Here is a 121896-nt window from a genome sequence, read left to right on the forward strand (position 1 = left end):
GAGTCGAGCAGGGCGTGCACGAGATGCCCAAATTGCTTCCAGCCTATCTGACCGGAGAGCCCCTTGCACAGCTGCCCCCACTGTCGGTGGGTGAACACGGTGGTGTGTTTCTCGATTATGCGATCGAGGTATGCAATGCGGCGGCGTAGGCGATGGTTGTGACATTGCTTATGCCAACGGTTGGTGAGGCCCGTGCGAGCAGTTTACAGGTGGGCTAGACGGGAGTTAATTGCTGGGTAGTCCTCTGTGGTGGGGATCGAGGCGGCGATCCCGCCAAGGTCCGCCAGTAGCTGGTCGGCCCGCATCGAAAGGTCCTCAATGTAGGGAGCATCAGAACGCGGCCGGCATTCTCTTAACGCGCCTCAATCCATATAGCCAGTCGTTTGCGTACGCGGCTTGCATGGGGAGGTGCGGACTTGAATGGCGAGGACGTAGTGGTCACTGCCCAGGTACTGATAAGTATTGGACCAGTGCACGTCGTGCACGTAATAGCAGAAGCTGAGGTCCGAGGTGGATGTCGGGGGCGAGCTGCCACAGCCTCGTGCCGGGGCCATCAGCCTTGAGGCAATCCCTGTCAGGAGGCTGCCTGACATTGAAATCGCCGAGAACGAGGAGGGGGCTGCAGCAGAACGGAGCAGGGCAAGGAGAAACAAATCTTTGGTGACGCGTGTGTAAATGTTGAGGGTGTGTAAATGTTGACAATAAAAACAGAGGGGGTCTTCACGTCGCTTCGAGAAAGGAGTGGTGGACTCTAGGAAAAGGTAATTCGGCTCGATAGACCGTCAGCATCCGCCTTGTGAGGACGGCCGTGACGGGATGGCGCAGAGAGTGATGAGCCACTTGGTCACGAATGATGTCCCACGAGAGAGAAACGATGGCGTGCGTTTCCTGTAGTACGATGACGTCAGGAGAAGTCGAGGGATCCAGTTATTCAAGGTGTAGAAGGACGTGGTTATGCTTAGGGCGAAAACCACGACAGGTCCATCACCAAACGATAACGATGGAGAGGTTAGCCATGATTAACAGCGGAAGCAAGAAGTGTTGCCTCGGCTGGTGGTAGCGAGGGTAGGGCGACGGAGGAGAAGGTGGTGCAAGTGCGGAGGGGTGGTTTGGCCGGGACCGTTTCGAGCATAGAAGTTTGAAGAGCATCCACCGTCGCTTGAATAGATTGGAACGACGCGGCAGTGGGATAGGCGGCGAGGTCCGGTGCACAGGGAATTGAGAGCTTCTTGTTGTACTGTGAGAAACTGGTAGACGGGGTTGAAATGCCTATCCAGCCGTTTTTGAAGTCCACCAGGGCTGTCTTGATGGCTGCCTGGGCCTCTTCGAAAAAGGGGAGAGATTCAAGTGGGGTGTTGGGTCAGCGGCACTTACTAAAGCCTCCTTCGGAAGCCTGAACGTTCGCGTCGGAGGAGGAGGCGTTTGAGGAGGGGAGAGAGGATGGGAGGGTGATGGCTGCCTCGACTTTCTCTTCAAAAGCGCGCAGTTGGGCTTGGAAGAAGTCGATTTGGGTCTTCTGAGCCGCAAGTTGAGCGGTTTGTGCAGTGAGTTGTCTGAAGGAGGCATTTTCTTGCTGCAGTGCGACGACCTGCGGCGAAGGGGGTGCCAAGGAAGCGCCGGGGGGCCATGGGACTACGTCTACTGAATGGGCTGAGAGACAGGTTTGCGCGACACCGGGGCGAGTGGTGGGAAGGCAGCAGTCGACTTGGAGGGGGGAGGCGGCGGACCGCGTGTTCATTGGTTGGATCGTTGAGGGCACTGCAAGTTGCGGTTCTAGTTGTGCTTACAGTTGGAGATGTGCGTGAAGTGATGCCCATTGCAGGAGATGCAGCAGGGGATGTAAGTGGGGGGTGAGCCTTCGGGTTGCGGGGGGTGAGTGTCGTCGCAACAATGGCAGTGGTCCTGCCGTAGCATGGGGCACACGTCGGTCCGGTGGCCCGTCGAGCGGCAGTTGAAACAGGCCTCCACCTTGTTGTGGAAAGGAAGGAAGCAAAGGTGGATCCCGTCGTAGAAGATCCACAATAGAGAATGTAGGATTACTTGCCTGGAGATCGTCAAGAATGGCTTCATTCGTGAAATCGTCAAAGACGTGGTAGAAGCCCCACCACCGGACGACGCCCCATAGGGCATCGTCCGGCGGTGGGGTGTAGAGGTGGGTGGTGTTTGGATCGCACCGCTGGCGCGATCGGTTGGGAACTCGGCGCTGACGCCCGTGGTTGTACCTGGGTCGCAAGCCCCAAGGGTAGCGTTGGCCTGGCGGCCTGGGGTACAACTGGAAGCATCCGAAGGTCCCGGCAAAGCATGAGTCGACTGGTAACAACAAAACAACTTGTTTATTTTAACATCGCAAAGAGTTGGCGGTCAGGTTGACCGAAGTAGAGAGACGGGAGAGCACTTTACTCAACAGAAGAAATCGGAGCCCTCCTTTTGGCGTCCGGGGGCAGCTGTTTTTATACTCTCGCAGTTGAGGGCAAGAAGGAACCCCTCAATAGACGAGCACGTGAATGTACAATGGGCTAATGGTGACGCACACTGTCGTAGCGCTGCCGGTCGGGCACAATGACTGGAATGAGAGGGTGATCCCTGCTTTCGCATCGCCTGGTTCGGGCACCATGGCACATACACTCACACACGCACATGAAGACACGTGGCATCGGAACATGCCTGGAAACGCCTGGAAACACCTGGCGGGGAGCGTTGCGGCGACGACGATCGGGCCAAAATGTCTGCCGCCCCGCCGCAGTCGCGCCGGCAAAACCGCGTGTCGCAGGCGAAACGCAACAGACCGCCCCGCCGGGGGAAGGAGATCCCGATGGACAGGGGACTGCATCCGCTGTCCGGAGGGATGTCGCTCGATGATGCTCATAACCGAAGTCGGGCGTCCCTCGACGTTTCTTGAGCGCAGCGCACAAAGAAGGCCTCGTTCTCTCGTTCAGGTTCGCACGGGACACTGCAAAGTGACTTCGGGAGAGTTCACATTTTTGTTCTCGTTCCCGGCAAGCGTTAGAACTACGCTGAAACTCAACCGCTCAGTCAGCAAGCACGGCACAACCCTCACTAAGCCCTGCCAGGCTCTTTCCCCTTTTTATACCACTGCATAGTTCCTTACAGTAGTCTAGCATCACTCAGAACGCGTCCACAAATTGGAAAATTGCACTAGAAAGCATATCATCACTTTGAAACACTAAACAAAAGCAATATGTTAAAAAAAATCCTGCCTCAGGAAGAAAAACATCAGTCACCAACAATTTTGAGGCTGATTCCTACGTTAGGGGCCTCGACTTAAGCCATCGGCGTTACCGTTGAGGCTCCCCTTTTTGTAACGCACCTCAAAGGAATATTGTTGTAAAGCGAGGCTCCAGCGCAGGAGGCGGCCATTTTTGGGAGAGATGGTCTGCAGCCATTGGAGAGGGCAGTGATCCGTCTCAATGATAAACCTCGAGCCGGCTAGATAGCATGACAATTTCTGAACGGCCCACACGAGACACGCACACTCTTTCTCGGTGGCGCTATACGCCTGCTCACGACTGGTCAGCTTACGACTAGCATACAGGACGGGGTGTTCTACTTCTCCATTTTCCCGTTGGCACAGTACAACGCCCATGCCTCGCTCACTAGCATCGCACTGAACAACGAACCCTTTTGTATAGTCTGGCGATCGTAGCACAGGCTGGTTTGTTAGGGCACTCTTTAGGGCGCTAAAAGCTCTTTCCTTTGTCTCGTCCCAGACGACTGTTTGAGGCTCTGTCTTTCTTAGAGCATCCGTCAGGGGAGCCGCGATATCAGAGTACCTAGGGATGTACCTCTGATAGTAGCCGGCGACACCCAAGAACGACCGAATATCGGTCTTCGTGCGCGGTTGCGGGAAGTCTCGCACAGCGGCCACCTTTATTTCAGAGGGGCGGCGACGACCCTGACCAATCACGAGACCGAGGTAGACAACCTCGGCCTGTGCTAACTGGCACTTAGGAGCCTTGACTGTCAAGCCCGCTTCGCGCAGGCGGGTTAGCACTGCCCGCAAGTGTGCCATATGCTCAGACCAGGATGCGGAGAATATCGCTACGTCGTCTAGATACGGTAAAGCGAATTCTTGCTGTCCCCGCAACACTTTATCCATGAGGCTTGAAAAACAGTATGGCGCGTTCTTCAAACCAAAACTCAACACTTTAGGACGGAATGTTCCCATTGGTGAAATGAACGCCGCATACCTACTAGCCTCTTCTGTAAGTGGAACCTGCCAATAACCCCTGACAAGATCTAGGGTGGAAATAAACTGAGCGCTACTAACTTTCTCAAGGCGCTCCTCGATGTTAGGGATCGGATAAATTTGATCCTTAGTGATGGAATTAAGCCTGCGGTAGTCGACGCAAGGACGAGGTTCCTGGCCCGGTACCTCAACTAAAATCAAAGGGGAGGTATAATCACTCTCACCTGCCTCAATAACACCGAGCTGTAGCATTTTCTTTACCTCAGCCTCCATAATATCGCTCTGGCGGGGTGACACCCGATACGCCTTGGATCGTACTGGCTCTGGGGAGGTAAGTTCTATATCATGAGTAAGTACAGAAGTCCTACCAGGCCTCTCAGAGAACAGACCTTGAAACTCTTGTAATAGCTGGTGTAGTTCGGTTTTCTGCTCAGGCGACAGCGGTGCTTTACTGATAAGGTCACTAATGACTTGACCGGTGTCTTCCCTGTTCGTCACTGAGCCTAGTCCCGGAAGCTCGACCGGAAGCTCTTCAGGAACGTTTACCATCATGCACACCACTGCTTCCCTTTGTCTGTAAGGTTTGAGCAGATTACAGTGGTAAACTTGCTGTGCTTTCCGCTTTCCTGGCAGACTTACCACGTAGTTAACGTCCGACAGTTTCTGAACAATTCGTGCTGGGCCCTCCCACTGCACGTCTAGTTTGTTGTTTAGCGATGTGCGCAATATCATGACCTCATCGCCCACCTCAAAACGACGGGCCCTGGCTGTCCGATCATAATAAACCTTGGCCCTCTGCTGGGCCTTTGTCATTGCTTCACCTGACAACTCCTGTGCCCTTCTTAAGCGTTCGAGGAGCTTAAGTACGTACTCCACCACGACTGGGTCGTCGCCCCTGCCTTCCCTCGATTCTCGAAGCATGCGAAGCGGAGATCGAAGCGAGCGACCGTACACCAGTTCAGCTGGCGAAAACCCCGTAGCCGCATGCGGCGCGGTCCTTAAAGCAAACATCACCCCAGGCAGACACAGCTCCCAGTCAGTTCGATGTTCAAAACACAACGCTCTCAACACGCGCTTCATGACGGAGTGGAGCTTCTCAACGGAATTCGACTGTGGGTGGTACACTGAGCTGTGTAGCAGCTTTACCCCACACCTTTCGAGAAAAGTTGTCGTCAAAGCGCTAGTAAACACTGTGCCCTGATCTGATTGAATTTCTGCAGGGAAACCAACTCGCGCAAATATGGACAGTAGTGCATTAACTATCTCAACTGAGCTGAGTTCTTTAAGCGGCACTGCTTCAGGGAACTTTGTCGCTGGGCAGATCACAGTCAAAATGTGTCTGTACCCCGTGGCTGTTACCGGCAGAGGTCCCACTGTATCAATAACGAGCCGTCTAAAAGGCTCCGTTATGATAGGTACCAATTTCAACGGCGCCCTTGATTTGTCCCCTGGTTTGCCCACCCGCTGACAAGTGTCACATGTCCTCACGAAATGGTCTGCGTCCCGAAAACACCCTGGCCAATAGTACTCTTGCAAGAGACGGTCCTTAGTTTTCTTAACTCCTAGGTGTCCGGACCACGAACCCCCGTGTGACAAGCGCAACAGATCCTGACGATAGCATTGAGGCACGATCAGCTGATCGAACTCCACTCCTCGGCGGTCTAGATACTTCCGGTACAGGACTCCACCTCTTTCCACAAAACGCGCAGTTTTCCTGGCGATACCTTCTTTGACATTGCAGCGCACGTTTTCCAGGCTGCCATCCTTTTTTTGCTCGGCTATCAAAGCCGACCGGCTGACTTTTAGCAACCTATCAAGTCCGTCTGACGTAGGCGCGATGAGCAAATCAGTAGATAGCTCTTCTAACTTTCCCGCATCGGGATTTTCCTCTCCGGTATCTGGTGCCTTTAACGTTACAGACTCAAGTTTATTCAGTTCGGGCGTGCTCTGAATATCAGCTTGCTGCGCCTCTGACCCTTTTTCGTTGTTTGATAACGTCGGCCCCGCAACTACCGCCTTTGCAGCGAGCTCCCGAACCTTCGATCTGGTTAAGGCCTGAACACTAGCTTCACCAAACAAAAGCCCCTTCTCGCGCAGGAGGTGATCGGACCTGTTTGAAAATAGGTACGGGTACTGGGGTGGCAGCATAGATGACACTGCCGCCTCCGTCTCAAGCGCTCCGAAAGGTCCTTCAATAAGCACCTTTGCTACTGGCAGACACACGCTATGAGCTTCCACGGCTTGCTTGATCCACGCGCACTCGCCCGTGAACATATGGGGTTCTACGTAAGACGGGTGAACTACATCCATCGTAGCTGCGGAATCGCGAAGCACTCGGCACTCTTTCCCGTTCACGAGGAGGTCTCGCATGTAAGGCTCGAGAAGCTTCATGTTCTCGTCAGTGCTGCCTATTGAAAAAAACACAACTTTTGGTGTTGTTTCCGGACACTGCGCCGAAAAGTGACCCGGCTTCTGGCACGTATAACAAACGCGCGCTTGCCTCATCTCGAACCGCTTTCTGCGTTCGGCTTCGGCTGCCGCCGTCTCCTTAGGTTCGGTCGCACTGCTTCCACTCGCATCCGCACTACGCGTGTTCCCCTTTGCTCTCATGGGTGTGAACTTCGGCCTCTCAAACTTCAAGCCAAATTCACCCTTTTGACCGTCCTTAGCTCCGCGAGCCCGACGCGTCACAAACTCCTCGGCTAGCTCAGCGGCTTTAGCCACCGTACAAACGTCTGGCCTATCCAAGACCCAGTATCGCACGTTCTCCGGTAACCGACTATAAAACTGTTCTAGCCCGAAGCACTGCAGAACTTTATCGTGGTCACCAAACGCTTTCTCTTCTTTGAGCCACTCCTGCATGTTCGACATAAGCCTATACGCAAACTCTGTATATGACTCACTTTTGCCTTTCTCATTTTCCCGAAACTTCCGACGGAACGCCTCCGCAGACAGCCGGTACTTTTTTAGAAGACTCGATTTCACTATGTCGAAATCCTCTGCCTCCTCTCTATCCAAGCGAGCGACTACGTCGGCCGCCTCGCCGGGTAACAAAGTGAGCAAGCGCTGTGGCCACGTTTCCCGAGAGAACCCCTGCTTCTCGCACGTTCGCTCAAAGTTAACCAGGAACAAACCAATGTCCTCTCCAAGCTTAAACGGCCGCATCAGGTCAGTCATTTTGAACAATACGCGTTCTCCTGCACCGTGTGCCTGACTTCCATTACGAGCGCGTTCCATCTCTATCTCGAGACGCTTCATTTCCAACGCGTGTTGACGGTCGCGCTCTTCTTTTTTCTCTTGTTGCTCTCGCTCTTTCTGTTCTTTACGTTCACGCTCTTCTTTTTCTTTCTGTTCTTTAAGTTCGCGCTCTTCTTTTTCTTTTTGCTCTTTAAGTTCGCGCTCCTGTCTTTTTGCAGTCTCCCTCTCTTCAATGGTCTCAAGGCATTCCGACAGCTCGTCATCCTCAGCCTCTAACTCAAGAATAGCCTTTAGCAGTTCTGGTTTTCTGAGTTTGTCTGAGACATCCAGACCCAACTCTCTTGCAAGCTCCAACAATTTCGGTTTGCGCAACGACTTCAAATCCATGGCTGCTCTGAATGCTGCTTTCTCTACTGCTTACTATTGTCTTGCCGCAAACTAACCCGGCAGCAACGACAACCACAATTACCAGCTCTGTTTCTGACACTAACAAAAGCCTGGCAAAGCTCAGAAGAAGAAAGTCCCGCACTCACCAAACCTCGCAGCCAAGAGTTCCGCGCAGTCGTTCCGCTGCAGGCAACCAGTCATCACACAGGGCTCGTTGCACTGCTCCCGGATCGTCGATGAGCTGCTCAGCATACAGTCAACTGCATCTCTTCGCTGCTGGCCTCCGTTGTCGCGATCTCACCGCTGGCAGACAGTTATTTGAAGTCGGAGGCGATCTCACCGCTGCCAACCAGATGTTTGGATCGCACCGCTGGCGCGATCGGTTGGGAACTCGGCGCTGACGCCCGTGGTTGTACCTGGGTCGCAAGCCCCAAGGGTAGCGTTGGCCTGGCGGCCTGGGGTACAACTGGAAGCATCCGAAGGTCCCGGCAAAGCATGAGTCGACTGGTAACAACAAAACAACTTGTTTATTTTAACATCGCAAAGAGTTGGCGGTCAGGTTGACCGAAGTAGAGAGACGGGAGAGCACTTTACTCAACAGAAGAAATCGGAGCCCTCCTTTTGGCGTCCGGGGGCAGCTGTTTTTATACTCTCGCAGTTGAGGGCAAGAAGGAACCCCTCAATAGACGAGCACGTGAATGTACAATGGGCTAATGGTGACGCACACTGTCGTAGCGCTGCCGGTCGGGCACAATGACTGGAATGAGAGGGTGATCCCTGCTTTCGCATCGCCTGGTTCGGGCACAATGGCACATACACTCACACACGCACATGAAGACACGTGGCATCGGAACATGCCTGGAAACGCCTGGAAACACCTGGCGGGGAGCGTTGCGGCGACGACGATCGGGCCAAAATGTCTGCCGCCCCGCCGCAGTCGCGCCGGCAAAACCGCGTGTCGCAGGCGAAACGCAACAGTGGTGAAGGTGACACCGTGAGGGAGGTGAGCGGAGGAAAGCTTGAGCGCTAGTCGATTCCGCGACGCTGAGCGTAAAGGTGTTGTGGACCGGTTCGGTCCGCACCGTGTTGCGCGATGCGGGCGGGAGATCTTGCAGGCCCGCTGCTTGCAGTAAGGCGGTGCATTAGTGACAAGGATAGAGCTTGATGAGGTCGACGGGGGTTTCGGGGTGGCGGACGACGCGATTCGTGTCGGCCGGGAGATTAGGGAGCGCAGCGTGGCACTTGCGTCCTACGATGGCACTGAAGATAACGGCGGGGAAGCCGGTCTGGCGGGATGCTTAGCTGCGGCGGCGGCGGCAGGACGTGACGCTGAGCGGCGTTGCGCTTGGGCGCGAAGGCTTGGCGACTGCCAGGAAACGTCCGAAAGTTCTTCGGGGGCCATCTCCGGTCCTTTGACAGCTTACTCCATGGAGGTGGGCAGCCGGGAGATCGGCGATGAGGTAGCGACGTACGGCCGGGCTGTCGCGCCGTGGTCAACGTGCGGGCACTGGCACTCGAGCTAGGCCGGATATGCCTATGCCGGCGCAAGGATTGGTCAAGAGCTTCCTAAAACTCTCCTGGACCGCCCCACGCGAGTATCGGGATAGGATTAGTATCGAAATGGTCCTGACGACTTGCTTCACCCACTCGTGAAAAAACGATCCGGATAGGGCCAAAAGAACCAGCACGATGGCTGAAAACTGGCGGAAGCAACGACGACGCCAACGTCTTCCCAAATTTGAGAAAACTTGAACCTGACGTTCACTGCCGGTTTCACTCAGAGCAGTGCACACGCACACCAGCTCAGCAGGAACGCTAGTGTGCTTATAGCGGCGTGCGCAGAACGCTCATGTCCGCAGCGGAAGCGCTCTGGTGATTGAGCGATTGAGCGTAGCGTTGACGGTGCGTTGACTGAGCTTCGTCGTTGCAGCCTAACGCACGCATCATCTCTGAAAAGCCTTCAGCACGCCGCGCACGAGCCGTCGAGTTCAACAGCACGACACCGATGGCGACCGCGCCGATGGCTTTCTTGCGGCTCGAGCGTCCGCAATAAAACAAGTACCGCAGTCGTATACCGCAGGCGTATCTGTAAAACACGAGTACTAGAAAACCTACCAAGCGAAGAAAGGCAGTCGTAAAATCAAACATCTCGTTTACATGAGGTGAGATATCAATATTGAAACCGTAAAAGAATAAAAACTAAAAATTTTGATCGAACGTTACGCCGTGTGGCAACCCAAGCGAATACAAAAATGCTGGCTCTCCTGTAATCGAAAGTAGATGTAAGCATGAAATGGTTACCGGCAAAGCAGATGGTTGGAGATTATACTAGCCGCAATCCTAGAATGGGCGTGGCGCATGTTCGCAACGGCACACCCTACCACACCACACCGGACCACACTGCGCTACGCCATACTGTGCACTGGTCCATATGGGCGCAACAGTTTCCTGTCACAGTGAGGTGTTTCACGCCTCATCTCAGCCATACAGCCATCGCAGCGCGCCGCATGCTGCTGGCTTAGACGCTGGCGGACGCTGGCGGTCTAACTCGCGGACAGCTGGCATTGAAGAAAGCACAGGCAACCCTGTATCAGCGCCAAAAGAGGAGAATCAAGTGTATAGTGCCCTGCATCTGCCTTTTGGAAATCGCACCTCTATTCGAAATTACAAATAAAACTTATGGGTACTAGACATTATAGCATGAGGGATATTGTGAAGAAACATTATGAAGAATTCGGGAGCAATAGTTTTTGTAACTTGTTTAGGCAGTAACTAGTGTGTGAATGCGATCCTGTACAAAGGTTTGGGGGCCAAAGGCCGCATTTTCTTAAGTTCTGACTGGTTGCTCAGATGATCTCGTTTTGTTCTCGCTTGTTCCATTCTAGTTTTGAGTGTACGGATAGCAACTCAGGATTTTGGCTTAATGTCTCTAGAAGTCCGCCGACAACGGGAGTTGTGTACTCCCAGACGCAGGAGGCACGCCGTGGACGCTTCGGGGGCGAGGCCGAGGGCAGTCTCTTATGTCCGACGGATGAGGACGTCGACCTTGTCGCGATCCGACTTGAGAACACGAGTGTAAGCAAGGCCATACGTGAGACGGGAAACGACGAAAGCACCTACAAGGTGCAGGAGACCGTGTTCGCGCATGCCTGCGCGCCGCGCTTGGACACGAGCGAACATGCGCGCGGTCCGCTGAACCCGAAGCGAGAGCCGGTCGATGGTGTGAACGTTATGACGGTTGGACTGCAGTATCAGCCCGAGCACGCAGAGATGTCAGACGACGGGAATGGAAGTGGAGTTGGCATGAACCATCGTGGGGCCGCATAAGGAGGAGGGCCGATTTAGCCGCCGAGCAAGTGAGACCAGCCGCGTGCACGCCGACCCAAAGAATGATTTCGTCTGCGTACAGCGCGTGTTTGAGATCAAGGGTAGAGTCGAGCTTGCCGGTAAGCGAACGAAGATCGAGATTAAAGACGAAAGTCGACATAACGGCACCCAGAGGTTGCTGCGAGATCGAATGGCGTACGTGGGAGACGGGAGATCTTCTACGATGATTTCGGACGTGTGGATGCTGAGGAAGGAGCGAATGTAGGGGTAGGTGAGAGCGCCGGGGTTGAGGACTGCGAGTTCTGTAAGAATAGCCGAATGAGAGGCGTGGTCGAACACCTTGTGAATGTCAAGGCTAAGGAGAGCGGTAGTGTCCGAGAATGTGGCTGGGTCCAGGAGGTCGTGGTGAACTTGCAAGAGGATGTCTTGCGTGGAGAGGTGGGGGCGCAAACTAAACATGGTGTGGAAAAGGAGGCGGTGAGCGTCCGTGCACATTTTCAAGCGAGCTAGGACGAAGTCCCCATGAGCTTTCAGACGCACAAACTGAGAGAAATGGGCCAGAGATTCTTCATTGTGAGTTTCTTGCCCGGCTAGGGGATGAATCCACGTGAGTGTGTTTCCCCGACTGGGGCATGCTGCCGGAGTGGCAGCATTCGTTGAGGAACGAAGTGAGGGCAACCACCGAAGGGGCGTCGAGATTCATTAGGAGTTTGTTGGGGACGCGATCTGGACCGGAGGCGGAGGTGGTGCGGAGCTTGTGTAGCGCCGCGTAGATTTCCGCTTCCATGATATCGGCGTGTAGTAGGGTGTGGGGGTAGGACGCGAGAAGAAAAGAAGAGGTACCAGTAGGCAGGAGCGGAAAGTATTTGGTGGCCAGGTCTACCATCAACGGAGTGTCGTCGGGGTAGACCCGGACAACACGTTGTAGTTGCTGCCGAGCGACTGACTTGGCGGGATCAGAGTCGAGCAGGGCGTGCAGGAGATGCCCAAATTGCTTCCAGCCTATCTGACCGGAGAGCCCCTTGCACAGCTGCCCCCACTGTCGGTGGGTGAACACGGTGCTGTGTTTCTCGATCATGCGATCGAGGTATGCAATGCGGCGGCGTAGGCGATGGTGCTGACATTGCTTATACCAACGGTTAGTGAGGCCCGTTCGAGCAATTCACAGGTGGGCTAGACGGGAGTTAATTGCTGGGTAGTCCTCTGTGGTGGGGATCGAGGCGGCGATCCCGCCGAGGTCCGCCAGTAGCTGGTCGGCCCGCATCGAAAGGTCCTCAATGAGGGAGCATCAGAACGCGGCCGGCATTCTCTAAACGCGTCTCAATCCATATAGCCAGTCGTTTGCGGACGCGGCTTGCATGGGGAGGTGCGGACTTGAATGGCGAGGACGTAGTGGTCACTGCACAGGGACTGATAAGTATTAGACCAGTGCACGTCGTGCACGTAATAGCAGAAGCTGAGGTCCGAGGTGGATGTCGTGGGCGAGCTGCCACAGCCTCGTGCCGGGCCATCAGCCTTGAGGTAATCCCTGTCAGGATGCCTGACATTGAAATCGCCGAGAACGAGCAGAACGGAGCAGGGCAAGGAGAAACAAATCTTTGGTGACGCGTGTGTAAATGTTGAGGGTGTGTAAATGTTGGTAATAAAACAGAGGGGGTCTTCACGTCGCTTCGAGAAAGGTGTGGTGGACTGTAGGAAAGGGTACTTCGGCTCGATAGACCGTCAGCATCCGCCTTGTGAGGACGGCCGTGACGGGATGGCGCAGAGAGTTATGAGCCACTTGGTCACGGATGATGTCCCACGAGAGAGAAATGATGGCGTGCGTTTCCTGTAGTACGATGACGTCAGGAGAAGTCGAGGGATCCAGTTATTCAAGGTGTAGAAGGACGTGGTTATGCTTAGGGCGAAAACCACGACAGGTCCATCAGCAAACGATGATGATGGAGAGGTTAGCCATGATTAACAGCGGAAGCAAGAAGTGTTGCCTCGGCTGGTGGTAGCGAGGGTAGGGCGACGGAGGAGAAGGTGGTGCAGGTGCGGAGGGGTGGTTTGGCCGGGATCGTTTCGAGCATAGAAGTTTGAAGAGCATCCACCGTCGCTTGAATAGATTGGAACGACGCGGCCGGGGAATAGGCGGCGAGGTCCGGTGCACAGGGAATCGAGAGCTTCTTGTTGTACTGTGAGAAACTGGTAGACGGGGTTGAAATGCCTATCCAGCCGTTTTTGAAATCCACCAGGGCTGTCTTGATGGCTGCCTGGGCCTCTTCGAAAAAGGGGAGAGATTCCAGTGGGGTGTTGGGTCAGCGGCACTTACTAATGCCTCCTTCGGAAGTCTGAACGTTCACGTCGGAGGAGGAGGCGTTTGAGGAGGGGAGAGAGAATGGGAGGGTGATGGCTGCCTCGATTTTCTCTTCAAAAGCTCGCAGTTGGGCTTGGAAGAAGTCGATTTGGGTCTTCTGAGCCGCAAGTTGAGCGGTTTGTGCAGTGAGTTGTCTGAAAGAGGCATTTTCTTGCTGCAGTGCGACAACCTGCGGCGAAGGGGGTGCCAAGGAAGCGCCGGGGGGCCATGGGACTACGTCTACTGAATGGGCTGAGAGACAGGGTTGCGCGACACCGGGGCGAGTGGTGGGAAGGCAGCAGTCGACTTGGAGGGGGGAGGCGGCGGACCGCGTGTTCATTGGTTGGATCGTTGAGGGCACTGCAAGTAGCGGTTATAGTTGTGCTTACAGTTGGAGATGTGCGTGAAGTGATGCTCATTGCAGGCGATGCAGCAGGGGATGTAAGTGGGTGGTGAGCCTTCGGGTTGCGGGGGGTGAGTGTCGTCGCAACAATGGCAGTGGTCCTGCCGTAGCTTGGGGCACACGTCGGTCCGGTGGCCCGTCGAGCGGCAGTTGAAACAGGCCTCCACCTTGTTGTGGAAAGGAAGGAAGCAAAGGTGGACCCCGTCGTAGAAGATCCACAACAGAGAATGTAGGATTACTTGCCTGGAGATCGTCAAGAATGCCTTCATTCGTGAAATCGTCAAAGACGTGGTAGAAGCCCCACCACCGGACGATGCCCCATAGGGCATCGTCCGGCGGTGGGGTGTAGAGGTGGATGGTGAAGGTGACACCGTGAGGGAGGTGAGCGGAGGAAATCTTGAGCGCTAGTCGATTCCGCGACGCTGAGCGTAAAGGTGTTGTGGACCGGTTCGGTCCGCACCGTGTTGCGCGATGCGTGCGGGAGATCTTGCAGGCCCGCTGCTTGCCGTAAGGCGGTGTATTAGTGACAAGGATAGAACTTGATGAGGTCGACGGGGGTTTTGGGGCGGCGGACGACGCGAATCGTGTCGGCCGGGAGATTATGGAGCGCAGCGTGGCACTTGCGTCCTACGATGGCACTGAAGATGACGGCGGGGAAGCCGGTCTGGCGGGATGCTTAGCTGCGGCGGCGGCGGCAGAACGCGACGCTGAGCGGCGTTGCGCTTGGGCGCGAAGGCTTGGCGACTGCCAGGAAACGTCCGAAAGTTCTTCGGGGGCCATCTCCGGTCCTTTTACAGCTTACTCCATGGATGTGGGCAGCCGGTAGATCGGCGATGGGGTAGCGACGTACGGCCGGGCTGTCGCGCCGTGGTCGGCGTGCGGGCACTGGATATGCCTGGATAGGCTGGATATGCCTATGCCGGCGCAAGGATTGGTCAAGAGCTTCCGAAAACTCTCCTGGACCGCCCCACGCGAGTATCGGGATAGGATTAGTATCGAAATGGTCCTGACAACTTGCTTCACCCACTCGTGAAAAAACTATCCGGATAGGGCCAAAAGAACCAGCACGATGGCTGAAAACTGGCGGAAGCAACGACGACGCCAACGTCTTCCCAAATTTGAGAGAACTTGAACCTGACGTTCACTGCCGGTTTCACTCAGAGCAGTGCACACGCACACCAGCTCAGCAGGAACGCTAGTGTGCTTATAGTGGCGTGCGCAGAACGCTCGTGTCCGCAGCGGAAGCGCTCTGGTGATTGAGCGATTGAGCGTAGCGTTGACGGTGCGTTTACTGAGCTTCGTCGTTGCAGCCTAACGCACGCATCATCTCTGAAAAGCCTTCAGCACGCCGCGCACGAGCCGTCGAGTTCAACAGCACGACACCGATGGCGACCGCGCCGATGGCTTTCTTGCGGCTCGAGCGTCCGCAATAAAACAAGTACCGCAGTCGTATACCGCAGGCGTATCTGTAAAACGCGAGTACTAGAAAACCTACCAAGCGAAGAAAGTCAGTCGTAAAATCAAACATCTCGTTTACATGAGGTGAGATATCAATATTGAAACCGTAAAAGAATAAAAACTAAAAATTTTGTTGGCAACCCAAGCGAATACAAAAATGCTGGCTCTCCTGTAATCGAGAGTAGATGTAAGCATGAAATGATTACCGGCAAAGCAGATGGTTGGAGATTATACTGGCCGCAATCCTAGAATGGGCGTGGCGCATGTTCGCAACGGCACACCCTACCACACCACACCGCACCACACCGCGCTACGCCATACTGTGCACTGGTCCATATGGGCGCAACAGTTTCGTGTCACAGTGAGGTGTTTCACGCCTCATCTCAGCCATACAGCCATCGCAGCGCGCCGCATGGTGCTGGCTTAGACGCTGGCGGACGCTGCCGGTCTAACTCGCGGACAGCTGGCATTGAAGAAAGCACAGGCAACCCTGTATCAGCGCCAAAAGAGGAGAATCAAGTGTATAGTGCCCTGCATCTGCCTTTTGGAAATCGCGCCTCTATTCGAAATTACAAATAAAACTTATGGGTACTAGACATTAGAGCATGAGGGATATTGTGAAGAAACATTATGAAGAATTCGGGAGCAATATCTTTTGTAACTTGTTCGGGCAGTAACTAGTGTATGAATGCGATCCTGTACAAAGGGTTGGGGGCCAAAGGCCGCATATTCTTAAGTTCTGACTGGTTGCTCAGATGATCTCGTTTTGTTCTCGCTTCTTCCATTCTAGTTTTGAGTGTACGGATAGCAAATCAGGATTTTGGCTTAATGTCTCTTGAAGTCCGCCGACAACGGGAGCTAAAATCACTTCATGCATAAAAAACAGAGTAGCACTAACGGGAAAAACAATTTTGCGGAACTCATGCGCTGTGGGAATCAATGTTATGCTAAGTGTCTGTATTCCATGCTTGGAACCTGAGCTGGTGGATCAATGAATTCGTGTCATGGAAAACATTAGTGCATGTTGGTAATGACAAATAATGATCAACCCTCTACAAAGGCTCTCCGCAGAATTGGTACTAAATCGACTAACATAGCTTTTACTCTTGAGCAGTTAATTTCCTCAAATATTAGCGTCAGATCTAAATCTCCTTCTTCAGAGCTCATGAACTAGGTTCATGCAACAGAAGGACACTGATATGCATCACTTGCAGCTGTCTGCTTGAGTGCTTCCATGCAGCACCAGCATTTACAGGTGTCTGTTGCAGCTTGGTTTGGTTCGCAGAAGCTATTTTCTGTGAAATTGCATATATCGTCATTACATTATGGTCACACAGGCAAAAAACAAGATCTAAAGGGCCGTTTTTGAATATCTTGGAATTACGAGCAACTCCACGGCATATTGAACCTGCACTTTCATGAAGTGGAAATTTTGTTTCTATACCTTTATCAGCAACTTACGCAGCCCTTTAACTAGGCAAGCTTGCGTATGCTATATAAGGTGGCCCTGCTAATTTTAGCCAAGCTGTTCAGCAAAAAAAATATTGAAAAAACACTGTGCAAAACACGATTTTCAGAACTATGGTGTTTGGTCGTCAGAGGTCTGATGACTGATCACTGTAAGTTATGTAATTGTATCTTGCACCGTGTCTTCTAACCTTTTTTTTCATGTTTGTCCCCTTTCTCATTCTTTCAGTGCGGGACAGCTAACCATGATCAGTCCTGGTTAAAATCCCTGTTTTTCATATACCCTATTTTCTCTTTCACTGAAGTCAGCCAGTCAAAAGCGTTGCATGGAACTCTACTGCAATTGAAAGAGTGTAATGTGAAAGGCGACAGGCCACGACGTATGGAATGTTAATAAGGAAATGTATTTATTTATTTTTTTACACTTTTGTCACTACTCACACGTTTCATTTCTCAAGGACCGTCCTACTTCCCCTATCGCTTTGGTAAAGTTGGCCAATGAGTTTCGTTGCTACTACGCCAGTTATTCCCCATACACAATATATAATTTCGTGCACGCAAACACCTCGTACTGTCTGTTAAAACACCAAAAAAGCACAGGCAGTGCGACTGTAAAAGTCGGTTCTTTGGTTACGAAATCTAGAGGCTGCAGAGACCAGCGTGCATCCAACGCAGACAGCAGTGCCAGCGGCCGCAGCGCCGTAGCAAAGTCTCTAACACCGATCCCGATGGCATCGCTATGGCAACAAAACAAATTAATCACGGTTTGTTTGTTTGTTTGTTTTTTGAACGCAAGATATAGCCACGCGCATGTTTAGAAAGCTACGCATGGCAGTGATAATGAGCACTGCTAATTCAAAGATCTTTAGGCCATGTTATTAACAAGAAAGGCATATGTCTCACTTTGTCTTTGATTTTCACTGAAATATTCTGAATGGACATTTCGATGCAAAGTCAGCCGCTAATCCCGCTGTATACCCAGCTGGACGGTATAAGTCAAGAAACAATGGCTTTATAAATACGCACGTACGAAGGAGAGGTTGTGGGTGTAGTAGTCCTCTTCTCCGTTGTAGAAGCCGTAAAAACTGTCGAAGCCGCGGTGCTTTGGAGTCATACATGTCTTGTAATAACCCAGGTGCCACTGCACGCACAAATTCAACTTTAAGAGATGTATATGTGTATGGAAGTAAAGTACCGTTCTAATGGACGTTCCCGCTACATGATTATGTGCGTTCTTGTACATAGTAAGCAGTTGTTTAAAAACAATTGTTCGATGAAGAAAGAAATCCTGCCACTACTTATCCCGCGAAGCGTTTGAGTTGCCCGTACGCTTGTAGCATACGCTTTGGTGCACTACATCAGACTGATGAACAAATTCACAGCGAGGAAACAGTGATAGCCTCATGCAGACGCACAGGTCAGTTGCCCCCCCCCCCCCGTTAACGTCTGCGCCAGTCATTAGCTATGCGCCTACGCGAGCACGAAAGGCGCGCATCGCATGTGCCAGTGCATCACTTTTTTTTCTTTCATTTTATTCTGATGAGAAATATCCACAAAGATAGGCAAAATGAAGCTATTCTGTCTCCCGACTGGCCCTCGCATGACTCGTCTAAAGGAGTCATCCACTGGTACCACAATCATTGCCTGATTTTAAGCCATTTATACACGTCTAAAACGACCTACGTTTTTTTTTTCTCCTAGGCATCACCGAAACTAGAAAGCATTTCATGAAAAAGTTCTTTATCTTGAAAAAAAGAATTGAATTTGCATGCTACATCAAAGGTGGCTGGGCTAGAACGGACTAGAATAAAGCTTCCATAGTGTCGCACTTCCACCATACTAGTTCATCTGAAAGCCACCTTTCTTATAAAGTCACTTGTTACCAGGTTTCAGGTTCCAAGACGAACATTTAATGCGATGCGGCGCCATTGAGCACAGAGTGCAAACGGTGGCGCCTCGGACCCAAATCATACCAGATGTCAGGGCATGCAGAAATTTTTGGAGGCCTTTCGTTACCTGAGACTAGCGAGCAAGCGTCGGCGATGCAGTAGCGATAAGCACGCACCGGCCGTTTCACACGCCCCTTTGTGCCCCTCAGTACGATCTACCAGTCGTTTACAAAGGCATTCACTGGGAGTCATCGGAAAGTTCCAGTGATTCTTACATAAGTTGAAATCCGAGCTAAAGTTAGGTCGTCTTCTCAACCTTGCTCAAGCAGGCGTTTTCGTATATGAAAGTATACTGAGGCGTTATATTTGACTGAGACCACGTGCGGTTCTAATGTCCTGCTTTTTCGTTAAATAGAGCGCCACTTTTCCGTTGTGCCTACAGCTTTTCCGCCGAAACACGAATCACATGCAGCTAGAACAATTCGCTATAGAAGAGAACGTAGCGCAAGAGCGATTGCTTGAAAATAAGCGCACAGTACACAGCTCAATAATGCAAGCATACCTTTCCGACCAGGTGAGTTTCATATCCAAGTTCCTTGAGGTACTGAGGCATAATGCGTATGTTCTCGGGCAGCCCCCACGGCTGAGCTACGCCAATGGGAAAGCCCTGCATGCCTGAGAGAAAGGCGCCAGCACAAAGAGTATAAAGCTATGTGAAGGAAAAGAAATTGCCGTATTGTTTCTTCTTTTGTTGTTGTTTGTTTGTTTGTTTGTTTGTTTTTATGTACTTACGTTAAGCGTACAGAGTGAATACAATGAGCTAAGTCATAAATTTTCTATACTTTCACCCTATGCAGAGTGCAATGGGTACTCTCATTTGTCTAGAAATTATTCTTCTCAACTTACTCAACGATTAATTCTTTCCCGCACTCATAGAAAGCCAGCGGATCAGAATCCACATTTAGGTTCATCTGTAGCATGTGTCGGCTTGAGCCATATTACTAGACATGTGAAGCACCATTACGCCACAATTTGTATAGTCCCCGGAGGTGTCGAAGTATGACTTTCCTGTAGAAAATTGGCACTTCACCTTCGTAATGCATGGCTTTACATCGAAGGTATATTGTAGTCAGTGTCACTGCACGTAAGGTTTCAGCTGAAGGCCTGCATACATTTATACACAGGGTCTTCGTAATTTCTGCGTCATGCGCTGCTGGAGAACCCACATATTGAGTTAACATCCATATGGAGCAAATAGACAATGAACAATGAGAAGGCTTTTTTTAGCTTAGTTGTTTGTTTCTTATGCTTACACTTAAGAAAAAAGTCGAGCCTCTCGGTTTCCTTTGTTTTTATCGCTCATTGCAAGTTCACTTATATGTGCGAGAAGTAACTTCGTCATGTGACCCCTGTGACTGTATAGCCTTAAGTGCTCTACAAAAATTTGTACTTTCGTTCTGTTCTCGTGGCCGCCGTAATGAGTTCTCACAGGGTTACAAGTAAAACATGTTTTCAATCTGTCGCAATTTCCGTGTTAATCAGTACTTTTCTAGTGGTTTTGATCGCTGAGAGCGCTTTAATTCATATATCCGTGACATCGAGTAGCGGAGGGCACATATTTCCAACATCAACTGATTTCCCACCTGAATCTGTTTATCTCTCTGTCGCACAATGTATCCAATCACGATAAAGCCTATTCTTGTTCTAATTAACTGGTTAGAGCCTTGACAACACCTCGAACGCATTTGTCGCTTTCCATTATCAAGAATAAGCCGGCAAAACGACACCTGTGTGTATTGGATAAAGTCCCGTCATGAGGGCAGCCCTTGATGCAGTACACAGCGGTTGGACGTAGTAGTTGTTCAGTATCACACCATCGGCAGCCAAGGCATCCAAGTTGGGCGTCGGGATCTGGGACGAGCCGTGGAAGCTCACGTCGGCCCATCCCTGCGGTGATGAGACGAAACAATACCGCTGCGAGAGCCACCAGCGCGAAGCTAGTCCGCAATTTTAACCTCGCGTTCTCTGAAAGCCAACATGCGCATGTGATGACCACCTGTGCGTCGGGTAATTGTTTTATGTGAAACATTGCTATGACAATCATTATTTCAGAAACGCCAATTAGTCGGACTGAACGTGAAGGGAGGGAGACGGAGGTGTTACTTAAAAGACGTGAATGACGACTGCCGCGCATCAGAATTTTTTTTTTTGTTTTTTTACAGAGAGATCATCCGAACATACTGGCACATGTTAAAGAGCAATGCTTACACCCTAGGGAGCACAATCGCATGCTGCAATGACGTGCCTGTTTGTGCACGTATACAGTGAATATTACGAATATAGAGCTTAGAAAGGGTTGAGCATTCCAATCCACCAGAAATCATGTTGAATACTAACCACATACTTTACGTCGTCGCATTGGTCAAGCGGGCGCCTCCTCAACCAGTAAAATGTACTATTCATTGTACTTTCACTGTAGTAAACAAAAATTTGGAGGACGCTTAAACTTCGCCTTTAATAGTGGGACGTGATAGCATTCAAAGGTCGCTGACTGCTTCTCATGCTTCCCGGCAACCGCAGCTTATGTAAAAGTAATGTTTGCCGGGAGACGATGGCGGCGAATGCTATGCACGAAATTGAGGCTTCTGGTAGAAACGTGGCCTCTTGCGTGGCCCGCGATGGATGCATAGCTGGATGCTATGAGCATCCCCTTTGGAATGGGATGGTGAGTTGGACCACCAAGCTCTTTTTATTTTATAGCCTAATGCCCTGCCTATGTTAAGGAGGCCAGAGGTACCTAAATCAACCACTGGGCAGATATCTTCACATTCTAATAGAACCTGCTCCACCGTTTCCCTAGCTTTACCGCGGCAAGCACATCCTTCTGCTTCCTTCTTGTATCTCGCTTTATAAGTGCGTGTTCTCAGGCTTTCTGATCTCGCTTCGAATAGTAATGAGCTTCCCTTTGAGTTATCATAAATTGTTTCCTTCCAGATTTCAATTTTTCCTCTTAAGTCGACCATAGCAGGTTTCTTTTCCATTGCCGTCACCCATGAGATTATTTCAGCCTCTCTGACTTCCCGTTTGACGTTCTTTGTTGCCATGTTACTCACCATACAGGTCGCATATTTGCTGGTAAGCTTCCTAGCTCTTTTCCTCCACTGTGAATCAATGTTTTTTTCGGTGCAAATACCTGAACACTCTCCCAGCCCATTTACTTTCTACCATATTTGTCAGTCATTCTTTATAATCAATTTTACTGTGAGCTTCCCTCACTTCAAAACTTGTCCTGCCCATATCACCATGCACAGCTTCATTTGTAGTCTTCCCGTCAGCGCCCTATGCGAGGCGTCCCACTGACCTTTGGTTGCCATCGAATCCTGATTATACCTCTCATTTCAAGCAAACAACCGCATTTCAAAATGTAAGTCGTGGGACCGTTACACCTTTCCGCGATGTAGCGGAGGCGAGCACCATCTGGAGGTATTGCAACGAACCTTGCGCGCCGCTTAAGGGCCTTTGGGATTGGAGCGCGCGAATCTGGGAGGCCATGGCCGCTCTATGAATGGTAGCAACGCTAGAAAAGAGGTTTGTGGGTGGTGTTATTTTAGTTTTCGCGTATTAGAATTATATTTTATCATATACTGAAATTACAATCCGACGCTATCATGTCTGTAGGTTGTGTGTAAGCCGTACCTTAAGATTTTTCTACGTGTACTATATTGAGAATTTCAATTAGTTCAGAACTTCCTTGCGCCACATGGAGGGCCTGGGTATGCATAGTTCGAAATTTGTTTTTTTCCGGAACCTAGACCGACGCTCGACGCCGGACGCGGGACGCCGCCGCCAGATTTTCTGCGACACGGGGCCCTTAACGCTGTCGCGTTAAAAATGGAAGCACCGAGCCTAGAGAAATGTCGACACAATTGAAATTACTGCCAGGAATTATTACATTGGGGCAGAGTTACCACCGGGCGCCCGCCAGGAATCCATCACAATATTTGCGGCCACATAAGCGATTCTTCTAGGTATAAGCAACTCTGCTTGATTCTTTTTTCTCTATCTTGTGAGAATTTATGAGAGGGGACAATGCAAGCCATAATTTCTTGCTACTTTTTTGTCTGTAGCGCTTTTGTCAAAGAGAAACAAGCTAACCGCGTTAGAGGACCGTACAGGAGGTGAATTTCAGTAAATAACTCCTTGTGCAAGACTCGGAACATTTGGTACATTGTTGTTTTATTGATTGTTATGAATTTTTGGTTACTTGTATTTTTTTCTGCAGTGGTCTTTGTTCCAATATCTAGGAGCTGAAACCGCAGTGTGAAGTCACAATCTGTAGATAACATCCACTAGATAGCACTAGTGTTTTCGTACATTCTATAGATAGCATGTATGCGTAAGTTCAAGGGTTTTCACGTACTCTATGCGAAGGCGGAAAAGGCGCGAAAATATGACAACTTTTTGAATTGCGCATTTCTGTAGTCAAAGTCTATACGTCACTGGTTCCAGACACACACCACCGACTTTTAAACTTGTCATAGCGCAAAAGAGGTTGCACGTGAACGTTTTGAGCGGCAAACATTCGTCGCGTACACAGTATTCGAAGCTATAAAATGAAATGAAAGCTGGTAATGTCTATTTTCGGGGAGTCAAGGAATGAAGACAATAATAAACACAACTTCACTGATGATTACGATACTCCCTAATGTAAAATTTGAGTGCAGGTCTATACGTGTGTTAATTTGGCGATCTATGGACTGGCGCGGTCAACCTGTCTTGTGCGGCACGTCGCAAACGGAGCGAAGCGCTGCAAAACAAGTAACACTCAAGCACACGATAGCGGCGAGCAGAGTCGGCGAACTTCGAAAGTCTGATGTGTGGGTCAAGCGCGTCGGCTACTATACATGACTCGGGGAAGGATCCAAAGCAACGCCGGTGCCTGCGTGGCTTTCAGAAAGTGCCACACAATTCGCGTCGCGCATACAATTAGAGTACGAAAGACTTTGGTGACAACAGCCAACGGGTAGAACGATCACTAACGTTTGAGAAAGTTCTGATACATACAGACGCTTCGTGCGTCCAGGGATAACGTTTAACAATTGTTAGCCGATGAAAATCAATGACCGAAGAAAGATAGGTAAGTGAATAGACGACGCGCGGTACTCTGACGCATCTCGTAGAGATCGTCGCAGAACACGTTGTGTGCGGCACCAGGGGGCACTACGCTTTTCTCGTTCCTCCTTCGCTGTTGTGCTCGTTCACTCCGTTACGCCACCACTGACGACGGCGCTAGCCGCAGGAACGGGCCATTAAGAGTTGCGCTCAAAAAAGCATGGTTTCTTTCTTTCTTTCTGGTCAGCAGCGCTGAGACGACATCCATGCAGCAAAAAAGCCGACGTCGTACTCTGAGGCAAATGTTTCGCGATATATATAATGACACCATGCTTACCAGGTCATCGGCAAGGAACAACACAATGTGTGGCTTCGCCTTCGGACATCGCGCAGCCACCGAAGCGAGTAGAAAAGCCGCCAGGTAATAAAGGACCATCGTATGAATCCTACTAAGGAAATAAAACAAAAAGCATAGTTAAGTCATTTGTAAGTCTTCTGCATTCAATATTCGTCATTATATTGAAGATCTTCCACCTAGTGATTCTAGCATATCGCACAGTTTTTTTGCCTCAGTTCGAAAGTGTCATGTTGCAGACATTTTCGCTCTTTGTCTCTCGCGGCCGGATACTTTTGACTTCTTGTCGTTATCATTCCAAAGTACAGGTGTTCAACGTGTGTTGCTAATGGGCAGAGCTACCAGAATTCTCGCCAATCTCAGAATAAATTTCGTTGTTCAGCTTGAACTTTTCACGTAGGTCGACGTAGCAAGAAGCACGCAGTACATTTGTAATAGCGCGTGAATGATTGATGATATCGTTCGACTATAATAAAAGCCCTCGGTTTTGAGTGAAGCGAAGTCGTTTAAACAAACTGGTATCTGTTACCCTACTACGCAGCGGACACAATCAGAGATACACGTAGCTGAGTTTGCTTGCAACCAGGGCAGGAGAAAATTTATGGCGAAAAACAAGTTTGTTGTGCCTCCTGGTTAACCTAACTGAGGTCGAAACCGAAAGCAATGGCAACAGGCCAACTTCCGTGTCACTGCATTGAGCATCTTTTACATTCCTGTTTGTATATATTTCCAAAACGGTCGCGAACAAACATCTGACAAGAATAGTTTAATTATCTCTTCCTTGATAGAGAGAAAGAGAGAAAAAATAATAGACAAGGTTAAAGATGTTAAGCCTGAAAAAGTTATTGCGTATGCCTAATGCTGGAGACCAGGGACCGAGGAATAAAAGCATAAGAGAGATAGAAGGAAAAAAATAACGAAACGTGTGCGCGTGATTCATTCGTTCGTTCATTCATTCATTCATTCATTCAGTCAGTCAGTCAGTCAGTCAGTCAGTCAGTCAGTCAGTAATTTTCGCTTATTTATCAATCATACCACGCATTTCTAAAAAAGAAAAGTTCATCCAGTAGCCAAAGGCCTAGTGCAGACTCATAATCAATGTACATATTGTCGCAAAGCACTGGCAGAGATGAAGCTGAAGACAACACATGAAGACGGCGACACTCGCTGATTTCGCGCTGACTGTCTTCCATCTTGTATGCTGCTGAAAAAAATTAAATCATGGGGTTTTAAGTGCCAAAACTACTTTCTGATTATGAGGCACGCCATAGTGGAGGGCTCCGGAAATGTTGACCACCTGGGGATCTTTAACGTGCACCAAAATCTAACTACACGGGTGTTTTCGCATTTCGCTACCGGGATTTCGCCGGGATTCTATCCCGCTACCGGGTGCTCAGCAGCCCAACACCATAGCCACTGAGCAACCACGGCGGGTTGTATGCCGTGGAACACGTTGTAATTACCCTCTAAATATATTTTAATCTCTTCTCCCCGTAACATATTTTCTGGGTGTGGCGTGGTCTTCTACACTGAAGACAGATTGACGGAGCGGGCGCTCCTTGGCGGCACCTACACTGCTAGCTCAAGACGCGAATGCTTTGGGGGCGCAAATACCCACGCACATGCCATCTTGGTACAATCGGGCTACACAAGAACATTTTCCGGCACCGACAGTATTGTGCGCATCGTCTTCCGGGAGATCGAAGCCTCTTGTGCTGTTCCTACCCAGGTTCGCACCCCAAAAGATTCACACGCAGCAGTATCCGTTATCCAGACGGTTGTGCGACAAGAATTGTCCAGCGTCGGACGCCAGTCACTTTGCCCACTGAACAATACGACTACCATTCACCCGGCGTACTCGATTTACCCCGAAGTTCGTACGCTCATCCTTGTTGTCGTAGCCCGGAAGAATGGTGCACTTCCCATCACAGGTCTATCTACCGCTGTGAACACGTTGTACACATTTCTCGCCATTGTCCCAGTCCTTGGAATTCGCAACCTTGCCCGAACTTTCCAAATAGCCGACGCCCGCCTTTATATTGCTCCAATATCTCTGCCCGCACGCGTCCAAACCGTTACCCTTCCCCACGACGATGCGTTTCCCTGCCGCCTCTGCCTCGTCGCTCTCCGCCTCCTTCCTACCCCCGCCGCTCCAAGGAAAACTAGCGGACGCAGCTCCGAGAAGTGAGCATTGCCCTCACGAACCGACCCGAAATCCCTTTGCTTACACTGCATCATAGCCTCGTCTACATAGTCGTGGACAGTATACCTGAAACAGCGCGAATTGAAACAGGAGCACGCATATCGATTTTGAACTCGAAACTTCGTACGCGCTTAACAAATTCCTAACTCCTGCCCCACCTGCTGCCGTCCGTGTAGCCGACGGTGTAACTCCAGCTGTCACTGGGTTGTATGCCGCCCTTCCCATTGTTGCCGATCCCACACTTCTGTTTTCTTTTACGCCTTGGAGCAGTCCCCACACAAAATCCTCTTAATCCTCGATTTTCTGTTGGCACATTCCGCCCCTGTGCGTATGCTTCCGACCTCGCCCTATACCATATGCCGTTGAGGCTCCTGATCTCACGCCTAGTCGGCTTTGTTCCACCATCGCATACCTCGCGGAGCCGTGACCTATATTGCCGTTTCGCCCGATCCACCAGTCGCCGACGACGGTTACATCGCGTCGCCCAACGCTATCGTCCTCCCGTCGTAGAACGTCGCAATCCGACACACGTTCGTCAGTGTAAAAGACAATGGATACTTGTATTCCTCTCGTTTATTCTGACCTCTGCCCTAAAGTGATACCTTGGGGCATATCTCTTGCATCCCTTGCCCCGGCCTGCGACTGCCATATTTCTGCATTAACTGCTGATACTGCATCGGCTGCCACTGTTGGTTCGGGCCCTACAACCCAAGTACCAGAACGTCAATTATCGCTCCTGACCTTCTGGCCCAACATGCGTGCGCACTTCGATGCCTTCTCGCATCGTACCAGGACATTTTCGATCTCGGTGACCGGTCACTGGCTCAAACGTCCGTTGGGAAACATCGGATACACACCGCCGACGCCCGCCCGATGCGCCGAAGACGCTATCGCTTCTCCCATACTAAGAGCCAACTCATACAGAACGAAGTAGACAAGATGCCCGAGATACCACAGAGCCTTCTTCTAGCCCTTGGGCTTACCCTGTCATGGTCGTAAGAAAGAAGGATGACAGCTGGCGCTTCTGTGCGGCTGGAGATAAAAAGACCTGTCTATATATATATATATATATATAGCACAGGAACAAAAGAAGCAGCGAACGTCACATAGTATAGGTGGTCGGCCACGTTGTTTTCGAAAGCACCTGAGAAACCACGGACGAAATTTAGGCACTGAGGCTACGGCATCCAAAATGGCACTGTGATATTTATACTAACAGCGTGACCTACGCGTTCCTTTGCCATTAGCACGTCTCTGGAAAACACACTTAGTAGGAAAATTAGTGATTGCAACAACAAGTTACGCACATTAGTCATGTCACCGCAGCGAGGGACATCCTTCATTGCTTAAAATTTTGTCAAGCGTGTTTTACATTTCTCCACAAAATATTGTATCGTCAAACAATAATACGAATTACACTGCACAATGATAACACACTACGCAAAGCAATAAAGCACTGGACAGTATCCCAACGATTAGCTAATAAAATGATTGAATTCGCCATGCGCGCTTGCCTTCTGGCGCTGCGGCACCTTCGAAGAAGTGCTCTGAGTGGTCCTTGGTGAAGTTGCTCGGAAAGTGGCCGTCGGTGCAATGCACCGTCAGTGTTTTGAACAACAAGGGAAGGCTCACCGCTTCTTGTATCAGGGACCCGCAGCCCTCGACGCTGCGGAGACTTTGACAAAGAGCGTGCTACCTGGGAGGCTGTTCAAGAAACGTGGCATGGCCGAAAGTAGAAGAGAGAGAGAGAAAGGCAAAGGAAAGACAGGAAGGTTAATCGGCCGAGAATAGAAGTTTTACATTCGGGCAAGCACGTTTCACCGGTCAGACGAACACTTCAAGAGCTTGTTTCTCATCTGATCCCGTACTCCCAAAAAGCTCTAATGTTAGAAATGTTTGAACAGTATCTTTCGACCACTCCTTATCAGCCAAGGTGGCCAGACGTAAGCATAGTACACTTAGGAACGAAGACCTTTCTTAATGCGGCCCGTGTTCTGCTGCGCTCTCACTGCAAGCTTCAAAATGGGATTAGTATGAACGAGCGAATAGTGTAATTTTCAAAGCGAAACCCCAGACTCATGTACGCCATGTATCCAGACATGTACACTACAAACAGATGCACATAGTGTGGCGAGGTGGCCGCACTTAATCACATGTTATGGGAGTGTCAGGACTTAACAGACAAGTCGGGCAGTGCCGACCCCTCCATGTCTTCCACCGCCAGCCTCCGCTTGCGCTGGAAGACCGCACTGCTAAGCTCGACCCTGACAACACAACTTTGCACCGTCCAGCGAGCCGAGGAAGCCGCTTCGAGACAAGGTCTCGGAACCGCATCCGCGGTGGGTGCCCAGACCAGCTAAAAAGACGCCGGGATTTGAAAATGAAGTTTACGTTCTTCCTCTTCAAAGCGAATTAAATCGAATAGGAATACGGATGTTAAAAGAAATTGCTGGAAATATCGGATCGAATATCGCACATTTCGTTGCAACAAAGCAAGAATAATATACAAATGGAGTTAAAGGCTACACTAAGTGTACTTATATGACAAAATGTCTCAAATTAATGGGCAGATTCTCAGTGAGAAATGAAGGAATGGTTTTAAATGTTTGCGCAGTCATGAGGATTACCAATATATTACATAAATCTACTGATAACCCGACCACACTCACGCAGAACATGCGTTTAATTATGACTAGTGTAAAAGAGAAGGTAACTGATAACTTCAGAGAAGGAACTATATAATACTACACGTCATGCGCACAAGCGTTAGATATTCATGCGTTGTATACCAACGAAAATTGGATAATTATAGAATAAACTTTCAGTAAACCTAAAAGTCAGGCAATTTTACGCACTTCGCCAGAGTGTCTGCGGTATAAATAAGTTTGATGTGTGGCGACATCACGGAACGCCAGTCCGCGTCATAAGCCGTAAGGGGGTGCCGTAGGTGGTAAATGCCGTAGGTGACACACAACCTCAGAGTTGGTGCGCGCCAGTAACTTCTAAGCTCTACAACTCAGGTCCCTAGGCATCCCTTTTCACGAAACTTACTGACACCAACTTGAGTGAGTGGGCATGTGCCAGTGGGTATGGCCTGCTCTTCAATTAAACTATTTCACGCCAACTTGGTTCTTGGCCAATCCCCCAGAGTGGGTGTGCCAGTAACTTCTAGGCTCTACATCTGCAACTCAGCTGCCTAGGTATCCCTTTTCACGAAACTCATCGACACCAACTTGGGTGAGAGGGTATGTGCCAGTGGGCATGGCCCGCTCTTCAGTGAACCTTTTTCACGCCAACTTGAGGACACTGGGTATGTACTATTGTGTATGGACGGCTCTTAAATGACAAAATATTCTGTCAAATATATACGGTGCTGGTTGGAACCGAATCTGCTTCATATATACCCTGAAAAGATTGTCTGAATATAAATTCACGCATGCACCATGCCTTGCGACGCACGGATTTTGTGGAGGCGCCGCTAGATGACACAGTACGTTCAGAGGAGCCATAAATAATATCGACGACATTTCGAGGGTGGATGCTATCCGGATTCTCGGCATGATGGTAGAGTCGAATGTTCAAACAACCAGTCAGTGCTGCGACTCACTAAGAAGACGGACAATGCCATCAGACTAATCAGAAGAGTGGCCAACCGGCAGCAAGGCCTCGGAGAAGATAACCTCGTGAGGTTGGTACATGCGTTCGTAATGTGTCATTTCACTTAAGTCGCGGCTATACACAACTGGCAAAGATCGGAGCGGGATAAGCTCAACGCATTAATCAGGAAGGCACTCAAGAGAGCTCTCGGCCTCCCCATATACACTCACACGGAACGCTTACTTCAACTTATCATGCATAACACGCTAGAGGAAATAGCGGAAGCACAGGAGAGGGCCTAGTTCGTCAGACTATCTACCACACAAGCTGGAAGACACATCTTACAGGAGCTGGGCGTTCCTCCCACAGTAATCAAAACAAAGTTCTGTAGCATCCCTCGGAAGCAGCGGGACCGCATCATTGTCGCCCCGATCCCACGAAACGTCCATCCAGAGCACAACGTGGGAAGACGTCGGGCGCGCGCGAAGGCTCTCCTGGAAAAGGCTCGTGAACGGGCTTCGGAGAACAGTTTCGTAGACGCAGCGCGCTACGCTTTCGCTGTAGTTAGCCTTGATTATGAAAGGCAAATAACGAACGTAATCTCGATTCGGACGACTTCCTCTGAGATCGCAGAGCAGGCTGCAATAGCGATGGCCTTATTGGACGACAAGAGGACATCAATCTACAGTGACTCCATATCAGCTGTTAGTGCATTTGCCAAAGGAACCATATCCGAGCTGGCCCTAGGGATACTAGGAAGCAAGGAGATCAAGCCACACTCATTGATCTGGTTTCCAGCCCACATGGGACAGATCGAGGGTGCCCCGCCCAACCTCAATGAGTCGGCACACGGAGCTGCGCGAGGGATCATCAACCGCGTAGCTACCGGGCAGCGTGACGCCGGGGGTACTGACAATCGGGACTGTCCTTCCTCGTACACCGAAATTACTAAGCACTTTTACTTGGCTCGGAGGATCTACCACCTCCCACACTGCAAACTCAATAGACCTCAGGCTTTGACACTAAGGCTTCTACAGACGGGGGCTTACCCAAACCCCCTACTTCTTCACAAGGTGTACCCCGAAATTCAGACAACAAATGCATGTGCACTATGCAATGACTTAGCGAATTTACCTCACATGCTCTGGCGATGTCCCGCGTTACGCGGCGATGAAAACAACACTGCTTCACGTTGGGATGCGGTCCTACACAGTCCCAACCTCGAAGAACAGTTATGGGCTGTCCAACGGGCCCGCAACGCGGCAGAGAGGCTCGGCCTCTCTGTCCCGACGTGGGAGCGGCCCGCTGCGCGCTAGTGCGCGTCCTAAAGGACCCTAATAAAGTTTTTCATCCATCCATCCATCCATCCAACCTGGAGTCATAAAAAAGAAAGTTAAAAAACAGAGATGGTAAATTGGATGCAGAGGATGGAAACGAAAATGAAGATGGAGATTTACAAAAATGGCAAGAAAGCAATTGGAAGAGAAATTTTGTATGATAATGCAAAAGGGAGTGCCTTGCAATTTGAGGCCCGAGTGGGCTGCCTGAGGACAAAAACATGCGCCACAGGATGAGACATGAGTGTGCCGCAAAAAAGTCCCGGAAACGACTATGCAAATCGTGACGGAATGCCATAATAGAAACGTTGGGTTGTAACGAAGATGGAAGGGTTAACCGAATAGCAGTTGAGATAAGTAAGAGAGGATTAGAGTATTGGTGGAAGAAAACCACAGAAGATAATGATAGGACCGGAGTCATTGCAAGTGTAGGTAATGAAAGGTATTAAATACGAAAATGAAGATCTAGATCAGATAAGCAAAAGACTAGATAGCGATATATGTAGTAAAACTTAAGACGACCGGATTAAGACGACCGGAGACGAAATTAAAAATAAATCTGAAAAAAAATGGAAAAAATACCATAATGCAGAATACTTGGGTTTCATTACAGATATGATATCAGAGCATAAGTTTAGTTACAAATTGAGGTACTGAAATTTCGAGAATAATTAGAAATTATTAGAAATCACTGATTGCCGCACTCCAAAGCACAGAATCGCAGGTTTTAGAGACCCGCCACCTCAGCAATACTTTGGCAAAATTGCTGGAAACCCGGAAGTAGAAAGCGGAAATAATAACGTCACTAATCACGTAGCACAATGATGTCACAGAAGAGAGAGAGAGAAGGGAAGACGAAAAGGCAGGGAGGTTAACCAGACTGAGTCCAGTTTGCTACCCTACACGTGAGGAGGGGAATGGGGAGTGAAAGAGAGAGAGAACTTAGGTGTAGGATGTCTATAGTCGGGCACTCTATTCTGTTGCCCTCAGGTAGCGAAAAAGCGCTCGAACTGCTTTCTGGGCTAATGAACTGTGAGGCCAGGTTCCCAAGATCTTCGCTTCCATAAATGGCCTGTCATCCAGTCTATTTAAGGCACACTGGAGAGTCTCACGTTGATTATCGAAGCGAGAACAGTGGCACAGAAGGTGACTCATGGTCTCTCCACACTTGCACTTAGCGCACATTGGTGAATCCGCCATTCCAATACGATAGCTGTAGGAGTTGGTGAATGCTACTCCTACCCACAGCCGACACAGCAGTGTTGCGTCACGTCGTGGAAGGTTCGCTGGTAATTTAAGTTTCAGTGATAGGTCGAGGCTGTATAAACGACACTCAGAGTTATGTGGTGTATGCCAGCAACCTAACGTGATGGTACGAGCGAGACTGCGAAGCTCCCTTGCAGTGTCGACTCTGGATAAAGGTATAAGGAGTGTCGGTGAGCAAGCCTGGGCACGTCGGCCAGCGTCATCGGCGAGGTGATTACCAACGATGCCACAATGTCCCAGCAGCCACTGAAATATGATATCATGTCCTCGTTCAGAAGCGCAATGACAGGTTTCGTTGATTTGTGACACCAGCTGTTCATAATTGCCACGTCGTAAACTTCGCAAGCTCTGGAGGGCTGCTTTCGAGTCACAAAATATAGCCCATTTGTTGGGCAGTTCTTTTTCAATGTATCCGACAGCAGCGCGAAGAGCGGCCAGTTCGGAACCTGCAGATGTCGTTACGTGTGAAGTCTTAAACTTCATGACGACCGATTGAGATGGTAGAACAACGGCGCCCGTAGAATTTTCCGAGACGGAACCATCCGTGTAAACATGAATTCGGTTAGCGTATGAACAATTCAGAAGTTCCAATGGGATCTGCTTGAGAGCCACGGTGGTCAGGCTAGCTTTCTTCACTATTGCTGGAACAGCAAGGTACACAGGAGGCTTCTTCAAGCACCACATATGGGATGGCGTTCTTGTTGCGGGTGAGTGCCTCAAAGACAAAGAGTGCCGGTTAGCCGCAATTGATCTGGAGAACGCTGCCTTGGGTGTTTTCTCAGGCAAGCAAGCGAGATGGTGGTCAGGGACTCTGGATATATGGCGAACATGCACCCGGATTGCGTCGATATCTATATAGGTCCTTATTGGGTGGTCTCTCGCGGTGGCAATTGTTGCCACGGTTGAAGCATTTCGAGGTAGCCCCAGACATGTTCGAGGGGCTTGGCTTTGAATGCTCTGTAGGACATGGATTTTAGTTTTGTTAGCATTGGACAGCACTGGTGTGCTGTATCGCAAATAACCTAGGAAGAGCGTCCTGTATAGTTGAAGCATAGATTCCACGGATGTGCCCCACGTTTTACCGGCAGGAAGCCTTAGCATATGGGAGATAGAAGTAAGCCTCTTCTTCAAGTATGAGATGTGGGGGCTCCATGAAAGGTCTCTGTCTATAATAACGCCTAGGAATCGGTAAGTTTTTGCGTAGGAAATTGGTTGGTGATCAATAGAAATGGGGTACCAGGTCATGGGCTTGTGGGTAAAAGCGACTAAGGCGTACTTCTCGGTCGAAATGCTGAGGCCTTGCGCACGCAGGTACGATGATGTTATGGTCACTGCTTTTTGGAGCCGTGCACGCACCTGGAGACGTGTAACTGCCGAGGCCCATATGCATATGTCGTCAGAATAGATGGAAAGGTTTACTGTATGTGGTAGAACGTCGGCAAGTCCAAGGATTGCAAGGTTGAACAAAGTGGGGCTAAGAACCCCACCCTGAGGGACGCCGCGGCAAGTATAATGGTCAACGGTTCGGCCATCTGCACTGTGCACAAAGAAGGATCTTTTGAATAGATAGCTCCGAATCCACCGAAACATGCGTCCACCAATTCCATTATTTTCCAGGGCATCAAGGATGGCTTCATGCGTTACATTATCATAGGCGCTTTTCACGTCGAGGAATAGTGCGACCGATATACGCTTATGGTGTTTTTCTTGCTGTACAGGCGTGACTAGATCGATGACGTTACCAATAGAGGAACGGCCTCTTCTAAAACCAGCCATGGCCTCGGAATATACGTTGTGGCGCTCAAGATACCATTCTAGGCTGGTGAGAATCATTCTTTCCATGACCTTCCCAACACAGCTGGACAGCGCAGTGGGTCGGTAGGACGCTAGGTCAAGTGGCGACTTTCCAGGCTTCAGGAGTGGTATCAAGTGGCTGGACTTCCACCGCTCAGGCCCGGCGCCATCATTCCATGACTGGTTATAACATTCCAGAAGTCTGCTTCGGCCATCTTCACCTAGGTGGCATAAAGCAGCGTAGGTGATGCCGTCTGGTCCTGGCGACGATGAGCGCCTGCATGTGGCCAGAGCAGCATCCAATTCCTCAAGTGAGAAGGACACATTCAATTCTGGGAAGCGTGTCGCAGGAACCTCACCCAGAATTTCGCTATTGATGGTGAGCACACTGCCCGCAATCTTCACACAGAAATCTTCGGCTATATCGACCTGTGAGCGGCCTTGATGGAAGGCTAGGGCTGAGAATGGGTGTCGTTGCTGTGGAGGCGAGCCAAGGCCGCGCACCGTCCTCCATATGATAGACAGTGGCTTGCGGGGGTCAAGTGATTCGCAGAACGTCTTCCACCGTTGTTCCTCCAGACTGTCCACACGACGTTGGATTTTCTTCTGTATACGTCGAGCGACTCTACGGTCATGAATTGACTTCGTGCGCCTGTATCGCCTCTCGGCTCTTCTGCGAATCGTTCGAAGTCGCTCAAGTTCTATTCCAAAATCCGCACGTTTTTTAGCGGATGTAAATGTGTACTTAGACCATTCCAGCACACTTGTAATAAGGTTCTCAATGGTGCCGGTAAATCCTTCTTTGCATGCCTCTTCCACCTTTGTCTTATACGTTGACCACCTTATGTATACTTGTCGGGAAGTACAAAAGGAGAAGCTTCCAAATCCAGTGATACTTAAGTAGGTGGGAATATGGTCACTGCCATGGGTCTCGATGTCAGAGAACCATCCAACATTTTGACCAAGGTGTCGTGACACCAAGGTCAAGTCTAAGCAACTGCTATAGTTCGAACCACGCAAGTACGTCGGCTGCCATCGTTCATAATGCTAAGTTCATGGTCGGAAGCAAATTCCACAAGTTTCCGGCCCCTGGAATTTATTCTGGAGCTTCCCCAAGCCAAGTGATGAGCATTAAAGTCTCCCGTGATAATCTAGGGTACAGTAGTTGCCGTCAGGATGTCTCGCAATCGGTCGCCATCGAACCGACTATATGGGGATATGTAGGCGCCGATAAGGGTGAAGGCCACTCTATTCTTTGTAATGCGGAGACACACGCATTGGTTTCCATCATGAGGCTGCAGCAAGTGGGGAATGTAAGTCAGTTCTGTGCGGATGTAAACAATTACTTTGCTGGATTGCCCACACGTCGACGCCATAAAGGGTTCGCATCCAGAGAGTCTTAGCGCTTTTGACACGTTCGGTTCACATATTACCACTATAGGAAATCGGTTCGTGAAAACGTATTGGCGTAAACATGAAATCCGTGATTTAAATCCTCTGGCATTCCACTGGAAAATCGTCGCACTACGCACTTCATCACGGAGTGAAGGCAGTGGAAAAACCATTGTGCTTATTCAGGATTTGCAAGCACTGGGCTCGGGGCATGCAACACTTGCACTGCGCTTCCAGCTGTTGGCGTATTCGAGTAGCCCACAAGCGTGCGAATCGCATTTATCAAAGACTTGAGCATTGCTACAATTCGGCGGTCATGCTCTGTCAGCTCATCTGGGTGAAGGGTGGAGCATTGTGGTGCCTCTCCTTGTTGGGTTTTTTCCACAGGGCTTATCCTTGGCAGTGGTGGCCATTCCTCATCCACGGCATTCTTTTCAGATGTTCCGCTATCTATACGCGGTTTGGACACATTCTGCACTGAGGTTGGAGAATATTCAATAGTAAGAGGCTGTGCGGTACGCGTATTCTTTGTGCGGAGAGCAGAATTCCTTGATGAGCGTCTGCGACGAGAACGGCGTCGCCTGGCGTCAGCAGCTCCTTCACGATGAGTCGACCGGTCCCTCACCATTTTCTTCAAGATGGAGAGTTCTCGCTTAACTCTAGGACATTCCTTTGATGAGGCATCGGGGGGCTCTTGACAGTTCGGACACTTATAAGTTTTTGCCTGGCATTTGCCTGCAGAGTGTCGTGCTGCACAGCGGGAACATATAGCAGACTTTCCACAGACGGCGCTCACGTGACCGAATTTCTGGCAGTTTCTGCACTGCAGCGGCTTGGGAACAAAAGGTCGGACAGCATGTCGGAAATGACCTACCTTCACATGCGATGGAAGGCAGTCACCTTTAAAGACAATTTTCACGCATCTGGAAGTTCCGAGACGGGCCACCTGTAGTATGTGGGTCCCATGATTGGCAGGCTTTATCAAAAGTGGTAAATCCTCGCCTGAGATGGCCGCATCAATGTCATATATGATGCCTGTAGTAGCCTCTTTTTCCATCGGGATGATGGTCCGGACGTTCATGCCACCGAGAACAGAGACAGCTCGCAGAGAATGCTCGCAGGCGACGTCTACCACGACAACATTCTTCCAAGGGTTGACTTGTACATCCTCAATGCCATTTGGCAACAGTCTCTCGAGTTCAACCGATCCAACTTGCCTGTTGAGGAACCTCATGTTGTCGGAGGGTAGCACAGGTAAGAAAAGGATGGTGTACTTCGGCGAACTCTGCGGAGTCCTCATAGTAGATATGTCCACAGAGGCCCTAAGCATCCGCCGCTTTGCTTTCTGGCTCAGGACAGTCACGTAGTCGTCGTCGGAGCTGTCGTCGCTCGCGGTCGAGTCTATCAGAGTAGCCTCGCTGTCGCTCGAGAGGCTGTTCCGCTTCCTTGAGGCTGCCGACGCGGGCGCCGCTACATCAGGTGGGAGTGCGGGTGGCTCCACTTCCATTCCCGTCGGGCAGGGAACAGTGTTCCCCGGAAGAAAGCGAGAATTACCACAAAATACTGGTGACGGAGAACACTCAGCAATAGGATCACTTCGTCGTCTTCCTCCATGTCACAGAAGGGTGGCATTACACCTTTCCGCTAATTAGGAGAAATACAGCTGCCTGGCATAGACTGAACATCTGCCTAGCAAAGCGGATGTGACGTCACTCGCTCCTCTCTCGCTTCTCCTCTCTCGGCGCACACCTTCTCGCTCGCTGGATCGCACGCAGCAGCGGCGCGCGCGCGCTCTTTACATGCTCTGACGTCAGCACTGGAGGGGGCGAGTAAGTTGCGCTTCGTGCACCGCTCGCTAGCGGGCTACGCCTTACCAGGTGGCGCGCACTGCACTTTCTCCTCGCCCTCATTCGCTCCTCGCCCGAATATCGTTCCAGGGGTAAGACGTTCCGTCGCTTAACCTAAAGAAAACCTACGACGAAGTGCAAGTGCCACTAAGAAACACCTAAATCAAAGACTAGAGTCGCCAACCATTTTTTCATTTCACTTATGTTGCCATCGAGGCATTAGGACTCTACAGAGGGAATGGTAAAGTGCGATGCATAAAAATGAAATACGACAAATAAAGTAAACAATGTAATATATTAGAATTCCTAATTACACAATGGTATGTTACGTCTTGCTTAATAGTTTGCAAATAGGGCAAATAAAGTTAACCAGATACCATGTTCCTAATTCATATTTATACAATGCTAGCTGTCTTGCTAATTAGCTTGAAAGTACGGCAAAGAATGGCAACAAAATAAAATCATAATTCCTAATTATACGACGTTAGCTAATGCCTTGCGAAAGAGTTTGTTATGGACAATGGCGGCAATGTCACCGGGAAGGTAGTTGCATTGCTGCAGTGATCTGGCAAAAAAGACTAAATGAAAGTGCTAGTGTTGCCTGTTTCAATTCCAATATTAAGTTGATGACTTAAACAGCACGACAGGCAATGAGGCTGAAAAATGAAGCCACTAGGAATGAAGGGATGGCAACAAAATTTGTGAAACAAGTCAAAACGAGGTATTGTTCTACGAAGTTCTATGATTGTACGGTAACCGAGGGAGAGGAAATGACTGTTGCTCTAGCAGCTGTGGAGGGCTACCGCACAAATAGATCCCTTAAAATTCTAACAGACTCCAAGGAAGCATGCCGAAACTACATTAACGGCAGAATCGGTCAAAAGGCGCTCCAAATCTTCCTCCGCACTGGCCAACAGACTAAACGCATTAGACACACCATCTTTTGGGTACCGGGGCACACTGAGATTGAGGGCAACCAAACGGTTGATAGGATCGCTCGCGAGCATACAAACCGAGCGGACCTAAACAGAGACCCTGAGGATTTCATGACAGTGATCCCAACGTACTCCGACATACTAAATTATCATAGAGGGACGAGGATCAGATATCCCCCGCCCTATAATACACTTACTCAACAACAGGCAGTTTCCTGGCGAAAGCTGCAGACAGGAACTTTCCCAAATTTGCATATATGAAGCAAAATGTTCCCAAGTCAATACAGGGACACATGCCCGTGGTGTGGCGCAATACCCATACTTTATCACATCACATGGGAGTGCTATACGAATAAGGCATTCCACAAAATATAAAATCCGAGCGTGCTCTCCAGCGGCGACCCTAGCCTCCAACGAAGGCTGGTGGACCATGCCCGACGAGCAGCCACGCTCAGTGGTGCCCTGGAATAGGGGCGCCAACCATGCAGGCCGGAGATCGTCATCAACCAATAGAAGATGAAGACATCCGGCCCGACCGCTGAATTACTCTTTCTAGAGCAATAAAGTTTACTTCCTCCTCCTCCTCTACGAAATGGTCTACGGAAGGTTCAGGTTGCATTCCATTTATGTTATGAAAGCGGTATGGTTATACAGATAATTTGAAAATATGAAATGGAGTAAATCATTTTGAACAACCTCGAACGAAACGATCAGGTTTTCATGGTATGGGTCCTACACAACTGCGTCGTATTCTAACTTAGGACGCACTGGTGACATGCAAAGTAATAAATTTAAAAATTATGGTGGCTTATGGTGCCTTAGAAGAACTGTAACCTTAAGTAACAAAGTATGCTATTAGCTTTATTTATTGTGCACTAAGTGTGAAGTGTCTTCTTCATTGGTGCATCTGCCGAATTTTTTTATGCGAAAGCACCAAATGGCCTATTCAGGGGAAAGCCACCGTCTGTAGCAGCAACATCGCACCTTAATTTCCATTGGCCGCGACGCCACGTCACCAGCGCGCCTCGACGGAGCGGAGCAGGCGAAATGGTGTCACGTGAGTGGATGGGGCATGCTGCCGATTTCGTGCGTTTTGTGCCGTTTTTTTTTTTTTTTGCGCGTGCTTCACAAACGGGAAGGCCATTACATACACGTTTATTTTAAGCATGACACATGTTCAGTACGCGCCAGAATGAAAAGAGTGCGATCGCCCCCTCAACGTATGCTGTTCGTGGCTATTCTGTGTGCGCGTTTAATCGTTGTGAAGATCGCACGTGTATGTTTGTGCATTGTGCAAGGCTGGTTTGTGTTTAAGAAGTGATGGTATCATCTGTAGCGATGAGCTTTATTGTAATGTCATCGCAGCCATTCGTCATGTGCTGTTTGTGTCTTGCTTCATGTGAGCTGTCTTGCGGGCTGCGATGCGCCTTGGTGACCAGAAACACCTACAAACCGCTTGAGTGCTAGGGTACTTGCTCTTACGAAGTTTACGTGTACTGTGACGTGTACGTGCTATGTGTCGCAGTTGTGCTAGACGTGAGTTTTATGCAGTGCGCGTATTCTCTGAAATGAACCGTGCATAAGAGCTGTTGGTCGAGTTTTGGTTCTGGCTCTTTCTGCCTCTTTCACGTATATTGTTTTCAGAACTTATTTCTGTACTACGACGATATTTCTAATCGGTGAGGGAACACCTGCAGGGAACAGCTTAAAAGTTATATGAATGCATAAGCGCTGTCATGAAATGTGGACACGCGTATAGCACTGTTGTCCTGAACCGCGAATCTCCGGCACTGGTTATTTGTGTCATGTGGATGTTGGTGTGAACCGCAGAAATCCTGAGGTGGATTTCTAGATTACGCGAAGTATACAGTTCTATATTGGGGGATGTGAGCGACTTGTGTACTCAAGGGCTTAAACTGCTTTTTTTCATGCTGGTGTCTGAGTACACACTCTGTTAGTGCCGATTGACACCATTGGCACGGCAAGATGAGCATAATATGTGTGAGAGCTAGATGCTTCATTTCGCTTCTTGCCAAATTTGCTTTTTCTGATAAAAAGCCATATGCGCGCAACAAAGCATAAAGACTGGCCAAATACTGGTATGACCAATATACGTGAACTTTCGAATAATGAATCGAATAGTGCCCTATTCGAATCGGTCGTCACTATTTGTAAATGTAAAAGTTTTTAATGCCTTTCAAATATTTCAAGATGTCAACTGCGCCGATATAAACGTAACATTGCAGCAAATGTATGGTAAAGTTTCAGCCCAGCGGGCGTAGTATAGGCATAAAACATGAGAACTTTCGTAGTGGAGCAGGCTACGTTACTTAGGTTGCCATACTTTAAAGGCTGTAGATTGATCATTTCCACTCTCTGAAGAGCATGGAAGACGACGAAGTGGGCGACCAACGGACGTGAGCTCCTCAGGGACCCCCCCCCCCTTTTTTCGTCTTAATTTGTGAGTTTTCTCGCTTGACCTCAGCACTCAGTAGCCAAAATTTGGTCGACGACTTCCCGCCTCACCAGGCCGGAGGACTTTTTGGCCTCCAAGCCGTACCGGCGGCTCCGAGAAGAAGAGAGGAAGCTACTTGTTTGCTCCTAATGCTTCATCTTTGCTTTAAATATACACCGCTTTATAATGTGCTATATTATGACAGAAGCTTGTCAACCATAAAAATACTGGGATATGAACATCAATTTATATTAATTGTGATAGTGGCTATTCATTGTTAGAAAACTCTTCGAAAGGTGTTCAATTCAATTCTCATAGCGTGTCCCCTCTGCATCCGGCAAGATCTCCTAGAGCCATTACACTTACCAATTGGCAACTATTTCGAGAATATAATTCTGCGGTACTGAACCATGTGGATGACCTGAACACATTCATGTTATCAGTGCTTAGCAATTACTCCAGGGCTACGCGATACACAACTGTTCCGGAAGGACAATACAGTGTCCACGCAGACTGTGAACGAATCCGAGCAGTTAGACGGGTAGCAGAGCGTTGGTTTCGTTGTTCCAGACGGCTTCAAGATTATCAAGAAAGGCAAGCTGCACACCGAAAATCTAACCGGAACATGCAAAATTGGGACAACAACGGTGGCGTGAGTTTTGTACGTCCCTTACCCCCTTCAGTCCCTTACCGAAAATCTGGATATTAATAAACGCCCTTAGCCCATACGGTATCATAGTGTAGTCCCTTCAAAAGCCTTGCTGCACCTCTTGGCTTATCTGAAGGCCAAATTGCTAACACGCTCTGCGCAGCACTAATAAATTTCACACAGCCTGTATCAATTCAAGGTCAATCTATCTTTTTGATGTGGCAACAGATTGAAGATGCTTGTAATTGATCTAATGCCCAGTTGTATATTTTGTTCTCTCTGAAAGAACTGCAGCACACTTTCTCGAAGACGCGCCAAAGAACAGTGACTGGTCCGGACGCCATCTCTTATTGCACCTTGAAAAACCTTGGCCCAACAGGCACGTCCACTCTCCTGCATTTTTCTGTGTGTTGGAGGATCACTAACGTGGTCCCATTGCTAAAACCTGGCAAAACGCCACTGGCTATTGACTCGTTCCGTCCTGTTAGCTTAACCAGCTGTGTTTCAAAGGTGATAAAAAAATGATCGATATTAGCCTGCAATGGTGGATAGAATCCAGCAGTTGTCTACCAGATCAAATAGCTGGTTTAAAAAAACGTACATGTACAATCGACTGCATCTTTGCCTTGGTAACGTTTGTTGACCACGAGATCAGCTGTGGGCACAGTGCCATTGCTGTGTTTATCGATGTTAAGAAGGCCTTTGACTCAGTCAATCTCCTTCGTGTTCTACTTGGACTCTCAACGCTCGGAGTGCATGGCTGGCTTCTCAAATGGACCGCTAACTTCTTGAAAGACAGAGAGATATATAGAAATACAAATAACGGACAAAGCGATGCATACACCACAAACAAAGCAGTTCCTCAAGGAGGTGTATTAAGTCCACCTCTCTTCAATGCAGCAATAGCAGGTTTACCAGCAGTACTTCCAGCAGACAAACGTATCTAAGTATGCTGACGATATTTGCGTACGGACATCGAACAAGTCTCTAGAGGTTGTCAAGCATCCGCTGCAGGAAGCATTGAACGCAATAGGTGATTACTTAAGAAAACGGGGCATGCGGATATGCCGAATCAGCGGTTTTGCCTTTCACAAGAAAAAAGACTGGAAATATTGGTATTTCAACAGACGGCCATGAGACCGAGCTGGTTCGCAAACATCGTTTTCTCGGCGTGATTTTAGACCCCCAACTTCGATGGACTCATCATCTCACCACCCTGGAGGACTAATTTAGTTGTGGGATAAACGCTCTCCGCAGAATCGCAGGCACGAAGTGGGGTGAAACAACTGCATCCCTGCTTCACGTCCACTCAGCACTTGTCCGTCAGAGAATTGCTTACTCCGCCCCTGTATTGCACAAATCATCTGCGGCGTGCCTCCAACGGCTATTCATGTTGCAGGCTCGGAGTTTACGAGTGTGTCTAGGAATCCCGAGAGCTACATCGAGTCACCTCACTGCTGCAGAAGCGCGGGAGCCACATTTCACCGTAATTTGCAGCCTGCAAAAATGCCGACATCTCATCAGAATTTCTACCCAGCATTCTGCGCACCCACTTTTGTCTCTGATAGAGAACCGTCCGAGTGCACAGATACACGCCATGTCACGACTTCCACGATCAGTTTCTTCGCCCTCAGACCTGTGCTACCCACCATAGCTTCTGCAGGTGCCAAAAATATAAATTTCAATCGTAGGGCTTAAAAGTAAAAGGGACGTTTCCGCATTAGCAACGAAACAGTTAGTGTTACATCAGCTATTTGGCAAGTACCAGGAATCTATTGACGCCTACACGGGCGCTTCTGTAATAATAGAAAGTGCGACTTCAGCTTATGTTATACCAAACTTAGAGGTAGAGTACGCTTGTCGACTAGGACGTACGTCGTCACCAACAATAGCGGAATTAGTGGCAATTCTCCGAGCCACTTATTTTATCAAGACATACAAGGCACCGGCAAAGTGGGTAATTTGCACGGACTCCATATCAGCTTTAGCATGTCTTGAAAATATTGATGACAGCCAACCACACGTCTCCGGGATGGAGATGAGATTAACTCAACTAGAGAGACCCAAGGTCCAAGCCAAAGGCAGGCTTATGGTGTCGACAGTGCAGAATCAGGCGAACCCGAATCCCGAAAGTGAGGCTAAAGGGCTAATTCATCATTCTCAGTAGGCAAAATGGCGAACACGAATAGCAACAATCTGAAAATCTGGCAGTGGAACTGTGCAAGTTTCCAGAGGCGCAAATGTCCATTGGGAAAGCTTATCAGGTCTATTGCGGAGAAGCCGCAAGTTATGTTGTTACAGGAAACGCTATGCAGAGCTGAAATTTCCCTCTCGAGGTACCGCACGGTAGCATACAGGAGAGAAAAGGGCAGAGGTATCGCTACCCTAATCAGAAAGAACATCTCGCTCGTTGAGCACGAGGTCCGCGCGTACAAAGTGGGCCTCGAGGCCCAGTTAATAGAAATCGTACCCAACAGAACAATCAATTGTAATATTTCATTCTCAACGTGTACAGCGCACCACCGGACAGGAAAAGAGACTTCAAAACATTACTAGGCACCACGTCTAGGGCGGCGAGAAGCGCCCCTCTCGTTGTTGCGGGTGACTTTAATGCACCCAATAAGGGATGGGGGTACGGTTCCAAAAGTTCAAAAGGGACGAACTTGGCCTTCAACGCTGCAGAGGTCGGCTTAATACTCGTCACAGACCCAAGGCTCCTCACCAGATCCGGTAATTCGGCCAGTCGAGATATGACTCCCGATCTCACCTTCCTCCGAGGTATCGAAGGAACGTGGGACAACCTCCAGAAGGGGCTAGGCAGTGACCATTACATACAGGAAATTCTGTTGCGTGTCAAACCCAGACCACCCACGAGACATGAATAAGTTGACTGGGACCTTTTTCGACAAATCAGAAATCAAATAGTCCCGCCAGATGAAACGTATGCAGATCTGCTAGAGAATCTGAACATGGCGGTTCAAGGAGCAACCAAAGAAATCATTACGTATCTTGAAGTTCCTAAAATGGACTGCAGCTTCTGCATACCGTCTAAGATGGTCTACGCTGACAACTATCCAACGGTTCATGTTGTTAGATAACGGGAATGGACCCAAAAGGTCAATGCCTACTTGCTCGAACGGCGTACTGGGCGGTGTTAATGGCCGAAGGGGACCCGGGGCTGCAGTGGTCGGTCGCTTGTGACGTTGGCATGTTTCACAATTAGCGACGTAGCGTTTGATTGTTTCGTACATCTTGGGCCAGTAAAAGCGCTCCTGCGAGTGGTGCAGCGTTCGTACGAAGCCGAAATTACTGGATGTCACACCGTCATGCATGGCGCGTAGAACGTCGGAGCGGAGACTCTCGGGGACAACAAGCAGAAAACGCGCTCCATGCCCAGAGTAATTAGTTCTGTAGAGCAATTTGTCAGGGACAATAAAGCGACCGCTGCCTTTAGAAGTACGGGCGGCGACAAAAAGCGGATCGAGGGTAACATCATTCCGTTGTTCTCGCTGAAAGTCTGCCGCGTCAGGGAACATAGAAGTAACAGAAGTCGTCAAAAATCTCAGCATCACAGTCGGTAGTCGCAAGAGGAATCCGAGAGAGGCAGACTGAATCAGCGTGACGACGGCCACTCTTGTACGATACCACAAAGTCGTATTCCTGGAGGCGCAGCGCCCAACGTGCGAGGCGACCAGAGGGATCACGCAAACCGACCAGCCAGCATAAAGAATGATGGTCGGTGATAATCTTGAATGGTCTACCGTAAAGATAACACCGAAACTTTTGTATGGCGAAAACGGCTGCCGGGCATTCCTGTTCCGTAACCGTATAATGCGTTCAGATTTTCTCAAGCAACGGCTGGCATATGCGACAACATGTTCTGCGCCACTGTGACGTTGTACAAGCACCGCTCCTATCCCGATCCCACTAGCATCAGTGTCAACTTCAGTCGGGCAAGATGGATCGAAGTGACGCAACAGGGGTGCTGACGTTGGTATAAACTTCAGTTGAGAGAATGCGTCACACTCTGGTGTCCAATTGAAGGATGCATTTTGTCGCTAAATACTTGTCAAAGGGTAAACGATGTCGGCAAACCGGGGAACAAAACGACGAAAATACGAACATAGGCCAATGAAGGAGCGGAGTTCTCGTGCTGACTGCGGTGGCTTTAATGAGCTCACCGCTTCAATCTTACGAGAATCGGGTCTGACGCCATCCTTGTCTACTAAGTGTCCTAGGACCAGCGTTTGACGTTCGCCGAACCGACACTTTTTTGAGTTTAGAATCAGTCCAGCTTTCTCAATGCAGTCGAGAACGAGGCTGAGGCGTTCGCTGTGTTCTTCAAACGTGCGGCCCAAGATTACAATACCACCGAGGTAACACATGCATCTCTCCCCCTTTAGACCACGTAGTACTGTGTCCATGGATCTTTCAAAAGTGGCAGGAGCATTGCAAAGGCCAAAAGGCATAACATTAAATGCGAATAGGCCATCTGGAGTCACGAAAGCGGTCTTTTCCTTGTCGGCAGGGTCTATAGGTATTTGCCAATACCCCGATCGCAAATCAAGTGTTGAGAAGTAAGAAGCAGCGTGTCAGCAATCAATGACGTCATTGATTCGCGGTAGTGGATAGACATCCTTCTTCGTCACTGCATTTAGATGTCTGTAATCCACGCAGAATCTCCAGGAGCCATCTTTTTTTTCGGACCAGGATTACTGGGGCTGCCCATGGACTAGACGACTCTTGAACCACACCTTTGTTCATCATCTCCTTGACTCGCTCTGAAATAACTTTGCGCTCGGACGATGACCCTCGGTAGGGCTTCTGGCGGATGGTGCGGGCTGATCCGGTATCTATTCTGTGACGAGCGCGGGACGACGGTAAATGAAAGGGTGCATCTCCATGCGTTAAGTCAAATGCAGCCTCATGCATGTCAAGGGCCTGTACCAGTGCTTGCCGTTCCGGTGTACCGAGAGCCTTGCTGATCATGCCAAGCATTAGCGCTTCAGAATGGCGATTATCGCAAGGAGAGCAATCTGTAGAGACGTCCGTAGTTAGTGCCGCTATCGAGCTACATGCGGCTTTATCGAAGAGAGCGATTTTCATACCGCAAGGAAGGACAGCCGGCGTGGCGGAACAGTTCAGCGCCCACAATTTGGCGACTCCTTCCGTCATGCACACAACAGAGCAGGACACAAGTATATCTTTTTAGCACAGTTTGTGCGGAGAAGCCTAACTACAAGGTCAACACAAGCAGCATCAACAGTAGTTGCAGAAACATGAACGGGCGTCAGGCACATAGATGGTGCAATCACTTCATAAAGAACACTGAGTGTGTCTGTGTCCCTGTCTTCACCATCCGAGCTTTGTTCGGAATGTGCTGATATAAATAACTTGTTCAATGATATTTCGCCACAACCACAGTCCACGAAAGCGCAACACTGTCCAAGAAAATCGATACCAAGAATAACATCGTCCGAACAACGAGAAAGAACAAGGAATTCCGACACAAACACTTTGCCAGCCAACAAAACACTCACAGCACAAACTCCAAACAGATGAACTCACTCGCCGCCTACTCCACGAAAGTTAATACCGTCGTTCGAAGAAAACATAACTTTGTGGCCTAGACGGTTTTTGAAAGCGAGGCTCGTCACAAGAAACAGTCGCCCCAGTATCAACTAACGTCATGGTCGGTATTCTGTCAATCGAGATATTCACTTTGTTTTTGAGCATCACAACAGGCAGAGGTATTTCTTGCAAAGACCGTCCGGCGACCTCACCTCCATTGGCCGCGGATGCTAGTTTCCCGGCGGCGGTGAGGAAGAACGGCGCCGAGGGGAGGGAGAGCGACGGGGACGGTTAGTTGGTGGCGTCAAACTCCGCTCAGATGCTGGCGAATCGCTGCGTCTGGTCTCGTGTGAGAAGTAGTCCATTGGAAGCAAATCGGTCGTCCGCAAGTCATATGAAGTACGGGTTCTGGGTGGCGAGAACATCCGTGGTGCACTAGGTGATTGACGGCCTTGGCGACAATACCGAGCTATATCGCCTGTGGAACCGCAGTTGTAGCACACGGGAGGGTCGCGGTTCACAACGTCTTTCTCGAAACGAATGGTAGGCTGCTGCGGGCGGCGAGAAAGTTCGTTGTCATGTGGATAACGTGTCTCTGCTGCTTGCTGAAATCCGTTATATTGTTCATAAGTCACGTCGTGGTAATACGGTCGGTGCTGTTCTTGTCGCTGCCTGACAGATGTCACAGGGCCTCGGGGGTAAAAACGCGGCTGCTCTCGTTGTGGCCGAGCGTCACAAGTAGGGCCTCTGTCGTAGAGGCGTGGCTGCTGCCGGGGCGCGAGTTCATAATCCTCAGTGCCCCTTGCCGCAGGATACGGGGAGAAGGATGCCACGTTTAGTTCGAAATCTGGTGGTAGGTGGAAGCTATGAGTGCCTGGATGTGTCACTTGCGCGTGCAGGCTGAGCTCTTCCCGAACTATTTGTCGGATCGTTGATGCAAGATCAAGGTGCTGGTTGCTATCCACGCTTGCAACTGTTGTCACTTTGGCTAGCCTGCCAAACTTCGGCGGGATGCGCCTCGTCTTTAGTTGCTCAAAAGTGCGACAGTGCCGAATGATGTCAGCGATGGAAGCCAGGTTGTCTTTTGCGATGAGGAAATTGTAAACATCCTCGGCAATTTCTTCTAGAATGTGCCCGACTTTGTCTTCTTCGGACATCCCAGAGTCCACCATCCTACCCAGTTTTATTACTGCCTCAATGTAGGTCGTGCAGGTTTCGCCTGGCACTTGCGCACGTTGCAGTAGCGTCTCTTCTGCCCTTTTCTTTTTCGTCGCGGAGTCGCCGAATCGCTCTTTGATTTCCGAAACGAATCTTCCCCATGTTGTGAACCTTTCCTCGTGATTGTCGAACCACAACAACGCAGCATCCGTTAGAAAGAGCACGACGTTCGAAAGCTGAGAAGCGCTGTTCCACTTTTTGGCACCACTCACCCGGTGATAATGGATGAGCCATTCCTCGACGTCTTCGTCCGATCTTCCGGCGAAGGGACGCGCATCTCTCAGTTGTAGAACAGAACTTGTCGGCGCAGCACTTGGAATAGGCCATTGTTCGTCTACGCCGTGGGACATATTCAACTCCGTTGGATTCGGTGGGAGTCCAGCAAGGCGATGGCTCCGTCGAAGAACTTGTGGTTCAGCCTCCGTCTTCGGGTGTCGATTACCCCGCACTTTCCACCACAGCTGTTACGAAGAGTTGCGTAGAAATGGTTTTATTTACAGGAGATGGACGATGATCGCAGCGTGATCGTAGCGTGATGATGATGATGATGATGATGATGCCTCAATCAATGGCACAAACCCACCATGGGGGATAGGCCACGAATCGGGTGGTACTATGCTTGAATAAATAAAGGAATTTGGTTAATAAATAACTAACGCAAAAAGTTAAAGAAATATATTATCCAAGATGAAAAATAAACTGTGAATACATGAGTAAAACTTGTGATCAATGCTATAGTAAGCCTTGCGTTGGTAGGAATACTAAAAAAACAAAAACAGAGATAGAATAATAATAATAATAATAAAGAAACCATATACTTAAACTTGAGTAAGCTAAATTTTTGAATAATAATACTAGAAGGATTTAAACTGGCGCATTTGTGCTTTTACTTTTTGAATTTCCTAGACTGAAGCAGAAGTAAATTAATTGTGCAAACTAAGAACTATTAACAAGGCATTCTTTTTGTGCCACATAGAAAATTATAAATGGCTAGGCAAACGTTCCTGTGGCTGTATCCCAATACTGTTGCTCCAAGGGAGAGAATCGCAGTGCTGTTTAAAGGGAATCCTAAATTTCGAAGTGGGATTTCTAGACATAGTTTTCGATGAGCAGAAAATCGCCGACAGGATAATCAAAAATGATCCATAAATTCCGGTTCATTGCAGAGGTAGCATAGAGGGGACACCGCCAGACCACATCTGGGCAAGTAAAAATTATGTGTTGGAATACGGAAACGCAGCCTAGTAAATGAAACTTCGAATTTCCGGTTAGGACACCATTTCCGGGTCCAAGAATAATTTAGGGGCAAAAAATCTGTGCATTTTGCTAATGACAGGGCTTTTTTGTCTTCGCTCAAAGAAAATTGTCTATATCTGGCTGCAGTGACGTGCGCCGTTGCCGGCAGCACAGATAGCACAGGAGCTGTTAAAGAAGCTCGGGCCAAGGAATCGGCTATTTCATTTATATGAATGTCTCGGTGGCCTGGGACCCATACCATAAGAACTAAACTTAAGTGAGGCGGAGCTAATGAATAAAACGTGTTCAATGTTGTCGATTTTGTAGGCGCAGTAAGTGCGCTGCATACAGATAGAGAATCTGTGACGATAATAACTCTTGTAGTATCAACGGGTAAGTTCCTCAAGGCAAGACCTATTGCCAGAAGTTCGGCATGAGAAACTGATGTGTAATCTGGTAGGCGAAGTGAAAAAGACCAATCGAGGGATGGGGAGTAGATACCCACGCCTGCCTTCTCTTCACAAGAAGAAGCATCAGTCGCTATTGCATTTATTTTGAAACGGGCCAAATATTCTTGTAAACGGTGATTCAAATATGTTGTGGGCATAAATTTTGCATTGTTAGGGAAAATGTCTGCAAATTCAATTTTGAGCGATCCTGTAGCCCTATGAAGCGGAATTATTTCTCTAAGGCTAACATTTAAAGGCGTTAATTGTGCTTGCACAAATACAACTTGTGGGGTATGCAACCGTGACCACGTGTTCTCAAAAAATGGATTTGGTTCACTAATAAATGCATATTGTCCACGTCGTAGCGAAGATTCATAAGCTCTTAAGTAGGTTTGAACCGTAAGCATGTGGAATCGCGTGTGAAGAGTAGGTAGGCGCGCTTCCTGGTATAATACATTATTAGCAACGAATCTAGGGAGACCAAAACATAGTCGAAGAGCTTCTCTTTCTAACAGAACAAGGGGTCTTAATTTATATTTTGCGCTTCCAGAGAATAAAACACAGCCAATTTCTAGAATCGGTCGTACATACATACGATAAATCATAATTAGTGTGTCACTTCGCATACCAGAACGTCGGTTACTGATTCTGCGTAGTAAACCTACGGCTCGTGTCCCCTTCGTTCCAATATTCGTTATGTGAGAATGCCAGTCAAGTTTTTTCACCATATATGATACCCAAGTATTTAAGCGACTCTACCTGAGGAATGGTTCTCTGTTCATATGCTAATGATAACTGTAACGGCCCGGAAAGCGGAAAAACAAGGACTGCACTTTTGTTTACGTTTAGTGATAGATGCATATCGTGAAGCCACGTCTGTAGAGTACGGAGGTACGTTTGCAAAGACAGGTGAAGAGAATTTATGTCTCTAGCAGTCGTGAAAAATGCAATGTCATCTGCATAGACCTACGGATTCACATCCTGGTGCAGCGGTACTGAACTCATCAATAGGTTAAATAGCACAGGAGACAGAACAGCCCCCTGGGGCACCCCTCTTGTCTGATCGAACTGCCTTGAAGAAAAGCCGTTTTGAAAAAATGAAATTTTCTGTTTCTTAGAAATTCAAAAATACATGCCGGTATATATCTAGGAAAATTGTAGGACTGTAATCCGTCCAGCAGTAGAGAGCACTCAACGCTGTCATAAGCTTTTTCGATGTGAAGAGTCACTAAAGCACTGACTTCTTTTCTATGTTGAGAAAGTTGGATTCGGCTTTCTAAATCTAAATGCGCACACGAAATGGACAGACCGGGCCGGAAACCAATTTGTCATGGGTTCAGTAACGAATTTTGATAAATATGATCCATCACACGATTATATAAAACTCTTTCAATTAGTTTTACCACATTTGACGTAAGAGAGATAGGCCTAATGTCAAGATTGTAGCCGGCTCCTTGTTCTTTAAGCAACGGAATAATTTTGGCTGTCCTTCATTCTTGTGGAATCCATGAATTTTGTAGAGAATAATCGTAGCGCAGCCCGGCCTCTCAAACTCCTCGTTCTCTTCGTCTTCTCTTCTCTCTTCTTATACGCACCTTTCGTGTCCGTTACAATATCATTACGTCAAACAATTCCAACGCTACGTAAAACTAATTGTAAATTGCAGCAGAAAAACCTACATATTGAAGAAATGAAGAGAGAAACATTTTATTACAAAAATGAAGAGGACACCGCTATGGGAAGCAAAGATAACTTGCAGACACGTTCTCACTATCTGCCACGCGGAAATTACAAACAAGCAGGACTTAATAGACGTTATACAATGCGAATGCCCCTTTGCAAGAGAGGTGTCATCGCACGAACGCAAGCTGTTATTTACTTTGGCACAGATAGGCCATGACAGCAACACTGCTCATTCGTTAGTCCGTAAACTTTTTTTTTTCAGACATCAATTAACGTACCGCTATTTGCACAGCATAAAGCAAATACGTCAAGAGCTGTCGACGTGTATCCAATACTTCTACAAAGAATGTAGATCTCTCGTGCTTCAAACGTACCATTAAAACTGTGGTCAGTAAAGCGAATAGCGCGACCTAATAAATTCAGGGCAACGAGTGTGCAGCCTTACAAAAGACAGATAAAAACAACACAAAAGGATGGATAAACGGAACTCTGTTCGAAAAATGCCCAAGGTACGCGGGCAACTTACGGGAATAGTGTATCGAAAATCCGCCTCATTGTATCTAAAGTTCACTCCTTATGTTATATATTCAAGCGCGATTGTGGGACATAGCTGGCTTTGTTATTAACATGTGCAGTAACGGACGAAACCATGCGACTACGATTGATTAAACGTTTACCTTCCAACAAGCGAGTATAGAGATAGGTTTCAAATCATTCGTCTCTGTTCCGAAGAGAATCGGGGACCTAACTTTGTTCTGTAGTCCAGGTCGCCTAGAAATTAGTCGGTGGCATCTGGCTCATGAACGCAACAGTGTTCTTGAAAGGGCTTGTTTCAAAATTTTGAAACACTATGGCTTACAAGAAGCCTGGCACTACCCTGCACATAAATTAAAGAGCTGAAAACTGCCTCAAGTTTCTCAAAAGCGACTTAGCTAAGGCATCAAGCCCAAGTCTGCTTCTCACCCACGTAACTTGTCACCTTCAAACTGGGCATGGCCAACGCAGCGAAATATGCTAAACAGCACGTAGTAAAAAAAGAAAAAAACAGCAAGGTCAGTAATAAATATAAAGTAAAATACGCTTTATAAAAAGTTCGGTTGTTTCTCTCGCATACCTGCCTGAAAGATACCGTAGTGGATGCCTATTTTCCCTCTGTATACCCGTATTTGTTTAACATGAACTGACTAAAATATGCAGCGCAATCGGTCCGTGAGGTATATTTTCCTTTCCTACCACCAAGTGGCATAGAAAACTGCCGCTTGAATTACTTCAGAAGACATCAGGTACGTTACTCAAGTTGCAAAGATAATTTGTCTCTGCCGCCCACGACGAAAAACTGTACCCGTATTGCAACGACACACGAGGCAGCGTTCTCTCATATTTGTACTTCCAGACCACACGCATAACTTTTACACTGAGACACATCTGTCAAGGCGACCTGCACAAGCCAACTCAGTTAATCAAGCCAGGCTGAACTCAGCCATCAAGCGCTGAAAGTCGGTATATATCGTTTGCGCAGGTGGGATCCAAGCTGTACGAGTGGATATGTTGCAGGATTCTTCACTGCAGCGTTGTGATGACGACTGTTTAATGTAAATTCTTAAGTTAAGAGAATAAATTACAAGTATGCAAGTAAGATAACAGTTTTAACCATGGCGAGAATATACATCGTGCAGCAGTTATATCCCTGCCACATGAGCACAAAAAATGGCATTAACTTCCTAATGCCATAATATTTAATGTCATTGGCAGGGTGCAACATGGCTAAATCAAATGACATTCGCCTTAAGAGGAAGCTTTAGCTCGGGCGCTCCTATCTAAATACATGTAAAAGGAAAATTCGTTTTTCTCGGCAACAACTGCACCAAATTTGACGGGGTTTGTTGCATTTAAAAGAAAAACTTAAAATCTAGTGACTGTTTGTTTCCAATCTTCAATTTAAGTTGTCAATTTATTATTAAAAATTGGCAAAGATTGCAAATTTTCAGAAAACGACACTATCACGTTTACAATTCCGTAACTCAGCAAGAAAAAATGATATCGCAATTCTGTGAATTGTATATGATAGCACATCTAAAGCGGAAAAATTTGACACCTTACATATGAATCTCAAAAAATTTATAATATGTAATTACAACTTTTGCAGAACACTCGTAAACAACTTAACGAATTCACATAAGATGTAAAATTGCATATGAAATTTGTCCGCTTTGAATGATCTAATGGATGCCGTTTACAGAACCGCGATATTTGCTCTTCATGCAGAGCTATTAGTTTGTAAATTTCGTGCTTCTATTCTTTTTTTCAAACATCTGAATTTTTGAAAATATTTTTAACGAAATTCAAGCCCTAAATGAAAATTCCGCTTCTAATTGTCACTAGAATTTTACTTTCTCTCTCAAACGCAACAAATGTCATTAAAATCGGTCCAAGCGTTATCTCAGAAAAACGTTTTTGCGTTTTTACATGTATTTGAATAGGCCGCGTCGGAGTTGGGCCCGAGCTAAAGCTTCTTCTTAATGCCATTCGTCACCGAAGGTGTTTGCCAGAACTCATACCGCTGATAAATGCATACTCTCGACACTATATCTTGCTCAGTGCAGTTTAGTTGAATTATTTTAAACAACATCATATTTAGTTGGAAAAAATGTTTCAGGCGTTTAATTAAGCTATACAGCACACATAAACAAGCACATGAGGTTTTATATCATGCAAAACTAAAACAAAAGAAAACATTAGAAGCGATGCTGCTGCTAGCGAAGCCGCGTTGAATGTTGGCAACGACCATACAAGATGAATGGAGGAAGGAAGAAGATAGGAGGGAGCATATCGCAACATGATTGAAGCCAAACCTGTCGGCCCAACCCGTTAGCGTACGTCAAAGTGTGGAGTTGGTTTTAGTGTTCCCGCTCTGCAGGCAGAGCCACAGTAAGGCAGCTGAAAGAGCGTGCACAAAATAAAAGCTATTTGCATAGCTACTGGGAACCAATGATTTCATATACCAACTGGGAACCAAATGTCTCAGGAAATCTCGATTCTTGCTCCGTGATCTCGGCGCAAGAGGTCACGTGTTGGGCCACCGCTGTGACTTCACGGAGCGTTCACTTGCTAAGGCTGGCTGCGTGGCGTAATGCTACCTCCTATATTTTTTCTCCATGACAACAAGGACAATTTCATCGCCACCGTGCTTTGTTGGCTGCAACGTTGTAAAAAATATCCACAAACTAAAGCTAGCGGCACCATAGTATGCTTATTTCTCCATTTCACTAGCCTTTAAGGTGAATTAAACTAGTAAATGCATGTTTATCATTTCATTATTAACCTAATATTTATCACTTCGGAAGGCCCTGTTATTGACATCATTTGGTCAAATGCCGTTAAATCTGGACGTGAGGCAGCTTCGCCGAAAAAAAATGTCATTCAGGAACTCAAGACCTTAACCACTGAATGCAATTTCCTGTGCCCGTGTGGCAGAGGTATTATTCTAATAAATACGCAATTGAGTTGCAGTTCCACAGCTGGCACTGATGTGGCTGGAGTTCAAGTTCTGAAATAAACTTTGGGCCCTCGTAACTTAAGAAAGAAAACATATATTGAGAAACACATTTACTTCAAAGTTCTGTCGTACAAGCTTTGTTGACTAATAATGGAAAACGCTATGCAAAAATTTCTTCTTTCCTTAGCCAATAATAAATACCATTTACGAGGGAAAAGGATTATGAATTCGACAGCATTTCTTGTTTCAGAACTAGCACACTTGTAAAAAGCCTTATTTCCTGCTTACTAAGCTCAATCCATGCAGAATCATCTGTCTTTGCACACGAGGTTTAGCGCAAAGCAACGTAACATAAGAACATAACATAGCATCATAACACTAGACCTGACTTAACTTCACTAGCCAAAAGAAAATGCGCTTATACTATCTCAATTTTTCGTGGATACCTCCACACTGTATGGCTCCCACAAAAGCTCTAACAACGAGAAAACGGCTGACTGAATAGACGCATACCTCCTGCGCGGGAGTTTGAACGCGCCTTGGTACAGTGCCTGCTGCCGAAAGGGGTGGTGTAAACAGTAGTCGCGCATTCAATTTACAATGAGTTCATCCTTTCCCGCTAGTTTTGATCGATGTTTAAGCTTTCCTCGGGAGCACGTCTCACTGCAGATGGATTGAAAAGGGAACCAGCATTTGCTGAAAGTCATGATCACCATGCATGCGGAAAGCGCATTCTGTCTTTGGTTAATCCACAAAGAAAATTCCCCGGCGCAAGCGTTGCCACCGAGCGCATACATCTCCCAGCCTATATTGAATTCACTGCTATGGATTCTTCCTAACTAGTGAAACGAAATTGTTAATGAATACGCTGGTCTGTCAATACACACAGTCGACCACAAAGCTTTACGGGCCTCGTGATCTCAGAACACTTTGAATTTCAGAGCAGACCATAACAGTAGTCAGTAGAACCGTACTTGACAATGTTGTTGCACACGCTTGTAGAGGCTGGAAATGCGAATACCAGGCTGCGTTTCCAGGCTGCGGAGATATACAGCTTTACCTAAAATTCCGTGGAAAGTATTGCGGTCGGCGGTACGTTTTACGATATTGTTGACTTGTTCCGCAAAAAAAAAAAAGAAAGACAGGACAGCAGCAGAGGTATTGAACGCTCAAGTATGGGCTAATTTAACATTCTCACAGCACGCTGTTGTTATCCGATGGATGTCAAGGTGACGGAACAATACTAATGAACACACAATTAAATAGGTCAAAGCGTATTTCTTGTTTTTCTTTTTTGTCGCGCGGAAGCATGCCAAGTACTGAGGCTGAATCGTGTGATCCGCCTGGAATCAATGTCACAGATTCTACACGTTTGACAGCATCGTCTCTGACAGGCCGCTAGGTGACACTCCGTGACAATGCGCACCTGAGCAGGTCTCATGGACGGCCTGCCACCGCACAAGCAATTTCGGGGGATCTTTCATGCTCTTCAACAATCGCCAGTCATGTCAGATTTGTTCAAGGCGCGGTGCTTTACTTTCGTGCAGATCAAGCGAATAAGCTTGTTTCACAGCAGTTATGCTGCGTCATGGTGTCGAGCGACTGAGGCTTCCGTCAATAGCAAAAGCGCAGAAGAACTATCTCTAGGACCTCTAGCACACCATAGGCATGCTTTCCGAAACTTTTTCGCTCGTTGATAAATGTCTTAAGCATCAAGCACGAAATTTACCCTAAATGATACCCGAGGACAATTGAAACTACGTATACACCTGGCTCCATGCCTTTGTGAGTAAAATGTATTGTTTCGTGTCACATAGTGAGCGCTGGCGTTTCCGCAGCTTCCGGCTGGCCAATGCAGGAGTCCTATGGGTACATTATGACAGTTGTTAGACGCGTTATCTTCAGATTCTTGTAGATCAAGCTGCAGCACTCAACCGTGGAAATATGCTGGTTATTGGGGATTGGGATTGCTAATAAAGCTAAGAGCTACGGCTAAACTGTATGAAGTTAATTGTGCGAATATCCTTCTTGGCATTGTCAGAGCAGTATTCTTTACTTTTGTGTCATCGCATTCGCGAAGCACCCCGAATTGACGGGAGCACCACTGTTTTTTTATTTTTTTTATTTAGGAATACTGCAGGCCTTAGAAGGCCCAGGCAGGAGGGGAAAGGTACATACAAAAAGAAAACACAATAGATTGACGAAGGAGTAAAAAAAAATGTTCTGCAAAACTATGCGCTGAAACCTAAGTTTCAGGAAATTTTGAGTAAAGGATCCGTACACTGTCATCGCTTGAGTCAGTCGAGTGAAATAAGTCTTAATTTCAGCACACATAACGAATGATTTATGTTTAAATAAAAAGCTACTAAACTTGCAGCTCTACAAGGGTACGCTCTTATGCGGTCCTGCTCTGCTCGAGTTGCTCCCAGGGAGCAGTGCTGCCAAACCTAGGGAAACTTCCCTAGATCTAGAAGTTGCAGGCCTTGCTTAGGAAAAATTTTCCAAATCTACGGGAAATTTGTGCTATGACATGGAGGAAGGAAAAACAGAGGTGAGAAATCACTGCTGCGACACCACAGTGAAAGGCTTTTGTCAAGTAAGCGACAAGGTTTAGATGTCCCCCTTTAAATCAAATATTTGTCCGTAGCTGGAAAAACAAAGGTATGCTGCAATGATACAAAAAGCAGCACCTGCAAATCTCGGCACAAGCGGACACATATATTACCTAGCGCTGAGCATGACTAGGCGGTCGGGGCAAAGCGTACCCGACGATACACTCAAAATTACCGTCATTAGGGGAATCATTGTAGAGACTCAGTGGTCGCGTGTTTGGGTGAGCTTTCCCATAGATAAAAGAAAAAAATTTGTCACGTATCTGCGTGTTTTGCTGCGAATGACCTGTGAGAGCGCAAACGTGTTGCCGTTACATCAGTATATCACAGCATATAAGAAATATTTATTTCACATTCTTAATAATGGTGTCATGAAGGGACACACTGTTTTGGCATTGCTACATTCTGTAATGTGGTGCGAGCTTCCTTACAATTCAAATGAGGCTCCATTTGAATCTCACCATTTTGCTGTTCAAATTTATTTTGCATGTGAAGCGAGTATAAACGTGCTGACGTCTTGTTCTGTGAATATAGTTCCAAGCATAAGGCTGGGTTGTTAGCAGGAAGAAATCTCGTTACCAGAGCCTGCACTCCAACATCATTTCTGCTTAAGTGCCGCGTCTTCATTATTTAAATTTATGAATTGAACTTGGAAATAAATTGAAACTAATAATTTTCAGTCTATTTTGCATAACCATGTACTATATATTTGCAATAACCATATTGACATACTAAACGAGTGTATCTTACAAGAATACAGGGAAATCTAGGGAACTTCTTTATCCACTTTAGGAGAATGGCTTCAGAGGTTGGAAGCACTGCCAGAGAGACACATCACGGCCACATTGCGCTCGTTCCGTTCTATAGACGCCTGCGTATTTCTATACTCCGTTTCATACATCGTGGGCAACGTTGTGGAGGCTATAAAAATTTATGCAATAATTGCATTCGCAACAAATAGGTGCTACAAGCACAGCAAGCATTCACCACCACTCGAATCCACTGCCGATCAGCCTGACATTTGGCCGAATAAAGAGGAGATTGATTGCGGCAAGTAAGAAAAATTGGGCTTCCAAATATCATCTCCACGCGAAAAAGTCTGAACGGAAAGCCACGCTCAAAAATACGGTTCCTGTTGAAGAGGACACATTGCCCACAAGCTATGGCCGGGCAGCAACTGTCTGTCTGTGGAGAATTAGGGTTGGCACAGCTATAACTCCAGCAAGGCGAGTGCTCTTCGACTCCCGCAGACGGCAAGCCTACCAGCAGGAACGGGAGTATCCATCCCCGTGCCAGCTAACGTCGCTAAAGGTTGACAAATGTCGTAGACAAAACTCAGGCAAAACAAACAAACAATCGTGCACATCCGGATGAGATATGGTCTGCTGCCCGGTGCCAGTAGAACAGGCAAACCTGGAGCACCTTATATGGCAGTGCACGGGCCTTGGTAATATTCGGTAGCGGGTAATGGAATACCTCCCTATCAAGCAACAACTGCATTCCTTCCATGAGGTGCAGTCTACACATGGAACGGCCGCCGGAGCGAAAGGAGATACCGGACAGCCTTTTGGACTTCATCCGGAAAGCGTAACTCCAGTACTTAATTTATCCCTCACAACCCCGTCAAAGGGCAAAACATGAAAACCGAGGTCTCTAGTAGTTCTTAGGCTCAATAAAATCAATTAAAACAACTGCAAACAACTTGCTGACAATTAGATGCAACTCCTTTTTATTTAAATTCTCTATTAAGTAAAAAGGAAGTCATCAATAAAAAGGAACACCCGGCTAAATGATATGTTCATTTGTGCGCAGAACACTTGGGAACAGTGCAATCACAGTGCGCAAGCGGGCATGTCACGTGGTTTCTTTTTTTTTTGCGGGCATCCGCAGTAAGCTGAATAGACTAATACTTAAGATATAAAGACAGGAACTGTTTATAGGAGCGTTTTGCAAATCGCTCTGCAACTTTCTCATAGGAATTTCTTTTCCTAGCTTCGTTCCTTCAGAAGTTGGTTAATTAATCTTCATTAATTATCTAATTAAGCAATATACAAGAAATAGCGTGACACACTACATACAAAATTGAGCAACACGCATTTGGTCTCATCATCTTAGAGTGCATCGGCATATTTTTTAACTCTGGCTAAAGTTAGCTGAAACACTGGATATAGTATACGTATATACAGTATACAGTATATACAGTATATATATGTGTGTGTGTGTGTGTGTGTGTGTGTGTGTGTGTGTGTGTGTGTGTGTGTGTGTGTGTGTGTGTGTGTGTGTGTGTGTGTGTGTGTGTGTGTGTGTGTGTGTGTGTGTGTGTGTGTGTGTGTGTGTGTGTGTGTGTGCGTGTGTTTGTGTGTGTGTGTGTGTGTGTGTGTATACATACAGTATATAGTATACGTATATGTATGCTGCGGACCACCGTCAGTTGCACTTCGCTCCTCGAAGAGGCAGGACGTGTGCCGAGTGACCCCGCGAACAACACTTTCCAGTTTAATGAACGTTGTTTAACTCATAGATCCGGGAGTTCGAAGAGGTGCGACGTAATGCTAACGCATCTACCGCTAAACCAGAACTGCTTTTTTTTCGGGCTTTTCGTTATTTGCAGCCCGTTACGGGCAGTCTCACACTGATGCTCCCGCGAGCAAACGCCTTTGACCCGCTGCCATGCATATAGTAGAACTCAAAGCGAAGCATTGGCAGAACGCGCGGAGTGATGAATTTTGGTGACGGAGCTTCCTCCATAGCTTCCCCGGCGTTGCACGCGAAGTATGAAATATGGTGTTCAAACGCACGTCGAGGCAAGTGACGCGTGGTGCCCACGTCGCTCTACGGTACCGATTCAGAAGGCCCAAGGATAGAGTCTAGAAATGCGGTTCGATCCCGAAAGCAGTGCAGTCTAAAAACATGGGCCGTTCCCGTGAGTATGTACCACTGGGTATGTCCCGCTCTTTAACGAACCCCTTTGACGCGAACTTTGGTGTGTGCCACTGAGTAAGTTCCACTCTTCAATAAACCTCTTTGACATCAGCTTAAGTCACTTTGTATGTGCCACTGGTATAGATACATGAACTTCGCGCCGACGCCGCTAAATGCCGCAGCGTCTCCAAAAGGAAATGGGACATCCCGAGTGACGCCGAAGGAAACAGTCGCGCCTAACGGGACGTGCCTTCTCAGCGCAGCAGAAGCAGCGCGCCGAAGCGATAAGATTTCGACTTGATTTTACAGCGAAGCTATTTACCACTAGCCCCCGTATGCACCCTCCGCATGCGTTCGCAGAAAGTACCTTAGCCGGCTTACCCAGCTCCGTATCGCGGCGCATGGGCAGGAATGCGCGGGCCGATCCAGGAGATAGTGCAATACCACGCCGTTAACAGGGGAGGTACCCTGTCCGGCGTATACATTCGTATCACGGTGCGTGGGCAGGAATGGATCCCGTAGATAGTGCAATACCGGGTCGTTCCCAGGGGAGGGGGGGGGGGGGTACCCTGTCCGGGTTACGCTGGTGTCACGGCGCGTGGGCAGGAATGCGCGATCCGATTCCGGATATAGTGAAATACCGGGCCGACCCGTGGCGGAGGGGAAGCAGGCGTCCAGCGCACCGCCAACTTCCAAAAATAAGGGGTTTGTGTGGTTCCAGAAAGAACCACATAAATTTGGCGTTGCAAAAGACACTATATACAGGGTGTCCTAGCTAACCTGAGCCAGAGTTTAAAAGTATCCAAATGTCACGTAGCTGGACAAAATAAAGATAATGTTGTTTGCATCGCTTGAAGATACTCAAATAATTTTTTTCATTCCAGCTAAATAGACAATTGGTCTTATTTACTTAACGAACGTCTCAAATACTGTAATTAGAGGAAAAGCGTCAATGAGAAAATGTTCAGCTACGTGAAGAACTCCCGATGGAAGGGAAAAACTTTATTGCTCTATATCTCAGAGAGATTGGCGGTGGGCTGGTTTCTTCATGTCTTGAGTCCTGGCCGCTTCACAAGGTCGGCGCCCCTATTCCAGGGCACCGCTGAGTCTTGCTGCCTCGCAGGCGTGCTGCACAATTGCCCGTTGGGCTGCGAGCTCGCTGCTGGTGACAACACCCTCCTATTCTTCCGCACTTGCGTTATTTACTCTATGGAATGCGAAATTACGCTTGCATTTTCACGTGGTGTGGTATAACGTGGGGGTTGCCACGCACCACGGACATGTATCCCTGTACTTGGTAGGGAACATTTTGTGTAGTGTGTGCAGGTTGAACAACGTACATGCTTGCAGTCTTCGCCAGCTGATTGTCTCGTGTTGTGTGAGCAATGTGTGGAGTGGGGGGTATTTAAGTCTCCTTCCTCTGTAGTGGTTAAGTATTACTGCATACGTCGGCTTCACCGTTAAGGGGGCCTCTAGGGTTTCCGACTGCCCTGCTCGGTGCGTGAGTTCGCGAACTAGGCTGTCCACCCTTGAGTTGCCCTCTATCCCGGTGTGTGCCGGTATCCAGAACATCCTATGTTTTATGTTTTTGTTAGGAGGCTCTGTTTCGAGGAGGATTCTGAGTGCTTCCTTACTAACTCTGCCTTGTATGTAGTTCCTGCATGTAGCTTTGGAGTCTGTTAGAATTATCAGAGATTTGTCCCTGCGGTAACCTTCAGCCGCCGCTAGAGCTACGGCGACTTCTTCCCCCTCCGTTACCGTCCAGTTTCTCAGGGTCGCGCAGCTAATTGGTTCTCCCGTGTGGTCTGCCACTGCAGCCGCGACTCTAAACATTCTAGTGTTGCGGTCCCATGGGTATACGGCCGCGTCTGTGTATACTGTGTTTTCTAGTGTGGCTAGCTTTCGTTCCACGTAATCTGCTCGTGCCTGCCTCCTGGCGGCGTGGAGATTCGGGTCCATGTTTCTCAGCAGGGGGCTAATCTCCAGTGTCTGGCGAACGCTGTCTGGGATGCTAGCTGCCCAATCCTTTATATTTCTGTGTTATGCCTTATTCATTGTAGGAGCTTGCGGCCGGTGGCAATCTGCTGGAGCCTGGCAATCTGTGCATTGAGCTGCGCTTCCGCAAGTTCTTCTAAGGTGTTGCTTAGGCCCATCTGTAACAGTTTATCGTTGGGTGTGTTTTTTGGCAGATGTAGCGCCGTCTTATACGCTTTCCTTAGTAGCGTTTCCGTCTGTTCTTTTTCGTGCTTGGTCATGTTGTGGTACGTGAACGAGTACGTGACTCTGCTTACCACCAGGCTTCTGACCAGCTTGATTGTGTCTCCTTCTCTCATTCCGCTTCTTCATTGAGATACCCTCGTCATCATTCGGCTTACTTGTTCTGTCGATTTTTTTTAGTAAGCTTATTGTGTGGCTGCATTTCTTGCTTCCTGCGTATCATGCTCCTTTCAGTTATGTTTTGTCCCTCTAGTTTTACTGTTATTTCTTCCTTGGTGGGATTTCTTCCCACCCTCAATACAACTAGTTTTACTATTTGTTCTTCCTTGGTGGGGTTTATACAACTTCAACTACAACTTTCTGTTGCTCAATATGTACAACATAAAAGCGCTATTCGAACGTGAAAGAAGCCCGCGAATTAATTTTCAATGTATCCAACAAAATGGATTGGCGTTCCAGCTACTTCCTTAAGAAACTGCTGTTTCATGCATTGAAGCACAAAAGCAACTGGAACACCTATGAATTTCGACGGACACCTTGAAAAGTAATATCTCGGAACTGGTGCAGTCCAGTGAATTCGGTCCATGTGAATACGCCATATGATATCAGCGGCTATAATTCCTAGATTGAAATAGGTGGCGTAAAGGAATTAATAAAAAGTTATTTAGCGTAATTATTTTAATTATTCTATTTTACATTTTTATTTCTCGCAGGAGTAATGGCCGCCTCATCGAGTAGTTTGGATCAAGGGTTAGAATTATGCTAGTGCCCTTAGGCAACCTTTACAAAAATTGGTGCAGCTAAAAAAACATCATGTATGTATGTATGTATGTATGTATGTATGTATGTATGTATGTATGTATGTATGTATGTATGTATGTATGTATGTATGTATGTATGTGTATATATATATATATATATATATATATATATATATATATATATATATATATATATATATATATATATATATATGATGTTACGGGAAGGAAGAAGCGTGCGTCTATTTACAGATGGCTTTTAATGGCTGAGCCAACAAGCGTAGAGCAGGGATAATACTACACTCTTCTTCGTCGTCTCCAAGGCCACCATCATCGTCCACTTCTCACATTACCGACTGTGACACCACCCCCGTCGGAAAAAGCACCTTAATGGTGCCGCTCATCGGTCTGAGAAGCGTAAGGTTTGAGACGGCTGACGTGGATGATGTCAGAGAGAGGTGAAGGCACCGTGGTATCCAGCGGAGACACTTCTTATGTGACAGGGGTCACCTGGCGAAGGATGCGGTAGGGGCCATAGTATAGCGAGAAGAATTTCTCCGAAAGACCAACACGCCGAGTTGGATACCAAACTAGCACAAGAGCACCTGGTTCGTAATGCACGTCGTGATGGCGCTGGTCGTAACGGCACTTCTGGCGTGTCTGTGAAGCAGAAAGACGAATGCGGGCAATCTGGCGTGCTTGGGTCGCTGTGGCTATGACACCCCGAGTGTACTCTGTCGGCGAGTCAAGGGTGGTCGAAAGGAGAGTCTCGAAGGGCAAAGTCGGTTCACGGCCGAAGAGGAGATAGGAGGGTGAATATCCAGTTGTGTCGTGGCATGAGGAATTGTAGGCGAACGTGACAAATGGTAGAGCAATGTCCCAGTCACGATGATCGGAGGAAACATACATTGCTCGCATGTCAGTTAATGTGCGGTTCAGGCGTTCGGTAAGACCGTTAGTTTGAGGATGGTAAGCGGTAGTAAGCTTGTGTTTCGTAGCACATGATCGAAGTAGGTCGTCTATGACTTTGGAAAGAAAGTATCTGCCGCGATCGGTGAGAAGTTGACGAGGTGCACCGTGGTGCAAGATAACGTCGTGAAGCAAGAAATCAGCGATGTCTGTAGCGCAGCTGGTCGGTAGGTAATGATCGGTAATGTGGGAAGAAGGGGACGGTGATGGTGGCCTTGGAGACGACGAAGAATAGTGTAGTATTATCGCTGCTCTACGTTTGTTGGCTCAGCCAATAAAAGCCGTCTGTAAATAATCTCACGCTTCTTCCTTCCCGTAACATCATTGGTGGACGTGCGGGGTAATCACTTGCGCAAGACGGAGCTCCGGAGTGGACGTAACCTTGCCGCCATGTCATCCGAAGGAGAGAGTTCAACCACGGCCCCGTCGTCGCCACCGACGGTCATCCTGGCCCAGCCTCGCGAACCTTGCATGTTTTCCGGGATCGATAACGTTGACGTCGATGGCTGGTTGCAAAATTACGAACGGGTCAGCGCACACAACAGGTGGAATAACACGCTTATGCTGGCCAACATATTCTACCTAAAAAAACAGCACGGGTCTGGTTCAAAACACACGAATAAGAGATTACGAGTTGGGACCAGTGCAAACAGAAACTTAGAAATTTGTTCGGCAAGCCCGTCGGCCGCCAAAGGGCCGCGAAGAAGTACTTGGGACCCGTGTACAGACGTCCACTGAATCTTACGTTGCCTGTATCCAGGACGTCATCGCCCTTTGCCGCAAAGTGGATAACAATATGGCTGAGGCAGACAATGTCAGCCACGTTTTAAAAGGCATCGCGGACGACGCGTTTAACCTACTTGTTTACAAGAACATAACAACGATCAATTAGGTCATTAACGAATGTCACCGCTTTGAAGACGCGAAGAGTCGCCGCATAGTTCAACAGTTTACACGCCTACCTAATACCGCAGCTTCATCGACGTGCGAAGACATTCTTCCACCGCTTGAGCCCATCACCTCCTGCGAAAACGTCGTACGTATCGTTCAGCGAGAAATCGAAGCAGCGTCTCCTGCCACGCCATTGACGCAGTGCTTTGACGATTCCCGGCCGCTTGTGTCTCTCATTCAGTCGGTAATTCGCCAAGAACTCGCAAATGTGGGTCTTCCGTCCATCTGCTCCGCTAGCCGTCCTGACTTTGCTTCATCTACTGCCTCTGCCCCTGTTCACTGGAGCCAATACGGTCCCCATCCGAGCTACCGCAACCCGTCCGAATGGCGCACACATGACGATAGACCCATCTGCTTTTACTGTGGACGTGTGGGCCACATCTCTCGCCACTGTCGAAGTTCCTGGCCAGCCCACTCTCGACCAAGCTTTCCCGCCTACCGCCGCTCCCCACTGAATCCTCGCCCGCCATCACGCTCCACCGAGGTTGAAGACACTCCTGACAACGCTCGAGCCACCGCCACCAGCCGCTCGCCATCACCACATAGTCGCCGCTCCCGTTCGCCCCAGCTGCGTCGCTATCGATCCCCAGCTTACCATCGCCGCTCTCCGACGGTAAACTAACTGGGGCAGCTCCTGGAGGTGACGCTGCTCTAGAACACCGGCCTGAAATTCCTCTGCTGACCCTGCCTACTAATCGGAACCTTCTGGACGAGGACGTGGTTGGTTTGCCCGTTACAGCACTCGACACTGGAGCCCAAATTTCCATCATGAGCGCGGAGCTTCGAACGCGCTTGAAGAAAGTACTGACTCCTGCTGCGACTCGACTGCTCCAGGTCGCCGACAGTGGAATTGCGGCTGTGCTTGGAATGTGTACTGCTCGTGTCAGTGTCGCCGGTCGTCACACGTCCATGCTGTTTAGTGTGCTCGAACGTTGCCCTCACAATGTGATCCTCGGACTCGAGTTTTTGGCCGCCCATTCTGCTCTTATTGACTGTTCCGTCGGCGTCGTACAACTTGACCTACCCCTACCTGTTCCAGTCGACATTTTTTATTTATTTATTTATTTATTTATTTATTTATTTATTTATTTATTTATTATACCCTCAGGGTCAACAGACATTACAGAGGGGGCTGGTACAAAATACAGAAAAACAACAATATTTTAACTACAAGCAGCACGATGTTTCTAATTACGCGATAGTAGTTACGAAGAGGCAAAATACATGTTACAAAAAATACTATATATATATATATATATATATATATATATATATATATACACAAAGAAGCAGTCCAGTTTTTCTAATTATACAATAATAACTATGAAGAGGCAGACGAAAACAACATGTTCCTGCTCAAGCTCCAACTCAGCTTTTTTCCGCGGATTTAATACGCCTGCCATCTCTTGCAGCAACCTGCATCCCTGTCTTAGCCTGCCCACCCGTACCTGACGGGTGGGCAGGCTAATGGTGAATTCCATTGGGAGAACAGGAGTAGAGAGCCGAGCAGTGCGGAGTCGGGTGGCAGCGCAGTGAGAGCATGCAGGAACACTCGACCCGCCACTGGAATGCGGCGTTGATCCGGAGAACAGGTGGGAGGGGGACGTGTGAGGAGAAATTTACCACGTGACACAAGCAATCGACGTCCCAGCATTTTCTGCGGGAGGGCGGCAAAACACGTGTAACCGTGTTGTGGTCGTCGGACGTTCACCGTTTCGCCGCAGCGTACAACGTGCATTTGTGCAACGCCGACGCATCCCGCAACGTTTCCGCCTGCAATATTATCCGAAATGGATTCTGAAGCTCAGCGCATCCTGCTTTCTATTATTCAGGGGAAGTCGCCGCGTGATGCGGAAATTTCTTTTGAACTAGAACAAAAACGGGCACTTTAACGATCTGACTACCCTCGGAAGCTGAAGAACGCACCTCCTCGTCGGAGTATGAAGAGACAGTCTTTCCAATGTACGAGTCCACTTTTGGTCTTTCCTCCGGCAACGAAAATAGCTCTTGAGAGATCGCCGCGTGCATTTCGTAGTCGTCATCGCTACTAGTGTCGTCCGTAGAACTACAAATCGAATCCGAAGTTGAGCTCCAGATGCTGTCGCTGCTGTCACCGTCGAGCGTCTCGAGCACTTCAGCAAGGCGAAGACGCTTTGCTGCCACTGTTTCCCGCGCATCCGAAGAGAAGCAATTTGTACTAGAAATGTTGGTATCTCTCGCTGAATCGTTAAACCCGTTCATATTAACGACGTCAAAGTCACTGGGGCCAAAACAGTGCCTACGCTTGGTTGCCGCCATTGCCGCCACGCTCGCCGGCTGAAGCAAAATGAGGAGGATATGACGTTTGGATCACGTGACTTCCTCGGTACTCCGCTTTTCAGACGAAAGCAGTGCGGACTGCTCCCGGCTGCTCTCGGCGCAGCGAAACTGCTCTTGTTCTACCACTGGATGACGGCGCTCCCACTCCTGTTCGACCAATGAAACACGCCGCGCCTGGAAAGAGCACTTTCAGCGTGCTTTTGAGTGCTCCTGTTCTCCCAATGGAATTCGCCATAAGACAGTCCTTACTCCCACGACTTCAGTCCTGCTTTCTCACAATTTCTCCTTCCCGCACACCATCGTTTCTGTTGCGGACAATCAGACATGTCTTCCCATCCTAAATTTCGGACAGTGCCCACAAGTACTTCCTCGAGGCATGTCTCTTGCCACATTGTCACCGACGGACGAGTGTCACATTTCCGCTCTATCTGTTGCGCCGTCTTCAACCAATGCTCAATCTGCACCTTCTGCATCAGCCCCGACCGACGACATTACAAAGATGATGGCACCAAACCTCTCAAGCCAACAAGCGTAGAGCAGCGATAATATTACACTCTTTTTCGTCGTCTCCAAGGCCACCATCATCGTCTTCTTCTTTCCACATTACCTACTGTGACATCATATATATATATATATATATATATATATATATATATAAATATATATATATATATATATATATATATATATGTACATTCTAGCTTCAGATAACAAGCTACAAGGTTGTATGGGCCAGTCAAAAGTGCGATGCAACTGTCTATCCGTGCCCAAGAGCGACGTCTACTGAATATCAAGCATCACAACACGCCTCGTTAACTTCCACCTCCCGCGCCACATTATTTTGAAACTTGTGTCGAGCGACATCAGCATACGTCCGCGTGCACCCATTGTGCTTGGACCAATTGAACGTCACTCAATACTTTAGCAATCTTTTATAAATTCTAGTTTCATCAGCTCTACGACGTCGGACACGATGATGGTACCCAGGGCGCCCAAGTTCCACCGTGGTTTTCAGGAAAACTGTTAGGGTCAATGGTCATATTCTTCCGCACTGGCACGGCAGCGGCTGCAAGCGCATCTAAACGCTTCTTCAGTGACGCCACCACCTGTTCAAAAAACATAAAAGGGACATCTGGTAAAAATCAGTCTGTACGGGAAATGTCAATATACCGTGTGTAACGTCTAAAGAGACTCAGTTAAAGAGACACAGTGCAAGAAGCAGCCTGCCAGAACATTAAGGTGGCCCTAGCGTTATCCACCCTGACGCCAGGGGTCTTCGCCTCGGGGCGGGTCTTCTAAAATCCGACTCCGAAGGGAACGAGAAGTCCGTTGCCTATGCCAGTCGCCGCCTCAGCGAACCAGAGTCGGTACCACGTTTCATAACTTGAGTGCCTCGCGGTAGCCTGGGCCATTGAGAAGTTTAGGCCTTAGGTATATACGGCAAGCATTTTACTATTGCTACTGACAACATTGCAATGCACTGGCTCCAAACAAAAAAATGACCTAGATGCCAAACTTGCTAGTGGGCACTCAAACTTCAAGACTAAAGATTCGCGGTTGTTCATCGTTGTGGTTCTTGTCACTAAGACGTCGACTACCTTTCACGCAACCTTGTCGTTACTAACAGCTCTTTGCTAGCATTTGCATTACTCTATCTCCAAGCTGCACACTCGAAGGACACCGAAATCTGCGACATCGTCTGGCGCCTCTCTGGAGACACCAGTATATCTAAGCGCCGCCTCGAGAAACTTTCATCTGCGTATACAGTCTGAGTTGGCATCCGTTATCATCGATGTACAAGAAGAGAATTGCACCTACCTGTGATGCCTGTGGCCATGCGACCATCCATACTTTTCATGTGTCACGACGCCCCCTCTGCTGGCCCCCTAGGTCAGCAGAGGACTGTGACTCGCGTTAAGGAAATGTTTTGCTAGTCTGGCATGCCCGCGGATGTCTACCTGTACTTGTCATCCTACACCATTTCTCAAGGTCGTAAGGTCGTCACCAAACCACAATCTGTGCCCTTACGACTAGTCGCCCCTCCTAACGAACCATTCGATATCATGGGCATTGATCACATGGTCCCGTTCCCTCGCAGCAAGCATGGTAACAAATTTCTCATTGTGTCCACGGACTACCTGGCTAAGCGGATAGAAAAAAAATTGAGCCATCCCTGATTCTGCAACCGCTCATGTCATGACCTTTATTAACGAGTGCCTCATATTCCGGCATGGCACGCCGAAGTTGCTGATTTCCGACCGTGGCACGGCATTTATGTCGAATGCATTCAAAGCTTTCTTGTCTAAACATGGAATACGGCAAGCTGCAGCGTCCCCTCAACATCCACAAACAAATGGACAGGTCGAGAGCACCAACCGTACCATAAAAGACGTGTCCTACGTCTTTCTCACAGACGATGGCTGGGATGGCTACGTCGCTGGTGCGGTTTTCGCCCTAAACACGTAAACATCAGTAGACCGATGTCAACGCGTAGACATAAAAATATATTACCAGGATTTTCTATACGTACAGCGCACGCCAGAGCAGGGAAAGATGAACATAGAAGGCGACACAGGACACTGAACAGTAGCCATAATGTACCCAAAACCAGCTTTTATTATTTGTATTTATGTGCGCTTGTACACTTTCTCTGTCTCTCTCTCTTTCTCTCTTCGTACTCTGATAAAACCCGCTTTTGACAGTCGTATCTCTGAACGTGCAGAATTTCTCATAGGTATCTTCCTGATTTGTTCACCTGCTCGTCCCAGACTGCATCGCGCCCTCGTGTACGTTTTTGGAACTCTGCATGAGCGTATATGTAGGTACTGAGAGTGGTGCAACTTGTGCTCATATTTTATGTTATAGTTCGCGTGTTTATGGGACTGTACGCTCTAAATATTTCTCATTATGAAGTTGTATTTCTAAGCTTTGGCCCGTAAACTTTGTTTTATTTTTATTATTACTGCTAGGTGAGTAGGGTTAAATGGGGTTTAACTGGAGAGATTGGAAGCAGTACGCCTCCGGCTACTCGAGTTCACTTTTTATGCAAAAATTTAAATTTATTTGAAAATAAATGACAAATAGAAAATAAAGCACTTTAGCGCGCGCAGACAGTCCCACTTACAGGAGTGAAAGAAAAAGACAGAAAGAACGTGACAACGAAGGCGGGTCACTCGATAAAATTGTACTGAGTATTTCGAGCACATGTCCGTAATTTTTTTAAGTATGTTACTGCACTGAAAGCGTTTTTTGTAAGGCCACTAACTGGCCATGGTCCAACTATTGTCCCAAGGGAAAGTGAATTATTGCGTAAGGCCACTAACTGGCCATGGTCCAACTATTGTCCCAAGGGAAAGTGAATTATTGCCCAGAGGCCTAAGTTTAAACAGCATCTTTCGTCTTTGTTGGGCGTATAACATGCAGTGCAGCAGCAAGTGGGCTATGTCCTCGTCCACCACTCCAAAGGAACATGACGCGGGGCTTGCACGGTGGATTTTATACAGAACGTGCTCTCCGTGTGCCACACCAACGCGAAAGCAGTGCAACAACGTTTCCTCACTTCGCCGGTATCCTCACATGTACAGCAAATTTCAACCCATGATCTACAGCATACAACATTGATCTTTTGTACTCTTCAACGAGCCTTGCCGCAGATGATCTTCTCGCTGAGACCTTTCGCATCATGTTTTCAACTTGGAAGCTGAACAGTGAACTGGTGTACAGAGAGAGAAAGAGATTTTTAAGGAGCTCCGCAGATGTTCTCTTGGTGGCATGCCCAGCATGCTACTGCAGATTGATAGTGTCACGTGGTGGTGACGTTGAATAACACAGTAGCAATACTGTGAACGAGAAAACTAACTTTTATTGGGCGAACCTGTGCCCACAAAACAGGCTACACTTATAGCACAACGATAGCGGCGAACACGCTCGGCGATCGTCGAAAATCTGATCAGCGGGTCAAGCGCGTCGGCTTTTATAGATCAGTCATCGAATGTTCCAGATTAACCGTTGGGACCCGCATGCCTTCTACAAAGTTCTACACCATTCGTCTCAAGCGATGAAATCAGATAACACAAGGTTCGGCGACAACAGACAGCGGATAGAAGCATCGATAACTTTCCAGGAACTTCGGATACATGCAGGCGCGTCCCGCGCTGTGCGATAACATTTGCTAGGCGGCAAGACGTGTCGCCCGATAAAGACAAGTACACGTGTCAATAGGATGAAACATGAATGGTGCAATCTTCTCCATGTTCGTGTGCACGTTTTGCCAATTCGTCGGCTCGTTCATATCTAATTATGCCGTTCTGACCGGAAACCCACTGAATTTCACTTCATTGTTACAGCTACGCGAAAAGGAGTACGCGTCACTTTTGTAGAGTGATTACATCTCTTTATTTTATTTTCATTTCAGTATAAAAAATACATACACAGTGCGTTTTAGAGCGCAGCTCTTAGGCGACCGTTCCTGCAGCGACCGTCGGATTGGGTGGCGTAACCGAGCGAACGAGCACAGCGAAAGATGGAAAAGCGAACGCGGAGCGTGAGGATGACGGTGGACGATCGCGCGGGAAAATGGTGTCATGCGCACCCTCCCGGACGCTCGATGGGTACTCGTATCTAAAGCCCCTTAAACTTCGTAAAGTAGCGACACTCTCCTCCTCCGCCTTCACTCCTCCTCGTTTCTCCTCTCTTTCACGCGCCTTCCTCGACTGTGACGCCACCTACACTACTTGAGCGTGGCAACGGCGCCAACATGCGCTCCTCGCCACTCCATAGACACTTTTCGAGCAAAAATGGCGCTGATGCACGGCGCGAGGGCCCACGTGTTGCTATTAGGCCAATAGCGAGGCGGCGTCGGCCTCGGCCAGAGCGCGCGAGGAGGAGGCGGCATTCTTCAAAACGTGGCACTACTTTACGAAGTTCAAGGGGTCTTATATCTAGTCTCAGCCGGACCACTCGTTTCCTACTATCGTCGGCTCGCGTCAGCTCTCGCTCGCGTTCGTTTGGTTTGCCTTGTTTGGTCTGGTTCGCGCTTGTTTCGATTGTCATGGTTTGAGATTGTTTTGTAATCTGATTGTATGCGCGGCACGCACTCTGTAGCACTTTCTGGAAGCCACGCGGCACCAGCGATTACACTGGAACATTCGACGAGTCATGTATAAAAGCCAACGCGCTTGACCCGCAGATGATATTTCCGACGATTGCCGACTCTGCTACATGTCTCTCTCAAATTATTTGCCTCAATATATCGCGAAATAAAAACACGTATAGAGCTACGCTCAAATTTCGCATTAGGGAGTATCGTAATCATCATCAGTGAATTCGTGCCTCCATGTGTTGCTTACTGGGTGCACTATACCTACCCACCATCATGAACAACCGACAAGCACATCCCCCCCCCAATGGTTCTGTGTATTACATGTTCCTTCAAAGTGACCAGCATTCCCAAGCATGCGCAAAGTGAGAGCGAACAATTGTTCAGGCTATGTGCACACGCAAAGCTTGGAGCTCCGCACATGCCCAGTTCATTCAAGCTATCGCTTCTTCACCTTAATAGCCTGGCTATCCACTCAGTACAAAAGTAATCACTGAAGTAACATATAAGAGTGTTTTTTGAGATGCACCAAATTTTTAAAATAAGAAAAATATAAGTCAGGGTAACGTTATGTTTACTATTCGAGCGTACGGATGGGCAGCCTCTAGATACAGAGCAACATCCGCAATTGCGTGTGTAATTAGCTAAGTTACGGTAATTAACTTTATAATTCCGTTGGGCGGTACGTGTCCACTTCGACCGACGAAATGCCGTTTCAGGGGCCCTAGGGAATAACGAAGTAAATTTGGCGGCCCGCGCGCATCGAAGCGCTAGGCCAACGCCGCAGACAGCAAGGAGATAACGCAGGCTGCACAAGGGGCCGAACCGGCGGTGACCTCGGAGAGGTGACGAAAGGCGGGAGGGCGGCGACATCGACGACGCAGACGCTGTTTTTCCAGCCAGTTTCGGTTTCAAGGAAACCGCCAAGGGGAACTAATTAACGCGTAGCTCCCATATGAAATCCGATATTCAAAATTTGATCAATAGGATAGGTAGTGTCGAGGACGGGCCCCAATGTACTCATTTGTTGTAGCCACCTAGTGTTGATAATTAGAAAGTTAATTACCAAAACATCGTAATTACGCACGCAATTGCGAAAATTGCTCTGTATCTAGAGACTGCCAATCCGTACGCTCGAATGGCAAACATAACGTTCATCTTCATCAGCCTGGTTACGCCCACTGCAGGGCAAAGGCCTCTCCCATACTTCTCCAACTACCCCGGTCATGTACTAATTGTGGCCACGCTGTCGCTGCAAACTTCTTAATCTCATCCGCCCCCCTAACTTCCTGCCGCCCTCTGCTGCGCTTCCCTTCCCTTGGAATGCATTCCGTAACTCTTAATGACCATCTGTTATCTTGCCTCCTCATTACGTGTCCTGCCCATGCCCATTTCTTTTTCTTGGTTTAAACTAAGATATCATTAACTCGCGTTTGTTCTCTCACCCAATCTGCTCTTTTCTTATCCCTTAACGTTACACCCATCATTCTTCTTTCCACAGCTCGTTGCGTCGTCCTCAATTTAAGTAGAACCCTTTTCGTAAGCCTCCAGGTTTCTGCCCCGTACGTGAGTACTGGTAAGACACAGCTGTTATAAACTTTTCTCTTGAGGGATAATGGCAACCTGCTGTTCATGATCTGAGAATGCCTGCCAAACGCACCTCAGCCCATTCTTATTCTTCTGATTATTTCAGTCTCGTGATCCGGATCCGCAGTCACTACCTGTCCTAAGTAGATGTATTCCCTTAGCACTTCCAGTGCCTCACAACCTATTGTAAACTGCTGTTCCCTTCCGAGACTGTTAAACATTACTTTAGTTTTCTGCAGATTAATTTTTACACCCACCCTTCGGCTTTGCCTCTCCAGGTCAGTGAGCATGCATTGCAGTTGGTCTTCTGAGTTACTAAGCAAGGCAATATCATCAGCGAATCGCAAGTTGCTAAGGTATTCTCCATTAACTCTTATCCCCAATTCTCTCCAATCCAGGTCTCTGAATACCTCCTGTAAACACGCTGTGAATAGCATTGAAGAGATCGTGTCTCCCTGCCTGACGCCTTTCTTTATTGGGATTTTGTTACTTTCTTTATGGAGGACTACGGTGGCTGTGGAGCCGCTATAGATATCTTTCAGTATTTTTACATACGGCTCGTCTACACCCTGATTCCTCAATGCCTCCATGACTGCTGAGGTTTCGACTGAATCAAACGCTTTCTCGTAATCAATGAAAGCTATATATAAAAGCTGGTTATATTCCGCACATTGTTCTATCCCCTGATTGATAGTGTGAATATGGTCTATTGTTGAGTAGCCTTTACGGAATCCTGCCTGGTCCTTTGGTTGACTGAAGTCTAAGGTGTTCCTGATTCTATTTGCAATTACCTTAGTAAATACTTTGTAGGCAACGGACAGTAAGCTGATCGGTCTATAATTTGTCAAGTCCTTGGCGTCCCCTTTCTTATGGATTAGGATTATGTTAGCGTTTTTCTAAGATTCCGGTACGCTCGAAGTCATGAGGCATTGCGTATACAGGGTGGCCAGTTTCTCTAGAACAATCTTCCCCCCCTTCCTTCAACAAATCTGCTGTTACCTGATCCTCCCCAGCTGCCTTCCCCCTTTGCATTGCTCCCAAGGCTTTCTTTACTTCTTCCGGCGTTACCTGTGGGATTTCGAATTCCTCTCGACTACTCTCTCTTCCATTATCATCATGTGTGCCACTGCTACTGTATAAATCTCTATAGAACTCCTCAGCCACTTGAACTATCTCATCCATATTAGTAATGATATTGCCGGCTTTGTCTCTTAACGCATGCATCTGATTCTTGCCAATTCCTAGTTTCTTCTTCACTGCTTTTAGGCTTCCTCCGTTCCTGAGAGCAAGTTCAATTCTATCCATATTATACTTCCTTATGTCAGCTGTCTTACGCTTGTTGATTAACTTCGAAAATTCTACCAGTTCTATTCTAGCTGTAGGGTTAGACGTTACTGTGATTTAACGTTACTGTGATTTAAATTTTTCTGATTTTAAAAGTTTGGTGCAGCTAAAAAAAACACCCTGTATATCGAATGCATATGCAGATGTTACAATGCACCTTGTTATTGTCAACTGCCCTTCCATTGTATCCGACAGAAGAGAATATGGCTAAAAGGAAAGGTTCGAATCATAACTTTTTCGTATTGTTTGATTAACAGCTTAATGTAGTAAGAATGACCGCTTACGTTCGGAAGTCTGCCGGCCAAGTTATTGAGCTCGCAGGGATCCTTGACTATGTCGAAGAGGTAGACGGATGTGTTCGAGGAAAAGTTCGTTGTTTTTACTTTGCCACACGTGAGCGTCGCTCTCTGCCTCCAATCACTGGGAAAGGCCAGGTTATCCTTCCTGTACATTTTCCTGAGAGCACCGGCTGCGGTTGACTGGACAAGCAGAGAGTCGAGGTCGTGGCACGGACGGCTTCCACCCGGTAGGTTGTAGCGATCGGCGAAGTTTCCGGTGCTGTCTTGCACCAGCTTGTACCGAGAGTTCCGCAGTGCCGACGACATGGTGAACGTATAGTCGTAGTTGTAGAGCAACTCAACTCGAGGCGATGGCAGTCCGTAGGACAGAGGCCGCCACATGTCGTATCCGTCCAATTCTGCCATCTTCGCAGCGTCGCCTCCTGAAAGCGAGCGTTGCGCATGGGTGACTCGAACACCGGCGTATACGTCTGAATTCGGAAATGAAGTAATCTACATCGCGCCGTCAGGGTGAGCGCTAATTGCAATGATCCAGATATTTACACAATGGCTCCTTTCTAACTCCGAGAGTGTCAGAAAAACTTGTTTGATTGGCTAATCAACATCGCTCGCACGCCTTCTCAGTTTGAGCGTCCCATACCCAGCTGTCGCAAGAATGCATTAGAATATTCTCTGCTGTGAGACGCTATTTCTCCTTGCCGCTTGTTTACTGAAGTTAAATATTGATCAGATGCCATTACCTTTTCCTTGAATACATTATTATTATTATTATTATTATTATTATTATTATTATTATTATTATTATTATTATTATTATTATTATTATTATTATTATTATTATTATTATTATTATTATTATTATTATTATTATTATTATTATTATTATTATTATTATTATTTGGATATAGTCCGGTGTTTCCAGCGTGGCAGGTATCGTCCGGCGAAGTTGGATACGCCACGCCGGCGACGCTACAGTCTACCACTCTAAAAAAAGTTTACACCCTTTGGTGGGTACATCTGCCACACAAAGATAATCGTCATCTGCCTTGCTTGCCTTTCCTATATTGAAAACGCCGCGTCCCCTATTTTCCTGTTGGCAGTGCGATGTCGTGCTGATAACGCGCATGCTGTTTGTTACTGGGAAGTACCGGGCTCGCAGCGTCAAAGAAAGGAAATGCGGACAAGACAGATGACGTTTATCGTTGTGTGGCAACATACTACTCAAAGGGTGCAAAATTTTCTTACAGTACACTCTAAGAACAGTTTACACCCTTTGGAGTGCCCCTCCTGCCACGCAACGATAATCGTCATCTGCCTTGATGCGTTTCCTTTCTTGAAAACGCTGCGCTCGTTACCTGCCTGTCGAGAATGCTCTGTCATGCTCATAACGTGCATGCCGTTCGTGACTTGGAAGTACCGGGCTCGCAGCGTTAAAGAAAGGAAATGCGGGCAAGACAGATGACGATTCTTGTTGTTTGGCAAATATACACCCCAAAGGGTGCAACTGTTTTTAAAGTGTAGGGTCGCCAAAAATGTCCTGTGTATAGTTCGGCGCGTTGAACGGAGCCCTGCAGCAAAGCGGCGGTCAGCTGTTGCCGCCACGCATGCGCATATGGTAGCGGCGAGGGAGTACCTTTTGTTTGGCGAAGACACAAACTTAGCACGCTTGCTTCAGTTCACCCGAACTGTAGGTCAGCATGCTGCCACCCATCCAAGGTGGCGCGCGATGTACTCTGGTCTAGCGGTTCCGGCGTGAGAAAGGACATGTTCTATCCACGCCAACCCGCGTCGAACACTGCCAGTCACGCTGGCAGCGCAGTGACGCCAGGCGGCAGCGCGTCCAATCTGCGCCGGCGTAGCGTAACTGCGCTGGGCGTGACGACCCGGCTATATCCGCGCCTATATATCCACGCACGTCGCAGGCATAGCAGCCTTTCCAGACGCGTACGGTGCATGCCACGCCGCAGCTCGGCGAGCGAAGCAGATGAGCTGCAAATTCCGTTTCCCAGAATTCCTAATGCGATGCGATCGCGTTTACATGCACTGAGAAAGTCGACTTACTCGTCTCAATCCACCCCTGTCTGGCGCATTAATGTAACGCGCTTTCCTAGCGCACTAGCCCCGTTTACATGCATGCGATGCGCTATAAAGTTGATGTCATGCGGTAGGCTGCCTCAAAAAAATCACGAACAATAAGAAAGTAAAGTCGGACTGTTCACAACACCAACTTCAACTCAACGTTTCACTCTAGCTTTAATGGCGCTTGTGGCTAAAATTTGTTACTCGTGCCGAATGTCGACAATCACTTGATATTAGATTGAACGTCGGGGGAACGTGCAGCCTTAACATTCTATATCGAAACCGTAAGCATAACGCAGCCTCTGTGCCAGAGTCGCAGAAGCCATTGATTAGGAACCAGCCACTTGCAGAAGCCGTCTCGCGATATTCCATACCAAAAGAGTACATATATCCTATAGACCCACGTACGATAGATCATTGTTCAGCTCTAACGTGTCCACACCACACATACACATTGAAAAGAAAGAAACAAAAGAATGCGTCGCACTAACCGGCGATTGAGTAGAACGTGGGCAACCAGTCCGTGATGTGCATCAGTTGGTTGGACACCCTGCGTCTAAAAGCAAGCAGGGGACTCCACAGTAAAGCGGCCGCCCTGGTGCCTCCTTCCCAGAGCGTGCCTTTGGCTCCCCGAAGCGGCCAGTTGTAACCGCGAGAGTTGTGATTGCCCCAGGGGGCACCGCCATTGTCGGTGCTGAAGGCAATAACAGTGTTCTCCAGCATTCCAGCGTCGCCAAGCGCCTTGACCACTTGGCCGACTGACTGATCCATCGTGTCAACCATCCCTGCGATAAAGAACACATGTGATTGAAACTGGCTCTCGAGATGCACTGCACACATTCCATTTTTTCCGCGCATTTTAGATGAAGTAGAAACCATGGACAAAGCGGATCTGTAACGTTTTTACACTGTTATATCTACCACGACAAATAAAATGTACGTACACTGCTGAACAAACGCCTCCAGACCTCAATGCTCAGAAAATACACCTAACCTGGGCCATCAGGACGCCTGAAACATCGTCACTACATCCGAGTATCGACTGCCTTCGAGTATGCTTTCGTTACCTTAATTTCCACTCCTTTTCTACAGCAGACAACCGCTTACACACATCGCACTTCTTACTATTAGGCCTTGTTTAATTTGGCCGCAAGATTTGAAAAGTAATATGCCTAAAGCTTTTTTTTTCTTTTAATCGAATAGCTTTCTTTCACCTCACACTATTACCTTAAAGGCCCCCAGGATTGGAGGTATTACATAAGGGGTGGGTAGCAAATGTAAAAGAAATTAAATACACAAGGAAAAGCTGTTTAGGTACACGTTTGCTCGCTGTTAAATGTAGTAATTATACGGTTAAAAAACGTGGATGGACAGGTGATTGCGGCGATGTCGTGTGGAAAACTGTTCCAGTCCGAGGCCGAGCGCGGAAATAGTGATGAGGCAAAAGTAGTAGTGTGCGCATGTGGCCGGCCAACTTGAAGGGGATGACCAATGCAGAGTGAAATGTGTGCAGGAGTACTGATGTAGGGTGGATGATGAAGTAAGCTGTAAAAGAACCTATGGAATAATGAGTACATACTAGCGATACGATGCCGACGAGCCAGAGTTGTTAGGCTGGATTCTGCTTTCAACGATGTTACACTGACATTATATGGATAGCATGATTTAATGAATCTTGTGGCACAATTTTGTACTAATTTTCGACAGTTTGTTAGATACTTTTGGTTAAGGCTCCAGATGGCAGAGGCATATTCGAGCTTAGGGCGTACGAGTGACTTGCAGGTAAGCAATTTTACCTTCGGTGGCGCTTGGCGTAGATGATGTTTTAAGAATCCAAGGCTTCTGTTAGCAGATGATATCACTTCAGTGACATGCACGTTCCAGGTTAGATCGTTGGACAACGTTACGCCTAGGTATTTATAGGACTGTGTTAATGCTGTTGTGACGGGCGAGATTGTATAAGGGAACAGGAGAGGATTACGTTTTCGATGAAATGACATGAGTTCGCATTTATCGAGGTTTAGTTCCATTAGCCATTGGTTACACCAGTCCTGGACGCAATTCAAGTAATCTGGGAGAGTTAGTTGATCAGCGGGGTTTGTGACTTTGCGATAGATAACACAGTCAAATGCAAAGATACTGATGTTACAGGAGACATGTGTTGATAAGTCGTTAATATATATTACAAATAGAAGGGGACCAAGGACTGACCTTTGCGGGAAGCCTAATGTTACTTGAAGAGAGCTGGAGGCTTGATTATTAACGTGAACAAATTGCTACGGTTCGCCAGAAATTCTTAAATTCTTTTATTCACTGCAATATGTTATGATGTAAGTTTACCCAGTTTTAGTAGCAAGCGCTTATGAGGAACCTTGTCGAAGGCTTTCAAGAAATATAGGAAGATTGCGTCAGTTTGAAGTTTAAAATCAAAGTTCACGTTCAAGTCATGGAGAAAAATAGCTAATTGTGTTTCACAGCATAGGTTCTTACGGAATGCATGTTGAGAAGGATGACAGAAATTAACAGAGTCAAGAAAATTCCTTATTCAAGAATAGACTACATGTTACATAATTTTGCATGGCACACTTGTTAAAGAAACTCTTTCGGCCGTTTTCATAAGTGGTCGCTGGTTGTCGGTGGCTGATGGTCGGTGGCCGGACTTGGAGCAACGTAAGGCTAGGAAACACAATGAGAGAAAGAGCGCATGCTGTTGGGTCACATGATTTTCCAACACCTGAATTCCCCCACGAAATCGTCAGCTTTTTTCAAATGTGGGCTTAAGGTTGCGAAGACTTGTGCCCTTTAGGATTGATTGATTGATTGATTGATTGATTGATTGATTGATTGATTGATTGATTGATTGATTGATTGATTGATTGATTGATTGATTAATTAATTAATTAATTTTACCTGCAAAGCTGCATTTGACCTCGAAAGTCGTCGAATTCGGGGCTACAGATCAATACCAGCCACACGATCTTCTGTACTGTCCAATTTAACATTAGTATGCTACATACGCGTTCTTGCATCCACTCGTATCGAAATATGGCCGCCTAGGGAAAACTTTAAATCCGCAAACTTTTATCTATCGGCTGATGGCCATAGCCACTTATTAGAGGGGTCCGCAGAAAATCGATTAAGGCTTGCGCTAGACATATGTGAAACAGTATTAAGTGATACTGCCGATGTTGAACAAATGAAACACGCACGCACACGTACACAGACACACGCCCCACAACCAATTTATCAACTCCCAAATACTTTCGACACTCAGAGCTATGACTGTTGAAATACAGCGCTAAGTAGCGGTCACATACAAGCGATATTCCCGTTAATGTTCACACGAAACTAAAGATTTCTAAATGATGGCCCGCTTGCGACTTACAATATTACGTTAAATATGATGAAAAGTTTGGAGGAAACTTAAGCTTCGCCTTTAAAAGTGGAACACGATAGCATTCAGAGATATCTGACTGCTTCTCACGCTTCCCGGCAACTTCAGCTTATGTAACCGTAATGTTTACCGAGAAACGCTGGCGGCGAGCGCTATGCACGAAGGCAGGCTTTCTGGTAGAAACGCGGCTTCTTGCGTGAGCTGCGATGCGGTGGAGGCGAGCGCCGTCTGGAGCTCCGCCCTCTGTTGCAAAGAACCGGGCGTGCCGCTTTGCGGCCTTTGAGATTTGTGTTTTGAGTTTCTGCGTAACAAAATTATGTTTTCTCGTATATTCGAATTACAATTCGACGCTATCATGTCTGTGGGTTGTGTGTAAGTCGTATTTTACAATTTTTCTGACACATTTTACCTTGAGAAATCCAATTAGTTCAGTAACTTCCTTGCGCTACATGGAGGGGCTGCGTGGTTTGGCATGCGTGGTTCGATATGTTTTTTGGGCGAAACGACGGTCGACGCTGGACGCGAAACAGCTGGTGCTGACGTCGGATTTTCTGCGACACGGGGCCAATAACACTATATCGTTAAAATGTCTTGCAAGAGAGCCTATCGAAATGCGCTCCCCCTACCCATTTATCATTGTAATAAATAAAAACTCAGCTTAGTAAACTGAGAATACTGACCTGAAATATGCCCCCTTGGAATAAAATGCTCAATAATTTTACATCCAAGACCTAAGCATTGTTTCTGCATCACATCAAAGTAGCTGTGCAAAAATAAGGAATTCACGCTTAAAGACTACACGGACAGGAAAAAAGACGAGCTCGTGTCTGCCAGCATTTCGCGCACCCTTCTCCATGCATACATACCATTTCGTGCAAATTTCAATCTTGCTTCAATAATAAAGAAATTCGACCAAACAACATGCACTGCTGGGTCTAATAAAGCACTCTTACCAGCATATATTGTTCTGTTCTTCTCTCCTATGTAGGGGAACTTGGCGATATTTTCCTGCGGTGCCTGCAGTAGCTCTGGGTATACTGCGGAGTGTGCGGCCTGGTAAGTCACCACGAGCAACAGTGGCTGCGAAGAGTGAGAAATATACACGTGCGGAAGCGGTGCGGAGTGCGAAATTTGCCGCTGCACGGTCAGCTGCGCGTACTTAATAAAAAAAATGTAAAGAAGACGTCCACCAGTTATACTACCCTGAACTTGGTGTATAGGACGCACACCTTTCTTTCCGGTGGCTTAAACGCAGCGCGGCCCTCCCCACAAGCGCAGGTGGCACTGTGTTACTCTGACGACAGGAGATATATCGGCTCTTCCTTCTATTGCTCAGCGAAGCAGAGCTAAATGATGAATTGTGAGCTGCGTTAGAGGTATGGAGGTTCGGGTAGTAATAGCTTGTGCGTGGAGTTATAATTTATGCAGTGTAGGAACCCACCATTTCGCTGGAGTCATTAAGCTGCCTCGTGTCCCAGTTTCAGCTGATGGCGCAGCATATGGCACACGGACGGAAGGCGCTAGAGGTAAAGCATTTATCGGTATCGCCTCGCAAGGCTGGGTTCACCTGCAGCTAGCAACATCCTTTTCCCTAGTACTCGTCATATATAGCAGAGAGAGAGAGAAAACATTTATTCGGACCATCGAGGTGGTTGCTCTTGAGGTCGAGTGGGTGGTGTCCTCATACCAGGACTCCACTGGCCATAAACACCTCGCGTCTTGGTTGGCGCTAACCATTGCTAAGTGAGTAACCGTCTTTAAGTTTGCCCTTGGTTAAGACCACCCTTGAAGCAATTTCGCCGGATGACCTCTGTTAGTGCTCTCAGTACGTGGAATAGCGACAAAAGTTGAGCAATAACCTTACGTACCTCGAGAGCCCACTGTTGTGGGAGGACGTTATTTTATGCCCTTGATCAGACGTTAAGTTCAGCTTTAAGGCCATACAGGCCTTACATGACTTTTTAAATTTAAAAAGTACGGGCCTGGACTGTAGGCTTTGAGTAGGCCAATATGCTTGCCTTATGTTTTACACACTCCTTCTCTCGTCATCGTCACCCATCATATGCCTGTTTCCTCCCTCTTTATTTCCCTCTTCTCCTTCCCCCAGCGCCGAGTAGCTGGCTAGAGGGATGTACCTCAGGCCGACCTCTCTGCATTTCGTATCACGAAACTTTTTCATCACTCTTGCTCTCTCTGTGCTGACCTGCATGACATAAGAAGCGCCACTCCCACCCTGCGTGTCCAGCGGGTCATTACAACCACTTTCATCGAAGGGCTTCTGAACATAAAGTCAGTGTAAAAAGAATGTGGAGCACATGTTTTGAAAAATTGGATTTCCTAGTAGCTCCTGCCTACACCACTGCATAGTCCGTTTGGGCTAGTTGCACGTCCAGGCAGCATTCCCGAGGTGCGGAACTGTATGCTGCTTCAGAAAACTTCCGACCGAGAACTTTTCACGCCGACTGTGCATGTCCCATTAGAGAGTGCGATGTTCAAATATGTTTATTCTCGCATATTACAGGGTCCAGTTTAAACCTGGGCGAGCATTTGAGTGGCAGACAGAGACAACTCTCACTCGCATGTATCATAAACGGTAATAAACTAAATCAAGCACACAAGGAAACTAGACAGCTATCACTTTCATCCCCAAACAACGACAAGAAGAAAGTTCGCGAAGGCTTTTTGAAGGCGCGATAAGTTTGGTTGCGGAGGGTGTACTGTACGCCCGGCCAAGCCTGATCTGAAACACTCTTCCCTATTGCCTACCGGTGTTGCTACTTCACTTCTGTTCAAGTTGTGTATGGGGTGTCTTCTGTGCCTTGCTTTTCACCATTTCGCCGTTTATTGAAGTCTACATTGGCCTGGTTTCTTGTGCGTAACCGAAAAACGCTTTCACACGGCAGCAGCGCAAAAGAACAAAAAAGACGTATCATGCATAGTTGTGCATGACTGGCCACCAACCACACAGGGCGTCGAACGTGTTCTGCCTGGCTCGCGCAGCGACTCCTTGACCGAACGAAGACCTGAAGACTCGAAGGCTTGAGGTCTCGCCGACATGTTGGCCGCTCAAGTATACATTGGCACACTCGAAGTGTTTTGCCTGCTTTCCCGTGTATATGTTTTTGTTTCACCAACTTGTCGCAGTTAAGTTATCCGTCGCTCGCGACACACCTTTCACTGTGTAGGACTCGTGTCGAGACTGTTCTAGCAGCTCCCATAAAAAAAACGTCGCATCTAATCCTGCAGTCGCCGGCATGCGTGCAGTACCAGTTTACTTTGCCCTGACAAGTTATGACCAGTCTTCAAGTCTTCAACGTGCCCCGAAAGCTAGACACACAGACGTTTATACAGTTCACCTTTGTAGGAAAGCAGCCGTCGACACCGTAAATCGAATCCACAACACTGCGCTAGGCCACAGAACGCTATAGACGTCACGGTGTGTCTACGCAGTTCTGCATTAGAACCTAACATTCAGAGATTGCTACAAAGTTTTCTTTCTTTTTCTTTTCTCTTTTTTTCCTTTTAAGGTTGCGTGTTCCCTAAGATGTTGCGGTAAGGGACGCAGCCACTCTTGTTATCCGCTCTAGTACGCACAGTTGTTAAGTGCGCAGAGTTCATCAGAGACCTGAAACAATGTTTACCGGCTCCGGACAAAGGATACCATCACAAGCGCCAACCGTCACAAAGGTGGCATCCAGCAGTGCTATACCTTGGACTTTTTCCTGTTTTTGATTATGGTCTGCACCCTCTTCGTGTACAGTGACGTAGAGTAGGTTCCATTGCCTGACCACTCAGGTTTCTTGTTCAACCAGAAATCAAGACCTGTGTGGTTTTCCTGGAGGAAGAAATAGAAGGGATCGAGGATTAGTGTCGTGTGTCTGTAGTTGATTAAGGTTGCCTGCCCTAAGGACATATTTTCGACGCGCAGCCTTATAGATCAAAGACTTGTAGCAAACCTGTCGAAGTAAGCTGCGTACAGCCTTCGTCGCACTAGTGTAGAAAACGAAAATGGTGCACTCAGCAACGCACCCGCTATGTTCGCTGGCTGCCACTGGTTCGAGCTCGGGCGCTATAACGTAAAGCTATTCCAATTGTGCAATCAGCTCTCTGCGATTGGTCAAAAACTTTTTTGGACCACCCCCACTTCGCCTGTCTGTCACGCTAGGTTACGAAAACCGCGATAGCTCCCCATCTGGTATGACGCGTACACGCTGATTATGCATGATTTGACCAAACAAAAGAAAAATAGTTATTTCTGATTCAATGCCTTTTCGCCATTAGCTCTCATCTATTGGTTAAAAGTTTTCGGGCCGCACCCACTTCATCTGCCTGTCACATGACGTCACAAAACCGCGAGAACTCATCGCGTCAAAGTGACATGTACGCGTTAAAAATGCATTAATATGCCGAACAAAACTGCATTTTTCTCTGAATAGCTGCAAGCTGTACCGTTCCGGAAGGAATAAAAGATGGCTGATGCCGATCGCTCAGGCACTGACTACTCGCACGTGCCGGAGAGCATGGGTTTATTTTCGTATAATGAAGCTTTCTGCTTGGCTGTGTAACGTTTTGAAGCACTTTCGGCAAGTTTACGACCTCGTTCTGCCAACTCTTCTTTGCTGAAGATCCATTTTAGCGTCATTCTTAAGCTTCCGTTGCATGCCGTCGCAATTTTCGACCAGCCACCCCAAGCTAAGTAAGAGGAAGCGGACCAATCGCAAACGCCGGCACCGCCGTCTTCATCCAGTTATCGATTTTCAGCGCACTGGCTCGGCCCAATCAAATCCCTCTCCACATTAGATTTGAGCCTTGTTTCAGGTTACGTGAAACACCGTGTATATGGCTGGCGGTATTGGCTGGAGGTCGCGAAAATACCCTATGTTGAAAAATAAAAATAAACATAATCCATCGTGACTCACGTACATAGCTGACGGTGTGAGTGTAGTAGTCCTCCTCTCCGTAGTAGAAGCCGTAAAAACTGTCAAAGCCTCGGCATGTTGGTGTAAGACTCTCCTTGTAAGACCCTAGGTGCCACTGTGCGAAGGAAGCAAGTCTTAAGCGCATGCACTTATCGGGGAAATAAAGACCGCCTATACGAATAATTACAGCACTGGCGATGTGAGCACAAATGTTAGATTTGGCAACGTGCAAGAAGTTTGCAGCTAAGTCACTTGAAAATAATTTAGCATTTGACAAGTTGTTCAATGGCCTTAAACGTATATTTTCAGATTATATATATATATATATATATATATATATATATATATATATATATATATATATATATATATATATATATATATATATATATATATATATAAGTGAAGGCCATTAAGGGTGGCCAGATCACGTATTATAAGCTAACATAAGCGTGTTACCTTACCCAGTGGCTAGCAAAACTATTCAGTCACTTGTGGCCTTGGACTTCTGGGCATTTGAGCTTTCTGAATCCAAAAGAATATGTAAATATTTATATGCTCGCATCTTTTAATGTTAATGAGTTCTCTTTATTCTTTCATTTTCGTTTTCAACGACCACTTCAGGTAAGAAAAATGTTGCACAGGAACTGCCCACTGTGAAATTGTCATATGGTACGTACTTATGCAGCTTATACTCTGCCATTGCAATCAGGACTGCCGTATTTTAAGAGATTAGCAACTCGGAAGAATACCACGCACGCCATGACGATCTTCCCAGCAAACTCGTTTTTACCATCCGTCTTGTGTTTGGTAAATGAAAGAGACATTGCGTTAGTGTTGTTCTTTTCTCGCATAATTTGCCCGCCGACGTGATCGCTCGCGCTCCAACGTGTCTTTTTGAGAAACTACTCTCAGTTTTCCCTCATTCCCAGGGACACAGGTCCACTCTACCATGGCGCAAGGCGCGCGGCTAGAGCGAGACAACGCACGAAAATTTTGGCAGGCACCGCGACTTGATTTACACGGACGTCGCGAAGTCGGACCATGGTCACGTTCTGACAGCAGTCAACTACTCCACGCACTCAAACATCAAAATCTCGGCGCCTGTGTGCGCCCATTGCACGAGCAAAGCTGAAGCAACTGCAATACCTCTAGCAAATAGACAAGCAGAGGAAAGCGAGAACTTGGTAGCCGTCCTGACAGCCTCGAAAGCGGTGTACCGGATGTTCATAAAGGGACCGTCTACCGCGGATAACCCTCAAGCTACCGGGCGAAACATTCCGCGCGTCACGCAGTGTTACATGGTGCCTGGGATACTCGGTGGTCCCAGGAAACGAACGGGCGAGCGCACTAGCTCGCGAACTAGCGAAGCGAGCAGACGGCGCCCCGAGTAAAGTACCAAAGGACCACACGCCGCACGACATCGTGGAGCAGTAGCGTCGCGAACGACAAATCAAGGCGTTTCCGCATCCACAGCTCGGAGTAGAAGACGCTCGGAAACATACAAAAATCCAGATTCCCACCTTTCCGCACTTGTGACTGTGGCACGCAATGTGGTCAGCTATATATGCAGATCAATGCCCCTTGTGTGGGGCGCGGCCTTCTATTGCCCACGTTATTTAGGAATGCGTATATAGGCCACCGAGCATAAGCTCGCTTTTATACTGACCTCACTCAGGAGCCTTGGGAGGTCACTCTCGCTCGAGCTGACTTGGAGACCCAGAAGGGTCTCTTCAGACAAGGCCGAACGTACAACAAATTACTGGAGTTCAAATTACAACTGGAGTTCAGGACTAGGGACCCACCCTTTGCCGTTCCTTTGTCTTTCCTATTTATGAAATCAAGTTTTTCAATCAATCAATCAATCAATCTGTTTTTGCAGACGCAATTCTCTCGTGGCTGCGTTTTACTTGGCGTACCTTGTCCGTTTAAGCTCTCGCCTGTGTTTTAACCGCGCTTACGTAAGGGCTGCGTTTTGTATACGTTTTCTCGCCGTATTCTGACGCCTGCGTTCCTCGTCACTGAGTAGTTTCTTGGGACGCAGGATAGTCACAGAATTTTCGTGTTCAATATTATACAAGCAATGAACTCCACAGGAATTGTTGTATCCTGGCCTATGATACGACGCAGGTCCCCCGATGTCGAGTGCACCTGTCGCGTATCGATAAAATTCTAGCAGTAGTTCGGGCCATTGAGTTCCCTACAATAATTACTAGAGCATATGTCACTGCAATCGTGAGGTCACGGTATCAAATCCCTGCTGCGGCGGCCACATTTCGATGAAGACAGCAAAAACGCCCGTGTCCCGGGCATTGGGGGCAAGTTAAAGATCCCCTGGTGATCAAAATTAATCCGGAGCCCCCCACTACGGCGTGCCTCATAATCAAGCTGTTGTTTTTGCACGTAAAACCCCAAAAATTCATTAACTGCTATCGTGCTGCCACCATGGGAGTGATCGTCAGCAGATGAATTTGTCTAATCTTCGTGCTTGTGGCTTGAAACATTCTTGTGGGGTTGTTTGTTACGCTTTATCTGGCTTTATTGCCCCAGGTAATCAGGAAGGTAGATTCAGTATTGACTGTAGCAACACACCAGCAACGGGTAGAATTAGACCGCAAGGAGTTAGGAAAAGACGCACAAATGATAAGAATAGAGAAGGTTAAGTTTGTTACATAAACATGCAGGTTGGTGGCAAGCAGGAAAAATGGCTGCAAATTCAAACACAGCTGAATGACGAGGCGATTAGCCTGCACGCATTGACCGAAACACATCTACGAGATTTGTAGCAGCACCTGTTATTGACAATTTTGTATCGGAAAGGTGCAGTAGAATGACTGGGACAAGGAAAAACGCAGTCGTAGGCATGCTAATTAGGCATGGTCTTAAGTTTAAAAGGGTGAAAGATATATGCAAGGAGTATTTATGGATTAGCGGCACATGGCAAGGCAGAAAGACGTGGATGTGAGTATCTTACCTATGGACAAGTAGGGATAGCAGAGATAAAAATAAGGAATTGATTGATTGCATCAGAAGCGATATTAAGGAGTTCATGAAATCGGCCCCGGTGGTATTAGTGGGAGACATGTACACACACATGGGTGACTTAGACGTATATACTTATTGCAACGGTTCTTTAGTGTTGGATCTGTATGATGAGCAGAACCTTATAGCAGTTAGCAGGGAGAATAACTGTCATGGACAGGTAACCTGGCAAAACGGAAATAGGCATTCATGTATACACTACGCCTTAGTCTCAGGAATGGTCTACAAACAACTATAGCAAATGATAATAGACGAACATGGGAAAAATAGCCTGGGTAACGACCATAGACGATTACCATTAAAGTTTGAGAGAGTTACTAAAGCAAAACAACGAACTAACATTATCAGAATTTCTAAAAATGAAGGAAGGGCAAATAACAGAGATCGCAAAGTACATAAAGAAGAAAATTGAGGCTTTCCCTAGAGCACTCTGGGAATATAAGGAACTGGTAGATGTTAGGCAGCAGGAAATAGGACAGACACCGGAAAATAATATTGCTGCATTGGAAAGAGGAAACAGCTTAAGTGGTCGAACAGGGAAATAAAGCAAGCTATAGAAGAGCGTAGGCAGGCGTCTAGCAATTATCGAGAAGCCAAAAAGTTGGGAATAACACGAACAAGAGGTGCTCCTTGGGTGGACCAAATAGCGAGAAAAGGGTGGCGAGCGAGCTTGTGCAAGTGAAAATTAAATGCGCAAGCGAACCGTTGGGTGCATAACATTCGCAAAAGAGGCAAATGCGCCCAAAAAGCACTCGAAGTTCCAACCAAAAATTCGCAAATGGCTATAAGGGACGAAAACCGTAACATCTACGAAGGAGACGATGCACTGCCGTACATCACAGACGTTATTATGGTAAATACGGCACGGAAGAAAGCGCTATAGTTCACACTCAAACAGGTGTGGCAAGAACAGAGAAACCTGAGAGATCAAAATTTAGCACGCGAAGCTTTTATTGGTAAAAAGCGAACGAAAATGTCGTGAATAACACGAAAGCCGGACCTGATGAAATCCCAATACAACTAATCAAAATCCTCGGTGCAAAGAGCAAGGCACTGCTGACTAATGCCATAGAGCAAATGATTAGAACGAAGAAAATTCCTTTTGGGTGGCGTGAAAGCAAGATGAACCTCATCTACAAAGGCAAATGTGGTAAGGATAAGATGAGCTCGTACAGGCCAGTTACAGTAACGTCGATGATATCCGGGTGTTCAAAATTAAGCTTTATGGTTTTCTTAAAGTTAGGCACTGAGAGGCACTCCAGGGCCACCTGTGTAAATAAGTTATATCGCCAGGAGCACACAAAGTGAGATGATAATTATCGCTGTCAGCAGCCCAATTAACTAAAATTTAATAATTAGCTTCCTGATCACTGGGTACGTTTATGATGAAAATTTACGCACAAAAAAACAAGTGAAACAGGCGCACACGTGCGATAGACGCACAAGCCAGACATATTAAAGCTAAAAGACCGTTTTTTTATGGCCGCCGCCATATTGCGTAGGCAGTGGCGCCATCTATGAGCAGTCGGAATGCCAGCATGCGCGGACGCTCCGTGTTGTACGCCATGGTGTACTCTCGGTGGCAGTTTCTGGAGCTGGTTATCGCACTCACACTATTCATTTAGCATGAAATGTCGTTTTCTACATGTGCAACGGCCCTTTTAGACGCACTGAAGTGATTTAAGTCGCCGTGGCCAGAGTTTCTGATGGCATTGAGGCGGACGGAGAACCTAGCGCAATCTGTAAATTTCAATTAAATTCTGCGGCTTTACGTGCCAGAACCACAGTTGATTATGAGGGACGCCGTGGTGGTTGTCTGCGAATTAATTTCGATCTCCTGGGGTTCTTTGGCGTGCACCCAATGCACGGAACAGGAGCGCTTTTGCATTTCGCCCCCATCGAAACGCGGCCGCCGCGGCTGGAATTCGATCCCGCTACCTCGTGCTTAACAGCGCAACGCCAAAGCCTCAAAGAAACCACGGTGGTTGTGCGCGATGTGTGCGCACAGGTTTGAGCCTACAATCAGCCTCGGATCTCAGTTGTGTATTTCTGAAGATTAGTTTCACGAATGTGATCTTACTGCAGCATTCTCATTGAATTTCAAGGTTCTGATTTAGCAGCAATGAGCAATTACCAACCATACGACGATACTGACAACATGGGCAGCATTTTGCTGCAGAATAAGTTGGGCTATTATCTGTAGGTACATTGCGCGACTACCTTGATTGCTGTAATAGGTGCCCGGCCACGACTATAATAGCGTTGGTTAGTAATAACAGTATACCGTACAGTGTGAATTTCACGCACTTGTCAAGTGGTCGAGCGACCGGCTGCAGGTTCAAGGTAGTGGTAGATCCTGGGTTAAAGATCTGTTTGTTCTCTATAGCCTATGGTCCAAGTACGTGGCATGACCACGCGGGGTCTTATTGCTGTAAGATTGTTTTTATGCGATCCTCAATGGATATTATTTCTTACAGAGCCAAAAGGCAATGGCGAAGCACAAAGCTTATACGTGTTATGCTGGTTCGCCCAGCGCAGTGATCGCTTTGTTAAACAAGGCTATCGACTTCATACAAGAGGCTGACGTAGACAAACGGTAGTGAGTTCTAGTACACTTCACTCGAAGTGCGTGATAACGATGCCGGTGGTTGACGCAAATGTTTTATAACGATTGACGCTTCGGTGTTTCGGGGTTGCATTGGCTTTGCCGTACACGATAACTCTTAGTTCCCACGCCAAGCTGTCAGAGGGGATTTTCCCATTCTTTCTTGCGATTCACAGACGCCGGATCTCTTCGGCGAGTGAAAACCAATCGAGCCAACATAGTTCACAATACCTACACACACCGCTGCTGCTGATGCGCGTCGCATGTCTTCGCAGTCGACAGAAACTCCCGAATACTGAAGCTACTATTGCACCTAAAGGCTGCACAGTGGTTGTTCGACGACTTCGTACGAACTGCCGTCACGTAAAGTTTGCAGCGGACGAGCTAAAGCACCTCCATGTCCTTCCGCAGCACACGACGGCAACACATCCAGGCTGAGCCACGCCGGCTCACAAAGCCAGAGGAGCGAAGGCTCTCCGCGTGTCCTGCTCGATGAAGAGGTTAGTAGGGAGTTTTCGATTTTCAGCAACCTCTCTTACGAGGCACAAACTGCCGGGTTTGCTAAAGAAAGCAAAGAGAGTGCAAAAGAACGCAAAGGGCCTACATTGAAGTTTGGCTTTTTGCGGGCGCTACGCCGCTTGGGTACGTTATTTCTAGAACTCTCTAATGTTAACAAGGCTAAGCTTTAGTAAGAGAGGCGTCCATTTGTACAGTCACAAGCAAAAATCTGGGAACCAAAGGTACCACCATTTCTTTCTTTCTTTCGCAGCCTGTGCGTTCCGGCTGAAATCAAGAGCGCACGCCTACGTGCGCCTAAATAACCATTACAATGTATTACACCAATTCCAGGCCGCGGAGCTGCACTTCAATATATTTCAATTTTTTGGCTGATGCCGCGGTCTCCAAACTTTTGCTCGCGGCTGTACATGCGTTAAGTAATTCATGTTCATATCAGTGTGCAAAAAAGTGCAGTATTAATTTAACACACACACAAGCACACGTTGTTGGAATCTGGAGGACAATCCCAATTGCTGTACCCTAGATTTTGGACGTTGCCGTTGGGTGCAGGAGTTGGCCGAAGTTGAGGAGGACTTTGAGATGAAAACTGGAGGTTTATTTACATTATTTACAGTGAGAGTACAAAGAAATTAACAGTCATAAAGTCATTACGGGCCGGCAGCAACTCGGACGCTGCGGTCCGTGGCAAGAAGCTCGAAAGAGATTAATGAAAGAATGCTCTCCTGCTGCTCCCGGTCTCTGGCTTTTAACCCCTGCGGTGTCTCGAAGTCACGTCCCGTTCGGCCAATCGGCGAACCCGCTCAGGTGGCGTCATTTTCGGCCAATCGGCGAGCCCGCTCAGGTGTCGTCATTTTCGGCCAATGGTAGGCGCCCGTGCGAGTGTACGTCACATTCGGCTCAGAGGATCACTCTTTGGGATCCAATTGTCCGAGGCATTACTTGTCTGCGGTATTGCCTTCCCGGTCTGCAACTGCGGACACCAAGGCGGACATGGGTGGGGGGGAGGATTGCTCCCAGGGCTTCACGGTGCATTACGGCCATCGTTGCCTCGCGGCTTGCAAGCGCCGTCACAATAGGCGGATGGGGAGGAGACGGGTTGTCTTCCAGCGACCTTTCAGAGCTGCAAAGCAGCTTTCCTCGGGACCCACGTTACCTGGAACAGTGCCAGGCTCCCGCTACACTTTCGGAAAGAGTCAAGCAGTGGGACAACGGCTCCACATGTGACGCACGAGGTGGGGGACGCCAACTTGTTTGCACGTGCCGCGCCTCGGGAACGTGGTATATCTGCTTCTGCGCTCCTTAATTAGCTGTGACGCTATTCGATGTGGTCTGGTGAACTCGGAGGAGGCTCAGGAAAAAGTCCTGTATCTAACAACGTACACACACACAGGCACACACGAATGTTATATATAGTTAAAGTAATACTGTAGGAAGCAATGAATGTACGTAGTAATTATCACTCATTCGTGTTTATGGCATTCCTCTACCACTTGTGCGTATCGAATGAATTCGCATTTGCAATTTTTCACCAACATATTCTGCGTTTAATGTGGTACTTCAGCAACAATCCAAAATGACCTAGGTCCATTCAGGCTTAGCTCGCTTACCTTTCCAACCAAGTGGGTCTCATAGCCGAACTCTTTAAGATATTGGGGCAGAATACGCACGTCCGTCGGCAGTCCCCATGGCTCAGGTATACCGATCGGCACGCCCTGCATGCCTGGTAGGGAATAGATGACATCACAAGAATGAAAACCTCTATACTGAGAGCAGGCTAGCAATATTTAGAGCAGGTTTTACTTTATATTTTTACGCCTTTGCGTTAGCTAACTGAACGCGAAAACTAGAGCCAGACCATATTTCCTATTTCTTTACGTGCTCAACTGAATATGCCTTTGTTCCTCAAGTAGCGGTCCCTCACTCTTCGACAGATCGTCAAGAGCGTAGACCTTATTTTCAAATCAATGAGATTCGAGTCCGGCGTCTATTTAGTGGGTCTGGACACCCGCCGCGGACGCGGTTCCGAGACCTTGTCTCGAAGCGGCTTCCTCAGCTCGCTAAACGGCCCAGAGTTGTGCTGTCAGGTTCGAGCTGAGCAGTGCGGTCTTCCAGCGCGAATGGAGGCTGGCGGTGGAAGTGACGGAGCGGTCGGCACTGCCCGACTTGTTTGTGAAGTCCTAACATTCTCATAACATGTGATTAAGTGTGGCAACGTCGCCTTACAATGTGCATCTGTTTTAGTGTACATGTCTGGATACATGGCGTGCCTGAGTCTGGGGATGCTGTAAGAATCTGTTTGTAATTGTCTGAAGTATACTGCTTTCGTCCTGTCTAATCTAGCGTGAGGGAATGCTGTGAAGATCGGCCTGCAGGGGTACTGAGCTGCAAACCTTTCACGGCCCACTGCAATTGTTTCAATGGACCTGCGGGAGTAGCGACCTTCGAACCTTTCCCGGCGCCAGCAAGTCTAGGCACGTCCGGTATGCCATGTATTGTTGGTTGATTCGCTGCCCCCTTCACGGTCTACTTGGAGCAAGAGAGCTGCTGGAAAAGGGTGTTTTGCGGTACTTTCTCACGGGCCCTGGAAGTTGTCATAGCTTTTGGACGGACGCGGCGGCTAGCTGCGGGGTCAGCTCTGAAATCAAGAGGCACCTGCTTGGGTCACGCGTATCAACCTCTGCCTACGACAACCCACTCTCCTCGGTGTGTTCCGTGAAACCAAAGTGCGGAAGTGAGTGTGTGAACCCTCCCCCTCAAAGGCCGGTCGACTACGATGACTTTGGGACGCTCCCATTGGATGAAGGTTGAACGGCAGTCTTTCCTCACCTAGGGATCTAGGAAGGACAGAGGGTTTTTAACAGCCGTTTCCGGCTCTTCGATGGGCTTTTTCTCTTTCTTTTTCTAGACAGATGAAATGTAACGTTTTCCACCCTTCACGTAGATATTGTAAATAAATCCCATATTCCTCGTTCTCGATTAGAACAAGTCCCTCCCTTTAACAACGTCCTTAGCGTGGATGAGTCGGACGACTGCATGGGCCAGCTACCATTTATTTCATGCCCGACCCCAATCCTTACAATGGGTATACGCGTCTTTGTAACTGGTAGTGCGTCGTGATGTGGAACCTGGTCATACGATCCTCCCACGCCCAGATGTTTGCAGTACCCCGCGGGTGCTCTTCCTCCGATGATGCTCGGTGAGTGAGACCTCGAGCAACGCGGTGAGGGGTGCTCAATTCAGTGTGTGCTGGGATCCATAGCAAATGCCTTCGGTTATGGAAGTCGGCCTCTCCCTGGTATATGGAATGTCGCTGGAGTATGTGATACGCCTCTTGCGAGATGCGCCCATTTGCAAAATTGCGAATTGCCGTTTGCGAATCACAGATCACGTATGTAGCCTTGATTTGTGTGAGGGCCAGAATTCGCCAGTGCTCTGTGGAGTGCAGCCGGCTTGACCACAGAGGCTCGTCAGGAACTCATATTCCGACTGCGACCTCAGCAGAAGTTGGCAATCATCGGCACACCCCAGTCACACGTAGCCGACGCATTGTACAAGGTGAGGGAGCTGAACCTTGGTCAGCGGGTCCATCTCACCACAACATATTTTGCGGCCCCAGACAACTCATGCAAGGGAGTTGTTCCTGGTCTTTTGCCCAGTACACCGTCTTCCAAGCTAGTGGATGAAGTTTTGGTTCCTGGAAATCAAATACTTCAAGCACGAATGATGGGTCAAGTTGCGTTGGTAACATTTGAAGGACTTAAATTGCCTCACTACGTGCGTTTCTATGGTGCAGAACTCCGCTGCTACCCCCATCGACAACGCCAACTAGTTTGCAAGATATGTCACAAGCTCGGCCATTGGGCTGATTATTGTCCTACGGCGCACGTGGTCATTTTCACGACGTGCGGGACTGAAAACCCCACCCCGTCGCATCCGTGCACCCCACACTGCAGATCCTGTGACGGGACCCACTCTACAGCGGATCCAAACTGCCCGCGGCATGCTAGGCAGACACTGAACAAAGCTTGGGTGCGGAAAGCTCTCGAGAAAGAGCAGCGTGAACGACAACCCTCCAGCGACCCGACCACAACCAGAGATACGGCGGAGACCCGAACGTCGCGCGCCCCAATGAAGGAGACCAGACAAGTCCGGTCAGAGACCCGTTCGTGATCCCGTCGCAAGCTCCGGACCCGCTCCAAGTCTTGGTCCCGATCCCGCGAGGCATCGGTGCGCCTCCCGGAGAAGCGCCTTCCTTCCCATTTTCCCAACAACCCTACAAGAAGGCCCTGCAGACCAACTACCCAGCCAAGGGCACCCTGGTCCCTTCAGGGGTGCAGTGGATCCCGGAGAAGAAAACAGCAATGGAGGCACCTCGGGAGGTAGGAAGGGCGGGGGGTCCCCCACAGTTCGCTCCGCCCCGTAAATCTCTCCCTACCTCTTCCCCTACCAATTCGTTATCAACTCCCGATCCTCTAATAGAAATAGCCCACCTACGTCGTGACATGGAGGCGCGCTGTGAGCGCCTGCAATAACAAATGGACGCACTGGTGGCAGACATGAGCACTAGTATGCAGGCGGCTCTGGACAGGATAGGTTGCCAAATGGAGAACCTTTGAATAAGGATTACGGAGCAAGTGAAATCATGTATAGGGTGCACTTTCGCATGCATGCAAGCTCCTGAGCTTAGCGGTTACAACGAAAGCGGGCTTTCCGATCAAGGCTCTCAACCGCAACCTTCAAATGTGGGCAACCGGCGCCCGTATCCCTATGCACGACCGCCTGCTTCCTCTCGCGATGATGATGGCGCTGCGTGACGCGGAGCAACTAGTGGTGTGGCAGTGGAATTGTAGGGGATTCCGCCGAAAACGAAGTTCCCTACAGCAGTATATCGCCACATCCACGAACCCTCCCGATGTCATCCTCTTACAGGAAGCCAATTGCACCCCTTCTTTAACTGGATACAGCACGCTCTCGGGTGTCTCTCCTCTTGTGGGAGCCTTAGTTTCGAAACATGTTACATGTCGCATGCATACGACTAGCATTGACATTCCTCACCAAATATTGGAAATAATTACGCAAGGTAAACGCGGCGAGAGTCTCTTTATACTCAATGTATACAGTTCCCCCCGTTCGCGTACGCACTGTTTTAAGCACCTACTAACAGAATTTGGTAGGTTTGTACGGGTTTGTGTGGTAGCCGGCGAGTTTAACGCTCCGCATACTGCATGGGATTACGTTAAATCGCAGGCTAAAGGGACCCTCTTGTGGAATGTCATCTGTAACAAGAGATACACACTGCTTACTGACCCAGAGAACCCCACTCGGATAGGCAACAGCGTATCTCGTGACACGTGCCTTGACCTCACCTTCCTACGCAATACTGGCCCAGTCGTTGCGCACGGGCCTTTAGAGGAGCACCTTGGCAGTGACCACTACATTGTGGTGACTACCTTGTCATTACGGGGTGCGCGCAGGCCCGAGCGAAATGTGCGTATAACGGATTGGGCGAAATTCAGGAAACGTCGCCGGGACCCACGTGAGCGCCAAGGGTACGAACGCTGGCTTGACTCTCTCGCACAAGATCTTGAGGCCACCAAGTGCACACTGCGCACCACAACCGAGACACCAGACATAGACCCGCATTTGCTTCATCTTTGGAACGCCCGCAGAGGGTTGACACGACGATGGAAACGACAACGCCTCAACCGCAAACTTAGGAAACGTATAGATCAACTTACACGGGAATCCTTGGAGTATGCAGAGACCCTTACGAGGAATAACTTACGAGGATTTTGCGATCGCCTCTCAGGCACATTGAGCACAACAAAAACGTGGTCGATTCTTGGCTCACTCACAGACCCCACCACAACAAAGGGAAAAACATTTCAGCAGCTGCACATCCTAATGCACGAGTACAGGAACGATGTCTCGACCCTCCTCAATGAGTTAGAGAAGCATTTCGTACCCACAGGCCCGCCGCCGCAGTACCCTGACTATTCTTATGTAGGCGACGCGAACGAATTGCTCGATGCAGACATCACATCTGACGAGGTTCGGGTGGTCCTACACGACCTACGCCGCAACACGGCACCGGGAGCCGACCACATCCGATTCGCCACTCTTCGTAACCTCAGTGACGCGGATATTAACCACCTCACCCATATCTTCAATGACTGCTGGCGCAAGGGCATGCTTCCCCAAGCATGGCGACACGCCGACATCACACTGATCCCCAAGCCAGGCAAGCCTGTTAAGGTTGAAAACTTGCGTCCCATCTCCCTAACATCATGCATTGGCAAGCTCATGTAGCATGTACTCTTCCGGCTTCTTCCTCGCCCTTCCTCGAAGAAAACTCATTCTTTTCTTACTCTCAATTCGGATATCAAGCTCATCTGTCTGCCAAAGATGTGCTTTTACAATTGCGGGAGGAAGTCATAGGACCTCCGTCACGCGCCCAAACGAGAGCACTCATCGCCTTAGACCTAAAAGGGGCATTGGATAATGTTGAACATGACCTCATCCTTCGAAACGTTGCACATTCGCACTGTGGAATTCGTATGTACAACTATATCCGCGCACTTCTTCGATATCGCACAGCCACCGTAGGAATGCGACCACATCGATCCGGTACGATTCGCCTTGTCCACGCCTACAAGGCGTGGGACGCCCCAGGGCTCAGTTCTTTCCCCTACTCTATTCAATATTGCTCTCGCAGGGCTCCCCAGGCTACTCGACCAGATCACTGATGTCGCCCACGCTATTTATGCGGACGACATTACTATCTGGTCGACACGGGGTTCCGACGGAGCCATCCAGAATCGAAGGCAGCAAGCAGTCGACACAGTTTCCGAGTACGCGAGAAAATGCGGCTTCAGATGTGCTCCGGAAAAGTCAGAGCTCATAATCATTCGCCCCCGCAGCCGTTCCTCTACTCCCCCTATCACTGTGCATGTGGATGGCATACCCATACCACAGGTTAATCGTGCTCGCATCGTCGGTCTACACGTCCAAACGGATGGCAGGTCTAACTATACTGTTGCCCTTCTATCCAGACAGATTGAGCAAATTCTGGCCATGATCCGGAGGGTCTCCAACAGGCGCTCGAGCCTTCGAGAAGAGGACCTGCTACGCTTGGTGGAGGCATGCGTGATCAGCCGGCTTACATACTATCTCGCATTTAGCGGTTGACCCAAGCGCAACAACTTCGCATAGACGCAATAATTAGAAAAGCGACGCAGCTGGCCCATGACCTCCCGAGCTGTACTTCCACACGCCTTCTCCTTAACTTAGGAACACATAACACACTATAGGCGAGCTGCTAGAGGCACATTGGATTAGCCAGCGCCAGCGCCTCCTACTCACTCCTACTGGCCGCCATCTTCTCACACGGCTAGGATACTCTGTCCCACCCCTTGAGTCCGAAAGCCGTCTAACGATCTTGTCGTCAGCGATACGCCAAGCACTAAGTATTCATCCATTGCCACGTAATATGCACCCCGAGCATGACAAAGCACGGCGCAAAGCCCGTATACGATACCTTGGCCGCACGCTGGCAAACATCCCGGAAACACATACTTTATACACGGACACATCGCGCACTCAAGAGGGCTATACCTCGGTAGTTTTGGATGGCACCGAATCCCTGAGAGACTCTGCTGTAATGCGCGGAACAAATGCCGCTTACGGAGAAATTCTCGGTGTTGCTCTTGTAATTCAACACGCCATCTGTGTTCCTGAGGAAGTGTATATCTTTACGGACTCGCAACAGGCATGCCGGGCGTTCCTATCAGGACATGGCATCCAGAGAGCGACCCACCAAATTCTCAAACAGATCCCGCAAAATGCACCAACCACACCTCGCCGCATCCACTTACTCTGGACCCCTGGTCATACCTCGCTGCCGAGTAACGAACGCGCACATGCGGTTGCCCGAGAAATTTCCCTCCGGGCGGCTCGGCATGGTGAGGCCACTGGTTCAGGGTAGGGGGATCCATTGCTCCGTTATAAAGACATCCTACGTCATTATACACGCATTTGTCGCACCCACGCCGCACCACCGCCGTCTTTCTCGCTAGAGGAAGCAGTGGCATTACGCCAGTTACAAACCGCAACTTTTCCAAATCTTGTCTCTCTCAATAAATTCTACCCACACTGTTGTGCAGATCGTTGCCCTGGCTTTGGCAGCTCACCCACAATTTTCCACGTCACGATTCAGTGCAGTGCAAACCTTTTTCCTCCCTTGCCAACTCTCCTTTACCCCCTACGCAACAAAGAGCTGTGGGACGATGCCCTCCGCGATGGACCTCCCGAGGTCCTCCGAGCTGTGATACAACGGGCTCGAAACATCGCAAGAATCATCTTAGGGACCCTGGACTGAGGGTTCCTCCCATACTGCTCTCGCCATTCAAATATTATTAATAAAGATGTTTTACTCTCTCTCTCTTCCTAGTTCTCTTCCTCCACTGTGAATCAATGTTTTTCCTGTACAGATACCTCAACACTCTCTCAGCCCGTTTACTTTCTTCCATATTCCTCAGTCGTTCTTCATACTCAATTTTACTGCGAGTTTCCCTCACTTCAAAACTAGTCCAGCCCATATCATCCTGCACAGCTTCATTTGTAGTCTTCCCGTGAGCGCCCAATGCATCATCTTAGGGACCCTGGAATGAGGGTTCCTCCCACACTGCTGTCGCCGTTCAAATATTAATAATAAAGATGTTTTACTCTCTCTCTGCCGCTTCGACATGTGCCGTGTTCACGGTGAGGCTCGTGAGGTGGTTGCGTCGGTGGCTAGTAACTGCCGCCACGAAACGCTTCCTGTTTCGACAACGGGCTGCGTCGATGAGGACCGCCTCCTTGTTGTTAGAGTAACTTTGGTTCGTGTGTTGTACCCTGGCTTTGTGTCTCCCGGTGTGGTATTGGAGGTGTATGTTGCCAGGCAATGGGGGTACGTATAGTTGTTCGCGGTATGGTTCTTGGAATTTCTACTTTGATGCCGTGCTGCGTATGGAATGTGATGCCGAGCTTTTCGAGCACCTGTCTGTCCGGGCGGGTCTCGGATAGGCGCTCGAGTTGGGACACTTGTTGCGCCTCCACGAGTTCCTCGAGCGTATTGTGTAAGCCTAGTTCGAAGAGCTTGGTGGTTCTGACTCAGGGCGCAAGCCTCAACGCACATTTGTACGCATTGCGTATGAGGGCGTTGAGTTTGTGTCTTTCCACAACCGTCCAGTTGTGAAACGCTGCCGTGTACTTTATTTGAGAAACGACGAAGGCTTGCATGAGTCGTATGACGCCGCCTTCGCGCATGCTCGCATGTTTGTTGATGATGCGTCGAATGAGCTGCATCGTGCTGGTGGCCTTTGCCGTTATCTTGCGAAGTGCTTCGCCATTGCCGCCCCTGTCTTCTATCATCATTCCTAGTACCTGGATCTTGTCTACCATCGGGATGGGTAGGCCGTTTGATGCCGTTAATTGGATCTCTTCCTATTACGGGGGGAGGGGGGTTGTAACCTTTAGGTGAGCACCCCTTTCTGACCCGTCTATAAAGCAGCACTTCAGATTTTTCGGCCGAGCAGGCGAGTCCCGTGCCCACGAGGTAGTTTTCCACGCATTTGATGGCCTGCTGCAAACGTTGCTCGATCGCTCCGTCGCTGCCCGTTGTCGTCCAGATCGGAATATCATCCGCGTATAGCGTGTGATGCAGTCCTTCGATTTGAAGCAATTTGTCGGGTAGCCCTAGCAGAACGACGCTGAAGAGCATCGACGAGATCACCGAGCCCTGCGGGGTGCGCGAGCTCCCGATGTTGATTTGATCTGACTCTAGCTGTCTTGGATTTTGGAGATCATATGATTGTTTCCGATTATTTCATCTATTTAGTTCTACACATTTGCGCTGGTTCTATTTGTGCTGGGCTAAACACACAAGGCCGTACTTTTGTTTCCTATTCTGATGTCCCTGTCTTCCGCGCACTGCCCATTTGTCACTACGAATCACCCACCCGTCCAAGCCTTCACACTTGGTGACTTCAGCCGCCATCGCGCCCCAAAGGAGATGCCTCATAAGGTCCTTCTATCTAGCCACTCAGCCGACAAGCGAGTAGGCGGAAAGGATTGATTGATTGATTGATTGATTGATTGATTGATTGATTGATTGATTGATTGATTGATTGATTGATTGATTGATTGATTGATTGATTGATTGATTGATTGATTGATTGATTGATTGATTGAAAACGTTGGCAACAAGCACAATATGCCGCCAGCTTCTACTATATATTGTTGAATGAATGGAGGGTGATGATTTGTAAAGTGAAACATTTCAGCTATATAGCAGCTCGCAGACAAATGTGGGGCAGTCAACTGGAATTGAAGAAATTATAAATTACTAAATTGCAAATAGACAGAACCTATGGCAATGGCGCATGTGGTGGACGAGACGTTAGGTAACTGACAGTCATGTGCAAAAACCGTTCGCATTATGGGCGTTAAGAGCACACCGCCATCCCAATACCACGCCAACATCCCGCACAACCAGGTGTATGTTATTTTATCTACGTTAATATTAGTCGAAGCTGATTATTTATACACAATGAGTAGATATAAGCAACCGGGCCAAGTCAAATGCTTCCTCAAGGAATTGTGTCACTCTCTTCGTCACTGGCACCTCACCTGTGCGTATCGGGTAAAGTCCAGTCATAAGCGCAGCCCTCGATGGCGTGCAGTAAGACTGGACGTAGTAGTTGTTCAGTACAATACCGTCCGCAGCCAGGGCGTCCAAGTTGGGCGTCGGGATCTGTGACGAGCCGTGGAAGCTGACGTCGTCCCATCCCTGCAGCGATGGCGTAACAAAGCGTGGCTTCTGCTTATTTCATAAAATAACATCGAGTTACTTAATCTCATAAAATAACTAAATGTTATTTATAAAAATAACATCAAGTTATTTCTCTCCCTCCCGACCACTACGAATGTCTCACCGTTTGCACAATAACTGCAGTTTCAAATGCATTTTGGACGCACCAACGCTTTCAATTCATCAGCCTTTCTACTAGCACTTGGATTATGGACTGGTCTTCCAGATGGACATCGTCAACGTTCTTGACCCAGTGAAGCTTCGATGTGAAGTGACCGCCATTTTTTCATGAGTATTTGCTTTCACTGTTATTTTCTACTGTAGCTTATCAATCCTACACATGATCCTCGCTAACTTTTGTATAACTTCATGGTGTTGCGACATGTACTCTTTTATTGCGTGTGCCCGCATCCGTTCCATTAGTTCGTTTTTTACTCGCTAACTATTATATAAAGTCACCTTGTTTTATGTATACCTTAACATCCTGCTTACATCTAGAAATGTCAAATTTCACGAAATTTTGAGGGGCGTGAAAAAGCTGATTACTTTTATTTTTCTTCAGAAAAATACGAAAAATTTAAAGAAGGACGATCGCGCAAGGAGCTATGAAAAACTGGACCCATTTATTTCTCTGACACTGAAAAGAATATAATTGTTACATTATTGCGTCACAAAAGTCCCAGCAGAGCTTCCGGGTTCAGAATCTAGGCACGATTTCACGTCAAGGCATTGATTTCACATCATAGCTTGAAGAACGACATTTTCATCAATCTGTGTCCGTTCATTTCCGCTTCACGCGTCAACGCTTCGCTGTGGAGCGCACGAAGCCTTCCGCACACAAATTTTTGCACGCGATCCCATTCGAGGCTTTTTCGTAGCTTGGTGCGCACATCTTAAAACTCGTACTAGTTTCTGTCACGTGCCGTAGAAGAAGGGGGAATATGCAGTACGCGACAGCCGAGGGCGCTCAAGGATTGGTTGAAGCAGAGTCCTTGCCACCATGTGAATGGATCCAGGTGCTTCACAGACTCCCAAACTCCTTTTCACCAAACATTTCGATACGTCGAAAGGAGTCGCATCGCAACAGAAGAATTCTGCGTGGAAGCTCTGTTTTCCTTTTTTTTTTTATCCTGGTTGAAAAAAAACTTTTTCCGAAAGTTTCAATGTCTTTTTTCCACCGCTTACATCTCTACTTATATCAACGGGGTCTCGTTACTTCTAACTTTACAATGCTTTCACTTGTAACACGTATTGTATACCCACCTCACATAGTACTCCGGCCGGATCCTGTGGGGCGTGTGAATAAATAACTTCGATCTGTGCAAGCGTGTGAAATGATCTAGTATCTTACCAACTTTCTTAACAGTGGATGCGTTGTCAAACTGCGTGCTATGCCCCCTTTATTCGTTGTCAGCTAAGCCGGTCGTAGTCATTAAGAATGCCCCTGCATGCGTCTGATTTTGCAGTCACAGATTTAGTTCAATCTATTCAAAGATGTGGAGGAAGAAAGGGCAGTCATAGCTCTGTACAGAAGTCTGTTCATAGAACTGTCAAATCGACAAACTTCTGTTACAGACTTGCATACTTGTTCTGCTCTAATGCTAGCATCATCCCTCATGAGTTTAGTTGGTGTGACGCAATCGGAATGTTGTGCTTCTCAGGCCATCTATATCTACTCCCATCTTCAGTTCCGATCTCTGCTTATGCTGGCCGTGACATAGACGTGTCAACGTGTCAGGGTAGAAGTGACGTTTACAGGTAGCTTTTTGTATCGTTTACGTCGTTCAGCTATGCCTTGTTGCACGTGGGGCCATTCATGGAAGAGAGAGAGACAGAAGAGAGGAAACGCAGGGAGGTTAGCCAGACGCACGTCCGGTTTGCTACCCTGTACGGGGAGAATGGGATATAGGCATGAGAAGAGAAAAAGAGAGGACAGAGAGGGAGCACAGTTTCGTGCACATTTGAAGGTTCGCACCGAGTCTACAAATGGTCGCCTAGACATGTCAGCTTATGGTACTGCAATAACGCGGTCGTGGCTTTCTTTGCAATCAGTGCGTACGACCATATGGTCCAAGGATGTTCATTTTCGAAAATGGTCGAGCGTCCAGCCGGTTCAATGCTGTCCAGAGAGCTTCACACTCGACGTCGTGCCGGGTACAGAGACGTAAGATGTATTCAATCATCTCTGTAGTTCAACCAGAGTAACACATTGGTGCATCTCCCATTCCGATGCGTAACGAGTAGGTCCTTGTAAATGCCACGCCGAGCCAGATATGGCACAGCACTGTCGCCTTAAAGCGGGAAACTTTTGATTGCAATTGTATCTTTAGGGCAGAGCTTGCTGCCCGGCGTGCTTCTCTAAAATACCTCCTGCAAGAGACACATTGGAAATAGGTCATCTTTAGAGACCCTAAAGCAGCACTTCAGAGTCTGAATTTTGCCCTATATCACCGAACTCGTTAGCAGCTGGCATATGAGATAAGAGAGGACCACCATCAAGCTACCGCCAGAGGACATGAAATTATATTTCAGTGGTTGCTTGGACATAACAGCACTGCTGTTAATGACCTCACCGACGAAGATGCCCAGTCCGTTCATGTAGAAGCCCACCACTTCCAATCCCCGTGTCCAGAACCGACGCTGCAAAAAAGCTTCATTTCATGGCTAAAGCTATGACGTAAAATTATTGGCCTTCGCCCAACCTCCCGAAGTGTCACCCTCATACAACACGCTCCATTAAGCTGGTCCTAAGTTTGAACAGAAAAGATGTACTTTGAAGGTGACGTTGATGACTCATAATAATTGTCCTTTCAGCGTAGTAAGGTTGCTTGTGCCATGGGATGAGGCATCATTAAAACGTTCAGATCTGAAAGGTTTATTAAGGTTCTTTAGTGAAAGTGGAGTTGCATCTATGTCTTCAATTTTTTCATATCCATTATGAGTTATTGTTTTGTCGCGTCACTCGGTGTGGGCTGCAGATGTATTTTTGTGATGTATTCTTTTCTATATTTAGGGTTGTTCTTTAAGCATGTTAACGAAATGCGCTTTATTGCCAGATTGTTTGTTTGTTCTTTCGTATCCCCTCATGCTATCATCGTTTGTTTATTGAGCAATCTTTTGTTTGTGAAGAAACCGGCAACACAATAGTTTTCAACATTTCCCATGTCAACACAATAAATCACTCACTGATGCAGTCATAGCTATCTTCTCTCCGTAGTGACAAACGTAGCCGGCTAAACCCAAACAATGAAAGGCTAATAGAGGGGATTATTAATAAGCACTCGAAATTCACGCACGGGGACATTAGGGAGGTGTACAATAATAGCAGCCCATCTCCTCGTAATACATGCGGAACTGCGCCATCAACTTTGCTAATTTAGACCGCAACGGATTAATGTAAAAAATATTCACAGTTTCACCCAAAGACTGAATAAGGGACAGAATAAGATTATTACCCACCGCAAGGTTCTCAGTGTTTCACTCGTGTACGTTCGCACTGGGACGCTAATATAGAAACGCACCTACAACGCGGTTTTGGGATTTCTACGCGCTGACGAAGTTTTCACGCTGGTATTTCAAATGCAGCGAGTGCATGAGCAATATGTTAAGTTTGAAGCGAGGTTGGAAATTCAATTTACAAACGTTTTCCATTTCCCACAAACTTGATACAAACCTGACACAAACACACACAAACCTGATACAAGAAAAAAGCGCTTACTTTTCCTTCTCGTGCCATAGGGGGCGCAGCAGACATTCGACACAACATTCCTTCCGAACGGAAGGCAAAATTTTTTGCTGTCTCAAATACTGCTTCGCGACAGTGAGAACAAGTGATCCTCTTACCACGTCATCCGCAAGGAAGAATACTATGTGTGGCCTCGTTCTCGCGCACCGCGCCGTCGGTAGAGCGCAAAGGAAAAGCGTCAGGTAATATAGGCTGGCTTCTGCGGCCCTATAACAAAAGTGAGAGACATTAACAACATTACTGAGTCTGTGATAAATATTCCACTGAATACAATTTGCAGCAGCGCAGACGCCTCCTAACAAGTAACTTTTCGACCAGGGGCTTCAAGTGAATCTTGGTGGCTCCATAATCCAAACGTACAAAAACTTAACGCCGTATGCACCTGTCCCGTTCTTCCTTTCTCTATTTCTTACAGACAGATAGTCTTGATTTCCTATGGTGTTCCTAAGTGTACGTAATGCAGGTATGTTGGCATAAAGAAGGACATCCAAGACTTAAATAGCTGGCCTCAAATTATTTTAAACTTTTTAGTCGAATGGGATCTTGCTAAAAAGCCCAGTCTGTCAAGCAATTGACGGAACGTACAGAGTTACAGGTGAGTTGGCCGAGTTCCGCTATACAGAGGATGCGACCATAGAAGCTAGTTCGGTCTTTCCATATCGCGGCTGGCGTCACTGAACGTTGGCACCGCATAACGAGAAAAAGAACCGCCTAGTCTATCTTTCCCTTCAATTTTTTTTTTTGCCTTTACGTAATGTGAGCGCGAGAGGAGAGGTTCACGGTAAGCTGACTAATAGATGAAATCAATGTTGTCCTAATAGAGAAAATAAGCGTTGAGTGGGGGCAACTGGGGCTATATTGGGGCAAGTGGTGGTAGGGTGGCGATGCTGGTAGCAGAGTTGTAGGAAGGAAAGTGAGGTTCGAAGAGAATGTCCTTAAAGTGAACGAAATTAGAGATCCACCCGCACGTTGGAGAAGACACATGTGTCCCCACTATATGCGTCACTCTCGGGGAAAAAAATCCCTTGAGAAAGAAAGCTTTCCGAGCATCGATCTCCGAAGAGCTGCAAAAGTTTATTTAAAAAGCCTTTTTTTTTTTAAGTCGGAATGTTTTTTTTGAATGAAGTAAATAGAATTATGAAGATCAAACGCACATGTCGGAATCTATCTGAAGGGGTTATTGGATGTTTTATGGTTAATGCGATGCGGACGACACTGTTTAAGGTCGGCGCTGCGATGTCACAAAATTAACACACGATGTATGATGTTTGTAAAGGGAAGAATGGCAGTGAGAGGTGTAGGCCCGGGAAGTACGATAGATATTTAGATAGATCTGAGGATTCTTTCAACCTAGTGTCACAGTAGCACATATCCCTTCTGGAGGATTAACCAAGAAAGGGCACATACCTAATGGGCCAAGAATGGGCAATACAAATATCAGACATTAGGGGAAATCAAAGAACTTAGTGAATATCATGCGTTATTCTAGTAAGGTATATGTGCGCTTTAGAGATTGGGTAGTATTTATGTCATGATTTATTGTTTTATTACGACCAACACTGGCGGGCTCACTGGCATTATGTTGCCGGTCAGTATTAATCGCTAAGTAAGCCAGTTCTGATGGAGGAACGAAGGAGGAACGAAACAATGTTTCGCATTAAAATACGCTTCTGTAAACGTTAGTTGTGCGAATCCGTTCATATCCTTGGTTAGAAACAACGCGTGAAAATCACAGGACAGAAGTTGGGCTATGTATTCCTGTTCTCTTGACATTGTCCTAGGCAATCTGCGTTCGAACGCTCATATCTTTGTTTCGGCTTAGCTTCGGGCACCGCATGGTAAAAATGATAAGTGTTGTCTCAATCACAGCTCGGCAGATCTTAGAGGTGCGCTTCTTTTACTTATATAGATATTAGTAGTACTGCAACAACCAGTAGTATGCACATTATTGTGGTCCAAAGAAGTAGGGAGGTCACTGAACATGTTATGAATGTTTTTTTTTAATTCCCTTAGTGGGACGTTCTTCATTGCAGGAAACGAGCAGCAAAAGGTCATTCATTTTACTTCACTGCATATCAACATTCTGACGTTAATTCCGAGGTGAGAAGAAAATGACAAGGAAGATCTGGAGGAATTTAAAACATCGCGTGAGAAGTCAGAAAGAGACCGAAATATATTTATTTACATCATGTACTGTACGGTGCCAAAATAGGAGGCAGTATTTGGACAACATATTTAGGTAAGAAGCAGACGGGGCGCATTAGCACATCAAACAAATCAGAGAAATCTATGTCTTTGAACTCTCTTTGGACCGCCCATAGACAAAGCAATGGGGCCAGCGTCATCAAAAACGCCATAGCCGTCGTGTAGAATAGCCAAAAAGACGAATAAAGAAATCGGCCCAGTTCAGCAGGTCGTTGTGACGGTGGCAACACAAGACGCGAGCTCAATTTTCACAAGTGTTGGAGTAGTAGGCAACCATTCATTGTCACCGCGACCGCCATTAACACCGCAGCAGGCCAGTACCGCTTTCTTTATCATCTGCGTCATCAGTGCTACCGCTCCGAAGAAAAGAAGCTTCATGTAGAAGAAAAACATCTTGATAATCTTCACCAGCGAGCTCCTTGGTTGTCTTGTCTTGCTCTCTCACTGGCTATTCACGGAAGTCCTTTCTTTTTCGTTTCCTATCTTTTTTAGTGCATGCTTAGACCACTGCCTCCTGGTAGGCTAATCTTGATTTCGGAAGATGAACTGTGTTTTTTATGATACCTCGCCACCGATTCCTTAGAGCTCACAGCCAGGCGATCACTTCGTTCATCTAGCTTCGAACCCATCGCTGTTTCCCCTACCGAAACACCCATCAGGCTTCGTGTTTGCCCAGTAATTATGCCTGTCATCATACGTCTGCCATCGACGGACGATAGATCCTGATCTTCTTCCAAATGAATACCTAGCGTTCGTAACCTCGCCACCGGAAATGTTTCCGGCACCTCGCATCACTTCTCCTCGCAACGACGCATGCATGATGCATCAGCCGTCCTTATCGCAGCCTCTAGTCCGATGGGTTGGTTGCCCCTGAAGAACACATTCAAGGCGATTTCTCATCACGGGCTAGGAAGTTCGGTGTTCCGTTCGAGTCGATGCGATGGAAAGGAACCCGAATTGTGCGGCTCGGTCCAACTAGCTGCTGAAACAGCCACAAAGAACAAGAAACCCGGGATGGTAGGCAAAGAAAGCCTGGCTTTAAATACTGCTTGACGTCATGAAATTATGTGTGTTCCTTCGCGCTCAGTATCTATTAGACAATTATTGCTAGACCACAATTAGTTTGCCAATCCCAGCTTAAAAGCCGACAACTGATGAACCTGTGCGAAAACAAAAGGCAAAGGGTACACGGCCGTATTGCCGTCCATGTATGTCGCATCACATTGTCTTCCCATAGGCATATTGCTGCACCTTTCGCTGTGCTCTGCGTCGAGCACTGGAATTCATTGATTCTGAAAGATCTAGAAAATGAGCTGTGTTCCGCGATTCAAAACCGGCATTACAGTACACGCAGTCAGTTCTCCGACATGGATGTCATGACCAATTGACATACTACGTCGTGAAACATTACCATGATGTCCAACAAAAAGGTCACGAGGTCGTTTTCAATGAGTACCTGGTCACTGTGAAATCAGTGGCAATGATTCCGCCGATAACGCTGCTCGCACAGCACATCAAGAAGAGCACAGCGTTCCAATTCCGCTTTCGAGGACAGACGCTGCAAGGCAGCTTCGACACCTGGCACGCAGTCTCACAGTGACCGAGTGGAACTCGCCAAACTTACGATTTACACGACTACATCGACTAAACCCCTCCCTGCAACTCCGACCTCCACTCGGACTTCCTCGATGTGAAGCTGCGCTTCTCTGTCGCCTTAGGTTAGGAGTTGCCTTCACAAAGGCATACTCTACATTAATTGGTATGACTGACAGTGCAGCATGCGAGGTCTGTGGCACCGAAGAAAACATCGACCACCTGATGTGCCACTGTCCACGAAATGCCCCAGAAAGACAAGAACTTGCCAAAGATTTCCAAAAACTGGAAAACCGGCCGCTTTCTGTGCAGGTGCTGCTGCAACACCACCCCCATCACCCGTCGGCCCATAAAGCGGTGAAGGCACTTTTGTGCTTCTTAAGGACGACGGGTTTGTGCGAACATCTATGACTATTAATGCAATTTCTGTAAGACCACGCGCGGCAGCGAACTCACCGCAATTTCCTTCTTCCCTTCCCTCCTCTCTCTCTCCCTGTGATCTTTGTTTTCCCCTTTCCCATTCTCCCGGTGTAGTGTAGCCAACCGGACGTTATTCTAGTTAACCTCCCTGCCTTCTACTTTTTTCTTTCCACCTCCTTTCGCTGTCGCCGGCGCTGCATTCTATGTCTCACTGAGCGCGACGGTACATAAGTGGGCATCAAGAACTGGAAAGGAAAATTGAGCTTTCAGATACACTTAGATTAGATGACCGTGGAGATGGCCAACATTCGGTGATGATGAGCAATTACGAGGCAACCACAATCATAAATAGCAATTTGGCCCCATGAAAATGGCACGCACGCTATGTGCTCCAAAACGTACAGCCTATGACTAATACTAAAATACGAGCTTAAGAGCTACATCGCAGTTGAACACTTCAGCAGCTGCGTGTTTTCGCCATATTTTCTATGTCAGCTTGAAGCTGCTTCCGGACATTATTTGCTTTGCCATGACCTCGCCTTGAGCGTGCGACGCTGATACCCTCTCTGCACCTGTGTTGTTCCCTTAGATGTTGAAAGCAGCGGATGTACGTCGTGAAGATGACGCTGTTCGGATGACCCTGATCCTATTCGGTGTTGTGGGTCCACATCACAACACATAGCGATCTTTCTACATATTTCCTTCAAACAATGTCACCAAAGGCACCGCAAACAAAAAAGCAATAGGTGCAGAGAGCAGTGAACTTCTTAGTGAATTCGCATGGCTTTCGCACCGACGACACAGGTGCCGAGTCTGTCGGCGCACAGAAGCTGCTGCATCGCTATGGGATGAATTGTTTTTGACCATCTTTCTAAAGTTAGAAAGGTTTTTTTTTTCAGTGTATAAGAGTACTTGGGATTTCCTTGATGCATTTCATTGCACGAAATGCCATGAAATACAGCAGGATGCACGGAGCATCTGACATGGCCCGTATTCAAGGCGTCTTTAAAGAACGCAAGCTTCACATATATGCGAAGCTTACGTTTTAGGCATGGCGATATTCCGGATGCCAGTGAAGCACTACGTTGCCTCACTTGTCTTCAATGTAAGAAATGTCTTCTCTTACAATGTAAGATATGAAAATCCCTTCGCTGGCCGCGAGATATCAAACGGAAACAGGGTCAACCGAGTATGGATAAAGACAGGGAGAGAGAAACGAAGAGGGAAAGGTAGGGAGGATGTTAACCAAGGACGGATTGAATCAGTGCTATATATACAAAGTGGAAAGAAATGAAACAAAGAACGAACAAAGACAGAAAGCACCAGGTAAAATTTGACCGTGTTATACATGTTTCATCAGGCACAAGGGGTGAACTTAGTAAATGTCCTCATAACAAATTACAACAAGAGCCCCTTAATACACTCAGTAGAAGCAGAAAATGAATTTAGAAGCTGTCAGATTTTGTGATGAGGCGATGAAATTTGCATAAGGCTCGTGATCTGAGCGTTCATAAAGTAGAAAGCAAGTCGTCAGATAACGCCAGTGAAAGTGAATGGAGGCAAAACAGGCAAGGAACGAAAACAGCCCAGATAAAAGCTGGTAAGTCATCGTCTAGAAGGCACATACTGGAGGGCTGGACGGCTCAACGAAAAGTAGGAAACATAAGAGGCAGCGCAGATAAGAGTGATCTGAAATAGTAAGCCTGAATGTATTCTGGAGCGAATAAATCTGTTGCAACCAGTGTCATCTCGATGTATATTCGTCATACAATTAAAGAACATTGCCCAGGAATCAATAAAGCTGCAAGGGTGACCGCACATTTTATCCGTGAGCCCACATCGTAATTAACGGTTTCCTTCAATTTACCGTCAGAAGTTTTCTCTATCGCCCATTTTGACGTCGTTGCTGGGGCACGCATGGCGGTCAACGAAAGCTTGACGATATCCAGCCAGTTACAACAATATATATTGAAGCTGCCAAAGCTCGCATTTGCATCGCTACATCAGTTCTCCTGCACAATCCATCGCCTGCAGTGACCTACGACAAGACATTACCTGTGTACACAGCAACAACACCGCTCATCTAGTGGTTACAACTAGTGGTTATTTCTAAGCGAGACGAAAAATAATAAGAAAGGCATGCCGCTTACGTCTTAAAGTCAGACAGCAAGGTTCTCCTTGAAGGCATCTGCGAAGACGTCGACGTGAGTATATTCAGGCAAAAATTTCGTTTCACCACCTTAGGTCGTTCTATGATGTCCTTCGGAAAACGACGAGACACTGGCACGGACGCCATCTAAGTTTTCAAGAGAGTGTATGGTTAGCGTGACTCTCTCTCTAAATGTGTCATTTTTATCGAGGCACCAGCTCACAACACCTCACGTACGTTAAGAACACATGCGAGCAGGTAGATATCGTGGCAGCGTGAAAATGAAAGAAAAGGGGCAGCTGCTGTTGATTAAGATTCCAGCGTCATCTAAATGCATTATAATTTCTTTTTTTTCTTTTTTTTTGGGGGGGGGGGTGTCACAGTGCACTCCTGCACTTTTGCAAAGAATACAAAGAAAGGGTCCCACACCTTCTCCTAAAGAGTTCAAAAATGCCTGCAATTCTGGTGCTGACACTTGATATACACGTCGCGTCCACCATGAAGAGCCGAAGAAGCAAAGCTGTTGCTAAAAGAACACGTCCGACGCCTGTCAATACGCTATGGGGCACTCTTTGTTCCAGCTAATGAGTTGCGAAATTATTTTCATAAATTTATGTTATTTCGTGATAAGGAGGCGCCAAAGGTACGATTAGGTCAAAGAAAACGCTAGGAAAAGGTAGGTAAAGGGAGGGCGCTAATCGCGGTGTTCTTCTGATACTTGAAATAAAGGCTATAACAAATAAGACCTCTGCCGCATTTTTGTCCTTTATCTTCTTTCTGAATTATGAGCGACCTACTAGTGACACATCCTGGTACCATTAACGTTCAAGCAACGTTAGGCCTGTTCCCTTAATCTGTCTCCATAAGCTCAACGACCATATCAACTCGGTGGATTCGTATCCTTATCCATAACGCGCTAAACATGATCATGAATTACGTGGTTTGTAGAAACGCTGGGCTGTATGTCCAAAAGATGACCAACTGTAGTGCGCCTTCACACTCTCCGCAGCTCCTTTAAACGATAAATCCGGAAACTTGACAGGCCCGCCTATGGTGAACTTGCTGGGACGACGACCGTCGGTAGCTTAACAACTCCGGTATAAATGCGGCATCTATAGAGAAATGGGGCACGCTCTTGCTTTTTTCGCTGTGTGTGTGTGTATATATACATGCGGGACCCGCAGCCTGGGGGCGTGCAGACGACATTGACGAATAACAGTAAAGATATTTAACGTGAACGCCGAATTGATATACGGCCAGTGCCTATTACATCCGGGTGATTCGTCGTTTGCGGACACTTCAAAAACGGATGCCACGTGCCGGCTCGTATCTTCCCCAGTTCACTTACGCGCGAGTTTTTGGCTTAGATTTCTTTTTAGCGAGCTGCACTGCTCCGGGTGCATGGAGCAGTACAGGATGTCCGTTGTTTAGTGTTATAGAGGAAACGACATGTGTGGAGCTTGTTTATTGGCGTTGGCTTGTCGGTGCAGTCACACGAAATGAAGACACCGCCCCTCTGCTTCAGTAGGCTACAGGGATCGACCTTGTAGGCTATTTATATACCGTTGTGGTGGCGATGGTTTGCAGACGAGCGGCAACATATATGCAGCATTTACCAGGCCGATTCTTTTTTTCTTTCTTTTTAATTACTTGACCCACACAAACTGTTACTTGAAGAACTGCTCTCTCACGCTACCTCTCGCTAACGTCCCTTTCTCGTTTTACTTTATCTCCTTTCTTTAACAATGTTGAAAACAGCGCAACGCGGTGGATTTAGCGCGTGGGATGTTTTACCGGCCAGAACAGCACGCGCACTCTGGTACAGTATATGTATTACAACACTGGGTCAGCGCAACGTCAACAGCGAGGCAACGTATATACCACGTTTCTGTTTTCCTTGTAACACGCGGGTGTGCAACGTCGTACACTGTGGCACAAATATTGCGGGAGAAAACGCTGGCCGCTAGCCGGAAGCCTTCGTGCGGTGGCGTAATTACACGGCAGTTCAGGTTCTATATGAGTTTGCCGTCTTAGCTTCGAACGTCTTTGTACACCCATGAGCAAAACCATACCTACACGTGATTGCGCGATGAAGCCGATTTGTTTCCTCTGCCTGTGAATGCAACTTGAAACTGAAGACTGCAGTCCAAACTTGGCCTTGGGAACTTTCCAGTGTACTCGTCAATTTCAGTTTATGCATGTTAACTACAAAAAAAATTAGTTTTTTTCAGCGACCCTGTGGTCCGTATACATTTGCTCACGAGTGTACATTCTCGTGTCAGCCTTTCTTAGATCTAACTTGTCAGTGAAAATCCTGTACACCGAGGCAATCCGTTTCATTTGGCGTATACGTGGTCTCATTGGAGTGCCTTGACGACATTGTTAAAAGAAAATTACTTACAATGTAAAACATAATCTGCCTACGGCGAGTGCTCTTGTGCAGATATAGCTCAGATTTCAACGGCGTACTCCCCTAAGCAAAAGTATACGGACCAAGGATCTTGCACTAAAGCTGATTTTCATCTCCGCCTACGAATGTAACTTCAAATTGAGGACTGCAACCTAAACTTCGCATTGCAAACATTCCCAGTTCACTTCTCCATTTTAGTTTGTGCATCTAGATAACAAATAAATTAAATTCTTTTTTTTTTTTACGACTGTGTACGTGGTATATGTACTATAGCTCATGGCAGTACATTTTCGCACACTCGCAGCCGCACCAGTGAGAAAAAAACGTGGACGAAACCTTTCTGGGACAGGAAATATCGCTCTCTTATAACGCCTAACCAACCAATGTGAACGTACCGATATATGAAATAATGCGACGTACTTAGCTTTCCACAGATGCGAACGCAAACGAGCTATGCCATTTAATGAAACCTAAAAGAATCGTAGGTATTTTTCACTACATGTGTGTGTATGTATTAGTCTGCGTGCTGGCTTCTTTTTTTTCCCCTCATTTCGTTTCTTTCGTTCTGCACTATCACAGCTGGAGCAGCATGACAAACATGTCGCTAACCTACCCTCTCCAGATGACATTGCTTCCTCTGTTTCTACACCCACATGTCTGTCTGTCTGTCTGTCTGTCTGTCTGTCTGTCTGTCTGTCTGTCTGTCTGTCTGTCTGTCTGTCTGTCTGTCTGTCTGTCTGTCCGTCTGTCTGTCTGTCTGTCTGTCTGTCTGTCTGTCTGTCTGTCTGTCTGTCTGTCTGTCTGTCTGTCTGTCTGTCTGTCTGTCTGTCTGTCTGAATAACAAACACATCCAATTCCTTTTTTTTCCCACCATGTACGCTCGCGTACGTATGTATTTCTTTAATATATGTAGAATTGCGTACTAAAGATTACAAAAAGCTAAAACGATAGAAAAGTATTCACTACCGAAACCACAGTTTTACCACAGACTGCGTGGCGACGCGCTACGCGCATTGGAGCTTCTGTTATTGAGTTCGTGCGGCTTGCGAACTAAATAAAAAAACAGCATGGCCACCGAAGTTCTTCAATTATATCGCAAAGAAAGGGGCAGGGCGGGCGGGGGGGGGGGGGGGGGGTTAAGGAGAAAGGACACTAACACTATTGCCGTAGACGTCAACTGCCGCCACAGGGACACTCCATACCCTATATATAGGTTACACACCACGCAAAGAGAAACTCCTAGCACACTCTGGACAAGAATGCTTTAACAATGAGAATGCACGCTCTGCAGCCACTTCGCATAAAATTATGCTACTGACACGTGTACTTGTTTGTCTTTATCGGGCGACACGTTTCACCGCCTAACAAATGTTATCGCACAGCACAGGACGCGCCTGCATCTATCGAAAGTTTATGGAATGTTATCGATGCTTCCATCCAGTGTCTATGACCGAACCTTGTGTAATCTGATCGCATCTGTGCGCGACGCGAATAATGTAGAACTTTTTGGAAGGCACGCGGGTCCCAGCGATTACTCTGGAACATTTGACGACTAATGTATAAAAGCCGACGCGCTTGACCCGGTGATCAGATTTTCGACGATCGCCGACTGTATTCGCCGCTATCGTTGCGCTATAAGTGTAGCCTGTTTTTGTGGGCACAGGTTCGCCCAATAAAAGTTAGTTTTGTCTTTCACAGTATTGCTACTGTGTTCTTCAACATCACCACCACGTGACACTATCACCATTATGCTATTTTTAAACTGATGATATTTAAAAAAAAACTAAAATTTTGTTTATGAATTGATGCATTTGTATAATGCATGTCGATGACCTAGCTGGTGCATGACTTAAAAAAACGAACAGCGCTAAATAAGGGGCCATAGAAGAACGAGACAACGCACTATCGTATGTCTTCTCGTTTGCAGGCCAGACTTGTTGCAGCGAAGATAACAGGGGAGATCACCATTGTTTTCCAGCTAGAGCTTCTAGTTACGCACAGGAGAGGGCGGGCACTATTTCGCAAGTTTCCTATCACTCAATCGCTCTTTCGGCGTTGTGGGCATGCTATATTATGGTAGATTGCTTTAAAAAAGGAAAGAAGCTTTGCAATACAACTTGGATAGTATCATATTATGGAAGTTTCACTCACTTTTGGTGAGCTTGTGTCTGACTTGTTTGAAGAGATGTTCTGGAAGTAACTTGCGATCATGCTATCGCACTCATCGGGCGACGCATATTGGTATTTCATCACGCTCGAGAACTGATGAGGCACACAATTGAAAGCAGGGCTGCTTCCTGTTTAGAAGCCTTTGTGAAAATTACGGCATCCGTTGTTCGCAGTAAAATAAGGTTCGGTAGCTCCGAGACATTTGAAGACTTCGTGTTTCCTGAAACCCGTCTATTCTGAGAATTTCCGAGACATTTAGTTATAATGGGCTCTCCACAGTAAGCAGAACGTGTTACAACGTGGTAGGTGAGCCTCAGCTAGGCGACTGGCCACGGCCATTCGGTGTCGAGCGATCGGGCAGTGACGAGACGCGCTCCCTGTGTCCATAATTATCCACCAATTTCATTCTTGAGGCTTTTTATGCCCGTCCCCCCCTCCTTCTCGTATCTATCACTTCACTACCCTTCTTAACATTCTTTTCCGTTAGCCACTGTCGCACTTTTCAGCAGTCACCGGTTTGTCGAACGGTGCTGCGGCCGCTAACATTCCTATATTTCTGTTTCTGTGTGGACTTCGAGGCCATTCTCTCCTACCTGCTCTCGCACCTGTTTGTTGTGGTGGCTTCTTAGCTGCCCTGCACCACTGAAGCAGTCACGTCGGTGGTGGTTCAGAGTGTGTGTATATTGTCAATTAGGCGTCGGCGAGCCGGCTGGCACGTAGGCAGACAGAAAGGAACATGATCGAGACGCGTCCAACGATGCCGCGCGCTTCACTGGGCCTAGGAAGAAAATTGATAACACGTGCGAACGGTAAAGGAGTAATAAATGCACGTGGCAATGTATGAAAGGAGCGTGGCAGAGAGGAAAGAAGACGCGAGAAACTCGTTTGGACCTTTGCACTGCCTCGAATGTGCACAATGCACTTTGAGCTCCCTGGGTGTCGATCGCCGCATTAGCATCTTGACAGCTGTAATTATCCGTGACCCGACGCGAAACCACTGCAGAAATTGGAGCGTGTACCTTTCCACTACACTCAAGCCCAGAGAACAGCTAGATAGAATGGTAGGGAGGAGGGGCAGAGGAGGCAGACAACCGAGGCAGTCGCGAAACAAGTGAATAACAGCCTTGGGCCTTCCCGCTCTTCGCTCGCAGTTCCCATACAAGGGAGAGGGGGAGGGGACAGGGAAAAGGTGACATGAGAAGGCAAGGAATCGCTACTACTATAGGCACGATAGTGGTTGCGGGGAAACTGGATAAACTTAAGTTCTAGCTACAGTGATATGACAACCACCTCCTCCCACTTCGGACCGCCACTAGCCCTCGCATTGCTTTCAGATTCAAGCTTTCCCTTTCATCCATGTCGCTCTTTCGGAGCCCACCTCCTGGCACTTTCTGTTCCATGGGATAGGGGAGGGGGGCGGTTTCGTCAGAAAATTTTGGGGGAGGGGGTTCAACTTCCGAAATTTCCCCCTCACTGGCTACGCCAATGCTACCGCGCTTTGCGCCAGGTCACTGAATTCGCCTATGAGATTGCCCTATATACTCAAACCTACGGCGCTGTCTGCTCGCCCGCAGAGTCACATCGTTCATGTCATTCGACTCAACCCATGTGATCTAGCCCCTTGTACTGCTCCCTGACTAACAATGCGTCAGTGATATTGCTCCGGGGGCTTAGTGCCGCGACACTGAAGGAGCCCAAATCATCATGTCAGGCAATACCGACGAAATTCAGACGAGTTCACTGTTCTTCAGCACCATCTTGGCTACTAGCATGCCTGCACCTGTGATTGCTGTTGTTGTTTAATATTTGTAATTACACAATTTTGTGCCACAATATGCAAGTCAGCAAAGTTGGTATAGCCTGCGTTTTATACGGTTTTCCACACTAAACGCAGGGCTCTTGCGACAGCAACCCAAAAAAGATTTAAGGGCGGAAGGCAAGCCTCTGCCGAATTGATCACTGTGTAGTCCTGCCGTATGTAGGGTTCTTGTAAACAGACTGTTTGTCGCATTTCCGGCGCAGCTGGATAAAGACTGAATGGGATCGTTTCCTGTGAAGTTCACCTGCATAGTAACGATAGGTCGGTCGAGGGTGCTCCCCTGAAACTCACTGAGCCTGCTCACGAGGCTGCGCGTGACCTCACCTACCGCGCTTCTCTGTAAGGATTGCCGACTCCCCTCCTCTCTACGGCCACAGGGACGCTCCCGCTACACACAACGAGGTTATTAAATTTTTCTACATGTCTAGAAGGGTCTTTCCGCCCCCTCACCCCAAGTTGAATAGGAGCAAGCCGTTTCGCTTAGACTTCTACAAGCCAGCACATATCTGTGTCTGTCCGTTCTCCACGAGGCTTACCCCGACGTATATCGCGACGACTTCTGCCCGTCCTGCGGGCAGACCTCCATTCTAGCGCACAATGCTCTGGTAGTGCGAGTCGACATACCCCAAGTTCATCAAGAGCAGTGGGACTCGCTTCTGCGTAGCCCCGCTCTGGACAAGCAAATCCTGGCTGCCCGACGTGCCTGCTACCGGGCCGGTGGGCTAGACCTGCCGGTCCCGACGTGGCACTAGCCGGGTGCGCGACGAGTTTGCGTCCTCGCCGGACCTGCAAATAAAGTCTATTCACTCAATCACTCACTCACTCACTCACTCACTCACTCACTCACTCACTCACTCACTCACTCACTCACTCACTCACTCACTCACTCACTCACTCACTCATAAACAGGTAACTGACATTTGATTTTTACAACGCAGCCGTGACCATAATCGCCCTGAGTAGAGTTCTAAATAATCATCTTCACAAGGCTGCCTTGAATGGCTAAGTTTCGTCAGGTCTCATTTAAATATGAGTCCATTACTCACCAGGTGCGACGTCCTACTGCTGAGCAAGATGTGGCGCGTTCAATTTCAGCCCGCGGCTACAACATTCTAGCCGACACGAAATTCGATAAAAACCCTTATACTGTGACCTCTGTACGCGTCACTCTTCTCACAGCCGAAAAAAATCTGAGCAAAACAGAAACTCCCGGTTGCAGTTTTGAATACCGACTTGGCTTTTATGAACGTAAAAGAAGAGTGCGTTCTCTAATGTCGTATCCAGATACGCACTGCAGCGCCTCTAAATGCACGCATGTGGGCACCCGGGGCATTTACGCACAGTTCTTTAAGTAAGAGCTGCTTCTGTTTACCTAAGCACGCAGAGGTTGAACTTCACGAAGCAGTCGCTTTATTTTTTAAACCTTTTTTCGCATACTGCGGACTGGGTTACGACATCTCACAAACTTAAAGGCCGCAACTTTTCTCAACACAGCTGCCTTACCTTGCCTGTGACGATAAAGCGGTCATGCAAGTATTTCGTCAAGTTTTGTGCAATGCCAGTCGCAATAAATTCATTGAATAATTAGCAGACAGCGCTGCATTATTTCTTTTTTCTTCTTTTTTCAATTT

At 47.8% G+C, this 121896-nt stretch overlaps 1 protein-coding gene across 11 annotated transcripts; it reads right to left on the reverse strand.

Moving 5' to 3' along the window:
- Positions 1 to 68937: 68937 nt before the first annotated feature.
- On the reverse strand, positions 68938 to 121458 carry LOC142572097 (arylsulfatase B-like). Of its 11 annotated transcripts, none has more exons than XM_075680959.1 (13): positions 121312 to 121458; positions 120890 to 121051; positions 119052 to 119224; positions 113869 to 113906; positions 107599 to 107707; positions 103575 to 103734; positions 94514 to 94626; positions 86745 to 86855; positions 85531 to 85656; positions 82775 to 82901; positions 78919 to 79212; positions 76334 to 76770; positions 68938 to 69126 (listed from the first exon to the last, which is right to left on the reverse strand). In XM_075680959.1, exons 4-13 carry the CDS (start codon positions 113904 to 113906, stop codon positions 68977 to 68979), a joined length of 1665 nt encoding a protein of 554 aa, XP_075537074.1. In that variant the 5' UTR covers positions 119052 to 119224; positions 120890 to 121051; positions 121312 to 121458; the 3' UTR covers positions 68938 to 68976. The 11 variants fall into 11 exon arrangements, with proteins under 11 accessions (XP_075537074.1, XP_075537067.1, XP_075537070.1 ...); XM_075680952.1 differs by having other exon boundaries at positions 113869 to 114014; positions 121312 to 121457; XM_075680955.1 differs by having other exon boundaries at positions 113869 to 114014; positions 119040 to 119224; positions 121312 to 121457.
- Positions 121459 to 121896: the final 438 nt, after the last annotated feature.

This window comes from Dermacentor variabilis, chromosome 2 (genome assembly GCF_050947875.1).
Source record: "Dermacentor variabilis isolate Ectoservices chromosome 2, ASM5094787v1, whole genome shotgun sequence".
Lineage (NCBI taxonomy): Eukaryota > Metazoa > Arthropoda > Arachnida > Ixodida > Ixodidae > Dermacentor > Dermacentor variabilis.

Excerpts from the sequence above, each read along its gene's own strand:
- LOC142572097 (XM_075680951.1), bottom strand. The coding sequence starts at position 118,527 with ATGAAATACCAATATGCGTCGCCCGATGAGTGCGATAGCATGATCGCA. Across the intron at positions 114,015-118,428 it reads CAGACACAAGCTCACCAAAA|ATGGCGTCCGTGCCAGTGTC; the intron begins GTGAGTGAAACT and ends TTGAAAACTTAG. Across the intron at positions 103,735-107,598 it reads TCTTCCTTGCGGATGACGTG|GGATGGGACGACGTCAGCTT; the intron begins GTAAGAGGATCA and ends CCATCGCTGCAG.